This window comes from Chlorocebus sabaeus, chromosome 9, assembly GCF_047675955.1.
Source record: "Chlorocebus sabaeus isolate Y175 chromosome 9, mChlSab1.0.hap1, whole genome shotgun sequence".
Classification (NCBI taxonomy): domain Eukaryota; kingdom Metazoa; phylum Chordata; class Mammalia; order Primates; family Cercopithecidae; genus Chlorocebus; species Chlorocebus sabaeus.
This window is the reverse complement of record NC_132912.1, coordinates 71,661,702-71,787,998: the sequence shown is the minus strand read 5'-3', so window position 1 is coordinate 71,787,998 and position 126,297 is coordinate 71,661,702. Positions and strand designations below refer to the sequence as shown.

The 126,297-nt window shown below is 45.0% G+C and overlaps 1 protein-coding gene, 1 non-coding gene and 1 pseudogene across 5 annotated transcripts; all 3 read left to right on the top strand.

The window, feature by feature from the left end:
* The first annotated feature begins 29,390 nt into the window (after positions 1 to 29,390).
* On the top strand, positions 29,391 to 100,777 carry STOX1 (storkhead box 1). 4 transcript variants are annotated; one of them, XM_007963246.3, is made up of 5 exons: positions 29,393 to 29,796; positions 84,986 to 85,138; positions 87,527 to 89,876; positions 93,792 to 93,976; positions 100,342 to 100,777. In XM_007963246.3, exons 1-4 carry the CDS (start codon positions 29,487 to 29,489, stop codon positions 93,937 to 93,939), a joined length of 2,961 nt encoding a protein of 986 aa, XP_007961437.3. In that variant the 5' UTR covers positions 29,393 to 29,486; the 3' UTR covers positions 93,940 to 93,976; positions 100,342 to 100,777. The 4 variants fall into 4 exon arrangements, with proteins under 4 accessions (XP_007961438.1, XP_007961437.3, XP_007961435.3 ...); XM_007963247.3 differs by having other exon boundaries at positions 29,391 to 29,796; positions 87,527 to 87,726; positions 93,792 to 100,777; XM_007963244.3 differs by having other exon boundaries at positions 93,792 to 100,777.
* LOC119628144 (U6 spliceosomal RNA) lies at positions 47,848 to 47,954 on the top strand. The gene has a single exon (XR_005244458.2). It is a non-coding gene; the product is annotated as a U6 spliceosomal RNA (small nuclear RNA).
* Positions 100,778 to 103,140: 2,363 nt separating the features above from the next.
* LOC103216089 (E3 ubiquitin-protein ligase RNF187-like) lies at positions 103,141 to 120,825 on the top strand (annotated as a pseudogene).
* The last annotated feature ends 5,472 nt before the right edge of the window (positions 120,826 to 126,297 follow it).

Sequence of the window (126,297 nt, the reverse complement as noted above, 5' to 3'; positions counted from 1 at the left end):
TCGAGACCAGCCTGACCAACATGGTGAAGCCTCGTCTCTACTAAAAATATAAAAATTAACTGGGCATGGTGGTGGGTGCCTGTAATCCCAGCTGGGAGGCTGAGGCAGGAGAATCACTTGAACCAAGGAGGCGGAGGTTGCAGTCACCCGAGGTCCTGCAACTGCACTCCAGCCTGGGCAACAAGAATGAAACTCCATCTCAAAAAAAAAAAAAAAAAAATTCAGTTTATCCAAAAGACAGTGTATCAGAAAGAAAGAAGCAATAGAGAACTAGTATTGTTCTTGTATGCGTTAGACTTTACGTAATATTAGTTGTCTTGATGTCAGTGTTACTGCTTTCAATTAATTTTTCTACTTTCCCAGAATAGCATCTATATTGCTTTTAATTTTGAGAGTTTAAAAAAAAAAATGCAGTGTATGTCAAACGTACAGTTTAGTACCAAGCCCGTAGATGTCAGTATGATGCCTTAAGTTAAGTCTTTAATTAAAGATATTTTTTTTAATTAACCTGTGTACTTCCTTCAGAATTTTAGTGGATACATGAGGTGACTTCACTGTAGAATAAAAACAGTAGGAAATATGAGTGGTTCTCAACAGAGGGTGAATTTATCCCTTAGAGGACATTTGGCAGTGTCTAATGAGGTTTATTTGGTGTCACAATTGGGTGGGTGCTACTGGCATCTAGTTGATAGAGGCCAAAGATATCACTGAAAATCCTTTGTTGCAGAGGACAGCTCTCCATAACAAGGAATTATCCAGCCACCAGTTTTGGAAACCCTGCCCTAAAGGAATGTAAGGTTAAATGACATTTTGTCTTGCAAGTTTTACTAGTGAAAACTTAATGGAATCCGTAAGAGATTATTAGGATTTTTGTATTTAAATAACTTCTACTGGAATGTTTCACTGTCATATAAAATATATGGTATATTAGAGTTTTGTTTTGTTTTGTTTTGAGATGGAGTCTCGCTTTGTTGCCCAGGCTGGAATGCGGTGGCTTGATCTCGGCTCACTGCAACCTCTGCCTCCTGAGTTCAAGCGAGTCCCCTGCCTTAGCCTCCCAAGTAGTTGGGATTACAGACATCTGCCACCATGTCCAGCTAATTTTGTATTTTTAGTAGGGATGAGGTTTCACCACATTGGCCAGGCTGGTCTCGAACTCCTGACCTCAGGTGTTCCACCCACCTTGGTCTCCTACTTACAGGCGTAAGCCACTGCACCTGGCCTATAGTTTATTTTATTTCATTTTGTTTTATTTTATTGTTAGAATAATGGCTAGGTGTTCTGAATAGATGAATATAAAAATGTAAAGTGCCATTTATATATGACTTAGGCTAAATGGAATTCACATGACTGTTACTAAAAAATGGATTACAATACCTCAAATTATTTTAGACCAATTTTTGTCTTAAGTTACTGTTTGTGGTCATATGGCTTGTTGACCTCCAAAACCAGATTAGAGATTGATCTATAATTATTACATAATTATGATATAAATATTTCCTTCATCTTTAAGGTAAGATGAAACAATTGTTGAAAATGGTTTTTTTCCTTCTTTCCTTTTTTTTTTGAGATAGGGTCTCGCTCTGTTCCCCAGGCTGGAGTGCAGTGGTGCCATCTAGGCTCACTGCAACATTTACCTCCCAAGTTCAAACAATTCTGGTGCCTCAGCCTCCTGAGTAGCTGGGATTACAGGCATGCACCACCACACCAAGCTAAGTTTTTTGTGTTTTTAGTAGAGATGGGGTTTTGCCATGTTGGCCAGGCTGGTCTTAAACTCCTAGCCTCAAGTGGTCCACCCACCATGGCCTCCCAAAATGTTGAGATTACAGGGGTGAGCCACCGTGCCTGGCCCGCAAAGTGTTTTTTGTTTTTTGGTTTTTTTTTTTTCAAGGGACAATCTTGAAGATAAACTTTTAACTAAAAGACAGTGATGATAGTAAAAGACAGTAATGATAGAGTTCCTTGAAAAGAGTATATTGTTAATAAGAAACATATAAAGTACATTTATGAGGCTTTTTCTCCTCCAGATGAATTTAAATCAGAATAAAATTGGGATGACAGAGAAAAAGACTGAACCTTTCAATCATATTGTTACTTAGGGGTTAATTTCTTATAAAATAATATCTTTGGAAGTAGAAATTGAGATGACTAAGGAAAAAAGCAAGTTGCACACAGAAAAATTGATTTTGGCCAGGGCACAGTGGCTCACGCTTGTAATCCCAGCACTTTGGGAGGCCAAGGCGAGTGGATCATCTGAGGTCAGGAGTTCGGGACCAGCCTGGCCAACATGGTGAAACTCCATCTCTACTAAAAATGCAAAAAAAATTAGCCAGGCATGGTGGCGGACACCTGTAATCCTAGCCACTTAGGTGGCTGAGGCAGGAGAATCACTTGAACCCTAGAGGCGGAGGTTGCAGTGAGCCGAGATCACACCATAGCACTCCAGCCTGGGCAACAAGAGGGAAACCCCATTTCAAAAAAAAAATTGATTTTAGAGAAAAATGAGGGAAGAAGAACGTGTTATTGCCTTTCCTAATTTGGGTATTGATTCAGAAATAAAAACTAGTTTTTTATATTCTTTCACCTGACGTTGACCAAGCCAAAAAGTTTCGTCACATCATAAACTAGGTCTGTGATAATACCTAATTTTCCTACCCTTTTTATGTTCTGGATGCCTATTTTTATATTTCTAATTTGTGGTTTAGTCATTGTAGTAGGCCAATGCAGGAAATATAAGAATATAATATTTCTTACAGAATTAAGCCTGAATCCGCCCAGGCATGATGGCTCACGCCTGTAATCCCAACACTTTGGTTTGGGAGGCCAAAGCGGGTGAATCACCTGAGGTCAGGAGTTTGAGACCAGCCTGGCCAACATGGCAAAACCCTGTCTCTACTAAAAGTGCAAAAAGTAGTTGGGTGTGGTGGTGGGCACCTGTAATCCCAGCTACTTGCGAGGCTGAGGCAGGAGAATCACGTGAACCCAGGAGTTGCAGATTGCAGTGAGCCAAGATTGTGCCACTGCACTACAGCCTAGGTGACAGAGCAAGACTCCATCTCGAAAAATAATAATAATAATTAAGCCAGAATCCTAGAAAATTACTCTTTTCTAAAAAGTAACACTAAAAACTTTAAAAAAAAAAAAAGCTACAGTGATAGACTTTACATATTTACACTCTTGACTCCTCAAAATTTTCTGTAATATTCAACACACTTCAATATGTACATGATTTCTAACCACTGCCTCTTGCATAACTACTTGGAATTAGAAATAACTTTCATTGACTTAGGAAGCAGTCTTCATTAAATAGGGACTATAGAATTCTGCTACCCATTTTTTTTTTTTTTTTTAATTGAGACAGGGTCTCTATCAGGCTGGAGTGTAGTGGTGCAATCTCAGCTCACTGCAACATTTGTCTCCCAGACTCAGGTGATCCTCCCACCTCAGCCTCCCAAGTAGCCAACAGGCGTGGCCCACCACACCCAGCTAATTTTTATAGTTTTTGTTTAGACGAGCGAGGTTTCACCATGTTGCCGAGGCTAATCTCAAACTCCTGAGCTCAAGCCATCTGCCTGCCTCAGCCTCCTAAAGTGCTGGGATTACAGGTGAGAGCCACTGTGCCTGGCCAACTTCTGCACTGTCTACTTTGATCTTAACAATTCTAAAACCTTAATCATAAGGTCTTGTAGTTTGGATGAAAATAGGCTTACTGATGAAGAAAAGAAGCATCTTAATCCTATTACAAAACGCAAAAGTTATACCCTGAAGTGGCAAAGGAATGTAGTCCAACTAGAAGAGAGAACTCGTGCTTCCATTCCTTTCAGTGAATCCGATGATGAACCACCATCACAAGGGACATAGAACTCCTTGGAACAAATAATCCCAGCCTGTTTTTCTTGTTAATAAAATGTAATTTCAAAATATAGTACCAGGCTATATAAAGCTGTATTTTGAAGAAGCAAAGATCAGGCCTTAATCCTCTGAAAATATTCACCAATGCAGAGCCATTAAATAAAAATTTTGAAGATAATCCAAAGAACGTTACGAGAGGTGTAGTTTTAAGAATATTTGAAAAAATATATATATATATATTTGGGGCCAGGCGCGGTGGCTCACACCTGTAATTCCAGCACTTTGGGAGGCCAAGTCGTGCAGATCACTTGAGGTTTGGGAGTTCCAGACCAGCCTGACCAACGTGGAGAAACCCTGCCTCCACTAAAAATACAAAATTAGCCAGGTGTGGTGGCACGTGTGGTGGCACATGCCCGTAATCCCAGCTACTTGAGAGGCTGATGCAGGAGAATCGCTTGAACCCAGGAGGCGGAGGTTGCAGTGAGCCAAGATCGCACTATTGGACTCCAGCCTGGGCAACAAGAGTGAAGCCCCGTCTTTAATAATAATAATAATAATAATAATAATAATTAAAAACCTTAATGTCCATCTGCAAGATCAGTGAAAACACATGATCTTGGACATGGGTCTAAAGACCATGGACACTCCGAGAAGACTCAGCTTTCAGGTACCTTCAGTTGAGAGAAAAATCTCAAGCGCCTTGTGGGCTACAGAATCTTAGCTGAAATCAAAGGAACGAGCAGCAGGGATTACTGCCACAATGACATTGTGATTGTGTTGTACCTTAATAAACGGTTGCTTCTTTCTGGTAAGAAAATCAGTATTAGGGCTGGGTGTGGTAGCTCACTTCTGTAATCCCAACACTTTGGGAGGCCGAGACGGGCAGATCACGAGGTCAGGAGTTCAAGATCAGCCTGGCCAACATGGTGAAACCCTATCTCTACTAAAAATACAAAACTAGCCAGGCATGGTGGCACATGCCTGTAATCCCAGCTACTTGGGAGGCTGAGGCAGGAGAATCGCTTGAACCTGGGAGGCTGAGGTTGCAGTGAGCTGAGATTGCACCATTGCACTCCAGCCTGGGCAAAAAAAGCCAAACTCCATCTCAAATAAATAAATGAAAATCAGTATGTAGAAAGCAACAAAAAAGATGTTTTGGAAACTTCTAATTTTCTGTTCAAGAAAGGAAAGAAAGGAAGAGTGTGGTGTTTTTGTTTTGTTTTAGTTGAGACAGTCTCCCAGGCTGGATTGCAATGGTGTGATCTTGGCTCACTGCAACCTCCGCCTCCCAGATTGAAGCAATTCTCCTGCCTCAACCTCCCAAGTAGCTGGGATTACAGGTGCCCGTCACCACGCCTGGCTAGTTTTTTGTGTTTTTAGTAGAGATAGAGTTTTGCCATGTTGGCCAGGCTGGACTCAAAACTCCTGACTTCAGGTGATCCACCCGGTCTCGGCCTCCCAAAGTGCTGGGATTACAGGGGCGAGCCACCATGCCCAGCCATAGAGTGTGTTAAACATGAATGAATTTGCTTTAGAATATGGATGAAATTTATTGTGAGTGTATTAGGGAATCTATTCATGCATATCCATGGCTACCAGGGATTAAAAGCATTTGGTAAAATCAGATGATGCTATGTGTATATAGCAAGTAGTAAAGATTTTCTTTTCTGGCCGGGCGCGGTAGCTAACATCTGTAATCCCAGCACTTTGGGAGGCCAAGGCAGGTGGATCATTTGAGGTCAGGAGTTCAAGACCAGTCTGGCCAGCATGGTGAAACCCCATCTCTACTAAAAATACAAAAAAAATTAGCTGAGTGTGGTGGTGCATTCCTGTAGTCTCAGCTACCTGGGAGTCTGACACAAGAGAATGACTTGATCCCGGGAGGCAGAGTTTGCAGTGAGCCAAGATCGAGGCATTGCACTCCAGCCTGGGAGACAGAGCAAGAAAACTTACTTTTTTTTTTTTTAGGGTACCTAAATAGGTATTGTTGGCAATTCCAGAGGAAAATAATTCTACATTCATTCAGTGGTTGGCTGGGTCTAGGCCACATGAATTTCTCTGATCCAAGTGATAAATGACCCTTGAGAGCCTTAGCTATAGATCTAAATACTGGCTAGAATTGTTAAAAAATATTACAGTGGTTACTGTATGTTTTGTTAGGGATTTGCGTGATACTGAAGGACTTTCAGAGCACTGTGACATTAACATACATAGAGTAGAACGGACACTCCTTCCCTACTTCTTTTGATGAAGCCTCTTGCTAGCCCAGCATGCCCTTTATTTTTAATCGGTCATTTGCAGTCCACAAGTTAACACTGACATGGCTTTGAATTTTTTTGTGGGTCTGAGATAATCTGAGGTTGTTTTCATTGTCAGAAATTATGTAAGTTTGCTCCTAGTGATGTGACATCCTATAGATTATGAATCAAAGTGGGCATCATCACATACCAGAAGCATGTAGGGATTTTAGGCAAAGGATTGAAATGTACACAGTAGGCTAGGTGCAGTGGCTCACACCTGTAATCCCAGCACTTTGGGAGGCCAAGGCAGGCAGATCATGAGGTCAAGAGTTCGAGACCAGCCTGGCCAATATGGTGAAACCCCGTCTCTACTAATAATACAAAAATTAGCCGGGCACGGTGGTGCACGCCTGTAGTCCCAGCTACTCAGGAGGCTGAGGCAGGAGAATCACTTGAACCTGGGAGGTGGAGGTTCCAGTGAGCCGAGATTGTGCCACTGCACTCCAGCCTGGGCGACAGAGACTCCATCTCAAGAAAAAACAAAAAAAAATGTACACAGTAATTAGAGGCACCATAAAAGGCTTTTCTGAAGGACTTGTAAGGTGCAGCACATTTCCTTGTTTGACTGCAATGCAGCTGCTGTGCTATGGGTTATGGAAGGAAATTTTGCCCACTTTAATTCTTCCCACTAATTTTTTTTTTTTTTTTTTTTGAGGTGGAGTTTTGCTATTGGCACCCAGGCTGGAGTGCAGTAGTGCAATCTCGGCTCACTGCAACCTCTGCCTCCCGGGTTCAAGTGATTCTCCTGCCTCAGCCTCCTGAGTAGCTGGGATTACAGGCGCGCACCACCACGCCCAGCTAATTTTTGGTATTTTTAGTAGAGACAGGGTTTCATCATGTTGGCCAGGCTGCTCTCGAACTCCTGACCTCAGGTGATCCACTCACCTCTGCCTTCCAAAGTGCAAGAATTAGAGGTGTGGCCGGGCGCCGGTGGCTCACGCCTGTAATCCCTGCACTTTGGGAGGCCGAGGCGGGCGGATCACGAGGTCAGGAGATCGAGACCATCCTGGCTAACACGGTGAAACCCCGTCTCTACTAAAATACAAAAAAATTAGCCGGGCACGGTGGCGGGCGCCTGTAGTCCCAGCTACTCGGGAGGCTGAGGCAGGAGAATGGCACGAACCCGGGAGCGGAGCTTGCAGTGAGCCGAGATGGTGCCACTGCACTCCAGCCTGGGCGACAGAGTGAAGACTCCGCCTCAAAAAAAAAAAAAAAAAAAAAAAGAATTAGAGGTGTGAGCCGTTGCGCCTGACCTCTTCCCACTAATTTTATATTCGGATTATTTTGGAGTTAAAAATATTGTGTTAGAACACAAATTATTTTTGTTAAATGAGGCTTAGTGAAATGGTAAGAATTTTTCAGGATTCAATATTAATATATTTTACTGCCCTATTTAGTATTTTTGGTTTTTATAAAAGAAAAAAGCTCCAAATTCGTGATTTACTCGTTTTATTTAATTTTTTTTTTTTTTTTTTTTTTGAGACGGAGTCTTGCTCTGTCACCCAGGCCGGAGTGCAGTGGCCAGATCTCAGCTCACTGCAAGCTCCGCCTCCCGGGTTCACGCCATTCTCCTGCCTCAGTCTCCCGAGTAGCTGGGACTACAGGCGCCCGCCACCTCGCCCGGCTAGTTTTTTTGTATTTTTTAGTAGAGACGGGGTTTCACCGTGTTAGCCAGGATGGTCCCCATCTCCTGACCTCGTGATCCACCCGTCTCGGCCTCCCAAAGTGCTGGGATTACAGGCTTGAGCCACCGCGCCTGGCCTTATTTAATTATTATTATTATTATTATTATTATTATTATTATTATTATTATTATTTGAAGACAGTATCTGGCTATGTTACCCAGGCTGGAGTGCAGTGGCACCATCTCAGTTCACTGCAACTGCCACCTCCTGGGCTCAAGTGATCCTCCCACCTCAGCCTCCTGAGTAGCTGGGATTACAGGCACATGCCACCATGCCTATCTAATTGTTTTTGTATTTTAGTAGAGACAGGGCTTCACCATGTTGCCCAGGCTGTTCTCAAACTCTCTGAGCTCAGGTGATTCACCCACCTCGACCTCCCCAGCTGCTGGAATTACAGGCATGAGCCACCACACCTGGCCCATGCCTGACTAATTTTTCTATTTTTGATAGAGACGGGGTTTCCCCATATCGCCCAGGCTAGTCCGGAACTCCTGAGCTCAAGCAGTCTGCCTGCCTCAGCCTCCCAAAGTGCAGAGATTACAGGTGTGAGCCATTGCACTCAGCCCCTATTTTATCTTTTATTAATAGGATGGGTGGGCCAGGCACAGTGGCTGAGGTGCTACTCTGGATGCTGAGGCGGGAGGATCACTGGATCCCAGGAGGTGGAGGCTGCAGTGAGCTGTCAGGGTCTCTCTCTGTTGCCCGAGCTAGAGTGCAGTGGCACAACCATGGCTCATGGCAGGCTTGACTTGGATCTAGTGATCCTGCCACCTCTGCCACCCAACATGTAGCCAATAACTTACTGTCTAAACTGGGAACCTTTTGAGAGAAAGGAAAGGTGTCAAGAATAACTATGTCATAACACCAGGTATAACCAGGAGGCAAACTGGAACATAGAGTTACTGCCTATTTATCTTGTGGATAATACTGACCTGTGTTTGGTGTTCACTAGTTAGAAAACAAGTCTCGGGCTTACACATGAATGAAGATTAAGTTTAGAGTCCCAGAGTACTTTTGACATAAATTATACACTTGGTTTTTCTTGTGTGTATAGAGGGCATATTATGTCATCTAGTAAGATGGGGTGCTACTTAAGTACTGAGTCAGCTGCTTATTAATGGTGGAGTCTGAATGTGATCATTATGCCTAATCTAATGCAGGTTCTCAAACGAGTATGTATCTGAATCACCAGGTCTGGGTTAGGGCCTAAGAATTTGCATTCCTAACAAATTCCCACGTGCTGCTGCTGCTATTGCTGGTCTAAGCGAACACACTTGGAGAATTAGGGAAAACTTAGAGCAGTTTTCCGTAGTTAATACGTGATTTTTTAAATAGAGAAGAGTAAGTTGCCTTGGAGACACTAACTGAACCATTATGGCTTTTTCTTCAGGGATAGATAAACCGACATTGGGCTGGGCATGGTGGCTTACACCTGTAATCCCAGCACTTTGGGGGGCCAAGGAGCAGAATGCTTGAGTCCAGGAGTTCAAGCCCAACCGGCAGCATGGTGAAACCCTGTCTTTACAAAAAATGCAAAAATAATCCAGGCGTGGTGGCAAGTGCCTGTAGTCCCAGCTACTCAGGAAGCTGAGCTGGCAAGATCACTTGAGCCTGGGCAGCTGAGGCTGTGGTGAGCCATGATCGTGCCACCATACTCCAGCCTGGGCAACAAAGACCCTGTCTCAAAACAAACAAACAAAAACTACATTGGATAATTGACACTGAAATACTTATTAAATGAATGAATACAAGTCTATACCTGCAGGATAGTCACTTAAATTTTTTTTCCTTTTTTTTTTTTCTTTTTCTTTTTCTTTTTCTTTTTTTTTTTGAGATGGAGTTTTGCTCCTGTTGCCCAAGCTGGAGTGCAATGGCACGATCTTGTCTCACTGCAACCTCTGCCTCCTGGGTTCAAGCAATTCTGCCTCAGTCTCCCACATAGCTGGGATTACAGGCGCTGCCACCATCCCCAGCTAATTTTTGTATTTTTAGTAGAGATGGGGTTTCACCATGTTAGTTAGCCAGGCTGGCCTCAAACTCCAGACCTCAAGTGATCCTCCCTCCTTGGCCTCTCAAAGCGCTGGGATTACAGGCAAGATCTGGTCATTTAAAAAAAATAGATTTTAGGCCCCGTGCAGTGGCTCAAACCTGTAATCCCAGCACTCCTGGTAGAGACGGGATTTCACCCTGTTGCCCAGGCTGGTCTTGGACTCCTGAGCGCTGATTGACCTGCCTGCGCCTCCCAAAGTGCTAGAATTACAAGCATGAGCCACCGCGCCCAGCCAAATTTGTCATTTAATTTTACCTTCTTTAGGAATATGCAGGATGGGAAATACTTCTTTTTTGGGAGGGGGATGGGAAATATTTATTAAAGTTGGTATGATCTTTTGAAACTGCGTGTCAGCTGAATGTCGTGGCACAACCAGAAATTTCCATGTGCTTTAGTTTCTTAGGTAAAAATTATGTCAAAGCTACTTCTAGTTTCATTTTCATAAATACCTCTACTATGTACCAAAGAAGGGAGCCCTATTTTCCCACAGTCCTTCTGGGATGGTAACTTACCAGAATGATGTATAGCCTTCCCTTGAGGCATATTGGAGCTACAAGGGATAGGAATGAAGGAATTGTAGAGTATGTTGGTAAATAGTGGGACTGATGATAAAGGGAATTAACTGTGTTTCCCCCCTCCCCTGGGGTGACTAATAGTCCAGAGACCTCATACAGTCTAATTTTACTGTCCAAAGGTCTAATCTGGTAGGTGCTGAGGAGATGGTAGTCCATCCAGTATCAGTATTACTACAATCACACAGATTATCATCTTAGTTCCAGGGAAGTTTATCTGCTTGAATTACACCTCAGCCAGTGGCAGTGCCATGAAGACACAGTCCACCCCCACTAAAGTAGAGAGGATTTTGCACTGTCGAGGCTCTAACCACAGAGGAGGCAGGATTCAAGCCTGGTCCCCAAATTCAGCAGACAACTTGGCAAGAGGCCAGGAAGTAGCCAGGCGCTGTGGTTCACACCTGTAATCCCAGCACTGTGGGAGGCCGAGGTGGGTGGATCACGAGGTCCAGAGTTCAAGATCAGCCTGGCCAAACGAGTGAAACCCTGTCTCTACTAAAAATACAAAAATTAGCCTGGAATGGTGGTGGGCACCTGTAATCCCAGCTACTCGGGATTACAGAGAATTGGTTGAACCCAGGAGTCGGAGGTTGCAGTGAGCCGAGATCTCACCACTGCACTCCAGCCTGGTGACAGGGTGAGACTCCACCTCACACACACACAAAGAAGCCAAGAACCAAAGTAGAGGCTCATCCATACAGATTTTGAGTGAAGACTAGAGCTTGGTGATGGTGGCGTTTCATATCACACTATATTTAGTACAATGAAACTAATTGTAAATGCATTGGTGTGATAAACATTGTTAGGCAGTTTTGGATTAGCTCAGAAAGAGATTTTATTAATAAAAAAACTAAGTATTTTAATCAATTAATATTTGCTAGTGTGAGCCAACTTAATTTCAACTTGAGTGAAATCAAATTCAGAGTAAATCTGGATTTGGAATAAAATAAGAATCTTACTATTCTAGAGCTAAACCTTCCACTCCACAGTTAATTTATTGTTTTCAGACTTGGTCATGTTTAGCTCTTGGTTGGCTAGGGCCTCCACTAGTCTGCAGATAAAGATCAACTCAGGAAACTGAGGCCCAGAGGTAAAACTTATGATCCATGAGCATCTTGTTTTCCTGGGCATTCGACGTCGATCCAGCAGTACTCTTGCTTATAAGTGAACTCAAGACGAGTAAACAAAACTAATACTTTTAAAGAGTTCGTGGCCAGGCTGAATGGCTCACGCTTGTAATCCCAGCACTTTGGGAGGCTGAGGTGGGAGGATCACTTGAGGTTAGGTGTTTGAGACCAATCTGGTCGACATGGTGAAACCCCATCCCTACTAAAAATACAAAAATAAGCCAGGGCATGCTGATGTGCGCCTGTAGTCCCAGTTATTCGGGAGGCTGAGGCAGAAGAATCGCTTGAATTAGGGAGGTGGAAATTTCAGTGAGCTGAGATTGTGCCACTGCGACTCCAGCCTGGTTGACAGAGCAAGACCATGTCTCCAAAAAAAAATTAAAAAAATTTAAAAAGGCCAGGCATGATGGCTAACGCCTGCAATCCCAGCACTTTGGGAGGCCAAAGTGGGTGTATCACGAGGTCAGGAGCTCGAGACCAGCCTGGCCAATATGGTGAAACTTTGTCTCTACTAAAAATACAAAAATTAGCTGGGCATGGTGGCACACACCTGTAGTCCCAGTTATTTGGGAGGCTGAGGAAGAAGAATCGCTTGAACCCAGGAGGTAGAGGTTGCAGTGAGCCAAGATCATGCCACTGCACTCTAACCTGGGCAATAGACTGGGCGACAGACTGAGACTTAGTCTCAAAAAAAGAAAAGGCTGGGCATGATGGCTCATGCCTGTAATCCCAGCACTTTGGGAGGCTAAGGTGGGCGGATTACGAGGTCAGGAGATCTAGACCATCCTGGCCAACATGGTGAAACCCTGTCTCTACTAAAAAAAAAAATTTTTAATTAGCTGGGCGTGATGGCACACGCCTGTAATCCCAGCTACTTAGGAGGCTGAGGCAGGGGAATCACTTGAACCTGGAAGGTGGAGGTTGCAGTGAACCAAGATCGCACCACTGCACCCCAGCCTGGCGACAGAGCAAGACTCCGTGTTAAAAAAAAAAAAAAAAAATTGTGTGTTTTCTATAGGAGATCCTAAACTGTTGTGAATTGTGTGTTAAGAGAAAAAAAAAAATTGTTCATGCAAAGTGCATGAATATATCAGGAAAACTTCCTTCCAAGGCTAACTAAAATCTTATTGTGGGGTAACTAGTTTCTGGCCTAAATCTCCTGGGATTTTTTTTTTCACTCATACTTCTATCTAAGTGGCTGTTTTAAAAGTTATTCTTTACTTAGGTATTTAAGCTTTAAAAATGTTTCCAAGCCTAGGTTTAGATATCCTAATTGCCTTTTAACTATTTAGCTCTTGGCACTGTTTTACAATGTCTTGAGAGCAAATGGCTTTCCAATTCAGCAGTTTTAGAACGCATGTGCCCTAGACTCAACATCAAAGAATGCCAGATTTTTCTCATCACTTTAATTTTTCTCCTTTATTGCACAACTGTGCAAAAAATAAATTTGTATAATAAAATATAACAAAACTAAATAAGAGGAATTTGTATGCTCTGGTTCACGATCATTTCTAAATTTTCAGATTGAAAAAAAACTAAAAACAAAATTATACTTGAGATTAGTTTGCTGCAACAGATTATCTTTTGCAAGAGTCATATAAGAGTTTGGGAAATTGATATAGCAGTTAGTAATCTAAGCTTCATGGAAAAATTGGTCCTCTCATGTTATTTTCCCCATTCTAAAGAGGAGAAAATGCAACTAAAGTAAAAAAGTTCACTTTCGTGGCCCCCAGATAAATGGTAAAGGGCTTAATATTTCTCATCATCTGGCTTCACTAAAACCTCAGATCCACTTCATAATTGAACCTGCCCTCCCAGTCTTTTTATTAAAGTGTGTTTCCAAATGCAGCTCATTGGTTATCTCTAGCCTTTTTGTTTGCCTTCAGGCAGAGAAAGAGCAGAATCTATTGTTAACACGGAAAGAATTAATATTTCATGGCCATTCATTTTCTCTCTTAAATAGATAGATATATTGTAAGCCAGTCCTGGCCACACAAAGACCACTTGCTGTTTCTGGCCATAACATAAATATTTAATTAAAGGAAAAACTACTTTGAGCCATTCTTTTATAAGGCATAAACTATACTAGCTTTGGGCTACACTTTTGCAATTTCTCAAATCCATCTGTTACTTATCCCAGAGTTTTTACCAGCTTGGAAAACCTAGGAGGCGTATTCACCTGGGTTTTAGAAATGTTTCCAGGAGGCCAGGTGTGGTGATGCGCGCCTGTAATCCCAGCACTGTGGGAGGCCAAGGCGGGTGGATCATGTGGTCAGGAGTTCAAGACCGGCCTGACCAACATGGTGAGACACCAACTCTACTAAAAATACAAAAATTAGCTGGGCGTGGTAGCAAGTGCCTGTAGTCCCAGCTACTCAGGAGGCGGAGGCAGAAGAATCGCTTGAACCTGGGAGGTGGAGGTTACAGTGAGCCAAGATCGTGCCATTGCACTCCAACCTGGGCAACAGAGTGAGACTCCATCTCAAAATATATATATATATATTTCCAGCGATGAATGTGCAATCTTTGAGCTGCTATTTCTAGAAGAGAACCATCCAACCAACTGTCACTGTAAGAATCTGGATTTGCAGTTAGGCATGGTGGCATGCACCTGTAGTCCCAGCTACTTGGGAGGCTGAGGCAGGAGGATCACTTGAGTCTAGGAGTTCAAGGCACACCATGACTGTACATGCAAATAGCCACTGCACTCCAGCCTGGACAACATAATATGACCTAGTCTCTTAAAAAAAAATCAGAATTTGGAATAAAATGAGAAGTCTGATATTCCAAAGCTAAGCCTTCAGCTCCACAGTTAATTTGTTTCTGTTATAAGGTTTGGTCATGTTTAGTAGTTGGGACGTCCAATAGTCTGCAGATAAAGATCACCTTGGGAAACTGAGGCCCAGAAGTAAAATCTATGATTCACAAACTTCTTGCTTTCCCAGGCTTTCAGTGTTGCTTCAGCAGTACTCTTATTTTAAATTTATTAAGGATTTATTGTAAATAAATTATTACTTAAAGATTTTTCTTTAGGCTGGGTGTGGTGGCTCACGCCTGTAATCCCAGCACTTTGGGAGGCCGAGGCCAGGGGATCATGAGGTCAGGAGATCAAGACCATTCTGGCTAACACGGTGAGATCCCGTTTCTATTAAAAATACAAAAAAAATTAGCCGGCCATTGACCGGGTGTGGTGGCTCACGCCTATAATCCCAGCACTTTGGGAGGCCGAGGCGGGTGGGTCATGAGGTCAGGAGATCAAGACCATCCTGGCTAACACGGTGAAACCCCGTCTCTACTAAAAAATAGAAAAAATTAGCCAGGCGTGGTGGCGGGTTCCTGTGGTCCCAGCTACTCAGGAGGCTAAGGCAGGATAATAGCATGAACCTGAGAGGTAGAGCTTGCAGTGAGCCAAGATCACGCCACTGCACTCTAGCCTGGGCAACAGAGCAAGACTCTGTCTCAAAAAAAAAAAAAAAATTAGCTGGGCGTGGTGGCACATGCCTGTAGTCTCAGCTTCTCAGGAGGCTGAGGCAGGAGAATCACTTGAACCTGGGAGGTGGAAGCTGCAGTGAGCCAAGATCACGCCATTGCACTTCAGCCTGGGTGACAGAGCGAGACTCCGTGTCAAAAACAAAAAAAAAAAAAAAAGATTTTTCTTTAATAAATAGCAAACCAGCTCTTGTTTCCTGGGAGCCAATGTTTATGTGCTTGGCTAGCAAAGGTTTTAAAGTCTGTACTTCATTAGATTCAGTTGCCCAAGATTATGAAGTCACATATATACTTCTGTTTTGATGATAGAGAGAGATGGCAGTTACTTTGTTAATATACCTATATTCAAAATGACAACTGGAAAAAGTAAGAAGTTGAAGTGTCACAGCATAAGAATAAGAGGGGCTAGGTGTGGTGGCTCACGCCTATAATCCCAACACTTTGGCAGGCTGAGGCAGGGGCATTGCTGGAGCCCAGGTGTTCAAGACTAGCCTGGGCAACATGGCAAAAACCCATCTCTATAAAATAAAATAAGAATAAGAGGCTTCCCATGTGGGGCCTAGTGTGGTGGCTTATGCCTGTAATCCCCGCACTTTGGGAGGCTAAGGCAGGTGGATCACTTCAGGTCAGGAGTTCGAGATCAGCCTGGCCAACATGGTGAAACCCCATCTCTACTAAAAATACAAGAAAAAAAAAAAGAAAAAAAGCCAGGAGTAGTGGCACATATCTGTAATCCCAGCTACTCAGGAAGCTGAGGCAGGAGAATCGCTTGACCCTGGGAGGCAGAGGTTGCAGTGAGCCAACATCGCACTACTGGACTATGGCCTGGGCAACAGAGTGATGATACTGTGTCAAAAAAAAAAAAAGGCCGGTCACGGCGGCTCATGCCTGTAATCCCAGCACTTTGGGAAGCCGAGGTGGGCGAATCACAAGTTCAGGAGATGGAGACCATCCTGGCCAACATGGTGAAACCCTGTCTCTACTAAAACTACAAAAATTAGCCGGGTGTGGTGGTGGGCGTCTGTAGTCCCAGCTACTGGGGAGGCTGAGGCAGGAGACTCACTTGAACCCAGGAGATGGAGATTGCAGTGAGCTGAGTTCGCGCCACTGCACTCTGGCTTGGCGACAGAGCAAGACTCTATCTCAAAAAAAAAAAAAAAAAAAAAAAAAAAATAGAATAAGAGATAGGAACCTAATAAAGGTATACCATATGGGATTTAGTCAATGTAGATTGATTAATTGACATGGCTTGCTAAAACATATTTCATTCCAATAAAAAATTTAAGAAGAATCCAATCTCTCACTTCATTCTACGCTTAAAATAATAAAATAAAGCTGATTCAGGCCAGCTGTGATTTAATGGTGTTTATACTGATGGTAAAACTCTTCATTAAATGTCTTAAAATGGCAGAATTGAAAGACTAACAAGCTGCAGAGTCAGAGCCATTCCTGTCTTGTACTGTTCTTGGCCCTAATCTTGCCCAGCTTAAAATGTTTTCCGTATGTGAAGGGACTTTTTAATATTAACTTTTTAATGTAAATTGCTTTGAGCAAATGTGTATTATCCCTACTTAATACACATAGTTCCATAGATAAGCATATTCTTTCAGGCTAAGGCAAAGATTCTCATACCTTTGCTAACTGCCTTCAAAACACTGCAGTCTCTCAAATGAAAATGGTTATATACCCAAATATTAATTGAGAGTATGACAGATGAAAGAACTAATAAGTTTGGGATAAGAAAAATTATTATGACATAACTTTGGAATTTTCTGTCAACAAGATATAATTACAAGATGGATATAAAAAGTTTTGACTTGTAAAACATGTTTCATAGTATAATGTATCATCTTTATTTAGTATTATTTTATCCCTCTCTTAAACCAATCCTCACCCTAAATTATGCTTCACTCAGTCATCTTTGGATGTTATATGATATGGCTTTTCCTCATCTGCCCTCTTCACAGGTGAGAACACTGAGGCAATGAACCAGAACAGTGGTGACTTACCTCAGGTCACACATACACTTAGAAGAATGTTTCCTGGCTGAACCATGTAATACCAACTGAAGACCCTCCCCTGCCTCATAAACAAGCTACAATTTTAGATTGCTTTTCTTAGTTCTCATGATAGGTGCCAAATAAAAACAAAATATTTTGGATCCTTTTCATAATGAAGCGGAATTCAGAGAAATTTACTAAAAATTATTCTTTGATAGGCTGTCCTATTTTTGGAAAAATAGTTTAGGGTAGATCCAGTGTAAGAATGATGTAAGGGGGCCAGGCGCGGTGGCTCAAGCTTGTAATCCCAGCACTTTGGGAGGCCAAGACGGGCGGATCACGAGGTCAGGAGATCAAGACCATCCTGGCTAACATGGTGAAACCTCGTCTGTACTAAAAAGTACAAAAAAACTAGCCGGGCGAGGTGGCAGGCGCCTGCAGTCCCAGCTACGGCCATCTTGGTTTTGGTAGGTTTTGGCTGGCTTCTTTACCCCAACCTGTTTTATCAGCAAGGTCTTCGTGACCTGTATCTTGCGCTAATCTCCTATCTTATCCTGTGATTTAGAATGCCTAACCTCCTGGGAAAGCTGCCCAGATCTCAGCCTTATTTTACTCAGCCCCTATTCAAGATGGAGTTCCTCTGGTTCACACATCTCTGACATAAGTCCTTGTCAGATCATTCTAACATCTGTGTCATGCCTGTGTTTGTGTCTCTCCTCCCCGCCCCTCCCCTCCCCTGCCCTCTCCTTTCCTCTCTCAGACAGAGTCGCACTCTATTGCCCAGGCAGTGGCACTACCTCAGCTCACTGCAATGTCTACCTCCCAGGTTCAAGTGATTCTCATGTCTCAGCCTCCCAAGTATCTGGGATTATAGGTGTACTCTACCATGCTAATTTTTGTATTTTTTGGTAGTGGTGAGGATTCACCATGTTGGCCAGGCTGGTCTCGAATTCCTGGCCTCAAGTTTTCCACTTGCCTCAGCCTCCCCAAGTGCTGGGATTATAGGCATGAGCCACTTCGCCCAGCCAGAGTCTGTTCTTGTTCACTTTGAGATCTTCCTGGTTCTTGGTATGACGAGTGGTCTGTAATTGAAACCTGGACATTGTGATACTGTAAAACTCTGGGTTTTATTTAAATCTGGTATTTTAGCTAATACCACTCAAACCTCTGACAGCACTCTAGTGGGAGAAAATGGTTGCCACCTTTTTACTGCCAGATCAGGGTGGAAGTCCAGGTTTTCCACTCAGGCGCCCTTGACCGTGAAAGGAGAGACAAGTGGGAGGTTGTTGGTGCCTCTGGGTGGGGAGAGAATTTCAGGCTCTCCACTAGGCCTCTGCTGGTACCACCTTGGCTGGGAAGTAGAAGGGCTCCTTGTTACTGCTTTCCATGTGGCCTCCACTGACACTGCAGAGGGTGGCCTTGTTATTTCAGAGCTGTGGCCAAAGTCCTCACTCCACTAGGCTGCCTCTGACACTACCTCAGTGGGGACAGGAAGGGGTTCTCCCCATGGGGATCTTGAATTTCTATCCCTAGCTGGTACCAGTAGAAGTCCGAACTCCCCATGTGGTCTCCTCTGACACTGCCCGGGATGGGGTGCTCCCCACTGTGCCTTCTCCATCACCACTGCATAAGTTGGATGGGGCATGAGGACAATTGGGGATACATCTTTACAACCTGGCAAGGGTGGAAGTCTAGGCCTTCCAATTGGCCTTTACTGGTGAGATAGTGGCGGAGCCAGTTTTTTTCTATGAGATTTAGCTAGAGTAGAGTGGGTATCATGTAAAAGTTTTCGGTCTTGAGGCCAGGTGCCACGGCTTACGCCTGTAATCCTAGCACTTTGGGAAGCCAAGGTGGGCGGATCATGAGGTCAGAAGGTCGAGACCATCCTGGCTAACACGGTGAAACCGGGTCTCTACGAAAAATACAAAAAATTAGCTGGGCGTGGTGGCATGCACCTGTAGTCCCAGCTACTCGGGAGGCTGAAGCAGGAGAATCGCTTGAACCCAGGAGGCGGAGGTTGGAGTGAGCTGAGATCGCACCACTGCACTCCAGCCTGGGCGAAAGAGTGAGACTTTGTCTCAAAAAAAAAAAAAAAAAAAAATTGGCAATAGGGCTGGGTGCATGGCTCATGCCTGTAATCCCAGTACTTTGGGAGGCCAAGGTAGGTGGATCATCTGAGGTCAGGAGTTCGAGACCAGCCTGGTCAACATGGTGAAACCCCGTCTCTACTAAAAATACAAAAAATTAGCCAGGCATGGTTGCGGGCACCTGTATTCCCAGCTAATAGGGAGGCTGAGGCAGGAGAATCCCTTGAACCCAGGAGGCAGAGGATGCAGTGAGCCGAGATCATGCCATTGCACTCCAGCCTGGGCAACAAGAGGTAAACTCAGTCTCAAAAAAAAAAAAAAAAAAATTGGTAATAGGTGGAATGTGAGAAGGGAGAAAGCAACAGTTTGTTTTTGAATTAATTTCAGGGTGAGAGGAAAGAGATCCAAGGCATCCTTTCTCTCCTCCCATAAGAAATCAGAGAAAAGAGAAAGCTGGGGCTAGAGGGCAGGGGCTTCACTGGAAACGGAGTTCTGTTGAGATCTGGGCACCTGGAGTGCAGCCAGCTCATTTTTGATGGGATTTGCATGTAAATAGTGGGATATGAGGCCCAGCTTTACACCCTCTGTTATAATAAAACTAAAAATAAGTGGTTTCTCCTTTATAATCCTAAAACTAGGTTTGGCATCTTGCCTTAGGCTTTCATATTTTCTTCTTTTTTTCTGGTAGCCGGAAGGGTTAGTCTCATTTTCCGCTTCAAATAATAAGAATTTTGCTAACTTGCTCCTGTGCCAGGGTGCTTGGTTGCAAGCCTTCTTGACAGACTGGGGCTCCAGCATTCTTTCAAAGAAGTAATATTTTTAGGCTTTGAGACCTGCCCTTTGACCCCAAGTCTAACGGGGTGATAGAATGGTGGGGTCTCCTCATCTTGGTTAGAAAGCTTATTGGCTTTGATGGCCCCAAGTGCAGGAGAGCCAGCGGCCTTAACTTCTTTCAAACCAAAAATTATTGAGGCCTTTCTTTATTGTAGAATTTTTGGGAAGTATAGAAAGCTCAAAGAAAGAAAGAAAATTGCTGTAATCTCATCACCCAGAAATAATTTCTGTTAACATAATGATAATTATTCCAATCCTCAATCCATCCTCCTCAAACATTATGGAATGTTTTAAATGCTTCATAGGTACTTGTTCTATTAAGAAAGAGGGGAGAGGCAGGCTGCCCGCGGTGGCTCATGCCTGTAATCCCTGCACTTTGGGAGGCCGAGGTGGGCGGATCACGAGGTCAGGAGATGGAGACCATCCTGGCTAACACGGTGAAACCTCGTCTCTACTAAAAATACAAAAAATTGGCCAGGCGCAGTGGCTCACGCCTGTAATCCTAGCACCTTGGGAGGCCGAGGTGGGTGGATCACCAGGTCAGGAGATCGCCCTGGCTAACACAGTGAAACCCTGTCTCTACTAAAAATACAAAAAAAAAAAAAAAAAAAAAAATTAGCCGGGCGTGGTGGTGGGCACCTGTAGTCCCAGCTACTCAGGAGGCTGAGGCGTGAACCCAGGAGGCGGAGGTTGCAGTGAGCCGAGATTGCGCCACTGCACTCCAGCCTGGGCCACAGAGTGAGACTCCGTCTCAAAAAATATATATATACAAAAAATACAAAAAATTAGCCAGGCAGGCCGGGCGCAGTGGCTCAAGTCTGTAATCCTAGTACTTTGGGAGGCCGAGACGGGCAGATCACGAGGTCAGGAGATCGAGACCATCCTGGCTAACCCTGTGAAACCCCGTCTCTACTAAAAAATACAAAAAACTAGCCAGGTGAGGTGGCGGGCGCCTGTAGTCCCAGCTACTCGGGAGGCTGAGGCAGGAGAATGGCGTGAACCCAGGAGATGGAGGTTGCAGTGAGCCAAGATCGCACCATTGCACTCCAGCCTGGGCGATACAGCAAGACTCCATCTGAAAAAAAAAAAAGAAAGAAAGAAAGTGGGGAAAGGTAGAGTACTGGGAAGTGTGATCTGGCTTGTCATCTCAGAATCAAGGTATTTTCCTGCCTGTAATCCCAGCACTTTGTCAGGCCGAGGCAGGCAGATGACTTGAACTCAGGAGTTCGTGACCAGCCTGGGCAACAAAGTGAGACCCTCCTGTCTCTACAAGAAATACAAAAATTAGCCGGGCATGGCAGCGCACACCTGTGGTCCCAGCTACTAGGGAGGCTGCAGTGGGAGGATGGCTTGAGCCTGGGAGGCAGGGGTTGCAGTGAGCCGAGATTATACCACTGCGCTCTAGCCTGGGCAACAGAGTGAGACCCTGTCTCCAAAAAAAAAAAGAAAGAAAAGAAAAAAAAAAAAAAGATTTCTACTGACCCTGCTTCTACAAAAAAAAAAAAACAAAAAACCCACAAACAAAAATCAGCCGGTCATGCTGGTGGCATTCCTGTAGTCCCAGCTACTTGGAAGGCTGAGGTGGGAGGATCACTTTAGCCTGGGAGGTCGAGACTGCTGTGAGCCAAGATTGCACCACTGCACTGCAGCCTGGGTGACCGAACTAGACCTTACCTGTGCTCCTCCCAGAAAAGGATTTCTAGTAGTCAACTTTTCACCATTCCAACTAAGAATCTTTTTTTCTCCAATAAATATATATATATTTTTGGCCTGTTGCCACGCTGACCATTGCAAAGACAAAGCAAATGAATTTTTTCTTTTCTTTTCTTTTTGAGACAGAGTCTTGCTCTGTCGCCCAGGCTGGAGCGCAGTGGCATGACCTCACCTCACTATAGCCTCTACCTCCCGGGTTCAAGTGATTCTCCTGCCTCAGCCTACCAAGTAGCTGGGATTACAGGTGCCCACCACCATGCCCCTCTAATGTTTTTGTATTTTTAGTAGAGAGGAGGTTTCTCTATGTTGGCCAGGCTGGTCTCAAACTCCTGACTTCAGGTGATCCACCCACCTCAGCTTCCCAAAGTGCTGGGATTACACTTGTGGGCCACTGCACCCGGCCAAATGGAAGAAATGTTTTAAAAAGGTATTTAATGTCCTTCAAAGTCTCCTTCGATCAAAACTTTAGTCGAACTCCTCTGAGTCCCTTCTGACTAGCCTCACAGTGGACTTCCCTCTCTGTCCTTGTGGAATCCAGTTTGAGCAAGAATCTTGTCAATTTAGTGAAAATCACCTACCCTAGATATCTGACCACCCTCACTATCTTATTAACCTGTCCTGCTTTCAGCAAGAATTTTGTTGAGTTGTTCTAACAAGGATCTCACTTACAGGCTGGGAGTGGTGGCTCACACCTGTAATCCCAGCACTTTGGGAGGGCAAGGCAGGCAGATCACTTGAGGTCATGAGTTCGAGACCAGCCTGGCTAACATGGAGAACTACATTCTCTATCAAAAAATACAAAAATTAGCCAAGTGTGATGGTGTGCACCTGTAATCCCAACTACTCGGGAGGCTGAGGCAGGAGAATCACTTGAACCCAGGAGGCAGAGGTTGCAGTGAGCCGAGATAGCCCCACTGCACTCCAGCCTGGGTGACAGAGTGAGACTCCCTCTCAAAAAGAAAGAAAGGAAAAAGAATCTCGCTTACCCTTGATGTTTCCTCTTAGTAACTTTCCTTGTTGGACAAGAGGGGAGTCAAGTCCTCTCCCTCCCCCACTGCAAGACCCCATTGCAGTAGTCCCTATACCTATCACCATGGTCTCCCTAAATAAAGCCTTCCTGTTACCATCTTTAGCAAGTGTCACAAATCGCTTTTTCTTTAACATCCCCTGTCCCTCAACTGCTTTTCTCTCTTTTTTTTTTTTTTTTTGGAAACGGAGTCTTGCTCTGTCACCAGGCTGGAGTGCAGTGGTGCCATCTTGGCTCACTGCAAACTCCGCCTCCTGGGTTCAAGTGATTCTCCTGCCTCAGCCTCTCTAGTAGCTGGGACTACAGGCACGGGGCACCACGCCCAGCTAATTTTTGTATTTTTTAGTAGAGACAGGGTTTCACCATGTTGGCCAGGATGGTCTCGATCTCTTGACCTCGTGATCTGCCCACCTCGGCCTCCCAAAGTGCTGGGATTACAGGCATGAGCTACTGTGCCCGGCCTTTTCTCTTTTTCTTTAACATCCCCTGCCCCTCACCTCCTTTGAGTCAACACAGTTGTTTAGCAAAGCCTGACATTTCCTTTTGAGAACTAGAAAGAAGCATCTCCAGATTTGTTTGTTTGCTTCCTGGGTGAGGAGAAAAAAGGTGCTGTAGAAGAGGAAACGGTCCTAATAAAGATAATCCAGATAGGAAATGCTTTCTAAATCAGCTTTCAGTGTCAAGGCTTGTCTGAGTTAAGGGAAGGGAACTTCAGCCTATGAATTTTGGTATAAAAAAAATCTGAGGTTGTGAATCCAAACATCATCCTGAGTACCTATGTGCTACAAACAGACTCCAGAGAAACTGCTGACATCTAAATGTCTGGGTATGTGAGGAGACCTGTTCCTTGAGGCTCTATCCTGGCCACTGACGACTGGATAACTGAGTGATTCACCCTCTAAATCAGAAATGCTCCTGTGTATGGTAACACCAGGCTAGTGAGAAAGCAGCAAAAGCAGTATTATTTTGTATCAAGTACTAATTAAATTTGATTTGATTCAGGTTGAACAAATCCTTGTGCCCGACACTGGGCTCGGTGCCAGGGCCCTCAAGGAATCTCAGGTTGCCTAATGAGACAGGTAACTAAATATTATAGCTCTTATCAGACAAACTAACAGGGCTAAAAGTTAAAAGGGTTAACATCTTGGAGAGCAGATGAAATCTTTCTGTATGTGTCACAGATTTTATGAGCTGGGTTTTGTAGGATAATACATGGTGGAAAGGGGCAAAGGGCTTCTAGGCAGAAGAAATAATGTGAGCAAAGATGGTGGGAGCATGTGCTCTTGGAAGGTGTGTACTGTGTGGCATGAGGTCCTCGGTGTGGACTAGGAGGAGGGCATTGATGGAAGTGGAAATGAAGCTAAAAGGGCAGGCTAGGGTCCAGAGTGTGAAAAACACTGATTGCCTTACTTAGGAGAGGTACAAGACAGACATGAGCATCAACAGGTCCAATTTATCTTCTGTAGAGGTTATAATAAAGTAGGTATGAATCTGTTTCCCTTCAGGTTGAGTTTTCTTTTTCTTTACTTTTTTTTTGAGAGAGGGTCTCACTCTGAGGCCCAGGCTGGAGTGCAGTGGTGAGATCACAGCTCACTGCAGCCTCGACCTCCCAGGTTCAAGAGATCCTCCCACCTCAGCCTCCGAGTAGCTGGGACTACAGACACACACCACCATGCCTGGCTAATTTTTAAAAATAGTTTTGTAGAGATGGGGGTCTACTATGTTCCCCAGGCTGGTCTTGAACCTCTGGGCTCAAGTGATCCTCCTGCCTCAGCTTCTGAAAGTGTTGGGATTACAGGCATGAGTCACTGCACCTGGCCTCAAGTTGAATTTTCTTTTTTTTCTTTTTTTTTTCGAGACACAGTCTTGCTCTGTCGCCCAGGCTGCAGTGCAGTGGCATAATCTCGGCTCACTGCAAGCTCTGCCTCCTGGGTTCACACCATTCTCCTGCCTCAGCCTCCTGAGTAGCTGGGACTACAGGCGCCTGCCACCACGCCCGGCTAATTTTTTTGTGTTTTTAGTAGAGACGGGGTTTCACCGTGTTAGCCAAGATGGTCTCGATCTCCTGACCTCATGATCCACCCACCTCGGCCTCCCAAAGTGCTGGGATTACAGGCGTGAGCCACCGCGCCCGGCCGGGAAGTAAATTTTTATAAATTACTCTGGAGGGAATAAATTGGACAGTCAAACTCAACATGGACAGTCATTCTCAAAATGATCAAAGCTAATCTCTTAATGTCCTGATACATGTTTTTAAATAACTTTTTAAAAATTTAAACTTAAATTTTTTTTTTATAAGTAGAGATGGAGTCTTGCCGTATTATCCAGGCTGGTCTTGAACTCCTGAGCTCAAATGCTGCTCCTGCCTCAGCCTCCCAAAGTGCTAGGATTATAGGCATGAGCCATTGCACCAGGCTTTACTTTTATTTCTTTTGAGAGGGAGTTTTGCCATATTGCCCAGGCTGGAGTGCAGGGGCCATTCACAGATGCGGTCATATCACTTCATTTTGGAACTCCAGGGTTCAAGCCATCCTCCCGCCTCAGCTTCCTGAGTAGCTGGGACTACCACAGCATCCAGCTTTCAAACTTTTCTTTTCTTTCTTTCTTTCTTTCTTTTTTTTTTTTTTTTTTTTTTTTTTTTTTGAGACAGGGTGGAGTGCAGTGGTGCAATTTTGGCTCACTGCAACCTCTGTCTCCCAGGTTCAAGTGACTCTCCTGCCTCAGCCTCCCAAATAGCTGGGACTAGAGGTGCCTGCCACCACACCAGGCTAATTTTTGTATCTTTAGTAGAGATGCGAGGCTGAGCGTGGTGGCTCATGCCTGTAATCCCAGCACTTTCGGAGGCCGAGGCAGGCGAGTCACCTGAGGTCGGGAGTTCGAGACCAGCCTGACCAACATGGTGAAACACCGTCTCTACTAAAAATACCAAAATTAGCTGGGCATAGTGGCAGGCGCCTGTAATCCCAGCTACTTGAGAGGCTGAGGCAGGAGAATCGCTTGAACCTGGGAGGCGGAGGTTGCAGTGAGCTGAGATTGTACCATTGCACTCCAGTCTGAGCGACAGAGTGAGACTCCATCTCAAAAAAAAAAAAAAAAAAAAAAAAAAGAATTTCTGTTTCTGTAGTTATGCCATGTAACATAAAACCATTCAGGTTAGAGGCCCACAGCTTCCCATTTAACTTTTAAGACATGCTCCATTTTGTAGGAGCTTGGGGATATTCAGGAAATAACTGACCCTTTAGGGAAAAAATGGCTAAGTATTTGGCTGTAGTTTAAATTTTTTCTCCTTAAATTCTCTCCTCCTTCTTTTGTTAATTGGACTGTTAATTGAACTAGCTTAAGTAAAATTATAAGGGGAATTTCAGCTGGGCATAGTGGCTCATGCCTGTAATCCCAGAACTTTGGGAAGCTGAGGCAGGTGGATTGCTTGAGCTCAGCAGTTTGAGACCAGCCTGGGCAACACGACAAAACTCCATCTCTATAAAAAATGCAAAAAAATTAGCTAGGCGTTGTAGTGTGCACCTGTAGTCCCAGCTACTCAGGAGGGTGAAGTGGGAGGATTGTTTGAGCCCAGGACATTGAAGTTAAAACAGGCAGAGATGGTGCCACTGCACTCCAGCCTGGGTGACAAAGTGAGACTTTGTCTCAAAAGAAAAACCAAAAAAAAAAAAAAAAAAAAGGAATTTCATACATCTGAACATCTGAACAAAAGGTTTCAATGCTTAAGACAGTTCTACCTAATAATTTCAGGTCATGAAACCTCATAGCTAGATTCTACCTTGCAGCATCCTTACAGCTATAGCCCCTGCTAACAAGGCTTTATTGTTTCTGTGTATTTCCAATTCAAATTCTTAGGAGAAAGAATCACACTCAGAACTTCTCACACCAGGCCACAGTCCAATAAGTCAGGGTATGGCCTTGTCCTCATCAGGTGTGTGGGCAAGAAGACACTGGGATCACCTCCTCACCCTCTAGTAGTTTTGTCTTCACGGGCAAGTTGCCTAACTCACTAAGCTTTCGTTTCTCTTGGGGAAGTCGTGGCTTAATAATATTATCCCTTTTGGAGGACTAATTTTTGGATAAAATTAGTTCACATAAGTAAAATTCCTTAGTACAGTTCTAGGCACAAAGTGAACTGAGAGTAAATGGAAATTACCACCGACGTTATTATGATGGGAAAGACGCTGTACTAGATGCTACAGATATTGAGCCCAAAGTCACAATTCTCCAGCATGGGGACACAGGAAGGCCACCCTTGATCCAGCAAGATGAGAGCCATGATAGAACCCAGAAGAGAAGCTTCACCCCTCTTGAGAGTATACAGGCATAGGAGTTCACTGCATTTGTCCTATGGGCTGCATCCATCCCTCCACCTCAGAATCAGAATTCAGATGTTAGCCGGTGGTCTCAGGTTCACATGATTATTTGCATTGAAAGTGAAGTCAGACTTATTTGTCACAGGGAAGCCTTACTTGGCAGTTGTCTGAGTACATGTCTTACTACCTGTGTGACTGGGAAACACTTCTTAATCCAAGTAGCTGCAATTCCCTCATCTGTAAGAACAAAACAAAACAACCAGGGATAATAATATTAATAGTAAACACAGAGTTGGCAGGCATGATGGCTCATGCCTATAATCCCAACATTTTAGGAGGCCAAGGTGGGTGGATCGCTTGAACTCAGGAGTTCGAGACCAGCCTGGGCAATACGGTGAAACCTCCTCTCTACCAAAAATACAAATATTAGCCGGCTGAGGTGGCATGTACCTGTGGTCCCAGGTACTACGGAGGCTGAGGTGGGAGGATACTTGAACCCGGGGGAACAAGCTGCAGTGAGCCTCGCCACTGCACTCCAGTATAGGTGGCACAGCATGGGTGATACAGTCTCAAAAAAAAAGTAGACACAGAGTCGTAAAATTAATGCCCCCAGCATATAGTGTTCAATAAACGTTAGCTGTTGTTATTATTTATCATTTATTGTGTGCTCACTGGGGGCAGGGTATAAATTATCTCCATTTTTATAGCTGTTATTAAGGACTGATGAGCTGAGGGAGTGGGAAGTCTGGAATGACTCCTAGATTTTGCCAAGCACCTCTGCTCCCTCACAGTACTGTGTTCTGGTACCAAGCACAATGCCCTTCCTCTTCTTCTTTTTTTTTTTTTTTCCGAGAGAGAGTCTTGCTCTGTTGCCCAGGCTGGAGTACAGTGGCATGATCAACCTCCGCCTCCCGGGTTTAAGCAATTCTCCTGCCTCAGCCTCCTGAGTAGCTGGGATTACAGGAGCCCGCCACCACACCCGGCTAATTTCTGTATGTTTAGTAGAGACGGAGTTTCACCTTGTAGGTCAGGCTGGTCTCGATCTCCTGACCTCGTGATCTGCCCACCTCGGCCTCCCAAAGTGTTGGGATTACAGGCGTGAGCCACAGCGCCTGGCCCCTTCCTCTTCTTTTACCATGTTGTATTTTCAAATGGGTTTTTTTTTTCAAGGAGCCCTCCTGCTGGGCCTCAGTCTGGGTCCTCAGTCTGAATTGGCCCTCACTGCTTTGAGGCACCGGTCACATTCTGCCGCCACACATCACAAGCTCTCCCTTTGAACTTCAGAACTGAAGTTCTCTCTAGAACTTCGGAAAGTCATGGATAAGGCCGGGCGCGGTGGCTCACGCCTGTAATCCCAGCACTTTCGGAGGCCGAGGTGGGCGGATCACGAGGTCAGGAGATCGAGACCATCTTGGCTAACACGGTGAAACCCCATCTCTACTAAAAAGTACAAAAAAATTAGCCGGGCGTGGTGGCGGGCGCCTGTAGTCCCAGCTACTCGGGAGGCTGAGGCGGGAGAATGGCGTAAACCCGGGAGGCAGAGCTTGCAGTGAGCCGAGATCGCGCCACTGCACTCCAGTCTGGGCGACAGAGTGAGACTCCGCCTCAAAAAAAAAAAAAAAAAAAAGTCATGGATGAAAGGGTCCTCAGTTTATTATCCTGTGAAATAGTAGCTGGGACATTTCTGAGGCCCAGAGAAGGGAAATAACTTGAATGAACAGGTTAGGAGCAGGCCAGACGCTGTGGCGAGTGCCTGTAGTCCCAACTCGGGAGGCTGAGGCAAGAGGATCGCTTGAGCCCAGAACTCAGTGAATAGCCACTGCACTCCAGCCTGGGCAACACAGCGAGACCCGCCTCAAAAAACAAAAATAGAAACAAACAACTAGCTTAGGCGCAGAACTGAGACTCAAACCTAGGTTTCCTGCTCACCCCCCACACCTCCCAGGGCCCCGCTGATTCCTCGTGGCCGCTAACTCGGAACCGCCCCAAAGCCAGGTCGAAGGCGAGTCTACCGGCCCTGGGGACTCCCGGCCCTGCAGTTCGCACGGAGGATGGACGCAGTCAGGCTCTCCGGGAGCTGCGGGAAGCCCTAGGACTTGGAAAAGCCTCAGAGCGCGCCCCTGGGGGAAGGGGAGCTCGGGACTTCGAGGCGGCTGGAGGTCGAGGGCGTCGCCAGGGGGCCGTTTTGCGCTCGGGTGTGGAGAACGAAGCCGAAGGCTGGGCTCTGGAATCCCCTCCAGAGCTCTCGGCCGGCCAAAGCGCGGCCGCCCCACCCCCGGCCCGCCAGGCGCAGTCGGCCCCGCCCCCTGGAGCTCCGTTCCCCCGGCAGCCAGCGCCGCGCGCAGTCGGCCGATCCTCCCACCCAGCGAGCTGCGTTCCAGCCGCAGCGCTCGCCGAGGCCCTGGGTTGTGGGCTCCCGGCCGTCCGCGAAAGCATGGCCCGGCCCGTGCAGCTGGCGCCGGGCTCGCTGGCGCTGGTGCTGTGCCGGCTGGAGGCGCAGAAGGCGGCGGGGGCTGCGGAAGAGCCCGGCGGGCGCGCGGTGTTCCGCGCCTTCCGTCGCGCCAACGCGCGCTGCTTCTGGAACGCGCGGCTGGCGCGCGCCGCCTCGCGGCTGGCCTTCCAGGGCTGGCTGCGGCGCGGGGTGCTGCTGGTGCGCGCGCCCCCCGCCTGCCTGCAGGTGCTGCGCGATGCCTGGCGGCACCGGGCGCTACGGCCGCCGCGCGGCTTCCGCATCAGGACGGTGGGTGAGTGCGGGACCCGGAGGGGAGGGGCGTCCCGCGCCAGCTGTGGGCTCCGAGCTCTGCTCTACAGGGGCGAGCGCGGCCCGGTCTTCTACCACAGAGGCTAGGCGCCGCTCTGAGAGCCCGGGGGCTGCGGTTGGGCGGCCGGTCCGGGGGGCCAAAACGCCCCGGAGACGTTCCCTCCCGCTTGGACACTGCAGCTATAGACCCCAAGGTGTGCCTGGCCGCTGCTAGGACTGGCTCCGGGCTGCGTCCGTTCCTCGACGCTTAAAGCCCGTGGAGTGCACAGAAGGAACTTTCTGCTTAGAAAAGTGATGCTCTGGATAGAGAGGCTTTGGGCTAGCGGCCACTGTCTAGGCTCCACCGGGGCGGTTAGGAAGGGTACCCCAGGGGAATGGCCAGAGTTTACCAAATCTGGCTGCTTTATTATTAATTTAACTACAGATCTGCAGCGAACGGCATTCTGCTTTTCACGTCCTGCGGTGTGGTGGTCTTGGGTCGGGACCTAGCTGCTTTGGGGTCGTTAACTTCTTGGGGAAAACAAATAAGTAGCGTCTCATCCCTTTAGCTGAATAGACAGGATTCCACCTTCACAGTCTTTTCACACTTAGCTGTTTGTTAGACAACAGCAGCTTTTTGCCTTTATAAAATAGCTTCTCATTCGAGAAACTAAACCACTGCACCCGTGAGCGGTCTCTGACTCTGGGCACTAAACCCAGGCAGGTGTGTCAGCTCCCTGCAACAGCCTGGTCCTTGTCTGCATTTATGTGAGGCTGCAAAGGCCATTTGATGGTGTGTTGACAAGTCACCAGTTGTTCAGCGCTTAATTTTCATTCTTACCAAGGAACCACTCTGTGTTAGTCCATAAATCATCCTCTTCCATCCGAGGAGAAGGAGCCGCAAATAAAAAACATTTGTTTGGCCAGGCGCGGTGGCACTGTGTAATCTTAGCACTTTGAGAGGCCGAGGCGAGTGGATCACCTGCGTTCAGGAGTTAGAGACCAGCCTGGCTAACATTCTGAAACCCCTCAGGAGTTCAAGACCCGTCTGGCTAACATGATGAAACCCCACTTCTACTAAAAATACAAAAATTAGCCGGGGCGTGGTGGCAGGCGCCTGTAATCCCAGCTACTTGGGAGGCTGAGGCAAGAGAATCGCTTGAATTCAGGAGGTGGAGGTTGCAGCGAGCCGAGATAGTGCCATTGCACTCCAGCCTGGGTGACTAGTGAAACCCCATCTCAAAAAGAAAAAAAGAAGAAGAGGAAGAGGAAGAAGAGGAAGAGGAGGAAGAGGAAGAAGAAGGAGGAGGAAGAGGAAGAAGAGGAAGAGGAGGAAGAGGAAGAAGAAGGAGGAGGAGGAGGAGGAGGAGGAAGAAAGAAGAACATGGCAGTAAGAAGCAAGCACCTGACTGACCTATAACTGTGTGTCATCCATTCAGAGATGGTATTACCACATCCCAGCAGCCAGTGCTTTACACCTTCACTTCTCACTCCATGCTGTCTGTTCCCTCTCCTCCCCACCCCCGTTTTTCTTAAGAGCTCACTGCAAAACCACATATACACATTTCCTCTCCTTTTACTTGCAGGAGTGGAGTGAAGAAAATAGGTTTCTGGCTCTGAGAACAGTGAACCAAGTAGCCAAGCCAAAATATGAGCGAAGAGGTCTTTCAGACAGGCTCGATGAAAAACTCTTTTCAGTTCTGCATCCTCGGTTTTTCTGGTTTGAATTAGTGGTTACATTCTCAGGTCCCGCTTTTCAAAGGGTGAGCATAGAGCATATTGCAGAGAGGGAGTGGGATGCAGGGTGGGGGGTCTAGACCTGGGGGTGAAATAAGAGAGGGCTTGTGCTAAGGCACGGGCCGCCACTAATGCCCCAGTGAGCAGTGTTAAATGCTGGTGTCTATGTTGGTACTGTTTACTGCCATCTGAAATATGCAGCACACGTCACCTATTGCTCCCATTCTCTTCTGCCCAGTAGGTAATGCTGCCTCATAGCACAACTGCAGTGGACACTGTATTCTATGGGGTGTGCAACACAGTGGACTTCCCCTGGGTCATCACCCTTGACTTGGGTCTCCTGGCAGGAATGATTTTGAGGTTTTTAAATTTAATTTTAATTTTTTTTTTTGACAGAGTCTCTCTGTTGCTGAGACTGGAGTGCAGTGGTACAATCTTGGCTCACTGCAACCTCCACCTCCTGGGTTCAAGTGCTTCTCCTGCCTCAGCCTCTGGAGTAGCTGGGACTTTAGGCGCCTGCCACCATACCTGCCTAATTTTTGTATTTTTAGTAGAGATGGGATTTTACCATGTTGGCCAGGCTGGTCTCAAACTGCTGACCTCAAGTGATCTGCCCACCTCAGCCTCCCAAAGTGCTGGGATTACAGACGTGAGCCACCATGTCTGGCGATTTTTGTTCTTTATAATATTTTTATTCCTTTGTTTAAGCCCTAACCATGGCAAGGACAGATTTTGAAGTTGTTAACAAGTCCTGATAAAAATTTGAACATTTAGCTGGGATTTGGACAAAGCCACCCATTAGGACATTTTGAGGAGCAAAATGGAGAAAGATCTTATTTGATGCTAAGTGATGGATACACCTGGGGGACAAAGGGGATGCTTTTGCTTTGAATAGTGTTGCTAATTGCCAATTTCTGGTCTAACTTGGGGTCCCTAGGTGCGTATTGAAGGAGAAGAGACAGCTCTTGGGCTACCTTAGAGTCCTGGAGGGTGGCGAAGGCAGGAGAAGCTGCTTTCCCCAAAAGGAAATGAAAGTTTGGGTCGGCTTGCTCTCTTGCTCTTGCAGCGCTGGCTTCCAGGAGGGTGGGGAAAGAGCTACTGTGGACTATTGCAGGTTGTTGCTCCATTCTCACTGTTATTTTGTGGGAAAGAGCAAAATGCTAGAAAAGGACACAGAGTCAATCTGATCTCTTTGCTATAGATGTTTGTTTGTTTGTTTGTTTATTTTTGAGACGGTGTTTCACCCTTGTTGCCCCGGCTGGAGTGCAATGGCGCGATCTTGGCTCCCCGCAACCTTCACCTCCTGGGTTCATGCGATTCGCCTGCCTCAGCATCCCGGTAGCTGGGATTACAGGTGCCCGCCACCACGCCTGGCTAATTTTTGTATTTTTAGTAGAGATGGGGTTTCACCATGTTGGCCATGCTGGTCTTGAACTCCTGACTCAGGTGATCCGCCCACAGCGGCCTCCCAAAGTGCTGAGATTACAGGCATGAGCCACCGTGCCTGGTTAGATGTTTTTTAAAAGTTTTTTTAAAGATTTTTTTTACTGCTGCGTAAAAGCATTAGGGTATAGGACATATTGCTGACTAGCTCAGGCAGAAAATGCAGGGAGAGAGGGATGGCGTTCAGCTTTATAAGTTCAGCTGTACTGCCTAGGGTCCTTCTGAACTTATGGACCTGGGGCTTATAAGGTACGAGGAGGGAGCACCCTAGCCAAGCACACTGGAGTGACTGGAGCCTCAGGTGCAGACCTGAACTTAAGTCATGCAGAGGTTTATGTTTTCTCCAGGTTTTGTGCCTTTTCTCTCCATCTTCATTCTCTCTGCCTTACCTTTCCTCTGGTAAGAAAAATAGTTCCCAGAGATTATTTCTATAAAAAGAGAGACATTGAATCTTTAGCTTGATTAATAAAGGGCTAACTCTGCTTTTATACTCCAGTCCTCAAATGTTGTATTTTTCTTTTCTTTTCTTTTTTTTTAAGTGGAGACGAGACCTTGCTGTGATTCCCAGGCTGGTCTCTAACCGCTGGGTCCGAGGGATCTTCCCCCACTCGGCCTTCCTTTCAAAGTGCTGGGATTACCAGTGTGAGCCACCTGGCTCCAATGTTTTGTTTTCTGTTTTTCATTAGCCAGTGGCATTAACAAATGAAAGAGTGAGTTCTGGAAGCTGGAGGGAGACTGCTGCCTAACCAGCTGAGCCGCTGGGGAAGGAGGTACTACAGGGAGGTGGGACACCTGTATTTGTTTGGAAGAATCTGTTGCTACTCTGAGAATGCACCTAGTGGGACAGGAAAGATTAACGGTTGGTGGCCACTTGGCCAAACAAGTTTGTTCCCTTCTCCTGAAATTTATAGCTGGGGTGTCTCCACCCTGTCACCCCCAGCAGGGCCTTTCATCTTTTCTCACTGAATAAAAATGCCCCAGGCCATGCCTGGTGGCTCTTGCCTGTACTCCCAGCACTTTAGGTGGCTGAGGCAGGGGGATCACTTGAGGTCAGGAGTTTGAGACCAGCCTGGCCAACGTGGTGAAACCCCGTCTCTGTTAAAAATAGAAAAATTAGCCCGGCATGGTGGCACGTGCCTGTAATCCCAGCTACTTGGGAGGCTAAGGCAGGAGAACTCGGGAGGCAGAGGTTGCAGTGAGTGGAGATTGTGCCACTGCATTCCAGCCTGGGCAACAGAATGAGACTGTCTTTAAAAAACAAAAAAGCACCAAGTGCTGGTGGCTCTTTTTAAATACTTGCTTCATGAATTTATTCATGAGCCAGGTACTGTTCTAGGTGTTTCTGTGTGTTTTGTTTTGTTTTGAGACAGAGTCTTGCTCTCTGATTCAGGCTGGAGTGTAGTGAATCATGGGTCACTGCAGCTTCAACCTCCTGGGTGCAAATGATCGTCCTACCTCAGTCTCTTATGTGGCTGGGAACACATATGTGCACCACCATGCCTAGCTAATTAAAAAAAAATTTTTTTTCAGTAGAGGAAGGTCTTGCTCACTATGTTGTCCAGGTTAGTCTCAGACTCCTGGGCTCAAGCAATCCTCCTGCCTCTGCCTCTCAAAGTGCTGGGATTACAGGCATGAGCCACCTCTCCCAGCCGCTTCTGTGTTTTTTGTTTTCGTTTTTGTTTTTTGAGACGGAGTCTCAGTCTGTCGCCCAGGCTGGAGTGCAGTGGTGCGATCTCAGCTCACTGCAACCTCTGCCTCCGAATCCTGAATTCAAGGGATTCTCCTGTGTCAGCCTCCCGAGTAGCCGGTACTACAGGCGCGTGCCACCATGCCCAGCTAAGTTTTTTTGTAATTTTAGTAGAGATGGGGTTTCTCCATGTTGGTCAGGCTGGTCTGGAACTCCCGACCTCAGGTGATTCATCCGCCTTGGCCTCCCAAAGTGCTGGGATGACCGGCCCACTTCTGTGTTTTAATGCATCTTTCATTCAGACTTGCCTCTGCTCGAGGGAAATAGAGTCAGGCTCTTTTTCCACATCCAGTTCAAGAGGGGATAGCTGAGTGGGAGGCCATGTTCTGGAAGCTGGTTCACACAATCTTCTCTATCCCACAGTGACTCCTCTGGGGACTGCAGGTTCTGCCTTTAGTTAGGCAGGAGTTCTTTGTTCTTTGGGAGGTGCTGAAGATCAGGCACGTCGGGTTGGCCAAAGGGAAGTGATGGGAGGATCTTCCACCTCTCCTCATGCTCCTCCTACCTGATCCCCCAAACCCCTCTGAGCATGGCCTTCCAAGCACAGAGAGATATTGAGGCAAAATTGCAAGTACTCTAGGAGTGTAGAGTGTAGTATCTGCACTGATGCTAGATGTTGACTGGTTTCAGAATCTATCCTGGGATCTGGTTTGGGAGAGGAAGAACAGTGCTAGGGTACTCTGTGCCTGATGCTGCAAGAATTGGGCAAGTCTCTGGACCACTGTTCTTATTTGTTCTGTGACTTAGGGAATGGTGTGGGGGAGTGTATTATAAATGGTGAGGCAAGGGAGTGGTCTGATTCCTATTCTGTCTTATTTTTGAAGTCCTACCTTGAATGACAGTAGGGCATCTTGTAGCACTTCATACCTAATGGAATTTTGCAGGTGAAGTTTATATTTAGGGAAATGCACACATCTTAAGTTTACTATTTGATAAAAATTTCAAATGCATACATGTGTGTAACCCACATTCCTAGCAGGATTAGCACATTATCATTACCCCAGAAAGTTCCTTTCCCAGTCAGCTGTGCCTCAATCCTCAGAAAAAACCACTATTCTGAATTTTTTTTTCCTTTTTTTCTTTTTTTTTTTTTTGAGACAGAGTCTCGCTCCGTCACCCAGGCTAGAGTGCAGTGGTGCACTCTCAGCTCACTACAACCTCTGCCTCCAGGGTTCAAGTGATTCTCATGCCTTAGCCTCCCGAGTAGCTGTGATTACAGGTGTCTGCCACTACACCCGGCTAATTTTGTATTTTTAGTAGAGATGGGGTTTCTCCATGTTGGCCAGGCTGGTCTCAAATTCAGAACCTCAAGTGATCCATCTGCCTTGGCCTCCCAAAGTGCTGGGCTTGTAGGCATGAGCCACCATACCCGGCCAGGCTTTATTATTTATTTATTTATTTATTTATTTATTTATTTTGAGACGGAGTCTTGCTCTGTTGTTCAGGCTGGAGTGCAGTGGCACGATCTCAGCTCACTGTAGCCTCCGCCTCCTGGGTTTAAGCAATTCTCCTGCCTCAGCCTCCTGGATTACAGGCACCCGCCGCCATGCCCAGGTAATTTTTGTATTTTTAGTAGAGACAGGGTTTCACCATGTTGGCCAGGCTGGTCTTGAACTCCTGACCTCAAGTGATCTGCCCGCCTCGGCCTCTGAAAGTGCTGTGATTACAGGCATGAGCCACCGCGCCCGGCTGGCTTTATTATTATTTTTTAGATACAGGGTTTCATTCTGTCATGCAGGCTAGAGTGCAGTGGTGCAATGATAGCTCACTGCAGCCTTGAACTCCTGGGCTAAAGTGATCCTCCCGTGTCAGTCTCCTGAGCAGCTGGGACTACAGGCACCCACCACCACATTTGGCTAATTTATTTTTATTTTTTGTAGAGATGGAGTATCCCTGTGTTGCCCAGGCTGGTCTTGAACTCTTGGGCTCTCACTTCTCTGGGCCTCTAGTTCTCTAGGTGTGGACGGTCCTGCCTCTACTTCCTAAAGTGCTGGGATTACAGGCATGAGTCACCGTGCCTGGCCTGTTTTTTAACACATAAGTCACCTACCTTCTCATTGTATCATGCATTGGGCCTTTTTAATATCCTTCCCCTTACGCGCATTCCTACTGAAAAGCATCAGTGCAAAATTATTTTCAGTTAAAGGCAGCAAAACTGAGACTTGAGGAGTCACTGAAAACTGTAGCTTAAAGTTTCCAGATGACCCAGAACCACTGTGGTTAGTGAAGAAAATTTGAGTTCAATTTTTTTTTCTTTGCATGGAGTCTTGCTCTGTCACCCAGGCTAGAGTGCAGTGGTGCGATCTTGGCTCACTGAAACCTCCACCTCCTGGGTTCAAGCGATTCTCCTGCCTCAGCCTCCTGAGTAGCTGGGATTACAGGCGCATGCCACCACGCCAGGCTAATTTTTTGTATTTTTAGTAGAGATGGGGTTTCACTGCATTAGCCAGGATGGTCTCAATCTCCTGACCTTGTGATCCGCCCACCTCAGCCTCCCAAAGTGCTGGGATTACAGGCATGAGCCACCATGCCCCACCCTTGAGTTCAATTTTTTGCACTACCATTTATGAGCTGTATGTCCTTGAGCTAGTTACTTAACCCCTCTCAGCTCCATTGTCTACATGGGTACAAATGAGGACACAATAGGCCCTTTGCAGGTTGTTTTGAAGATAAGTATCTGAGAGCCTTCAGCCTGTGCCTGGTTCAGAGTCAGCATCAGGAAAATAACAAACACAAGGCAGTTTCCAGCATGGAGGGAGAAGAGAATGGGTCTCTGGATTCTTGTTCACTAGACAAACCTGTCTCTGTTAAGGCCTGTGCTAATCATTGTTTGCCTGGCATATACTTATGTTCAAGACCTCTGTTTGTCCTTCTGTCCTACCCTTCTGTCCTGTCCTGCCTGCTTAGTGCTGGTCACGTCCACAGCCGTGTGTTGTCCTGTGCCTCAGCCAGGTCCCAAGGGGTGCCTGGTGCTGGAGAAGGAGCCTGTACTGGGATTCTGATGCCTGAGTTTGCAACCAACCCTGCTGCTAAGTTGCTGGGAGCCCCCCAGCCTATCCTCTCACGTCTCTGGGCCTCTAGTTCTTTAGATGTGAACGGCTTCCTGCTCACTTTGTCTCTGTTGACTGGCTAAACCTTCCCACCTAGCTTGGCCCTGGCCTCACCTAGGTCAGCCTCCCAGTCATCTGTGTCAGGAGGCCCCAGGAAGAACAGACAGAAGCTCACACTGAAGGTGCTTAAGATATTTTCCACAAATGGGGAGATATACCTTCCTCTTAGTACTGCCCAGACATCTTGATTCTCTAATGTCATTCCCCCTTCACCAAGCATCTGAAGCTACACAGTTGTTGAAGCACTACACCATGCTGGGCTTCCCTTGCACTCGCAGTCATTTGTTAGGTATGCATTGAGTATTTACCCGGTGCCCAGCCTGACCAGTTGGTCCATACAGAGGGGCAAAAGGCTCATGCCCTGACCTCAAGAAGCTCATAGTCTAGGGACCAGATGGATGAATAAGTGATACACAGTTATAGGGAGCAATAAAAGGATAGCTGATCAAGAATCCCATGCATATGTGTTTGTGTATCCAAGGAAGACTTCCTGGAGGAAGTGATGCCTAAACTAAGATACACAGAATAAGTAGATGTTAGCGTAGTGAGAAGCACATTTTAAATTGAGAGTGGGGGGCATGTGTCCCAGTTCTATAACCCACATGGGGAACCACAAGCTTCTGGGTACAGCTGGAGCATGGAAGGGGAGGTGGGCGTTGGCCCAAAGGGCCTGCAGAGGGGCTGACGTGGAATGGGCCCTGAGGACTCTACTCATGCGTCTGAGCCTGAGGCCACTGAAGAGTATTATGTAATAAAGTGCATGTATGTGATTATATTTATAATCCTGTTTACATGATATATATGGTAGATACTTCCCAGCCTGAAGTATGCATTATCTTTCATCAATGGTTGTCTGGAATGGTGGCACCTTGGAAGGGTGGTGTATACCCCCATGGGCCTACCAGAGTGCCAGTGGTGCTTGTTCAGTGGCAGATCTGACATCTGAGAAAGACCTCAAGAGCTATGCAGGACACCTAGGATCTAACCCCTAGATCCTATGAGAAGCAGCTAAGTGACCAGCTTCTCATCCAATCCTCTTGAGGTCTTGGTTGCCTCATGTGTTGGCAAGTATTCTGCCTGCCCTTTTTACTGCACAGATTTGGCATCGGACTCCAATAAGATATCATCTATGCAAACACTTTGAAAAGTGCACAGTACAAACACCAGCATGTCTTTACATCTATGTGTGTCTTCTTTCTTTCATTAGTGTTTATAGTTTTCAGTATGCCTGTCTTTCACCTCCTTAGTTAAGTTTATTCCTAAGTATTTTATTCCCTTTGGTGATGTTGTCAATGGGATTGTTTTCATTTTGTTTCTTTCTTTTTTTTTTTTTCTTTTTTCCTTTTTTGAGATAGGGCCTGGCTCTGTCGCCCAGGCTGGAGTGCCGTGGTGTGATCATGGCTCCCTGCAGCCTCGACCTCCCAGGCTTAAGTGATCCTTCCATCTCAGCCTCTCCAGTAGCTGAGACTACAGGCAGGTGCTACCGCACCCGGCTAATTTTTGTATTTTTAGTAGAGATGGTGTTTCATCATGTTGCCTAGGCTAGTGTTGAACTCCTGGGCTCAAGCGATCCTCCCGCCTTGGCCTCCCAAAGTGATGCAGTTATAGGCGTGAGCTAGGACTGTTTTCTTAATTTCCTTTTTGGATAGTTTATTGTTAATGTATAGAAATGCAACTGATTTTATGTTCAGTGTGTGTTCTGTAACTTTACAGAACTGATTAGTTCTAAGAATTTTTGTGTGTGGCGTCTTTAGGGTTTCCTATGTAAGATCATGTCATCTGCAAACAGAGATGATTTTACTTCTTTTCTGTCTGGATGTCCTTTATTTGTTTGTCTTGCCTAATTCCTCTGGGTAGGACTTCCAGTAATATGTTGAAAAGAAGTGGCAAGAGCCGGGTGCAGTGGCTCACGCCTGTAATCCCAGTACTTTGGGAGGCCAGGGCGGGCGGATCACGAGGTCAGGAGATTGAGACCATCCTGGCTAACACAGTGAAACCCCATCTCTACTAAAAATACAAAAAATTAGCCAGGCGTGGTGGCGGGCACTGGTAGTCCCAGCTACTTGGGAGGCTGAGGCAGGAGAATGACGTGAACCTGGGAGGCGGAGGTTGCAGTGAGCCGAAATCGCGCCACTGCACTCCAGCCTGGGCAACAGAGCAAGACTCCATCTCAAAAAACAAACAAACAAAAAAGGCGGCAAGAGTGGGCATCTGTGTCTTCTTCCCAGTCTTAGAGGAAAAGCCTTCAGTTTTTCACTGTTGAGTATGATGTTAGCTGTGGGCTTTTCACATATGACCTTTATTCTGTTGAAGTAATTTCATCCCATATCCATGGATTGGGAGACTTAGTATTTTTTAAATGTTCATAATACTGAAAGTGAGCTACAGATTCAATGCAATCCCTATCAAAATCCCAACAGCTTTTTTACACAAATAGGAAAAACAATTCTAAAATTCATATGGACTCTCAAAGGATCCAAAATAGCCAGAACAATTATTATTATTTGAGACAGGGGTCTTGTTCTGTCAGCTAGGCTGGAGTACAACAGTGCAGTGACAGCTCACTGCAGCCTTGATCTCCTGGGCTCAAGCGATCCTCCCACCTCAGCCTCACGAGTAGCTGGGACCAGAGGTACGTGCCACCACACCCGGCTCATTTTTAATTTTTTTGTAGAGACAGGGTCTCGCTCTTTTGCCAAAGCTGGTCTTGAACTCCTGGGCTCAAGTAATCCTCCCACTTTGGCCTCTGCCAAAAATGGCTTTGAGAAAGAAAAACACAACTGGGAGTCTCTCTGGCTTGGGGGCTGCCTGAAAAAAAGAACAACAAAAAATAAAGCCTGAAGCATCACACTTCCTGATTTCAAAATACATTACAGGCCGGGCGTGGTGGCTCATGCCTATAATCCTAGCACTTTGGGAGGCCAAGGTGGGTGGATTACCTGAGGTCAGGAGTTTGAGACCAGCCTGGCCAACATGGCAAAACCCCATCTCTACTAAAAATACAAAAATTAGCCAGGCATGGTAGTGGGAGCCTGTAATCCAGCTACTTTGGAGGCTGAGGCAGGAGACTCACTTGAACCCAGGAAGCAGAGGTTACAGTGAGCCGAGATTGTGCCACTACACAGAGTGAGATTCCATCTCAAAACAAAACAAAACAAAAAAACCATACACACACAAACAAAACAAAAACCAAAATGTATTACAAAGATAAAGTAATTAAAACATGTGGTACCAGTATAAACACAGATATATACAGCAATGGAACAGAATAGAGAGCCCAGAAATAAACCCACACATATATAGTCAACTGATCTTCCCTGAGGGTGCCGAGAACACACAATGGGGACAGAGGGTCTCTTCAACAAATGGTCCTGGGTAAACAATCTCCACATGCAAAAGAATGAAATTGTACCCTTTTCTTACACCATCCACAACAACCAACTGAAAATGAGTTAAATGTAAGACCGGACATGAAGACTTAAGAAGAGAACGTGGGGAAAAGCTTAATGACATAGATCTTGACAATGATTTTTTGGATATGACACCAAAAGCACAGGCAACAAAAGTAAAAATAGAGAAGTGGGACTAAGTACAAGCACCAACTATTTATTTTATTTTACTTTATTTTTAAATTTTTATCTATTTATTTATTTTGGGACTGGGTTATGAGCCTGGCTAATTTTTGTGGGTGTTTTTTTTGGTAGAGATGAGGTTTTACCACGTTGCCCAGGCTGGGCTCAAGTGCTGGGATTACAGGCATGAGCCACTGCCCCCGGCCCAAGCACCAAATATTAACAGTGGTTATTTTGTTTTATTTATTTATTTATTTATTTTTGTTTCTTTTTTGAGACAGAGTCTCATTCTGTCACACAGGCTGGAGTGCACTGGTGTGATCTTGGCTCACTACAACCTCTGCCTTCCTGCTTCAAGCAGTTCTCATGCTTCAGCCTCCCAAGTAGCTGGGATTACAGGCATGAGCCACCATGCCTGGCTAATTTTTTGTATTTCCAGTAGAGACAGGGTTTCGTCATGTTGCCCAGGCTTGTCTTGAACTCCTGAGTTCTGGTGATCTGCTGCCTCGGCCTCCCAGAGTGCTGGGATTATAGGCATGAGCCGTCGTGCCCGTCCAACGGTCGTTGTTTTATCTCTGGTGTGGAATATGGCTATGGGGTGTGTGTGTACGTGCACACATGCACTTGTAAATGTTTTTTCTTTTTTCTTTTTTTTTTTTTTTTTTTTTGAGAAAGTCTCCCTCTGTTGCCCAGGCTGGAGTGCAGTGGTGGGATCCTGGCTCACTGCAACCTCTGCCACCAGAGTTCAAGCGATTCTTCTGCCTCAGCCTCCTGAGTAGCTGGGACTACAGGTGCCTGCCACCAAGCCCAGCTCATTTTTGTATTTTTAGTAGAGACTGGGTTTCACCATGTTGGTCAGGCTGGTCTTGAACTCCTGACCTCATGATCTGCCTGCCTAGGTCTCCCAAAGTGCTGGGCTTACAGGCATGAGCCACTGCGTCCGACCTGTTTTTGATTTTTACATATGTATTACTTTTAGTACCTTTTATTTTAATTTGAGTTTCACTTGATGGGTTGCTTCTGTAACACATTCACATAGTATGAAAGGGTATACAGGAAAAAGTCTCTCGTTTCCCTATCCCAGCCACTGATTGCCTTTCTCTGGAAATGGCTGTGGTGACCAGTTTTCTAATCCTTCCATAGCTAGTTTATAAATCTACAAATAATATGGATGGACATATCTGCCTCCATTTTTACATAAATGTTAGCATATTACATGTATTATTTTTTCTTGGAAACAAGTTTTCTTAAGTCATTAAAAAATCAACATATAAGTGCAAGGAAGTTAATAGCATTGTTCTAGGGTGCAGAAACACTAGTTCTGTAGGATGTAAGTAGGGATTACATGAAAGAGAGTTTCCTAGTTGAGTGTGTTTGGAAACCACATTTAAACAGGTTTCATGAGTGCAAAGGCTTTGGGTATGCTGATGGTCTCCATCCAAGAGGCAGGAGAATAATCTGAATGCTCCAGTCTCCTTCTACCAGCAAAGCCCATTTTTGCCTAGCTCCTTGTGGGTAGATGTTGGAGGCGTTCTTGGGAAGCTCTGGGTCCCTTCAGAGTATCTTCCTGTGGAAGGAGCTGATCATCTTGTCCCATAAGCCCAGGGCCCACCTTGCCGAGAGCCATGTCTCAGAGCCCCATTGTGGAGTGAACAGAGATCACAGTAAAAACTACCTACATCCTGGCTGGGCACGGTGGCTCAAGCCTGTAATCCCAGCACTTTGGGAGGCTGAGTCGGGCGGATCACGAGGTCAGGAGATCGGGACCATCCTGGCTAACATGGTGAAACCCCATCTCTACTAAAAAATACAAAAAACTAGCCGGGTGTGGTACGGGTGCCTGTAGTCCCAGCTACTCGGGAGGCTGAGGCAGGAGAATGGCGTAAACCTGGGAGGCGGAGCTTGCAGTGAGCTGAGATCCGGCCACTGCACTCCAGCCTGGGTGACAGAGTCAGACTCCGTCTCAAAAAAAAAAAAAATACCCACATCCCGCACCCAGGGAGGTGTGTGTGTTGGAGTATCATGGAAAGAACACTAGACATGAAGTCTGGGCTGTCTGAAGAGTATTAACCATGTGACCTGAGGCAGAACAGTCCTCCCCTTATAAATGGCAGCCACCATGCTTGCCTTGCTCCAAAGTTGTGGCATTGGGATGCAGAAATGCCCTATTTGAAGATGTTATTCCCCCAACCTTTGACCCCACAGTGGAGGTTTCAGGAAGGGGCAGAGTTTGGACATCCCATAAGTTCATAGGTTTCATAGATCAGAGGGCTTTCAGAGGCCACCCTGGAGGTTTAGCTACATTCTATGCTAGTAGAAAGTCACGTTAAGCTTTTACAATGTAGAGAAATTTCTAGAACAGCTAGCTTTTAATAGATGAAGAGACAGAAACTGCTTGTCAAGATCCTTTGCAATATTAAGCTTATTCCATGATAATTGACTGTTTTTTCTTTTAATTTATCTTTTGAGGAAAAGGTATGCAAAGTGATCATTTTTCTTGTTGATGCAAGGTGCCTCTCCATGGCTCTGTACCATTTCTTTTACTTTTTTTTTTTTTTTTTTTTTTTTTTTTTTTGAAGTGGAGTCTTGCTGTCACCCAGGCTGGAGTCCAGTGGCACGATCTCTGCTCACTGCAGCCTCTGCCTCCCAGGTTCAAGCTATTCTCTGCCTCAGCCTCCCAAGTAGCTGGGATTACAGGTGCCTATCACCACGCCTGGCTAATTTTTTGTATTTTTAATAGAGATGGGGTTTCACCATCTTGGCCAGGCTGGTCTTAAACTCCTGACCTCGTGATCCACCTGCCTTGGCCTCCCAAAGTGCTGGGATTACAGATGTGAGCCACTGTGCCCGGCCGGCTCTATGCCATTTCTTTAGCAGTTCATTAAGGATTAGGAGGTCCCTTGTGAAATTCTTTCTAAACCAAATGAGCCTTTGACTCCCCGAGTCTAAAGCCATCAGCTGTGACTGTATTCATTTGATGGAAGGGAGGTGTAGGGTATGGCAACACATGGCTGACTGGTATTACATAATGGTAATTACTTATAAATTATATTTTTATATTTTAATTTTTTGAAACAGAGTCTCACTCTATCACCCATGCTGGAGTGCAGTGGTGCAGTCACAGCTCACTGCAACCTCAAACTCCCGGACTCAAGCCATCCTCCCACCTCAGCCTCCTGAATAGCTGGGACTGTAGGCCTGGGCCACCATACCAGTTATTTTTTTTTTTGTAGTGATGGGGTCTTACTGTGTTCCCCAGGCTGGTCCCGAACTCCTGGTCTCAGGCAATCCTCCCGTCTTGGCCTCCCAAAGTGCCGGGATTATAGCTGTGAGCCACTGTACCTGGCTGAGATTTTGGTGATTATGAATAGAACAATAATAACATTCATTAACAGGTCTGTGGACATGTTTTCATTTCTCTTGGGTGAATAACCAGGTGTGAATTGGAGGGCTGCTTTTCAAAATGATTGTACCACTTTGCAATCGTGCCATCAGTGTATGAGATTTCCAGTTCAGCATTTGATATCAATATGTTATTATTATTATTATATTATTTTTTTTTTTGAGATGGAATTTCTCTCTTGTTGCCCAGGCTGGAGTGCAATGGAGTGACCTCTGCTCATTACAACCTCTGCCTCCCGGGTTCAAGCGATTTTCCTACCTCAGCCTCCAAAGTAGTTGGGATTACAGGCACCCATCATCACGCCCGGCTAATTTTTTGTATTTTTAGTAGAGACAGAGTTTCACCATGTTGGCCAAGCTGGTCTTGAACTCCTGACCTCAGATTATCCAGCCAACTCAGCCTCCCAAAGTGCTGGGATTACAGATGTGAGCCACTGTGCTGGGCCTATTTTATTATTTTTGGCTGGACTAATAGTTGGATAGTGGTAGTTCACTGTGACTTTAATTTGTATTTCCCTAATGACTAGTGAGTTGAGCATCTTTTCATGTGTGTTTATTTGCTATGTCTGGATCTTTTTTTTTTTTTTTTTTTTTTTTTTTGAGATAGAGTGTCACCCTTGTCGCCCAGGCTGGAGTACAATGGTGTGATCTTAGGTCACTGCAACCTCTGCCTCCTGGGTTCAAGTGATCCTCCTGCCTCAGCCTCCTGAGTAGTTGGGATTACAGGTGCCTGCCACTATGCCCAGCAAATTTTTATATTTTTAGGAGAGAGAGGATTTCACCATGTTGGCCAAGTTGGTCTTGAACTCCTGACCTCAGGTGATCCACTGGCCTCGACCTCCCAAAGCGCTGGGTTTATAGGCATGAGCCACCATGCCTGGCCTGTATCTTCTTTAATAAGTGTCTGTCAAAATGTTTTGCCCATGAAAAAAGTTTTTTTTCTTATTAAATTGTAGGAATTCTTTATATATTTTAGATACAAGTCCTTTGTCAGATATGTGTTTTGCAAATGTTTTTTCCAAGACTATGGCTTGTCTTTTTATTTTTTAATATTTATTTATTTATTTATTTATTTTTGAGACGGGGTCTCACTCTGTCACCCAGGCTGGAGTGCAGCAGTGCGATCTCGCTCTCAATCAATTCTCCTACCTCAGCCTCCCAAGTAGCTGAGACTACAGGTACACACCACCATGCCCAGCTAATTTTTGTATTTTTCGTAGAGACAGGGTTTTGACATGTTGACCAGGCTGGTCTTGAACTCCTGACCTCAATTGATCCACCCTCCTCGGCCTCCCAGAGTGCTGGAATTATAGGTGTGAGCCACAGTGCCTGGCCAGCTTGTCTTTTTAATTTCTCACCAGTGCCTTTTGAAGAATAAATGTTTTAATTTTTTTTTCTTCAAAATGGAGTCTCGCTCTATCACTCGAGCTGAAGTGCAGTGGTGCGATCACGGCTCACTGCAGTCTCAACCTCCCAAGGCTCAGGTGATCCTCCTGCCTCAGCACCCCCAAGTAGCTGGCACTACAGGTGTGCACCACAACACCTGGCTTTTTTTTTTTTTTTTTTGAGATGGAATCTTGCTCTGTTGCCCAGGCTGGAGTGCAGTGGTGCGATCTCGGTTCACTGCAACCTCCGTCTCCTGGGTTCACGCCATTCTCCTGCCTCAGCCTCCTGAGTAACTGGGACTACAGGCGCCTGCCACCATGCCTGGCCAATTTTTTTGTATTTTTAGTAGAGACAGAGTTTCACTGTGTTAGCCCGGATGGTCTCAATCTCCTGACCTTGTGATCTGCCTGTCCCAGCCTCCCAAAGTTCTGGGATTACAGGTTTGAGCCACTGCACCCGGCAACGCCTAGCTAATTTTTGTATTTTTATTTTTATCTTTTTTGAGACGGTGTTTGGCTCTTATTGCCCAGGCTGGAGTGCAATAGGGAGATCTTGGCTCAATGCAGTTTCCACCTCCCGGGTTCAAGCAATTCTCCTGTCTCAGCCTCCTGAGTATCTGGGATTACAGGCACATGCCACCATACCCGGCTAATTTTTGTATTTTTAGTAGAGACGGGGCTTCACCATCTTGGCCAGGCTGGTCTTGAACTCTTAACCTCAGGTGATCCACCTGCCTGGCCTTCCAAAGTGCTGGAATTATAGGTGTGACCCACCGCACCCGGCCGCAATTTTTGTATTTTTAGTAGAGATGGGATTTCGCCACATTGCCCAGGCTAGTCTCGAACTCCTGGGCTCAAGTGATCCTCCGACCTCTGCCTCCCAGAGTGCTGGGATTACAGGCGTGAGCCACTGCACCCACCTCTACTTTGAGATTTAACATTTAAATCTATGATGCATTTCATGTTAATTTTTGTATGTGGTACAAGTTATGAGATTGAGGTTTTTATTATTATTATTTGAGACAGAGTCTCACTCTGTCACCAAGGCTAGAGTGCAGTGGTGTGATCTCAGCTCACTGCAACCTCTGCTGTCTGGGTTCAAGCGATTCTCCTGCCTCAGCCTCCTGAATAGCTGGGAATACAGGCATGCGCCACCACACCTGGCTAATTTTTTTTTGTATTTCTAGTAGGGATGGGATTTCACCATGTCGGCCAGGCTGGTCTTGAACTCCTGACCTCAGTTGATCACCTGCCCCAGCCCCCCAAAGTGCTGTGATTACAGGCATGAGCTACCACACCTGGCCAGAGGTTGATTATTGTTTTTTGCATATGGATGTCCAATTATTCAGGAACACCTTTGTTGAAAAGACTGTCCTTTCTCCATTGGATAACCCTGGCTTTTTGTCAAATAGCAATTGACCACATGTGTGTGTCTATTTCTAGACTGTCCTTTTTTCTTGATAGATACACCTATGCTTTTTCCAATACTATAGTGTTTTCATTACTGTAGCTGTATGGAAATCAGATAGTCTGAGTCCTTCAAGTTTGATTCTTTTTATTTGGTTATTATTGGTCCTTTGCTTTTTCCATGTAAACTTTAGAATCAACTTGTCTATTTCTAAAAAAAATTCTGCTTAGATTTTTATTAGGATTGTGTTAGTGCTTGCTTTGGCAGCACATATACTAAAATTCAAACAATACAGAGAAGGTTAGTGTGGCCCCTGTGCAAGGATGACATACAAATTCATGAAGGGTTCCAATTAAAAAGAAAAGGTAATTATGTTAAATCTATAGATTAATTTAGGGAGAATTCACATCTTAACAATCAATATTGGGTCTCCTGAGCTATGGAGGCAGTATATGTCTATAGTAAATCTTTGCTTCTAATTCTGTTACAAACGTACATTTTGACCTTTGAGTTCCTGAGTCTTTGAACACCTTCTGTGAAACAAAAGGCCTTCCAGATACCAAGAATAAGCAATGCAGGTGCTTGAAAAAGCCAGAAAATGGAAACCTCAGTAGACTCATTTAAATTCTCCAGAGGCACAGTGGCACTGAGGATCAAAAAGGAACAAATCCCTTGAGGAGAATTAGAATATCTGTATCAACTGAGGGGAAAAAATATTTTGAACAGCAACAAAAGATGACCCCAGTATAAGTTTAAAGAGCATAAGCAGACATATGTTATTATGGTGGCTTGGGTTGTGGGGGAGTTTGTTTTGTTGGGTGGAGGGTGGATTTGGGGATTGGAAGGAAGGTTTTTTTTTTTTTTTTTCTCTCGAGATCACTGTGTTGCCCAGGCTGGAGTGCGATCTCACCTTGCTGCAACCTCTGCCTCCCAGGTTCAAGCGATTCTCCTACCTCAGCCTCCCGAGTAGCTGGGATCACAGGCGTGCACCACCATGCCCAGCTAATTTTTGTATTTTTAGTAGAGATAGGATTTCACTATGTTGGCTGGGCTCGTCTCGAATTCCTGACCTTAAGTGACCCACCTGCCTCGGCCTCCCAAAGTGCTGGGATTACAGGCGTGAGCCACTGCGCCCAACCAGAAGGTAGAAGTTTTTTTTGTTGGTTTGTTTTTTTGAGACGGAGTTTTGCTCTTGTTGCTCAGGCTGGAGTGCAATAGCATGATCTCGGCTCACCACAATCCCCACCTCCCGGGTTTCAGCAATTCTCCTGCCTCAGCCTCCCGAGTAGCTGGGATTACAGGCATGTGCCACCACGCCTGGGTAATTTTGTATTTTTAGTACAGACGGGGTTTCTCCATGTTGGTCAGGCTGGTCTCAAACTCCTGACCTCAGGTGATCCACCCACCTCGGCCTCTCAAAGTGCTGGGATTACAGGCATGAGCCACCGTGCCTGGCTGATAGAAGTATTTTTAAATCTTCTCTTCTCCTGCCTCCATCTTGCCTGGAATAGATCAAGTCCTTTCCTTTAGTTGTTGATCAAGAACCATGCTGGGCCAGCCCTGACCTGGGTGCCAGGTGGGACATAGTGAGGGGCACTAGGTCCTGTTGCCCTGAGAACACACCTGGAAAATACATCTGTCATTTTCCTTCCCATGTCTCCTTCAGGGCAGAGGCATGGAGCCTGGCCCTTAGTCCCTGCTAATGGATCATAACTGGAAGATACTAATTCCACCCAGACCTCAGCCAGGTCAGGCACAGCCCAGCTGTACTGCTGCCTGCCACCTAAGCCCAGTGGCCTGCAAGACCTTTGACCTTTCCACCCAGCTTTTGCATGGGCTTTCCATGCCACTGCTTGGAACTGCAATGCCACTGGTCAGGTTAGATATTTAAGAAGGGAGAGGAGGGCCTTCAGATATGAGATGGCAGGCAATTTGCTTAACCTTCCATGCCTCTGCTTCCCTATCTGTGAAACAGAGATGATAATACTACCAATTTCATAGTGTGGTTGCAAGGATTAAATGAAACAATGCATATAAAGCACTTAGGAGAGGGCCCAGCACACAGTGAGCTGTCGGTGAATGTGAGCAGTTTGTTTTGTTTTTTGAGACGGTCTCACTCTGTCACCCAGGCTGGAGTATAGTGGCGTGATCATAGCTCACTGTAACCTCAAGTTCCTAGGCGCAGTGATTCTTCTGACTCAGCCATCCAAGTAGCTAGGACTACATGCTCGTGCTACCATGCCTGGCTAATTTTCTTCTTTTTTTTTTTTTTTTTGCCTGGATAATTTTTTTAAAATTTTCTTGTAGAGTTGAGTTCTTGCTATGTTTCCCAGGCTGGTCTCAAACTCCTGGGCCCAAGCAATCCTGTTGCCTCAGGCTCCCGAACTGCTGGAATTACAGGCATGAGCCACTGCATCTGACATTAGCAGTTAATTATTACAGTGGAACTCACAGGGTGCCAAGCCAGGCATGGGACCCACGTCTGGCATCTCAGGCTGTCCTGGAGGCCTCATTCTGTCACCCTGGAGCATATCCTTTAGCCATCTTCATTTCATGTGCTGAAAAATCACCATGGTATTAGACACAGGAACAACTTTCTTCTGAATTAGGACTACATTCTTGTAGCCCAGGCTTTGCTTTTTCAGGTTCAACCAGGCATTATTGGCCCTGTGTGTCCATGAGACCTGGATTCCAGTCCTAACTTCTCCCCTAACTGGCCAGCTCCTTCCTGTCTCTGGACTTCAGCTACAGTCTGTGGCGTGGATGTGTTCCATGCTGTGATGTACTGTTCTCAACGCATTGACTCACTGAATGATTCTCTTAGGCCAGTAATTCCTGAACTCTTCCTATTATTTAATGTGTAAATTACCATTTCCTAATAATATGTACAGAATGAAAATTATGCTTTGAAAAATGGACAATTGTGATTTCTGCACATCTGAGAGAGGGAGTTTCAGTCTCTGGGAGCTGTGAAAGGAGCCCTCAACCAGAGGAGGCTCATCTCTGGATCATGCTGGAGAGGACCAGGGAGCTCAGGGCACCTCCTGCCCGGCCTTGTGCACCTGGCCTCTCCCATCTGATTGGGCCCAGCGCTGGTACACAAAAAGCTAGTGAGGGCGGAAGCTTACGGGATGAGATATGTTACTCACATTCCTCTCCTGATTGTTCTTTCATCCCTGTTCTAGATTTTGATTTCTGTTGGAATACAGGTTGAAAAATTACCTGCAAGGAGGAGTTTTTGTGTTTGTTTGTTTGTTTGTTTATTTTTGATCACAGCATTTGTCTGAATTCTCTTCTCCTAAACTTTGCATTCATCTGACTCTTCACAACTCTAAGAAAGACACAACGTGCCCTTTAAATGGTAATTGTGGGTCATGTGAAATGGCCAGTACCTGGAAAGCAATAGCATTTGGGGATGGGGCTTTTCCGAAAGCCCAGAGCTGTGTTCTTTGTTTTTGTTTTTGTTTTGAGATGGAGTCTCACTCTGTCACCCAGGCTGGAGTCCAGTGGTGCGAGCTCAGCTCACTACAACCTCCACCTCCCGGGTTCAAGCGATTATCTTGCCTTAGCCTCCTGAGAAGCTGGGACTACAGGCCACCACGCCCGGCTAATTTTTTTGTATTTTTGGTAGAGATGAGGTTTCACCGTGTTAGCCAGGATGGTCTCAATCTCCTGACCTCATGATCTGCCCACCTCGGCCTCCCAAAGTGCTGGGATTACAGACATGAGCCACTGCACCTGGCATGTTTTTTGTTTTAAAACCGAAGCTTTTTTCTCTAGCCCTGCAGTTGGCCATAGTTAAATTTGCTGGTTGAAAGCCTTGGTAATAAAAAGAGCTCCCCTCCCTCCCACCTTAAACACTTTCCAACTTAAAGTGCTGTAGAGCTTACTGGTTACTTGATGTGCCTGCAGCACAAAGTGCATAAAACAGCTGAAGACATCCTTTTCAGAAGGAAGCCTGGTTATCAAACCAGAGCACTTTGCAAAGACAGCGCCTTCTACTTCCATTCACACAGTTTCATCCCACACAATGGATTAGGGCAATATTTCCCAAAGTGTGGCATGTATATGATTGTAGTGGTCATTGTGGTGGTGCACAAGTTGATTTAGATACACTTTTAAACATTTGGCCAGGCACAGTCGCTCATGCCTGTAATCCCAGCACTGGGAGGCCAAGGCAGGTAGATTGCATGAGCTCAGGAGTTCAAGACCAGCCTGGGCAATGTGGTGAAATCCTGTCTCTACAAAAAATACAAAAATTAGCTGGGCATGGTGGTGGTCAGCTGTAGTCCCAGCTACTTGGGAAGCTGAGGTGGGAGGATTGCTTGAGCCCATGAGGTAAGGCTGCAGTGAGCCGAGATCGAGCCACTGTGCTCCAGCCTGGGTGACAAAGCGAGACCCTGTCTCAAGAAAAAAACAAAAATAACAAAACCAACAAAAAGCAAACACACAAAAAAACAAGAGTGAGGCCAGGTCCGTTGGCTCATGCTTGTAATTCTAACTCTTTGGGAAGCTGAGGTGGGAGGATCACTTGAGCCCAGGAGTTTGAGACCAGCCTGGGCAACATAGGGAGAACCTGTCTCCACAAACAATAAATTAGCCAGGTGTGGTATGTACCACTTTGGTCCCAAAGACTCAGGAGGCTGAGGTGGGAGGATTTCTTGAGCCTGGGAGGTCAAGGTTCCAGTGAGCTATGATTGTGTCACTGCACTCCAACCTGGGCTGCAAAGTGAGACTATCTTAAAAAAAGAAAAAAAGAGTGGAGAAAGGGAGACTCTAGGAAGCTGAATGTGCCAAGAGTAAACTTAATTGTGTTTTAATTCACTTTCTTATTTTTATTTTTATTTTTTGAGACAGAATCTCACTCTGTCGCCCAGGCTGGAGTGCAGTGGTGTGATCTTGGCTCACTGCAAGCTCAGCCTCCCAGGTTCACACCATTCTCCTGCCTCAGCCTCCCGAGTAGCTGGGACTACAGGTGCCCACCACTGCACCTGGCTAATTTTTGTTTTTGTCTTTTTTTGTACTTTTTAGTAGAGACGGGATTTCACCCTGTTAGCTAGGATAGTCTCGATCTCCTGACCTCATGATCTGCCCACCTCGGCCTCCCAAAGTGCTAGGATTACAGGCATGGGCCACCACACCCGGCCTCACTTTCTAATATAATTATCGTCCGATTGTGGTAGTAAAAAAATCATTAAACTTATATTTAAGGTGATGGATACCCTAATTACCCTGATATGGTCTTTATGCACTATATGAATGTATAAATGTACCAGATTACCACATGTGCCCCCCCAAAATATGTACATCTATTTGCTGGGCGCAGTGGCTCACGCCTGTAATCCCAGCACTTTGGGAGGCTGAGGTGGGCGGATCATTTGAGGTCAGGAGTTTGAGACCAGCCTAGCCAACATGGTGAAACCCTGTCTCTATTAAAAATACAAAAGTTAGCTGGGCATGGTGGTGTGAGCCTGTAATCCCAGTTACTTGGGAGGCTCAGGCAGAAGAATTGCTTGAACCCCAGAGGTGGAGGTTGTAGTGAACTGAGATTACACCACTATACTCCAGCCTAGGCAACAGAGCGAGACTCTGTCTTAAACAGCCAGGCATGGTGGCTCATGCGTGTAATCACAGCACTTTGGGAGGCCCAGGCGGGTGGATCATCTGAGTTCAGGAGTTTGAGACCAGCCTGGCCAATATGGTGAAACCCCATTTCTACTAAAAATACAAAAATTAGCCAGGCGTGGTGGCGAGTACCTGTAATCCCAGCTACTTGGGAGGCTGAGGCAGCAGAATCGCTTGAACCTGGGAGGTGGAGGTTGCAGTGAGCCGAGATTGTGCCACTGCACTCCAGCCTGGGTGACAGAGTGAGACTCCCTCTCAAAAATAAATAAATATGTCATCTCACTGTCTTCTGAACTCCATTGTTTCTGATGGGAAGTTAGCTGTTAATCTTATTGTGATTCCCCTGTATGTGTGTAAGTTTTTATCTTACTGCTTTAAGATTTTTGTGTCTGTTTTTTTCTTCTTCTCCAAGACAGGGTCTCAATCTATCATCCAGGCTGTAGTGCAGTCTCACAATCATAGCTCACTGCAGCCTCAGCTCCTGGGCTCAAGAGATATTCCTGCCACAGTCTCCTGAGTAACTGGGACTACAGGCACATGCCACCATGCCTGGCTAATTTTTTTTTTTTTTTGAGACAGAGTCTCGCTCTGTCATCTAGAATCAGAATCAGCATTGATATGTGAGATGGTGGTGTCAGGTTCACATGCTTATTTTATTTGCATTGAAAGTGAAGTCAGACTTATTTGTCTGCCTTACTTGGCAGTTGTCTGAGTATATTTCTTACTACCTGTATAACTGGGAAACACTTCTTTTTTTTTTTTTTTTTTTTTTTTTTGAGACAGAGTTCCACTCTTGTTGCCCAGGCTAGAGTTCAATGGTGCAATCTCGGCTCACCGCAACCTCCACCTCCTGGGTTCAAGCGATTCTCCTGCCTCAGCCTCCCGAGTAGCTGGGATTACAGGCACACACCACCATGCCCAGCTAATTTTTTGTATTTTTAGTAGAAGTGGGGTTTCACCATGTTAGCCAGGCTCATCTCAAACTCCTGACCTCAGGTGATCTGCCCACCTGAGCCTCCCAAAGTGCTGGGATTACCGGCATGAGCCACCGTGCCCGGCCGCTCATTTTGTTTTAAAGTGATCAGCAGATGCTAGGACCCAGTCCACTGGGTTCACCTTAAGCAGCACTTATTCAGCTATTGCCTGCAGAACTCGCAAGGACAGAATGAGATCAACCCCACTGTTTGTCTTTGCTCACCCTCCGAGGCTTCTGGTTTTAGTCAGTTGAACAAATCTCATTTACCATAAAGGTTTACCTTAGAAAACCTGGTGACTTTCTCAAGTTTCTGAATTAACCTGGCTCAAGACATATAGTTGGGCATATTATTAATTTGGTCAGACTTGGTCATGGCCTACAAGGAAGAAATCTGTAGCAAATTCTGTCTTCTGTATAATTGGCCAGTGATGTGAAGCTGACCTGAATGGCAAGGCTTTTCAGGCTGAGTCAGGGTCATAAGTCATTTCATTCAATTAAAGTATAGAAAAAATTTCATACCACCTTTCTTACCTTTCTTTCTTTCTTTCTTTCTTTCTTTTGTTTTTTTGAGATGGAGTTTCACTTTTGTTGCCAGGCTGGAGTGCAATGGCGCGATCTCGGCTCACTGCAACCTCCGCCTCCCGGGTTCTCCTGCCTCAGCCTCCTGAGTATCTGGGATTACAGGCCTGTGCCACCATGCCTGGCTAATTTTGTATTTTTAGTAGAGCCGGGATTTAGTAGAGCCAGGATTTCTCCATGTTGGTCAGGGTGGTCTCGAACTCCTGACCTCAGGTGATCTCCTGCCTCAGCCTCCCAAAGTGCTGGGATCACAGGTGTGAGCTGCTGCGCCCAGCCTTTTTCTTTTCTTTTTTTAATTTGAGAAAGAGTTTCACTCTTGCTGCCCAGGCTGGAGTGCTGTGGCACAATCTCAGCTCACTGCAACCTTCACCTCCCAGGTTCAAGTGATTCCCCTGTCTCATCCTCCCTAGTAGCTGAGATTATAGGCATGTGCCACCACGCCCAGCTAATTTCATATTTTTAATAGAGAAGGAGTTTCACCATGTTGGTCAGGCTAGTCTCGAACTCCTAACCTCAGGTGATCCACCCACCTTAGCCTCCTAAAGTGCTGGGATTACAGGTATGAGCCACTGTGCCTAGCCTGTTTTTTGTTTTTTGAGACGTCTGTCACCCAGGCTGGAGTCCAGTGGTGCGATCACAGCTTATTGCATGCAGCCTTGACCTCTCTGGGCTCAGGTGATTCTCCCGCGTCAGTCTCCCGAGTAGCTGGGACTACGGGTGCATGCCACCACACCTGGCTAATTTTTGTTATTTTTAGTAGATATAGGGTTTCACCATGTTGTCCAGGCTGATCTTGAACTCCTGAACTCAAGGGATCTGCCCACCTTGGCCTCTTAAAGTGCTGGGGTTATAAGTGTGAGCCACTCCACCTGGCCCATGCCACCTTTCCAATGGCATAACTTACTGTAGGTATGCTGCCCACAGAGTGCATGTCTGGGGGCTACTTGATCTACCTGGGGTGTTTTCTCAAACACTTGAACCGCCTCTAGGTATAAGCCAGTGTTTTTTACCAGAGATAAATTAATGCTTACCTTTCATATGCATGACCCCAGAGGGTCATGGCACCCCTGCTAACAAAGAGTTTACAATTGTTAGGGCTACCAAGTAGGACATTACCTTCTAGGCATGCACAGTAGATAAGGCTCCTAATGCCTAGGGAGGAGGATTGCTTGAGACCAGGAGTAGGAGACCAGCCTGGGCAACATAGCCAGACCATCTCTACAAAAAATGTTAAAATTAGCTAAGCATAGTGGTGCATGCCTGTGGTCCCAGGTACTCGAGGTGCAGCTACTTGGGATGCTGAGGTGAGAGGATTTCTTGAACGTAGGAGTTTGAGGTTACAGTGAGCTGTGATCACACCACTGCACTCCAGCCTGGATGACAGAAAGAGACTCTGTTTCTTAAAAAAAAAAAAATTTTTTTTCAAGATAAGAGTCTTGCTCTGTCACCCAGGCTGGAGTGCAGTGGCATAATCTTGTGTCGCTGCAACCTCTATCTCCTGGGTTCAAGCAATTCTCCTGCCTCAGCCTCCCGAGTAGCTGGGACTACAGGCGTGCACCACCACACCCAGCTAATTTTTGTATTTTTAGTAGAGACGAGGTTTCGCCATGTTGGTCAGACTGGTCTTGAACTCCTGACCTCAGGTGGTCCTCCTGCCTAGGCCTCCCAAAGTGCTGAGATTATAGGCATGAGCCATGGTGCCCGGCCAAAAAAATTTTTTAACTCTTAAAAGAAAGACTTGATTTTTTGAGACTGGGTCTCGCTGTGTCACCCAGGCTGGAGTGCAGTGGCATGATCTCAGTTCACTGCAGCCTCAACCTCCCCAGCTTAAGCGATCCTCCTGCCTCAGCCTCAAGTAGTTGGGACCTCAGGCGTATACCATCAAGCCAGGCTAATTTTTAAATTTTCTGTAGCGATGGGATCTCATTATATTACCCAGGCTGGTCTGGAGCTCCTAGGCTCAAGTGACCCACCTCAGCCTCCCAAAATGGCAGGATTATAGGCATAAGTCACTGCACCTGGCTAAAAAAAGGAAAAAACAAATCAAAAAAAGACTCTTAATATGTCCTCTCATATCCCATCAGCTGATAAACTTGGGAACCCCTCCCAATTCAGCCCAAATAATTCAGGTCAGTTCTTGTTTTCAGAGGGACTGCCTGGAGGCAGTTTTAAGCAGTCCTGACCAATTCACCTGTCCTGCGACATCTGGAGGTGTGCAAGTTGTTATGTGTGGATCATTGTGAGCTGGGACCATCCCCTACTGTCTGTGACCAGAGCTGTCAGTCAGAAATGGTATACTCAGTAGTCAGTTTGAATTCAGAGTGCTCACTGCACCCAGAAGAGCAGTCAGGAAGAGGGCACAGGGTAGCAGGTTGGGAGAGCAGGGCAGAATGCTCTCCTCATGTTTTAGGACTTCCTCCTTAGTTCAGCTAAAGACGGGGGTCACGTGCTGGGATTACAGGTGTGAGCCACTGCACCTGGAACCAAAGCTGGTTTTTTGTTTGTTTGTTTGTTTTTTTGGAGTTTGATGGAGTTTCACTCTTGTTGCCCAGGCTGGAGTGCAATGGCACAATCTCAGCTCACTGCAACCTCCGCCTCCCAGGTTCAAGCAATTCTCCTGCCTCAGCCTCCCTGGTAGCTGGAATTACAGGCATGCACCACCACACCCAGCTAATTTTGGATTTTTAGTAGAGATGGGGTTTCTCCATGTTGGTCAGGCTGGTCTCGAACTCCCAACCTCAGGTGATCCACCCGCCTTGGCCTCCCAAAGTGCTGGGATTACAGGCGTGAGCCACCGCGCCCGGCCCCAAAGCTGCTTTTAAACTCTTCTTTTTTTCCACTCAAAGTTTTGCACAAACCCTAACAGTTAAATTCAGCATTTACAGGGATAAAATTGCAGCTGCAGGGAGAAGCTATTTCCTCCCTGCTGGAGGAAATGCAAAAAGGGAGGCAGAATGCAGGTGACAGTATGGCATATGAGAGCTCTCCTTCTCCTCCCCGTTTGGACCCTGGGAGAAAAGTCTCCAGGACTGTTTCTGCTGCTCACAGAGGTTTCTCCCTACATTCCTTAGCATCCATCTCCCATGTGGGCACGAGGGTGCTAGTACCTGACACCACTATCAACATTCAAATCTCTCCCCTACACTCCTGTTTCCCCACATAGGGGACTAGTGCAGTGCCTCCTGAGACAGGAAGATAGCTGGGGTAGGAAGAGAACTCAGGATTAGAGGGGAACAGAAAAGTGTCTCCAAGACAGTAAGCCAGACACCCTTCTCCTTGCTGCAGCGTGGCCCTGCAGCCCTCATAGACTGGCTCTGGCTGTGGGATCTCAAGAACCTCTCCCTCTCACTGCAAGAAGACAGCAACAGAAACTTCTCTCGTCCCACCTAAAGCCCATCTCTAAGAATTTCCAGGTCCCTTCCCCTCCCACCTGGGGAGGACAGCAAAATCCGAAGGTGCCATTCTGGCAGCATTTTCCAAGCCTACCTCCTGATCCCTGGCTAACACGTTTTCCAGTCCTTTCAGTAGGTCTGTGCTGGTTCCCATGGATATTGCTCCAATCCTCCTAACCAGCTACAGGCCTCTTGTCTGTCTCTTCCAGTAAACCAGATGACAAATAGGACCCTATCATCTTTGCTGCCGTAACTGTTGGGCTTTTATTTTGTTTTTGTTTTTTTGGGTTTTTTTTTGAGACGGAGTCTCGCTCTGTCGCCCAGGCTGGAGTGCAGTGGCCGGATCTCAGCTCACTGCAAGCTCCGCCTCCCGGGTTTGCGCCATTCTCCTGCCTCAGCCTCCCGAGTAGCTGGGACTACAGGTGCCCGCCACCTCGCCCGGCTAGTTTTTTGTATTTTTTTTTTTTAGTAGAGAAGGGGTTTCACCGTGTTAGCCAGGATAGTCTCGATCTCCTGACCTCGTGATCTGCCCATCTCGGCCTCCCAAAGTGCTGGGATTACAGGCTTGAGCCACCGCGCCCGGCCCTGTTGGGCTTTTAATAGTCATCTTTATTAATTTTATTTTGAATGCACACATGATGTCTTCTGCATCAGAGGCATTTGTTATTTACAGAGTAAGAGAAAATAGTATTAAGTAAATAATTATAACTGCATAGGCACTCCCTGCCCCAGGGCTTACCTCAGGGTGGTATGATGAAAGCCAGATGGAAAAATCTCCAGCCCTAGTGGTCAGATACTCCATAGGTGAGGGACAGAGAAAAATGGAATTTCTTTGTTTACATGAAGGAGAAAGAGGCAAGTGCTTCTCTCCTCTCCTAAAAGGAAGGAGGAAGCATCTTTGCTGCCTGGAGACAGAATCGAAGGATCCTGGGTTCTCACTTTAACCTTCTGGAATATACATCTTTCCAGGAGCCAGGTCAGCTCTGGTGGCTCCAGTTTTTATGACCTAGGCATGTCTCTAAGGTCCTGGGCCTCATTTTCCCTTGAAATGTAAATACACGCTCAGAGTTAGGTAAATCTTTCTGGAGTCTCTCACTATACAGTTGTAAAATAACTTAGCTAAGGATCCCAAGTTTGCAGTGACACTTATCCTAAACTCAACTCTTAAAAGACAAAGATTCTGCTTCTCTTGCTACTGACTGCTCCTTTGGGTCACATTAGAAGCAGGATGGGTGCGGAGTGGTGACGCAGCAGTCCATGCTGCTCCAGGCTCACAAGCATTGGCTTTGCCCGCTAAAGTGGAGCTGAGGCAGTGTGAACTGGGCTGCCAGGCTGGAGCCTGAGGTGGTGGTGGGAAGGGGAGGAGGCGGCCTGGGCATGAGGGTTGGTGAAGAGAACTTCAGGTGAGAAAGTCTGGTAGGAGCAGGAGAAAGTCTGGCTGCGGGGCACTTGGGAGAGGGAATGTTTCGTAAGTGGAGTACATCAGTCTCAGGTGCCTAAAAAGGAAGAAGAAGGGGCTAGAAAAGCAATGAGGTAGGAAGCAAGTGTATTTTAAAAGAGATGTTGGAGCTCCTTTTCTAGACTGAAACCCAAGAGAGTCTGAGTTCTTGTCTAGAATGGGGTTAGGTTGTTGTGTCAGTGTGCAAGGCCCCTGGAAAAACCAGATAACCTGTGCAAATGGACCTCGCTTGTTCTACCTGGTCACACTGAGAAAACCTCCAGGATGCCATGGGTCAATAGTGCAGTAATGGATGGCTTAGTGTGAAGAATGTGGCCGGCTCCTAGAAGCAGAAGTCGGGTTACCCTCCCATGTAGAGATCAGAGCTGCTGACCTACATCCTCAGTTGAGATTTCTTAAGGGTTGCAAACTTTACATTTGGTTTCTAAGGCAATGGCCTTGTGAACATCTGCTGCAGTCCTGCTGAGGAGCGGTCCCCTCCACCCAGATGTAACCTGAAACCTTCCTTCTTTGCTGAAGAAAAGGGAATTCCCAGTCCTAAAGTTGAACAGTTTGTTTCTTTAAAATTTCTAACAGCCTAGAAATGCTTCTTAGTAAAACTACATTTATATGAATTGTATCCCAGAAGTGGCTTTTATCTTTTAAAAGTTAATATTTCAGAGGCCACAGAGTCTGTAATCAACTTGAAAGCAGCTGGATCAAGGCCGGGCGCAGTGGCTCACGCCTGTAATCCCAGCACTTTGGGAGGCTGAGGTGGGCAGATCACAAGGTCAGGAGATCAAGACCATCCTGGCTAACAAGGTGAAACCCTATCTCTACTAAAAATACAAAAAATTAGCCGGGCGTGGTGGCAGGAGCCTGTAGACCCAGCTACTTGGAAGGCTGAGGCAGGAGAATGGCATGAACCGGGGAGGCGGGAGTTGCAGTGAGCCAAGATCGTGCCACTGCACTCCAGCCTGGGGGACAGAGCGTGAGACTCTGTCTCCAAAAAAAAAAAAAAAAACCCAGCTGGAGCATAGCAGACGGTCTGGGAGACCTGAAAGAGACCATTGATGCAGAAACTCAGTGATGCTTTCCTGATTGGGACACGAGCGGTTCAGAGATTGGGAGAGAGGGTAGGCGATGGGGCAGAGTGGTTAAGTGGGGACGGGGAAGCACCTGAGGGTGTAGATAGGCCTTCCTGGATTCTGGCGCAGGTCCCGTTTATTATTCTGGGCCACCTGGGCCCCTCCTTTATCAGTAGGAGAGAAGCAGGCAAGGCTGCAGTTTCTGTGATGCTTTTGGTAACGTATATGTATATGTGTATAGTCTGGGCTAAATGGTAGCACTACACATGTTTTATCTCATGATGCAAAGTGGAGTCCTATCCCAGCTCCTGTCACCACAAAGCCTGGGAGTAGGAGGCCTCTGCTGTGTTTCGTCACCTCCACGCCGACCCTGCCCACAGAGACCTGGGGCCTAGGTGGATCCAGGTTCCTTGGGGACTCACAGCAACTTTCTTCAGCAAATGGCAGGGATTGCGTACGTCTGAAATATACATGATGTTAGTCATTATTTGCCCCTCTAAGTCCTGAGCTAATCTTAAGTAATGTTAACAGTAATATTGGCTTATTGTCTCCATTTCACAAGACTTCCTTTCAGAAGTGATTGAAAGGCATCCCGTTCTCAGAGCCATAACTGTAGATACCCATTTTGAGAGCAACCTATTCTTTGAACAGCTGTGACAGTTCTTATCTTTCCCCTTTGTGATTTGTACATGCTGTAAGGAAATCCTTCCTCATCCAGGAAGAGTACCTATCACTATTTTTTCAGTACAAATTAAAAACTAGCAATCCTAGTTGAAGCTTCAGCATTTCATCTCAAAGCTTCTACATCCCGGACTTGACGTGATGCAGGTAAAGCAGCAGCAGTCCTGACATCTTTTCTGTAAATATCGATTGTGTGGTCAGCTCATGGGAGTTACTGTGTTGAAAATAAGTGTTTAGTGTGTTGTCAAATCTAGAAGGTCTAATCAAGCCCTTAGCAAGACAAATGTTTTGCTCACAGCAGAAAAAACGAGGAAGCAATAAATGTTTAATGTCCTTGGCTAGGTATTTTGGTTAGAGAGGTGTTTTGTTGCAGATTGTAGAAAGTCTTCTAAAAAATGGCTTGAACAAATGAGGGATAGATTTGTCTCACACAACAAGAAGCTTGGAAGTAGGCAGCCTGGGTGAGCTTGGCTCAGCAAAGCTGTCTGAGACTTGGGCCCTTGATTTCTGCTTCATCTTCCTAGTAGATGATCTTTTGACATCATGCTTGTCACCTCATGGTCACAAAATGGTTGCATCCTCTGCAAGATCCAAGCAGGAAGAAAGAATTGTAGATGAAATGAGGGCCTTTAAAAAAGTTTCACTGGGGGCCACGTGCGGTGGCTCACGCCTGTAATCTCAGCACTTCGGGAGGTTGAGATGGGCATATCACGAAGTCCAGAGTTCAAGACCAGCCTGGCAAACATGGTGAAACCCCATCATTACCAAAAATACAAAAATTAGCCAGCATGGTGGCAGGCACCTATAATCCCAGCTACTCGGGAGGCTGAGGCAGGAGAATCGCTTGAACCCAGGAGGCAGAGGTTGCAGTGACTCAAGATCATGCCACTGCACCCCAGCCCGGGCGACAGAGCAAGACTCCGTCTTGGGGCAAAAAAAAAAAAAAAAAGTCTTATTGGGCCAGGTGCAGTGGCTCACCCTGTAATCTCAGCACTTTGGGAGGCTGAGGCAGGTGGATCACCTGAGGTCAGGAGTTTGAGACCAGCCTGAGCAACATGGTGAAACCCCATCTCTATGAAAAATTCAAAAAATTAGCCGGGCGTGGTGGCAGGAGCCTGTAATCCCAGCTACTCCAAAGGCTTAGGCAGGAGAATTGCTTGAACCTGGGAGGTGGAGGGTGCAGTGAGCCAAGATGACGCCACTGCACTCCAGCCTGGGTAACAAAGTGAGACTCTGTCTCAAAAAAAAAAAAAAAAAAAAAAAGTTTCCTTGACCACATCTTTGTCATATGTCTGTTAAGTTGTGAGGCTAGGGAATTGAACATGATGCTTTCCTGCCTCCACACTAGAGGAAGGTGAGGGAAAATTTGATTGGGCATGTGTGTTAAATGGGCCAACCAGTGTTATCTGCCACAAGGGGTCATAATAAAATATCACTGAATAGGATGGGCCACTGAAGTATGCCTCTCAGAAATGAAGTAGGAGTAGTAGTAGGCTTTGGCAGTGTGTGTTGCTTCTTCCTAGGTCATGGGGAGAAGGTCATGGGGACTGATTCCTGGTCAAATAGGCTATGGGAGTTGGGAAAAGAAAAGTCAGGATTGGCTGGGCATGGTGGCTCATGCCTGTAATCCCAGTTCTTCGGGAGGCCAAGGTGGGCAGATCACCTGAGGTTAGGAGTTCGAGACCAGCCTGACCAACATGGAGAAACCCTGTCTCTACTAAAAATACAAAATTAGCTGGGCATGGTGGTGCATGCCTGTAATCCTGCCAAGACCAGCTCGGTCGTGGAGACCCCAATCCAGCAGTGCTAGAGGAATAAAGACACAGACACAGAAATAGAGTGCAAAGTGGGATCAGGGGCTAACAGCCTTCAGAGCCGAGAGCCTCAAACAGAGTTTGACCCACATAGTTATTGACAGTAAGCCCAAGATATTGTTTCTGCAGTTTATAGATTAAAAGTATTCTTCACGAGAACAAAGGGACAGGCTCTGGCTAGTTATCTGCAGCAGGAACATGTCCTTAAGGTGCAGATCACTCATGCCATTGTTTGTGGTTTAGGAACGCCTTGAGTGGTTTTCCACCCTGGGTGGGCCAGGTGTTCCTTGCCCTCATTCCAGTAAACCAGCAACCTCCAGCGTGAGTGTCATAGCCATCATGAGCATGTCACAGTGCTGCAGAGATCTTGTTTATGGCCAGTCTTGGGAACTGTTCCTAGCATGTCCCCCTTTTTGTTTTTGCAGGGCAATAAAAACAAAGGCAGCTTTATAATGGTGAGCTACTTTTCCCAGGAGTTGAGATTTGCATCTGCAGACTACACAAAGACAAATAACACAGATTAATAGCACAACTATCATAGAGATCATAGAGCATCGAAGTGTTTTTATCCATTTCAAAAGATTTATGGCTGCCAATCTATCTGCAGCTCCTTCAAGCACTCCAGTTCCTGGCATTAAGGTCAGGTGTGCCTGGGATGCTTTAAATATTTGTTCTCTTAATTTTGCAACCTCTAAAGACGAGTTTGTAGAGTGTCTAGATGCTTTTTTATTCTTTTCTGTTCATGCTCTGATTCATTATAAGGGTAAGGAGTGATACAAAAGTCAGAAGTATTCCAGTTCCAGTTGCATGTTAGCTGCATTGTATATTACAAACTAACTACTTGATCTCCTAGCCACATTACAGTTTGTCAGAGATCATTGATTTGATTAACTATCTTTTGGTCTATTTAGTTTGAGAGTTGCACAGCAAAGTAGAATTCTTTTGCCATTTATTTACGAAATCTGCTGTCCGCACTGATGAATGTAGCGCAACTCCGGCTGCCGCACCAATAGCAGTGACAGTGATCAGTCCCATAATAATTAAGATTAAAGTAGCAATGAAACACCAAGAGCGTCTCAGAATTTTCTGAAGAATTTCGGTAATACTATGTACAGAGGGAGAGGTTTCCCAAGGATGAGAAAGCCTCACTGGTAACCATACTCCTTGAGCTCTCACTACTAGGATAGAATGATTAGTATTAGAGTTCACACAAGAGAACAATCTACATTCCTGGCAAGTTACATGATAATTAGGGATGTCAAACTTTAGATCACCTATTACCAACAGAAAAGGAGGGTGAACACAACTTTGTATCCAAATTGTATTGTTTTCAACAGGTTCTGAAATGTAATCAGGATTATATTGTGATTGCGTAGTATGTTGTCCTTCCTAAATCTTGATCTTATTAAGAGCCATTAATAGTTTCCACAAATCCTTATGTTTAGCTCCTGCAGCAGACCATATCATTTGAGGTTGAGGTGCCACTATACTGCTATGTTTCCAGATAATAGAAACTCTTGCCATACTTCTTATCATTTCTACTATCTGATCGTTTTGTTCAGAGCAGCTGAACATGGTGTGGCCGTGGCATGCAGACTGAGAGGTGCAATTTATGCTACACATCCCCTTAGGGAACCAATCAATAATGATTCCATAGGAATCGTTATGCAGCACCTCTGCCTGTTCTGCAATGCAATCTTCCCAAACAAATACATTCATTTTTTTCTGACCAGGTCCAATCCTATTTACAAATAGGTTTTTGAGGGCAGTATGCCTCAATTACAGGAGCAGATTCATTATGGTAAATACGGAGACCAGAAAGCATGTGTAACTGTGCCACAGAGTGATACGTCCAGGCATTATTGCCAGCCAAGACTGATAGCAAGAGGGTAGGCAACTGTGGCCTTTTCCAAACAGATAGGCTGATGTTCAAATCATAAAGAAATATTCATAACAGTTCCTTCCTCATGTGGGTGAGATGGGCCTCTATCATCTGTAGGACCAGGCAACCAAGAGCTATCATTAGTATATACCTCCACTGGGGGATCCAGCCAAGTTACAGGCTATGGAAGTGGTGGAAAAGGTAAATATGCCCAATAAGTAGAATTGTTCTCTGTGTCAGCACTTGCTGAAGGAATACTTATGGCAATGGTGATCACCGCTATCGTAGCTATCATTAAATTACTCATTGTGACTGGTTGTCCCGCCTTCCTCAGGTTCTTCGGGATCCTCTCAAAACCTCTTCCTGGGTATCTGGCTCATAGTAGGGTTTTAGATGTCTCGATAGCACCCAGATTGGCTGTTGATTCGGTCTTGGAGAAACACAAGCATAACCTGCCCCATGTTATTATTTTACCTGTTTCCCAACCTTTCGTTATGGGGTCTTTCCACCAAACCTGTTGTTCCACTTCTGCCTTTGCAGCTAGCTGGCTTCTGTAAATGTTCTTCAGCTGCCAATAACAATCGACCTTTAGGCAGGCTCAAAATATTTAAAGTTAGCCTGGTGAGGTGGCTCACGCCTGTAATCCCAGCACTTTGGGAGGCCGAGGCGGGTGGATCATGAAGTCAGGAGATCGAGACCATCCTGGCTAACACGGTGAAACCCTGCCTCTACTAAAAATATAAAAAAATTAGCCGGGCGTGGTGGCGGGCACCTGTAGTCCCAGCTACTCAGGAGATTGAGGCAGGAGAATGGCGTGAACCCAGGAGGCAGAGCTTGCAGTGAGCTGAGATTGCGCCACTGCACTCCAACCTGGGTGACAGAGCGAGACTCCATCTCAAAAAAAAAAAAAAAAAAAAGAGGAGTGCACCATTGGCAAGTTGGGCATCACTGGATAATAGCTTTAGCTTCTTTCCAGGTAATGCTATATCTTCGTTTGACACCAGAGGCATTAACATGGGTTAAATTGTGAAAGTGTCTAGCATTAGATATTGCAGTAGCAACTAGGCCATCAGCCATTTGATTCCCTGCAGTCAAAGGTTCTGGAAGTGGTGTATGAGCTCTAATGTGAATGATGCAAAAAGGGTGCATTTTACTCCTAACTGCTGTTTGCATTTGGGTAAATAAAGTCACCAGTTGCTCATCTGTGTGGAATCGTAGCTGAGCATTTTCAACTAACTGTATAGAATGAACCACATATGAAAAATCAGAAATAACTTTAATAGGCATATTAAAAGCAGTCAATACCTCAATTACAGCTATAAGCTCTGCTTTTTGAGCTGAAGTGTAGGGTGTCTGAAAAACTTCAACTTTTGATCCAGAATAAGAGGCTTTACCATTACTAGACCTATCTGTGAAGACATTCTCAGCACCTTTAATTGGTTTGAATTTAGTTATTTTAGGGATAATCCAGTTAGTTAATTTCAAAAATCGAAGCAGTTTTGTGTTACGAAAATGGTTATCTAGAATACCCACAAAGTCAGCTAAATGGGTTTGCCAAGTAAGACTATTTATAAAAGCATGCTGTATTTCTGCCTTCGTGAGAGGGACAATAATTTTTCCAGGATCATATCCATGTAATTTAACAATCAGAGTTTTCCCATTTCCTATCATAGTAGTGATTTGATCCAAATAAGAAGTCGAAGTTCGTGAATCAGTACATGGAAGGAAAACCCGCTCTACAAGATCTTGCTCTTGGACAATAACCCCAGTAGGTGAATGATGAGTTGGAAAAATTAGCAAATCTAGAGTCTTCTCTGGATCTCTTCTATTTATTTGGGCCTTATGGACTTGCTTTTCGATTAGCTGCAGCCCTGCCTCAGCTTCTTTTGTTAATTGCTGAGGACTTGTGAGACTGGGATCTCCTCTAAGGATAGAAAACAGATTACTCATGGCATAAGTAGGAATGCCTAGAGTAGGCTGTATCAAATTAATGTCCCCTAGTAATTTTTGAAAGTCATTCAGTGTTTTTAATTGATCCTTATGTATGGTTACTTTTTGTGGCACTATTGTAGTGTCATTTACTAAGGTCCTTAAGTAGGAGTAAGGAGTAGTAGTCTGAATTTTGCCAGGAGCTATAATTAAACCGGCACAAGAAACCAAATTTTGCAAGTGATCGTAACATTGGAGTAATATTTCCTGAGTTGGGGCAGCACAAAGAATATCATCCATATAATGAATAATGTAACACTGTGAAAATCTTTTATGAGAAGGTTCAATTGCTTGCCTACACACATCTGGCAAATTGTTGGACTGTTTAACATGCCTTGTGGCAACACTTTCCAGTGAAAATGCTTAGTAGGCTGCAGGTTGTTTACCACAGGAATCATAAATGCAAACCATTCACAGTCCTGATCAGCTTAGGGGATAGTAAAGAAACAGTCTTAAATCTATGACTATTAAAGGCCAGTTTTTGGCCAGGCGCGGTGGTTCACACCTGTAACCCCAGCACTTTGGGAGGCCGAGATGGGCGGATCACGAGGTCAGGAGATCGAGACCATCCTGGCTAACACAGTGAAACCCCATCTCTACTAAAAACACAAAAAATTAGCTGGTCGTGGCGGCGGGTGCCTGTAATCCCAGCTACTCGGGAGGCTGAGGCAGGAGAATGACATGAACCTGGCAGACGGAGCTTGCAGTGAGCCGAGATTGTGCCACTGCACTCCAGCCTGGGTGATAGAGACTCCGCCTCAAAACAAAAAAAAAAACACAAAAAGGCCAATTTTTTTGGAATTGTAGCAGGAGAAGGCAGTCCTGGCTGTAATGCCCCATAGGTTGTATAACTGAATTAATGGTCCTTAAGTCAGTTAACATTCTCCATTTACCTGATTTTTTCTTAATTACAAAAACTGGGGAATTCCAAGGGGAGAGCGTTGTCCCTTTTGAAGCTGTTCTTTGATTAATTCATTTAAAACCTCTAGTTTCTCTTTACTCAGCGGCCACTATTCTATCCATATTGGCGTGTCTGTCAGCCATTTTAATGGGATAGGTTCTGGAGGCTTAACAATGGCCGCCATCAAAAATGGTATCCTAAGCCTTGATGAAAACTTTGTCTTTCTGCTTGAAGCGGTTTCTTCAAAGTTTGCAAATTTTTTCCTAGTCCCATAGCAGGGACATACCCCATTTCATGCATCATATATTGACTTTGAGGGCTGTGTAATTGCTCAGGAATTAAAACTTGTGTTCCCCATTGTTGTAATAAATGTCTCCCCCATAAATTTAGAGGTTCAGAAGTTATAATTGGTTGAATAGTCCCAGGTTGTCCATTGGACTCTTCAAAATGCAAAATATCACTACTTTGATATACTTCAGGGGCTTTACCAACTCCAACTATGTTAAATTGAGTGGGTTGAATTAGCCATGCAGACGGCCAGTGCTGTAGAGAAATGACTGAAATGTCCGCTCCTGTATCTACCAAACCTTTACATTTCTTTCCCTGAATAGTTATTTCACAGGTAGGACGTTTATCAGTAATTTGATTTACCCGGTAGGCAGCTTTCCTTTGTTTATTTGTACTGCAAAATCCCCTTGTTCTTTTAGTTTCACTTTTTCCTAGTCCCACATACAGTAAAATCAGAAGCTGTGCTATATGCTCTCCCGGTTCTGCCTTCCAAGGAAGGGAGGTAGATATAATGATCTGAATTTCCCCATTACAATCCAAGTCAATTATTCCCGTATGAACCTGCACTCCTTTTAAATTTAAACTAGATCTTCCCAGAAGTAGTCCTATCGTTCCTGCTGGCAGGGGTCCGCAGACTCCTGTTGGTACTTTATGTGGCGGCTCTCCAGGCAGGAGACTCACAGCCCTGGTGCTACACTGTCTACTGCCACATTACCGGCTATGGCGGGTGACAAGCATTGTATAGGGGTGAGGGAGTGGCCTGAGCCGGGAATGCCCCGGTTTAGAACGGGTCCCAGGACGGCCCCTCATGGCGTTTCCCGAAATCAGGTTTCCGTCTTTATCAAATTTAGAATGACACTTTTCCTTTTTTTTTTGAAGTGGAGTCTTGCTCTGTCGCCCAGGCTGGAGTGCAGCTGCAGGATCTTGGCTCACTGCAAGCTCCGCCTCCCGGATTCACGCCATTCTCCTGCCTCAGCCTCCCGAGTAGCTGGGACTACAGGCGCCGGCCACCACTCCCGGCTAATTTTTTTTGTATTTTTAGTATAGATGAGTTTCACCATGTTAGCCAGGATGGCCTTGATCTCCTGACCTCATGATCCGCCCACCTCGGCCTCCCAAAGTGCTGGGCTTACAGGCGTGAGTCACAGGCACCCGGCCCAATGCTTTCTTTTTTTACACTTCAGGCATAGACCTGGTTCATGCTGATTGATAGCCTGTTTAAACTCTTTGAGTAATTTAAAAGGAGAAGGCTCAAATGTAGCCATAACATTCCCCTGTTGATCTGGGGGATGTATCCTAACAGGGAACTGCCAAGCCTCTAAATCATCCTCTCTTCTAGCTTGCTGAATTCCTGTCTGAATAGAACTGAGGATGGTTGCTTGGGGCGCTGCTAGAACAGTCACTAGGGCGACTACTTTTTGCCCAGTGTCCTCCGGAAAAGAAAGATCTGGAGGGTCAGGCCATTCTCTATCTTCAAGGTATTGAGGGGGTGCCAAGAGGCAGGGACAAGCTTCCCCTTCTTGGGTCTCTTTAAGCGGTTGACAGATCTGTTATTTTATCTCTTTGGCAACGTTATCACACTCCCCCACTTCTTCGTCTCCTTCCTTCTAATTGTCAGTGTGAAAAGGTTCCAAGGTGGAGCGAATCAGAGCCCACATTGACCGGACAGTTATAGGAATATCCTCAGCACTATCCTTATATGCCTTTTTGAGTGCGCTGCCTACCTTCCCCCAGACCTCTACATCCATAGTTCCTCAGTTAGGAAACCAGGGCAATATTTCTCTACCGCACTAAAAAACTGCATAAAGTGGCTAGTGCTAACCTTTACTCCTTTTCTGAGGAGCTGCTGAAGCAGACTCAAAGAAGCCTTGTGCCTGCTGGACCCTTGTCTAATTGTTACCCTGATGCTTCCAAGCTCCCCTTTTTATTCACCACGGGGATTGCTTAAGAGTACTCGGGTGTCCTCCAGCATAGTTCCATATTCTCCAACCATCCCTCCGGCGACCCTTCGACCGGGATTCGAGCCCCACGTTTGGGTGCTGCTTGCCGAGACCAGCTCAGTGGTGGAGACCCCAAGCCAGCGGTGCTAGAGGAATAAAGACACAGACACAGAAATAGAGTGCAAAGTGGGATGGGGGGGCGGGGCTAACAGCCTTCAGAGCCAAGAGCCTGGAACAGAGTTTGACCCACCTAGTTACTGACAGTAAGCCCGAGATAAACATCATTTCTGCAGTTTATAGATTAACTAAAAGTATTCTTCACGACAACAAAGGGACAGGCTCTGGCTAGTTATCTGCAGCAGGAACATGTCCTTAATTGCTTATGCCATTGTTTGTGGTTTAGGAACGCCTTGAGCGGTTTTCTGCCCTGGGTGGGCCAGGTATTCCTTGCCCTCATTCCAGTAAACCAGCAACCTCCAATATGAGCATTATAGCCATCATGAGCATGTCACAGTGCTGCAGAGATCTTGTTTATGGTCAGTCTTGGAGCCTGTTCTAGCATAATCCCAGCTACTCAGGAGGCTGAGGCAGGAGAATCTCCTGAGCCCAGGAGGCAGTTTGCACTCCAGCCTGGGCAACAAGAGCGAAACTCCATCTCAAAAAAAGAAAAGTCAGAATTGGCTAAGAAATCCATCCATGTGCCTAACTGGTGCCCTACAGGAGAAACTTGAAATACTGGTAATGACATGGAACAGGGTCTGATCAAGTTAATATCGTTAATTTGGGAAGAAAAAAAGTGCTGGTATCAGTAGAAGAACTGACACGTGTCAAATCCATTCCAGGTATTTTCAGATTGTTTTCCCACAGTAACCTTGTAGCCAGATACTATTATTCATCTTGAAGAGTTGAGGTCACTAATTAATACTCAAAGAGGGTACACTGACAGTAAGCGGAGGTAGAGAATGTGAGCCCAGGTCTACCTGACCAATTCCACTGTTCCTTTATTTATCCCGTGCTGCCTTAGTGGCCCAAGGCCCCACGAGGAACAGTCTGGCTCTTCTTCCTCATGGTGGTCCTGGCCCAGGCAGCCACAGACTTCCGGGAATAGCATTCAGGCTGGGACCCAGGAATACTGAGTCCTCGTCCTACCAATTACAGTCTCATGCTAGGTTAAGATTGCCTTAACCAACAGCTGCTCTTCCATGACAGTCAAAGCCCATTGAGTGCAAGGACTGTATCCTGTTTGCTCTTGTAACTTTTGTAACTGGTATATAGTAGATAATAAATATATGCTGGATAAGGAATGATTGAGGGACTGTGCTGTTATAATATCAATGTACTCTCGGTGCCTGATGCTAAACAATGGTAGCCACTCATTAAATGTTTATTAAACAGTACATATGAAGAAGAAGAATATACTTCCAGCTGATGGGATCAGAAAACTATTCATGATAGAGTCACTCAGCATTTGAGTTAGTCTTAAATGACAGGGAGGATTTTGAAACACTGAGGTATGGGGAAGAGTGCTGTAGGTGGAGGAGACAGGGACAAAGGGACAGGATGTGGGGAGGTACCGACTATTCAGGGAGAGGCCAATCTGAATGCAGGGAAGTAACAACTGAAGGTACAGTACTTAGCTGAAGAGTAGTACAGTACTTAGGAAAAAGGAGTTTGTTATCAAATATGATCAGGGAACATTGAGTTAAATAAACTAGGTAGTTGTTTGTTATAGAAGTTTTCAGAGCCTTTCACAGTACCACTGTGGCTCCAAGCAACATTTCTCAAACATTTGGCCTGGGGACCCTTTTTCTTGTAGAGAGCATTTCATGGAATGAATGTTCCATAGAACCCATTTTGCGAACGGCTGATCTAGTTCAGTCCCCCGTGTATGGGCAAGGGAACTGAGACCCAGAGAAGAGAGGCGACTTACTCAGGGCCACATAGCAGAATCCGGATTAGAACCCCAATACCCTGATCAGATTGCTTGGCCCTCAGTATAGGACTTGTTTGTAATGTGAGGACCATGAAAATAGAAAGGACAGCTTTAAAAAAAAATCTAGGGAAACTTGAATTTTTTATTCAAACGATCACCTTTGTGCTGGACTTTTAAATTCTCATTTATTTTTTTCTTTCTCTCCTAACTTCCTAAACTTGTTAAATGCTGGACTTTTTACCCCTGTTTTGTACAGTGGTATTTTCTGTTAATCACCATGACTAGACCTGTTAATCACTGTCACTGCCTTTGTGGCCTCCAGAATCTCGGGAAGAGGCACCATCATCTATTCCAGGTTTCCCGGAGGTCAAAAAAACGATGTTCTCCTGCATGGCCATTTTTAGGGACGTATAGGTACTACAGCAGTTTACAACCTGTGCCTCTCTTGCTATTTGTATAGCTATTCCTTGCCCCCAACCCTTGTAACTGGTGTGGTAGGTAGAATGGTTCACCAAAGATGCCCACATCCTAATACCTGGAACCTGTGAATATGTTACCTTATGTGGTGAAAGAGACTTTTCAGGTATAATTAGGTTATGGACATTAAATTAGGGAGATTATTCTAGATTATCTAGGTGGACCCTGTCTAATCACAGGTACTCTTTTTTTTTTTTTTTTTTTTTTTTTTTTTTTTTTTGAGATGGAGTCTCGCTGTGTCGCCCAGGCTGGAGTGCAGCGGTCCGACCTCGGATCACTGCAAGCTCCGCCTCCTGGGTTTACGCCATTCTCCTGCCTCAGCCTTCCAAGTAGCTGGGACTATAGGTGCCCACCACCGCGCTTGGCTAGTTTTTTGTATTTTTTGGTATAGACGGAGTTTCACCGTGTTAGCCAGGATGGTCTCGATCTTCTGACCTGGTGATCTGCCCGTCTTGGCCTCCCAAAGTGCTGGGATTACAAGCTTGAGCCACCGCGCGCGGCCCACACGGGTACTCTTAAAAGCACTTTTAAGATAAATTTTCTCTGGCAAGAAACAGAAGCAGCGCAATGGAAGTGCACATCAGAGAAAGTGTGGGCAGGTATAATTCTGTGTTTGAAGATGAAGGGGGCAACATGATAGGAAATAGCGATGACTGAGAGAGGCTCCCATCTGACAGTCATGGAGGAAATAGTGACTGCCGTCCTCAGTCCTACAACCATAGGGAACTGAATTCTGCCAAAAACCTAAATGAGAGTGAAAACATTCTATCCCCAGTCTCCTGATAAAGCCTAGGCTGGCCAGCGCTTTGGTTTTGGCTCTGACACCCAGAACTGCTGACCTTAGACTGTGAGATAATAAATTTGTGTTGTTTTAAGCCACTAAGTTTGCTGTAATTGATTTTGACAGCCATTGAAAACTAATACGACTGAATAAAGTCATGAACATATCCAGGGTGGAGGCCTTGAAGGGAAAGAGAGTAGGAAAGGGTACCTCAGAACCTAAGAGTTTTGGGCCAAATGTGGATTTGTTTTAGTATTGTTCAAAAGCCAGCTGGTTTGAGTCATTCAGCTGATTTGAGTCGGTCATTCCTGACTGAGGCTCCTTGTATCTCTATCCGCAGTGAGGGTGGTGGCCATGGGGGAAGGGAGCTAGAAGCTCAAAGGGCACCCCCGGGTGGGGCCACCTGTCTTCTTGGTGTATCAGTGCGCTATCTGACAATCTGACAACCAAATTGTGGGATCTGTTCCAGGCTTTCTGAGACTCAACTGATGGTCAATATTAGTGAATATATCACTTGAAAAGGAGGCCACTAACTAAATTCTGACAAGTTGAAGTGTGATAAGTAAAGAAGACATAGTTACTAAGGACTCCTGCTGTTGAACAGCTCATCCTCCCAAGGGAAGCCTTTAGCTTTCCAGCAGAGGGTATTTCCCAGAAGGGAGCCATTTGTCTAGAAGTCAAAAATAAACATCACCATGCTTGAGAAAGAATTCCAGCTTCCATGGCAGATAACCCGATTATCTGCAGCCAGTTTCTGTCTTGGTACTCTTTTGTTTCTAAATGTGGAGGAAAGTGTTTGCATTCTTTTACTTTACTAAAATAAAAGGGAGACATGGAGAGGGGCTTGGTTTACTGGCCTGGAACCTTTCTTGTTTTTGTTTCCATTTCATTTGATTTTCTGAACCTATTTGAAGTTGTAACACAATAGATCTAATTGTTCAAAGCCATCAAAGATTTGCACAGCATCTTATCTTTAATGAGGGGCATGTTGTTACAAAATGCTTCAATTTTTCAAAGTTCAGGATTAATTTTAATGTTAAAAAACATTTGGTGGAAATTCCATACTGGATAAAAGAGCAGTTTAAAATCACAGAAGCTTCTTGGATTACTTTGAACAAAACATCCTTTTTTAAAATTAAACTTGAGTGTACTTGCAGGCTGTTTTATTTGTGCTCTGTTGTTATCCCTAATGTGCATAGAAGATACCTTTCCCACAGTGTAATTCAATACAGGCGCCCAAAAAGATGGTCTCAGATTTCATGTGGCTGGGTAATTAGTTGAGTTACAGCGGCTCTGTTAAACCACTTGAAGGTCAATAATGCATGAATTTCTGGCAGACTGCCTAGCTCTGAGTCCATAAACACACTTGTATAGGGACTAAATGTTCTTATAGTAGAGAAAAACTCGTCTTCTAAATATTAAATAAATAATACTAGGATTAGTTTTTTTTTTTTTTGAGACGGAGTTTCGCTTTTGTCACCCAGGCTGGAGTGCAATGGGACAGTCTCGGCTCACTGCAACCTCCACCTCCCAGGTTCAAGTGATTCTCCTGCCTCAGCCTCCAGTGCAGCTGGGATCACAGGCACCCACCACCACGCCCAGCTAATTTTTGTAATTTTCAGTAGAGACGAGGTTTCGCCATGTTGGCCAGGCTGGTCTCAAACTCCTGACCTCAAGTGATTCGCCCACCTTGGCCTCCCAAAGTGTTGGGATTACGCCGTGAGCCACCACGCCCAGTCTTGAATTCATTTTTTTCTAGAATTTAATTCTATGACAAATTCATGTTTTATTATGACACAAAAATGTTAGGATGTGACTGCTTTTTGAATTTTGAAAGAAAATCTTTCCTCTGTCTTGCAGATTAGTAGCACAGTCTCTCATGGGCCTTAAAATCAGATTCAAGCATCCCGATTTAAAATGTTAGAATTTAAATTCCAAGAGCAGACCCTCTTGGAATTGGTTTTGGTCTTTTAAAAGCATAAGATTAATGTAAAATAAGCGTAATTGTTAATTTTTTCCCCCTTAACAGTACAGTTTTTATTAAAACTTTAATTTTGTCCCTGCGGTTTTACTGGAGTGCCCAGATACCAAACTAAACACTTTTTTTTTTCTTTTTTAGAGATAGGGTCTTGCTCTGTCACCCAGGCTTCAGTGCAGTGCTGTCATCATAGATCACTGCAGCCTTGAACTCCTAGGCTCAAGCAATCCTCCAGCCTCGCCTGCCAAAATGTTGCGGTTACAGGCATAAGCCACCATGCCCGCCACATTCAGATTTGATAAGGATGCTTTTATTTCTGAGACGGAGCAAGGACCCTCTTTTTAGGGTCCTGTGCCCAAACAAGAGGATTGTTTGTTTGTTTGTTTTGAGACGAGTCTCGCTCTGTTGCCCAGGCTGGAGTGCAGTGGCGCGATCTCTGCTCACTGCAAGCTCCGCCTCCCCGGGTTCACGCCATTCTCCTGCCTTAGCCTCCCGAGTCGCTGGGACTACAGGCGCCCGCCACCATGCCCGGCTAATATTTTTGTATTTTTAGTAGAGACGGGGTTTCACCGTGTTAGCCAGGATGGTCTCGATCTCCTGACCTGGTGATCTGCCCGCCTTGGCCTCCCAAAATGCTGAGATTACAGGCGTGAGCCACTGTGCCCGGCCTTTTTTTTTTTTTTTTTTTTTAGTCCTGAGTTTAAGAAAAATTCCAGATAGCTAGCTAGATCCTTTTTTTTTTCTTAAATCCACCATGGAAAAGATACCGTCTTGTTTTTTTTTCTTTTGCTACCTAGTACTAAAAAGTAACTTACTAAAAAGGCAATAGCCTAAAACAATAGCCAAAAAAGTTAGAATCCAGAGGTGTTTGGTTTCCCTATAAAAACTAAAGATAACATCTTAACATATATGCCTGAGTTGTCTTTCAGAAACTTGGACCCCTCCACTGAAGACCCTCACCCAACAGATTCACTGGCACATAAACCTGAGATAAGAAAAAATTAAGTACTAAACTCTGACCTGCGTTCTTTGTTCTAAGTTTCTTTCTAATGGACTTGGAGGGAGTCATACCCCTGAGCCAGTTAACATTTTTCTTTACTGACCCCAAATTTTTAAACAAAGCTTCTCTTCCTTAACCAATTAAACTAGAAAATCTTTAAATGTACCTACGATCTGTAAGCCCCTTCAAGATATCCTTCCCTTTTAAGCGAAAACCAATATATAACCTCCATATATTAATTTATAATTTTGCCTGTAACTTCTACTCTCCTAAAATTTACCCCTGCCTTTAAAAACCCTTGCTTAGGCCGGGCACGGTGGCTCGCACCTGTAATCCCAGCACTTTGGGAGGCTGAGGCCGGCAGATCATGAGGTCAGGAGATCGAGACCATCCTGGCTAACACAGTGAAACCCCATCTCTACTAAAAACACAAAAAAATTAGCCGAGCGTTGTGGTGGGTGCCTGTAGTCCCAGCTACTCGGGAGGCTGAGGCAGGAGAATGGTGTGAACCTGGAGGCAGAGGGTACAGTGAGCTGAGATAGTGCCACTGCACTCCAGCCTGGGTGACAGAGCGAGACTCTGTCTCAAAAAATTAATTAATTAATTAACAAAAAATAAAAATAAAAACCTTTGCTTACACGACATTGGGAGGTCAAGATTTAAACAATAGCTGCCTGGTCCTCCTTCCTTGGCACCCTACAAATAAATGCCTTCTCTTCTATAACTATAAAAAGCCTTGATGTAGATATCTGGATTTACTGTGCCGGGTGAGTGGACTCCAGTCTAGTTAACACTTCAAGGGTGTTCTCAGTGGACAAGGCAAACATAGAATTGGGCCAGGCAGATTGTAATGATTTTGTAATGATTCTCATTGTGGTGTGAGTATTCACACCTCCTGAATTGGCCAGGAAATGGATTTTTTAGTCACCTGGTGACCCAGGGTCACAGGCTTTCTTTGTGTCTGGCTGGGTTTCCACTAAAATGCTTATGATACCAAACCTCACCTTCAACTAATTTTTAATTACCTTCAAGATGTGGAGTGAATGTGATGTTTGAAGCCTGGCATTGTTGCCCTGTATCAGACCTTCTCTCAGGGCGCAGGTCTTGTCAAGGTCCACATTCCTCGGCTTGTGATCCTCACACCCCCCAACCTGGGGGAAAATCACTTCACTGGGTAGGCCCATGTGCTGACGCCAACTCTCCGTCTTAAAGAGTGCAAAGTTTAGGCTTATTTTCATTTTGTTAATGCTTCCCAGTGATCATCTATAACTGGAAGATTTTAGGAGTCCACAGGCCCCTGGTTGAAGATTTTTCCAGCGCCATAGTTCTTGGGAGGGTTCACTGGCTCCACTACAGCTACACTGCTGGGTCTGGCTGGAAGGCAATCTTGACATGTTTCTATTTGTCATGGGTGCACCTCTTGATATTCTACATTGGGGTATGAGTATTCCCACTTCCTGAATTGGCCAGGAAGTGGCTCTTTGAGCCCCTTGTTTTTCTGATAGAAAACAACCAGGATAGGGTATTCTAGAGGACTTCTCCTTGAGGCTTATGGAAGGGGCCTTTGTGTCCTTACATAAAGAAACCACCTGTTTTTCCTCAGAACTTTGATGAGGACTTGGGTTGCATTGGAACAATATTGTTGAGCTATTGTCACCAACTCCAAGAGCAAGTCACACTTTCCCAGGGGCCTGCTCCTATTGGCCAGGCTTTCTAGGCCACTGTCATTAGGCACCAGGGAGCAGAGACTGATTGCCTGGGGTTATATGAATCCACGTCCATCCCACAGGAGGCTGATTCTAACATTTTCTGCTACAAGGGCCTGCTCTGGACTTCACTGGATGAAAAGCTTTTGATAGTGAAGAGCTCAGTATTTTCATTTGTGAATTGGGCATCCACATACTACATTTAATTTGCTTTGCACTTTTTTCCCCAAACAAGTGGACTTGTAAAAGAATAACTTTTTAAACTCCTCATACTTTGCTTTCATTATTACTTTGACTTTTTTTTTTTTTTTTTTTTTTTTTGTGGAGGTGGGGAGTGGGGGTTGCTTTCTGGTCTTCACCAGAATAAAAAAAAAAAAATTCTTTTTTTTTTTTTTGAAATGGAGTTTTACTCTTGTTGCCCAGGCTGGAGTGCAGTGGCGTGATCTCGGCTCACCGCAACCTCCCCCTTCCGGGTTCAAGTGATTCTCCTGCCTAAGCCTCCTGAGTGGCTGGGATTACAGGCATGTGCCAGCACGCCCACCTAATTTTGTATTTTTAGTAGAGACGAAGTTTCTCCATGTTGGTCAGGCTAGTCTCAAACTCCCGACCTCAAGTGATCCACCCGCCTCGGCCTTCCAAAGTGCTGGGATTACAGGCATGAGCCATCATGCCTGGCCAACAAAAAAATTTTATAAAGCAACTAAATCCTTTTGTAGTACAGCAAGGAATCAGTAAATTAACAACAAAACTCCTTTTCAGAAAGTGTGTAGCAGGCACAAATAACCTTATCTTTATGGTTCTACTTTGTCGTTATTTTTTGTGAAACCAGTCTTTCAGCCTAAACACTTTTTTCATTTCTGAGGCACCAAAGAGTACAAGAATGTGTAAACAGAGAATGCTGTTGTCAACTGTTTATGCTCTGGCTCAAAGTCTCTCCTTAGCCTTCTGAGCCCTGCTCAGCTCAAGGGTCAAAGGTCCACAGCTGGCCTAGACTGAAGAGTGCTCTTCAGTTTACTCCCTCATAGTTTGGGACAGACCCAGAGGGCTGGACTTCTCTTATTGTGGAATCTGGTTACATCTATAAGTGGGATCTTCTGCATAGAAAGTTAATTTTTGGTGAAAAACTAAGAGCTATGCATTCCAAAAAGCAAAGGAGTGCAAAAGTCACTGAAACAGACCATGGCTGAAGCTTGAAAATGATCCCCATGTCTGTCATAAATGTTCCCGTGTCAGGGTGCACTCTGCTTTCCTGCACAAAGGGGACTCGATGATTTGTGCACCTGAAGGATGTATCTTAGCAACGGCGGTGAAGGAAATGTAGTGAGAAACTTTCCCTAGGCTTTGTCTAGAGGAGCTCCACAGCAGAGGCGAATAGCAATTAACAATGTCCTCTAAAGTGAAGTTTACATTTAGTTGTATTAATTTTAAGGGGGAAAAAAAGGCAATTCGTCTTCCTAGTTGTTCATCTTTTAAAATACCCATCCCCACATCATAGTAGGAATTATGAATAAATTTTTTAAGAGTATCTTTGGATTCGGCAAACAGTGTTAGGCTTCTTTTAAAAAGATGGGGTTTGAAAAATGTAAGAAAAAAGTTGTTTCATACATTTCTCCTTGGTAATTAAAAGTAGTGCTTTCTGAAAAATCAAGTTTTGGTCTTATTTTGAAGTAATTATAGATTCACAGGAGGTTATAAACAAATATACAGGAATCCCTATGCATCTCTGTCCCAGCCCCATGAAAATCTATTTTGACTATTAGTTTTCCTGTGAAAAGAGGAAATAAACCTAAGGATTGAACTAGAAAATGGGCTGCTTCTGCCGGGCACGGTGGCTCAAGCCTGTAATCCCAGCACTTTGGGAGGCCGAGACGGGCGGATCATGAGGTCAGGAGATCGAGACCATCCTGGCTAACACAGTGAAACCCCATCTCTACTAAAAAATACAAAAAAAAAAAACTAGCCAGGCGAGGTGGCGGGTGCCTGTAGTCCCAGCTACTCCGCAGGCTGAGGCAGGAGAATGGCGTAAACCCGGGAGGCGGAGCTTCCAGTGAGCTGAGATCCGGCCACCGCCCTCCGGCCTGGGCGACGGAGCAAGACTCCATCTCAAAAAAAAAAAAAAAGAAAAAGAAAAAGAAAAAGAAAATGGGCTGCTTCAGTTCTAGCCCAAAGGCATAGTGGAGACGGCACTACTGTTTTTCCCAGTGCACAGAAATGGGCAGCCACATGCAGGCAGGCACAGCAGGGGCACCAGACGACATGCTGATTTTCTCTCTTTCAGTGTTCTCCCCCACCCCATCTCTAAGTTCACAGTGACTGGTTTTAAGGAAAGGTGAGGTGAGGTTCAAACAGGTATTATGTGGCTGAGGAAAGCCTCAGGCTTTGCCCTCTATGTCTAGCTGTTGTCTTTCAAGGAAGGGAAAGTTTTCCCCCCTCTTTTAAAATTAAGGGCCTCTAATCCTCTCGGTTTTATGACTGGCTTTGGAGAAAGGGGGTTCTGGTTTCTATGACCTGCCTTGGGGAAGAAGGATTCTTGTTTCTATGACTGGCCTTAGAAACAAGATAGGAGGATAGGAAAAGGCCAGAGAAAACCTCTTGCTTCTGAGACTTCATTATGGAGTATTACTTTCTGAGTTCCAACGTGCAGTGGGGATGGGCAATCAATTCAAGATCACAGGAAAAGATGTTTTTAGGGAGGTAAGGAAGAGAGATATAAAAGTTTAAAGCCACTTATTTTAACTAAGCACATACAATTATATCAAAGAAGCATAAAAATATTTAAAATTGTACTTTAGGCCGGGCGTGGTGGCTCAAGCCTGTAATCCCAGCACTTTGGGAGGCCGAGACGGGCGGATCACGAAGTCAGGAGATCGAGACCATCCTGGCTAACACGGTGAAACCCCGTCTCTACTAAAAAATACAAAAAACTAGCTGGACGAGGTGGCGGGCGCCTGTATTCTCAGCTACTCGGGAGGGTGAGGCAGGAGAATGGCGTAAACCCGGGAGGCGGAGCTTGCAGTGAGCTGAGATCCGGCCACTGCACTCCAGCCTGGGCGACAGAGCGAGACTCCGTCTCAAACAAAACAAAACAAAACAAAACAAAAAAAATAAAATAAAATAAAATTATACTTTAATTTCACATTTTGTCTAGTTGAGTGGGGAGATGAAAGTGAAGGAAGTAAAACTCAGATGAGGAAGGAAAAAAGAAAGAAAAAGAGGGAGTGAGGATAGAGGCTTGTTACCCTCAGTTCAGAAGTTGAGTTTCAAGGAGGATTTTGAGTTTTAGGTAAATTAATGCCCCGCTTGGACAGATTTTCAGGGCATCATCTATCGCCACTCTTTGAAATGCTAGTTAATTGATTAGCCATTCATCTTCATTTTTCAGAGTGGTACAGGCCTCTGAGAATCACCCAATGAGATAGCCACAGCCACTCCTAGAGGACATCCTTCCCAGGCTGCAGAAGCAGACAGCAATTCTACCTTGTGATGTGACCTTCCAAGGCCAGATAGAGAAGCTTAAGTAAACAAGGGAACAATGGAAAATATAACAGCAAATTGCTTATGATTTCCTTGTTGAAGTCCTTTATCTTCATGCAGATACAATAAGAATACAATATTGGCCACTTACCAGCTCTGGGCTTCAACCCTTCATACCTGGCCAGTCCATTACCTTCCTTCCCCCCACAACAACCAGTGCAATGTATTGCTTTCTCTACTGTCACTGGGAGAGTTTAACCGCAGAGCATAATCAAGTTTTCTTAATTCTTTAGCTTCCTTCTGGCTATACTTGACTCCCCATTCAGCCCCAGGATCATGTTTGTTAAATGGTTAGCAACTTTAACATTGCTGTCATTAACACCCTAACCCTCTACCAATCCAACGAGTAGTACTCAGACCTGCAGTGTGAATATCACTGGGAGGTTGTTAGAAGTGCAGGATCAGGGGCTCTGAATCAGAATGTGCACATTAGCAAGATCTCCTGATGATCCTCATATGCACATTAAAGTTTTAGAGGCATGGGCTTGCCTCCCCCAGCTCTCACCCTTTTCCATTACAAAATGACACCCCTCTGCCAAAAACTATGCATAAATCACCTGGAGACTCAGGGCTCCTTCACAATCTTCTTACTCATTTTTTATTTCGTAGTACTTTGAGAATAGCCCCTCCTCAAACCCCCTTTCCACCCACCATCCTCTCATTCCCATTTTTTCCTCCTCTCATTTCTGTTTTCTTTCTAACTTGACAGAAGTCCGATGACTTTGCTCTGCTAATATTTTTTTTCCTTTTCTGCCTCAATATATTTCTGGTCTTCTGCCACCTCTATTATCTTCTCAAGTCTCAGATAGAGTAGCATCTTCCTCATTTGTAAGCTAGCCTCTCTACCTATGCCGTTGATACACTTTCCTTTTCCCCTTCTTTGGGATCTTGCTATCTTACTGATCTCCCCTCCCCCAGAATAATGTCCACTATCTCCACTAACCCCTTCCTTTTTGCATCCAAAGGGACACAGATCTTATTTTAAGAAAACCACAGTATACACACATCCAGTCATATTCACTGGATCCTACTCCTTTCTGGTTTATGATCTATTATTTCTCCTTATTCGCCATCAGATTTCACATACAAATGGTCTAGAGCAGCGGTTTCCAACTGGGATGACAGCCATCGAGAGGATATTTGGAAGTGTCTGGAGACATTTTTCATTGCTGCAACTGTGGGAAATGCTACTGGCATCTAGTGGGTAGAGGCCATAATGCTATTAAATATCCTACATTGCACAGGGCAGCCTCCCACCGCAAAATTATCTGGCTAGGGTGGCAACCTATCCCAGTTTGCCGGTAACTTTCCAGGGTATAAGCTTATAGCACTGAATGTCCTGTGTTCCAGGAAACACCTCAGTCCTGGGCCTACTGGGACCATTGGTCATCCTATATATCTCAACTCAAATGTCAAAAGTGTCAAAGTTGAGAAATGCTGCTCTACAAGGAACACCCATTAACTTTACATTTTTCTCACCAACTTCCTTTCCTTCAATTGGAACTTTAATTTCTATCTTCTTTTCTACTGAAATAGTTTTTTTTCTTTCTTTTTCTGGTTTTTTGTTGTTGTTGTTGTTTTTTGTTTGTTTTGTTTTCCTAGAGACAGGGTCTCACTCTCACCTAGGCAGCAGTGCAATGGTGTAGTCATAGCTCATTTCAGTCTCTAACTCCTGGGCTCAAGTAATCCCCTCACCTTAAGCCCCTAGCAGCTAGGACAGGTACACCACCATCCTGGCTAATTTAAAAAATTTTTATTTTTGTAGAGATTGGATTTTGCTATGTTGCTCAGACTGATCTCAAATTCCTAGCCTCAAGTGATCTCTCTAAAGTGTTGAGATTACAAGTGTGAGCCACTGTGGCCAGGCTGAAATTGTTTTCTTAAAAGTCACCAGTGGCACCTTCCAAACAAGAAATCCAATGGCTTTTCTCCTTCCTCAACCCTTTGGATTTCCTTCTAAGCATTTGATACTGTTGACTACTATTTATTTTGAAGCCCTTTTTTCTTATACTCTTGGTATGTGCCAAGACGTATGTGCTCTTTTGTGGGTTCCTAATTCCTACTTTTTTTTTTTTTTTTTTTTTGAGATGGAGTCTCACTCTGTCACCTAGGCTGGAGTGCAGTGGTGCCATCTCGGCTCACTGCAACCTCTGCCTCCTGGGTTTAAGTGATTCTCCTGCCTCAGCCTCCTGAGTAGCTGGGATTACAGGTGCCCACCATCACACCCGGCTAATTTTTATATTTTTAGTAGAGACGGGGTTTCACCATGTTGGCCAGACTGGTCTTGAACTCCTGACCTCGGGTGATCCACCCACCTCAGCCTCCCAAAGTGCTGGGATTACAGGCCTGGTCGCTACTGTGTTTTAAATGTAGATTGTTTCTTAGGTGTTTCTTGGTGCTTTTCTTTATTCTCCTGTTAAATAATTTATTCCACTGTAGCTTCAGATCTCATCTCTATTAGTTGATTCCTAAATCTCTTTCCTGAGTCTAAGTCTTTCATTTCCAATTGATAGAGGGGTTTCCATGGATGTCCAGCAGAATCCAGTACTCGACCTGAGTAATGGCAGGATCATCCCAATCAAGAAAATGTGGAATGGTGAAAATACTGGATCATGAGTCAGAAGGCCTATTTCTGTCACTTTACTTGCTTTTAGACTTGGGACCATTACTTGAGTTTTCTATAACTTATATTTATTTATTTATTTATTTTTTGAGACAGAGTCTCACTCTGTCGCCCAGGCTGGAGTGCAGTGGCATGATCTCTGCTCACTGCAAGCTCCGCCTCCTGGGTTCACGCCATTCTCCTGCCTCAGCCTCCTGAGTGGCTGGGACTACAGGCGCCTGCCACCATGCCCGGCTAATTTTTTGTATTTTTAGGAGAGACGGGGTCTCACCGTGTTAGCCAGGATGGTCTCGATCTCCTGACCTCGTGATCCACCCGCCTCGGCCTCCCAAAGTGGCTGGGATGCTAGGCATGAGCCATTGCGCCCGGCCGAACTTTATATATTTTAAGCAAAGAAATAATCTTGTGTCTACCTAAAGATAGCTAATATGAAAAAATATTTTGAAAGATGGTAAACTACTGGTATATAAGTATTACGTGACCTCCTGAATTCTGATAATACTTTGAGCCTTTCTAATGGAATCTTGCCATCTCTTACTTGTAGAGACAGTTAATACACATTTCTTAAAAGTAGAGACCATAAGGTAAATCTTTTTTTTGCATAGTTTTTATCATTGTACATGTCACGTTAACAGATTCTGAGTGAAGACTGATGAAAGAATTGCAATTCCATCTATTAGTCTTTATTTTTGTTTCACTAATTCCAAATATTTTATACTATATCAAATTTATCACCTCCCCCCTTTTTTAAATCTCCAATTTAGGTGATGTCTTTCCAGTGCAAATGAATCCAATAACTCAATCTCAGTTTGTACCTTTGGGTGAAGTTCTTTGCTGTGCTATATCTGATATGAATACAGCTCAGATTGGTGTAACACAAGAATCACTTTTGGAGCATTTGATGAAACATTACCCAGGTAGAGTAATAGGTTTTTCTATATTTGTACTTCACTGTATGTATTTGGTTTCTATTTATAATTAGTCTTAAACACATCTAAGTAAACTGGGTAATATCCTTTTTTTCCCCTCTTCTGTAGAACTTTATATCAAAACCCTGCCGGCCGGGCGTGGTAGCTCAAGCCTGTAATCCCAGCACTTTGAGAGGCCGAGGCGGGTGGATCATGAGGTCAGGAGATCGAGACCATCCCTGGCTAACATGATGAAACCCCGTCTCTACTAAAAATACAAAAAACTAGCCAGGCGTGGTGGCGGGCGCCTGTAGTCCCAGCTACTCGGAGGCTGAGGCAGGAGAATGGCGTGAACCCAGGAGGCGGAGCTTGCAGTGAGCCAAGATTGCGCCACTGCACCCCAGCCTGGGCGACACAGTGAGACTCCGTCTCAAAAACAAACAAACAAACAAACAAACAAAAAACCCTGCCATAAGAAGTCCTGCATCAACAAATTTAATAAGGGTATTTCTTTTACTTTTCAGATAAACTTTTCCAAAAATAAATGTTTATGGCAATAAATAAATAAATCATGCTCTGTGGAAAAGAGTGCAAAATGAGAAAGAAAAGTTTATTTCCCCCGTCTCCCATTTTTTCATTTTCACTTCCCAGAGATAACTGCTATTATCATTTCTTATATATAATATATGTATGATAATATAACAAATTTTTCATAACATAAATTGGATCTTTTTTTTTTTTTTGGGACAGAGTCTTGCTCTGTTGCCCAGGCTGGAGTGCAGTGGCACAATCTCAGCTCACTGCAACCTCCACCTCCTCAGGTTCAAGTGATTCTCCTGCCTCAGCCTCCTCAGTGGCTGCAACTACAGGCGCCCGCCACCACGCCCAGCTAATTTTTGTATTTTTAATAGAGACGGGTTTCACCATGTTGGTTAGGCAGTTCTTGAACCCCTGACCTCATGATCTGCCCGCCTCAGCCTCCCAAAGTGTTGGGTTTTCAGGCATGAGCCACCGTGCCTGGCATAAATTGGATCATTCTATACATTCCCTCAACATGTTTCCCTTATTAAAAACATATCTTGGAGATCTTTCCATACTAACATATATTGACATGTCTCATTCTTTATTTATTTTATTTATTTTGAGACAAGGCCTCACTCTGTTGCCTAGGTTAGAGTGCAGAGGCACCTTCTTAGATCACTGCAGCCTCAAACTCGTGGGTTGAAGCAATCCACCTGCCTCAGTCTGCCAAGTAGCTGGGACCACAGGTGCGCGCCACTCATTCTTTTATTTTCTTCCTTTTCAAGAATGGCATCCGGGCCGGGCGTGGTGGCTCACGTCTGTAATCCCAGCACTTTGGGAGGCTGAGATGGGAGGATCACGAGGTCAAGAGATTGAGAGCATCCTGGCCATTATGGTGAAACCCCATCTCTACTAAAAACCAAAAAAAAAAAAAAAAAAAATTAGGCACAGTGGCAGGTGTCTGTAATCCTAGCTACTAAATAAAAGAATGCTTTCATCAGTCACAGTTTAAATTTATAATGGGTTTTTATTTGAGTTAATTCAGATTTTTTTTTGTCTATTTACTCATTAACTTACCCATATGACTTTGTGTGGGCTAAATTATTTTCCTGTTATTTTAATTTTTATTTTTGAGACAGGGTCTCACTCTGTTGCCCAGGTTGGAGTGCAATGGTGCAATTACGGCTCATTGCAACCTCTGCCTCCAAGGGCTCAAGCAATCTTCCCACCTCAGCCTCCAGAGCATCTGGTACTACAGACACCCACCACGATGCCCTGCTAATTTTTGTATTTCTAGTAGAGACATGATTTCACCATGTTGCCCAGCCTGGTCTTGAACTCCTGAGTTCAAGCGATCTGCCTGCCTCAGCCTCCCAAAGTGCTGGGATTATAGGCGTGAGCCACCATGCCTGGCCTATTCCTATTATTTAAGTTATAAATATTATTTATACTTCTTTGGCTTTTTTTTTTTTTTTTTTTTTTTTTTTTGAGACAGGGTCTTGGTTTGTTGCCCAGGCTGGAGTACAGTGGCACAATCATAGCTCACTGCAGCCTTGAACTCCTGGGCTCAAATGATCCTTCCATACCTAGCTAATGTTTAACAATTTTTTTGTAGAGACGAAGTCTTGCTATGTTGCCTAGCCTGGTCTTGAACTCCTGGGCTCAAGAGATCCTCCTGCCTCGACCTCCCAAAGCTCTGGAATTATAGGCATGAGCCATCACACCCATCCCTGGCATTTTAATCACATGTATTAATCATGTTACAATCACCTCTGGGTTTATCAAGCCAATATTTAGTCATTTCAGAGTTACTGATTTCACTCATTAAAATTTTTCTTATTCAAAATCTGTCTGTAAAATGTTTGTCTGTTTTAGGCATTGCAATTCCATCTGAAGATATTCTCTATACCACTCTGGGAACGCTGATTAAAGAAAGGAAGATTTATCACACTGGAGAAGGATACTTCATAGTTACTCCTCAGACTTACTTCATTACAAATACAACCACCCAGGAAAATAAGAGAGTGCTGCCATCAGATGAAAGTCGCCTGATGACAGCTTCAATGACGTATCTGGTGAGCATGGAGAGCTGTGCAGAGTCAGCCCAAGAGAATGCTGCCCCCGTATCCCACTGTCAGTCTTGCCAGTGTTTCCGGGACATCCACACTCAGAATGTTCAGGAACCACCAGTTGCTACAGAAGTGACTAGGAAGAGTCACAGAGGTCTTGGGGAATCTGTACCTTGGGTACAGAAAGGGGCAGTTTCAGTGTCTGTGGAGCACCACATTTGTGAGAGCACCAAACCTTTACCATACACAAGAGATAAAGAAAAAGGCAAGAAGTTTGGTTTTAGTGTCTTATGGCGCAGCATATCTAGAAAGGAGAAGCCCAAAACAGAACACAGCAGTTTCTCTGCTCAGTTCCCACCTGAAGAATGGCCTGTCCGAGATGAAGATGACTTGGACAATATCCCTCGAGATGTTGAACATGAGATAATCAAACGAATTAACCCCATTTTGACTGTTGACAATTTAATCAAACACACCGTCCTAATGCAAAAATACGAAGAACAAAAAAAATATAATAGCCAGGGCACTTCCACTGACGTGCTGACAATTGGGCATAAATATCCTTCAAAAGAGGGGGTTAAGAAGAGGCAGGGTCTGTCTGCAAAACCTCGAGGGCAGGGCCATTCTCGCAGGGATAGACACAAAGCCAGGAATCAGGGAAGTGAGCTTCAGCCAGGAAGCATTAGACTGGAGAAACACCCCAAGCTCCCTGCTACACAGCCTATCCCCAGAATTAAAAGCCCAAATGAAATGGTAGGTCAGAAACCACTTGGTGAGATGACAACAGTGCTAGGTTCCCATTTGATTTACAAAAAGCGAATCAGTAATCCTTTCCAGGGTTTGTCTCACCGAGGAAGCACAATATACAAAGGGCACAAAATTCAGAAGACCAGTGATCTGAAACCCAGCCAGACTGGACCAAAGGAAAAGCCTTTCCAAAGGCCTAGGTCCTTGGATTCCTCAAGAATCTTTGATGGTGAAGCCAAAGAGCCATACACTGAACAACCTAATGATAAAATGGAAGCAGAATCCATTTACATAAATGACCCTACTGTCAAATCCATCAATGATGACTTCAGAAGTCACCTTTTCAATCACCCTCAACATAGCATGTTGCAAAATGACGGTAAATGCTGTCCCTTTTTGGATACCATGTTGAGATATGATGTGTATGGTGGAGAAAATGAGGTAATTCCTGAAGTCTTAAGGAAAAGTCATTCCCACTTTGACAAATTAGGGGAAACCAAAGAGACTCCGCATAGCCTGCCATCACGAGGTGCCTCCTTTTCAGACCGAACACCTTCTGCTTGTAGATTAGTGGATAACACAATACACCAGTTTCAAAATCTTGGCCTTTTGGATTACCCAGTTGGCGTGAACACTTTAAGACAACCTGAAAGACAAGACAGAGACTCAGAAGAAGTTTTGAGAAAAGGATTTGTCCAGGATGCAGAAACTATGAGCTTAGAAAATGAACAGCTTTCTAATGATGACCAGGCCTTGTATCAGAATGAAGTGGAAGATGATGATGGTGCCTGTAGTTCATTATATCTAGAGGAGGATGACATTTCTGAGAATGATGACTTATGTCAAATGCTGCCCGGCCACATTCAGTATTCCTTCACAGGTGGAAGCCAGGGAAATCATTTAGGAAAACAAAAAAGAATTGAGAGATCTCTGACCAAGTACAACAGCACAATGGAGAGGGTTGAGCCTCAGGTGCTTAAAAGAAACGAATGCTGCAAACCCACTGGGCTGCATGCTACCCCAGGTGAAAGCCAAAAACCTAACCTTTCTGCTGAAAGTTGTGGCCTAAATTCAGGGGCCCAGTTTGGTTTCAACTACGAAGAAGAACCCAGTGTTGCTAAACGTGTACAGGCCTCAGCACCTGCTGATGAAAGAATCTTTGATTACTGTAGTGCAAGAAAAGCCAGTTTTGAAGCTGAAGTCATACAAGACGCTATTGGTGACACAGGAAAGAAGCCAACTAGCTGGAGTCAGAATCAGGAAATAAGAAAACATTTCCCACAAAAGTTCCAACTTTTCAACACTTCACATATGCCAGTCTTGACTCAGGATATCCAATATGAACACAGTCACTTGGAAGGGACAGAAAATCACAGCATGGCAGGAGATAGTGGAATAGATTCTCCACGGTAAGTCCACACAAAAGTGTCTGGTTTAGGCCGGGCGTGGTGGCTCACACCTGTAATCCTAACACTTTGGGAGGCCGAGGCGGGCGGATCACGAGGTCAAGAGATCGAGACCATCCTGGCCAATATGGTGAAACTCCATCTCTACTAAAAATACAACCGGGCGTGGTGGCGGGCTCCTGTAATCCCAGCTACTCAGGAGGCTGAGGCAGGAGAATCACTTGAACCCGGGAGGTGGAGGTTGTAGTGAGCCAAGATTGTGCCACTGCACTCCAGCCTGGCGACAGAGCAAGACTCTGTCTCAAAAAAAAAAAGTATCTGATTAAACACTGTTCTACAGGAATTATGAAAGTCAAGGGCATTTTGAGTTATCTAGTCAGAGACTACTGAATATCACACTTTTATAATGACACAATTCTGCCAGCTTTTATACCTTTACTGAATAAATTGTATAAAGTTACAATGAAATCTCTTATATAGTAGGATACAGTTTATTTATAATGTGAACCAAATTTGACTGTCCCCACTACTCATAAATCTTCAGTTATTTCTAAAAATAGAAATTTCTGTAAGTCAAGCATTTTCTGAACTGAGGGTTGGAAGTTTTCACTTCTATTCCTGGCTCTACACAGGTTGAGAAAGGGATGTGGCTACTATTTTCTAATATTTTCTTTTCTTTTCTTTTCTTTTTTTGAGACGGAATTTTGTTCTTGTTCTTGTCGCCCAGGCTGGAGTGCAATGGCGTGATCTCAGCTCACCACAACCTCCACCTCCTGGATTCAAGCGATTCTCTTGCCTCATTCTCCTGAGTATCTGGGATTACAGGCATGTGTCACCACACCCAGCTAATTCTGTATTTTTAGTAAAGACGAGGTTTCTCCATGTTGGTCAGGCTGGTCTTGAACTCCCGACCTCAAGTGATCCACCCACCTTGGCCTCCCAAAGGGCTGGGATTACAGGTGTAAGCCACTGAGCCTGGCTGGCCCTACACTTTTTTCTATGCATTTGTAAGTTGCTCTGTTGTTGTTTTTTCTTTGAGACAGGGTTGCACTCTGTCACCCAGCTGGACTGCAATGACACAATCATAGCTCACTGCAGCCTAGACCTCCTGGGCTCAAGCCATCCCCCAACCTCAGCCTCTGGAGTAGCTTGGACTATAGGCACATGCTTCCATACCCAGCTAATTTTTTGTAGAGATGAGGTTTCACAATGTTAGCCAGTCTGGTCTCAAACTCCTGGGCTCAAGGGATTCTCCTACTTCGGTCTCCCAAAGTGCTGGGATTACAGGCATGACCCACCACACCGGCCATCAGGCTAATTAAAAAAACTTTTTTGATGGCTTCTCGGCCTTTTGGCTAAGATCAAGTGTAAAAAAGTTTTTTTGTAGAGACAATATATTGCTATGTTGCTCAGGCTGGCCTCGAACTCCTGGATTCAATGATCCTCTTGCCTTGGCCTCCCAGTTTTGGGATTGCAGGCGTGAGCCACTGTACCAGGGCTTAATAAAAGTATTTTTAACAGCAAATCATACAGAGCCATGGCTTTCTTTTTTCACGTAACTTATGTATATCCTGTTATTGATAAATGTAGCTTAAGCTTGGTGTTTGTTTGTTTGTTTTTTGAGATGTAGTTTGCTCTGTCACCCAGGCTGGCGTGCAGTGGCGCGATCTCAGCCGACTGCAACCTCTGCCTCCTGGGTTCAAACAATTCTCATGCCTCAGTCTCCCAGATAGCTGGGATTACAGACGTGCACCTCCGGGCCCAGCTAATTTTTGTGTTTTTATTAGAGACAGGATTTCACCATGTTGTCCAGGCTGTTCTCGAACTCCTGACCTCAGGTGACTCACTCGTCTCAGCCTCCAGAGTGCTGGGATTACAAGCATGAGCCACTGTACCTGGCCTCAAGCCTTTTTCTTCTTGCCTCAGCCTCCCGAGTAGCTGGGACTACAGGCATGAGCCACCACACCCAGCTATTTTGTCTGTGTGGTTTTTTGTTTGTTTGTTTGTTTGTTTGTTTTTTAGCAGAGATGAGGTTTCACCATGTTGGCCAGGCTGGTCTCGAACTCCTGGCCTCAAGTGATCCGCCCACCTTGACCTCCCTGGTCTCAAGTGATCCACCCACCTTGGCTGGGATTATAGGCACACACCACCAGGCCCAGCTAATTTTCGTGTTTTTATTAGAGACAGGCTTTCACCATGTTGTCCAGGCTGGTCTTGAACTCCTGACCTCAGGTGATCTACTCGTCTCAGCCTCCAGAGTGCTGGGATTACAGGCATGAGCCACTGCACCTACCCTTAAGCCTTTTTTTTTCTTGCCTCAGCCTCCCGAGTAGCTGGGACTACAGGCGTGAGCCACCACACCCAGCTATTGTGTGTGTGTGTGTGTGTGTGTGTGTGTGTTTGTTGTTGTTGTTGTTTTTTAGCAGAGATGAGGTTTCACCGTGTTGGCCAGGCTGGTCTCGAACTCCTGGCCTCAAGTGATCTGCCCACCTTGGCCTCCCTGGCCTCAAGTGATCCACCCACCTTGGCTGGGATTACAGGCGTGAGCCACAAGCTTGTTCTTTTTAATGGCTGTTTAGCATCCTCTTATGTGGCTCTCTCTCCATAGATAGATAGATAGATAGATAGATAGATAGATAGATAGATAGATAATTATTTTCCTTTCTTTTTTCTTTTTTTAGAGACAAGGTCTCACACTGTTGCCCAGGATAGAGTACACTGGTTCAATCAGGGCTCACTATAGCCTTGACCTCCTGGTCTCAAGCAAATCAGCCTCCTGTGTAGCTGGGACCACAGGCATGCACCACCACACCCAGCTGCTGCTGCTGCTTATTTTGTACGAATGAGGTCTCACTGTGTTGTCCAGGCTGGTCTCAAACTCCTGGGCTCAAGCAATTCTCCTATCTTGGCCTCTCAAAGTGCTAGGGTTGTAGGCATGAGCCACTGTGCCCAGCCTGTTTTCCTTTCTTTGACATTAGATCATTCCCAATTTTTTGTTATTAATAAATCAACCTGCAGTGAGTTATTTTTACATAAAAATGTTTGTGGGCATTTCTGAGTTTTTTCTTAGGATATGTTCCTAGAAATCTACATTTTAAAAACATATTACTTCTTTATTGGGGGTACAAGATCTTTTCTTTTTTTTTTTTTTTTGAGACAGAGTCTTGCTCTGTTGCCCAGGCTGGAGTGTAATGGGTGTGATCTTGGCTCAGTGCAACTTCTGCATCATGGGTTCAAGAGATTCTCATGCCTCAGTCTCATGAGTAGCTGAGATTACAGGTGTGCACCACCATGCCTAGCTAATTTTTGTATTTTTAGTACAGACAGGGTTTCACCACGTCGGCCAGCCTAGTCTCAAACTCCTGGCCTCAAGTGATCCGCCTGCTTTGGCCTCCTGAAGTGCTGGGATTACAGGCATGAGCCACTGCGCCCACCCTACCAAACAGTATTGTGTTAGCTGAAGCAAACATATGTGTTAGATAATGGACTGATATAGCTTATACCTCCTAGAAAAGAATGTTGTATATTAAAAATATAATAATTTGCTTTTCTCTTCCATACGATTTCTCATAAAAGTAACAAATTTCACAGGAAGATATTGGCCACTTCAGATGTATGTAAGTTTTTCAGGGAACTTACTGTTTCTGACTAGAATGTACTTGATACTGGATCTGAGAGCAGACGTTGTTCAGAAAATGTAAACTTCTTGGAAGGCAGCTGTCAAATAATTGAGGTGCTATTGTGAAGCCTTTAAAATGTAAACAGCACTTTGGATTTTGAAAAGTTAACTTATTTGTTAAGTGTACCTTCGTATTAGTAAACGTACTACTTCAAAGTATCAAATGAAAGTATAATGACTTGGTTAGAAATTCAAGTTCCCTTTGAAGCCAATAATTCTGTTATTTTTAATATCTTTAGGACACAGAGTCTGGGATCTAATAATTCAGTCATTTTGAATGGACTAAAAAGAAGACAGAATTTTCTGCAAAACGTTGAAGGCACAAAGAACAGTCAACCACTCACATCCAATTCCTTACTACCGCTAACTCCAGTCATAAATGTTTAATTTTCTTTTGGAAACCTATTTTTTTCTTTGTAAAAAGGTACAGCATTACTACATAATCTTTCAATCATATAAGAATTGAGTATATAATTGTCTAAAGGCAAGCATATCTATGCTATTAACCACATTACATATTTTGTTCTAATTACTGGCTTTTTTTCCTTTTTTGGTATCTTAAGGCTTTTGGAAGCTTATTTTACTATCCATTTATTGGGAGTATATAGATTATTTTCAATTAAAAAGTGAATTATTGGTCCCCTTCCAATTGTAATTAACTTGAATTTTTATACATTCTCAAATATATAGAATGTTAATTTACTTCCTGTAGTGAGTTTTTTTTTTTTAACCTACACTAATATTGAGTTCTAAGTTAAGTGGATCTCACCAGATTTCAACACAAAATCAGAAAACTGTGTGTGTTGAAGCAGTGTCTGTCGCAAGAAAACAGTGTCTGCTGCAAGGCAGCAGTATTTGTTGCTGCTTCTATGCAACCCTAACTCTTTATCATTACCAAGAAAGAATTTACATAAATGTGTTAGCTACTCTGCAACAGGAATTCCTTTAATCATTGCTGCCCAGGGTCTTCTCTTTGACCAGCTTGGACATGAACAAATTGTTCCCAATGTGACTGACAATGTCAAAAATTCCTGTGGCAATAGGCATCTGACTGTACTACTATTCCTCTGGTTCCTCCCTATACATTTCAGGACTTCTTTTTGAGACGGAGTCTTGCTTTGTTGCCCAGGCTGGAATGCAGTGACACAATCTCGGCTCACTGCAACCTCTGCCTCCCAGGTTCAAGTGATTCTCCTGCCTCAACCTCCCCAGTAGCTGGGACTACAGGCGCGTGCCACCATGCCCAGCTAATTTTTTGTATTTTTAGTAGAGACAGGGTTTCACCATGTTAGCCAGGATAGTCTCGATCTCCTGACCTCGTGATCCACCCGCCTCAACCTCTTAAGGTGTTGGGATTACAGGCATGAGCCAACGCACCTGGCACAGGCCTTCTTTATAGATGGCAATGAGAAGTCAGATGGTGGAGATAGAATGTGGAGATAGAAGGGAAGCAGAATGGTTACTGAATGGCTTGGGAGTAAAAGAGAAGTTCTGAATGAGAGGTTTAGAGAAAGGTGGAAGGAGTCTGGTAGACATTTAGCAATTCATCTGCATTTTGGTCCATTTCCACTCATGGTAAGACCTAGAATTTTCTCTGTTAAGCCTTTTCAGACCAAATAGTGGAATGGTCAGTTCTTGGGTTTGGGGAACATGGAGCAATCAAGACTGGTTTCAGCATGTCGAGAAGATGATGGTGCTGATTTATGGTGGAGGGAATGTTTTTTCTTTTTTTTTCTCTCTTTTTTTTTTTTTTTTTTTTTGAGATGGAATCTTGCACTGTCACCAGGGCTGCAGTGCAATGGCATAATCTCGGTTTAATGCAACCTCCTCCTCCCAGGTTCAAGCAGTTCTCCTGCCTCAGCCTCCTGAGTAGCTGGGATTACAGGTGTGCACCACCACGCCCAGCTAATTTTTTGTATTTTTAGTAGAGATGGAGTTTCACTATGTTGGCCAGGCTAGTTTCGAACTCCTGACCTCGTGATTTGCCTGCCTCGTCTTCCAAGGTGCTGGAATTACAGGCGTGAATGATTGAATAATTGGAGAGTGTCTCTTTCTGATTCTCACCATAGTGACAACAATGAAGTCCAGAGAGATGCCCAGCACTGGAAAACTTTGTGCAGTCCCTGTGGAAGAGCAAATGACATTCACTGCTCTCTTTTGCAGTGGTCAGACCACTCACTCTTGACTACTGGTTTTCAGTGGATCCCAATTGACTGATATTCCATTGCATTCTGACAAAATTAATTGTTGTCACAATGACAGTGTAAACCCTGCTGCAAGTACCAAGAGAGGTGGGTAATCTGGTATAGAAAAGACTTGTGGCCGGGCGCGGTGGCTCAAGCCTGTAATCCCAGCACTTTGGGAGGCCGAGACGGGCGGATCACGAGGTCAGGAGATCAAGACCATCCTGGCTAACCCGGTGAAACCCCGTCTCTACTAAAAAATACAAAAATCTAGCCGGGCGAGGTGGCGGGCGCCTGTAGTCCCAGCTACTCGGGAGTCTCGAGGCAGGAGAATGGCGTGAACCTGGGAGGCGGAGCTTGCAGTGAGCTGAGATCCGGCCACTGCACTCCAGCTTGGGCGACAGAGCGAAACTCCGCCTCAAAAAAAAAAAAAAAAAAAAAAAAAAAAAGACTTGTAGGGGAAGTAGAGGTGAGAGTATTGTTTTAGGGGACCTTACAGCATGGAATCAGCACCAGTGAATGGAGGTTAAGAGAAGTATTTTAACAATGAAAAAAAAATTTTTTTGAGACAGCGTCTCTGTCACTCAGGCTGGAGTACAGTGGACTAATCACAGCACACTGCAGCCTCGACCTCTTGGACTTGAGTGATCCTCCCACTTTACCCCCCGAGTAGCTGGGACTATAGGTGTAAGCCACCAGGCTTGTCTAATTTTATTATTTGTAGAGACAGGATCTCACTATGTTGGCCAGGCTGGTCTTGAACTCCTGTCCTCAAGCAATCCTCCCACCTGGGCCTCCCAAAGTGCTAGAATTACAGGTGTGAGCCACTGTGCCTGGCAGAATTTTCCATTAGACAAAAGCTGTCTGAAGATGAAGTAGGCAGCTTTGAAAAAGAATGAATTTCCCATTGTTTAGGGCATTCGAGCAGAAGCTTGGTGATCCCTTTACTGATATGTTGCAGAGCAATTTCCAGAACTTAGTTTAACTGGCTGGCTGAACTATATGATTTTGAAGAATCCTTCCAACTATAAGGTTTTTAATTTGTTTCTTTAGGAGATATGGTTTTGCCATGTTGTACAACTAATGAAGTCCATCTAATTTTGCCACTGGATGCATTATGACACTCTGCCTGTTTTAAATGAATGTGTTAAATGAATCAAGCTCATTATGAAACCAGTAAAATTTTCTCCTACGAAACTTATCATATAACACACACTTTAAAGATGGGAATATGTGCGATTAAATTGTTTGGGAGATTATTCTCTAAAATAGGTGACCTGCATTTTTCTCCCCAGTAATAACTGCTTTTTGTGGCAACTTTATTGATTTATCTTTCCTAATGCAGTCTATTCTATAATGAGAAAACTGTTGTCTTGAGGCAGCTTAATGATCTGAGCTTAGGAGTCAGACACAAGTTGGAATTCCAATTCCAAATCCTTCGTAGCTGTGTGATGGAGCAAGTCACCAGATTCCTCTGAATTGGTTTTCTCGTCTGTAAAAGGGAGATAGTAATGATGTCTCCCTTACGGGATTGTGGTGAGGCTTGGGGATGATCTATCAAAAGTGCCCAATGTAGGCCTGAGCAACCCCACTGCGGGCACGGCTGTGGAATGGCTTCAGGTTTTAAAAAAAAAGTGCCCAGCCGGGCACGGTGGCTCAAGCCTGTAATCCCAGCACTTTGGGAGGCCGAGACGGGTGGATCACGAGGTCAGGAGATCAAGACCATCCTGGCTAACAAGGTGAAACCCCGTCTCTACTAAAAAATACAAAAAACTAGCTGGGCGAGGTGGCCCGCGCCTGTAGTCCAGGCTACACGGGAGGCTGAGCCAGGAGAATGGCGTAAACCCGGGAGGCGGAGCTTGCAGTGATCTGAGATCCAGCCACTGCACTCCAGCCTGGGCAACAGAGCGAGACTCCGTCTCAAAAAAAAAAAAAGTGCCCAATGCAGGAGGTACCTAATATTATTATACATATATATGCATGTATTTTAATATATTTTATAGTAAAAAAACTTGCTTCATAGGTAAATACATGACCCACTATACAGGTCCCCTGTTTTTGTCAGGTTGTCAGGAATTCCTCCATTACAGATTTAGTCCTTTGGGAAGGTTATAGGATGTATCTGCCATCAAAATCCAGGTATGCCACGGGGAGGTATTATGCCTTTAACAAGTTTTCAGTTGATAGCTTATAAGTAGGAATAAAATATGCAAAATATGGGCTTATTGCAGACATTCATACAACATTCATCCTCTCTCATCTGAGATTTCAGACTCCTAGGAATCCCTGGCATAGCTAGGTTGTTTGCAAAGTATTTTCATTATTTCAAAAATCCTAATAGAAATTGTACTCATTTCCTTTGCCTTACTCTAACTCCTTGCTAGCTAAAAGATCGTTTCTCTACAAACAGTGGAAATTACACCAGCTCAGTAATGCCACACTATCCCATGTTGGTGTGGCGGTTAAACTGCATTTGTACCTTATTCATAGATTAGAATAATGATCATGGATCAATTATCCCTAAATACAGTTTATCAGACAAAATGTTACAAAATTTCAAATCTTCCTTTTTTTTTTTTGACACAGAGTCCCTCTGTGTTGCCCAGGCTGGAATGCAATAGCATGATCTCAGCTCACTGCAACCTCCTGTTCAAGCGATTCTCCTGCCTCAGCCTCCCGAGTAGCTGGGACTACAGGCGCGTGCCACCATGCCCAGCGAATTTTTGTATTTTTAGTAGAGATGGGGTTTCACCATGTTGGCCAGGATGGTCCTGATCTCTTGACCTCATGATCCGTTGCCTCGGCCTTCCAAGGTGCTGGGATTACAGACATAAGCCACCGCACCCGGCCACTTTTTGTATTTTTAGTAGAGATGGGGTTTCACCATGTTGGCCAGGCTGGTCTTGAACTCCTGCCCCTGTCCTCAGATGATCTGCCTGCCTCGGCCTCCCAAAGTTCTGGGAATACAGGTGTGAGCCACCATACTTGGCCCAAATCTTTTTTCTTGTTTCCTTTATTTTTTATTTTTATTTATTTATTTGAGATGAAGTCTCACTCTGTCACCTCTGTCCTCAGGTGATCCGCCCACCTTGGCCTCCCAAAGTGCTGGGATTATAGGGGTTAGCCACCATGCCTGGCCCCAGATCTTTTTTCATGTAGCAGTGCGCACACATGCGCATGCATGCGCGCGCACACACACACACACACACCCTAAACCAAAATGTCAAGTCCATGAGGAAGAGCAATGGAAAGAGCCTGTAGAAGGGAAAAGATAGGGAACCATGGCATTTTGACAACCTATCTACAGCTACTAAGGCTTTTTGGGTGTTGGGAAAACAGGCTATTGCTTAACAGATGAGGAAGAGAGACACGAATGTCATGAAACAAGAATGGGGGCATCTAAGACAAATTCATGATTACTTTGCTGGTGTGTTACAGGACTTTCTCCCCTCTGAAACCTTAGCAACATTTTTTCCTCTTTAGCACAAGCAGCTTCCAAACATTACTTGGATAATGGTGCCCTCTTCTGGGAAGACTGATATGACTCTGAAACCCTCTCTCCTACTACTTGGTTCAAAACATCCAGAAAGTAATTAACTACAGAAACAATGAGACTAAAGGTTAAGCACTTAAAAAATCATTTAAAAGTCTGAATTTAGGAGCTAGATACATGCATAAATGTACATATGATAAATGTGCTCAAAGATGTCTCTTTTCCAATGCTGTCAAAACCTCAAGCTAATGTAAGCACCTCTGTACCTCAGTTCCATGGTGCTGTTATATCAGCGGATCCAATTCCTGTGCTACCAGCATTACTGTCCTCACTTTACTAGCAAGATTTTAGAACTGACTTGGGGCCGGGCGCGGTGGCTCAAGCCTGTAATCCCAGCACTTTGGGAGGTCGAGACGGGCGGATCACGAGGTCAGGAGATCGAGACCAGCCTGGCTAACATGGTGAAACCCCGTCTCTACTAAAAAATACAAAAAAAAACTAGCCGGGCGAGGTGGCAGGCGCCTGTAGTCCCAGCTACTCGGGAGGCTGAGGCAGGAGAATGGCGTGAACCCGGGAGGCGGAGCTTGCAGTGAGCTGAGATCCGGCCACTGCACTCCAGCCTGGGCCACAGAGCCAGACTCAGACTCCCTCTCAAAAAAAAAAAGAACTGACTTGGTTTAGGTCCCATGGCAATAGTAAAAATACCCTCCTCCTTCCCTCCTATTCTCTTTGCCTTTACTTTCTGCTTTTCCACACTCAACACTTATTTTGTGACCCCAGTGTGTCTTAAATCAGTTTTTAACTGCCCCTTAAACTATTTCCATGTCACAGCATTTAAAAATGATGGTTCATGACAAAGCTGCTGGGGATAAAGTAAAAGGTTCAATTCCTTTTGTCACATAAGATTGACGTGCAGATGCAAAATGGTTATTTGATGACTTTTACCTTCAACTCTCTACAGAGTAAAACTAATCTAGCCCTGTAGTTCTAAAAAGATTAGAGAGAGGCAAGTTTGGAAATAGTCATCGTGTGTGTGTGTGTGTGTGTGTGTGTGTGTGTGTGTGTATGTTTTTTTGTTTTTTGTTTTTTGACACGGAATTTCTTGTTGCCCAGGCTGGAGTGCAATGGCTTGATCTCGGCTCACCGCAATCTCTACCTCCAAGGTTCAAGCGATTCTCCTGCCTCAGCCTCCGGAGTAGCTGGGATTACAGGCATGTGCCACCATGCCTGGCTAATTTCCTATTTTTAGTAGAGACAGGGTTTCTCCATGTTGGTCAGGCTAGTCTTGGAACTCCCGACCTCAGGTGATCCGCCCGCCCTGGCCTCCCAAAGTGCTGGGATTACAGGCGTAAGCCACCGCGCCCGGCCCTTTTCTTTTTATATCTTAATGGTCAGTTTAAACAAGCTGAGGCAAAGGGCAAGGGAAATCTTTATAGGACCTTGTAACAGTAGTAGCAATTGAAGCACCCAACTCTTAAGTTTTTAAAAGAAAGTATATTAGTACTCTGGTAAGATGTTTGGAAAATAAAGATGTTCTAATAAGACTGTATCTTGAATTATTGTGCATTTTAATTATTCATGCACAGTATGCCTCCCCCAACCCCAAATCTCATTAGACACAAACTCTTGAGATTTACAGAGGGAGCAAATATGAAGAAAACAAAGTTCTCCATTCCTGCATCCCATTCCTACGTTTTCTAGTTGACTGAGGCAAAATGATATCCCCAGAGAACACAAATGTAATGTGGTACATATTTTTTTTCAGCTAAGCCACTCCTTGGTCAAATTACTGACACATCAGTTTATACTCGCCCTTTCCACCTGACCCAGACAGCAGCCAGAGATTTGGTTCAGTGAATTTAGGGCTTAGAAAGGCAGAGTTTGTAGTGCTGCAAGTGACAGAAGGTCATTCTGAAACACTCATATACTTGTTAATCACTTGAATAGGGAGATTTGAACAATCTACTCCTTTCTTTTTTCAGGCCCACTCTTAGGACCTCTGACATACAAATGAATGCCAGAGTGCTCAGGAGCTCAACTTTTACTTCATCTGTTATTAACCTTCAACCACAGGACAATAACATCTGTTCCTTTTATCTCAATTTTACGTGCGGCATTCTTAGCCATATTTACAGTGTTTTTTTGTTTTTTTGGTTTTTTTCTTCTTTGAGGCAGAGTTTCACTCTTGTTGACCAGGCTGGAGTACAGTGGCACCCTCTCAGCTCACAGAAACCTCCGCCTCCCAGATTCAAGCGATTCTCCTGCCTCAGCCTCCTGAGTAGCTGGGATTACAGGCATGCGCCACTATGGCCGGCTAATTTTGTATTTTTAGTAGAGACGGGGTTTCTCCATGTTGGTCAGGCTGGTCTCGAACTCCTGACCTCAGTTAATCCACCCACCTTGGCCTCCCAAAGTGCTGGGATTACAGGCGTGAGCCACGGTGCTCGGCCTACACTGTGTTTTTATGCACATCATCATACCCTGTTGTAGGGCGATAAAGATCCTACTATGGTAGAATTGGCAGTAGGTTGAGGGATTAGGACAAAAGGATGTAGAAAACCGCAGATCTAGAGATGCATAGCTATTCTCCTAATAACCTAGGAAGAGAGGTACGTTTCTCCGTCATCAATAGCTGAACACTCCTTCTGCTTGTAAGTATTGAATACACAAAGTTACATGCAAACATATAGCCCTTGCCTTCAGGCCAAGCCGTAGTTATGCAGAAGGCTTGAAAAAATCACAAATTTAACATTTCTGGTTCCAGCTGTTCAGGACCAATTCCCAAACTCCACGACATGTAACAATTTCTAATTTTGCTAGGACACAGTTTGATGCTTAGGTTTTAAGGCTGGTGTGCCAGACGTTATCAAGAGGTTTATGAGTAGCCCTATGTCTCCATTGGGTAGAGTAGCTGGGTCGCAAGGATCATGAAGAGATGAGGAAATGACTGTGAAAAGGCAACTAGCTAGCCTCGGTGATAGTAAGCAAAGGTATACAAACACACTAAGGAAGTTACCATTTGTTTGTCAAAGGTTTCAGTTTTGTGTAAGGTTGTGATTCACGGGGAGTTAATCCCCATCACTAAAATTAAATCCTTTTTCATTCGCTGCAAATAGATATTCTGTGGAAGACATTTTGGCTTTTCTCGCTAGCAGAAAATGTGAGGCTTCCTCAGGTTTTTCCTGTTCATTGTTTCATGGGAGCATCTTCCCCAAAACATTGCAAAACTCAAAAGTTTTCAGGTTGATGTGGCAGAGAAAGCACTGATCTCGGCTTCAGGAGCTAAATTTTCTAGTCCTGACTGTGCCACTAACAGACTGTGGGACTTCAGACAAATATATTCCTTTCTCGGGTTTCTTCTTATGTCAAACGGACAGCGAGAAAAGGATCACAATGAACCAGGGACTAACTTCACGATTAAAACTTAAGACTTCAGGGACGGACATCTGTCCGTTCCCGGCTACACCTCCGGCCCATCTGGCCCACCGCAAACTGCGCCAATACCCTCTCCACCGTCGCCAGGCCCGTGGCCTCCCGCGAAGCCGTTGGTCGTTAACATCTCCCCCACAATGGGCGGGGCGGAGGGGTTCAGCTTCCGGAGGCAAATAGCTAGGCGGCGCGTGGCGGTGCCCACTGGCGTCAGGGAGGGCCTGCCCCCGCACCCGCCCACCGCGCGCTGGACAGTGTCTACCCACGTCGAAGGGCTTCCCAGCCCTAACAGTGAACACTGGGAAGCCCCCAAGAGGCTCTGCGCGGCCGAGGAGACCAGTTCAGAGTGGGGGAGGGGAAGATAAACCGAACTATTTATGCTGATCAGTGCGTGCTTCCTTTGTGGAGATTGGCCAGGGCTTTACTCTAGTAGCCAATCACTTCATAACAAGGGTGGGACAGTTGAGATCTCTCACACACATTGGTTGAGAGGTTGCGGCGCAATGGAAGGACTTAAACCGAGAGTATCCGGGATTATTTTTTCCCCCCGTGCGGTGCGTGTCCCGGAGGTGGCGCACGTCCAAGTCCGGGCGGCCGCCCTGCCCCTGCTGCTTTTCACGCTGTCGCTGCCCGTAGGTGGTTGTGGCCACTGTGCCCGGAGGGAGGCGGTGGTGCCCAGTAATGCCTGGGAAACTCCTCTGGGGGGACATTATGGAGCTGGAAGCACCCTTGGAGGAGTCCGAGAGCCAGAAGAAGGAGAGGCAAAAGGTGCGCTGAGCATGGGCCGCGCCTCCTTTTGGGCTGCGCCGGCTTGGGCGGGGAGGGGAACTGTCTGTCCTTGATGATGGCCTGTCAGAACCGGGCCGGAGCAAGCGAGGGCCTCCCTTCGCGCCGCCCTCGGCTCTCTGAGGTCGCTCAGGGACCGTTTCCACCTCCACACTCCCGACCCGGATAAAGATGGCCCTGGGCTTGGGCCTCCTCCCGGCGTGGCCCCTAAGCCCTTCCCGTTGGCGCCTGAATCTCGGAGATGGGCAGACTCAAGCTCACATCACCGTGGAATCTGTTCTTTCTCTCCATAAGCAGTGACGCCTGTCATTTTGTTCTCATTGGCCCTCTTAGAAGATGATTAAGAAAAAATGATTGCTTTGAATATGTGTTGCTTCTGTCACCCTGTCCCCTGTGCAAGAATCCTGGGGAAAGCGATCTTAGGTTTACAAACCTAAATAACTATAGAGGCTTAAGGAAAAGTGTGACAGTGAGCCTTGCCAGGATTTGTCAGTGATGGAGATCGTGTGGGTTGCATTATTAATAGCTTTTATGGTCAGTATTTTCATTCAATCTGCAGGTGTTTTTTAAACCTGATTTGTACCATACTCTTTGCTGAGCACCAAGGAGGTGAAACTAAATAAGTAAAGAAATAGTCCCTGCTCTCAAGGAGCCTGTAGGGGAGTTGCAGTCTTTCCTCCTCCCACCTGCATGCCCTCCAAAAAAAAAAAAAAAAAAAGGAAAAGGAAAAAACATCCTGAAACACTCAGAGGATCACAAGGTGCTGAAAAATGCCCAGGTAAAATTATTACTGGAGACATTTGACCTGGAAAAAAGAAATCAGCTGAAGAGGCTAAGGTGGCAGTATTCGGAGGCTGACATTCAAAGAATGAGACTTATTTTGTATAGCCTTAGAAAGCAGAATCTACCTCTCTGACCTTATCACTAAGGGAAACTTGCCATTCCAGCTAACACTTTTATTGTGCTAAAATATACATAACATTTATTATTTTAACCATTTTTAAGTATATAGCTCTGTGACATTAAATATATTTACATCGTTTTGCAGCTGTCACCGCCGTCCATCTCCAGAACTTTTCATTGTCCCAGACTGAAACTCTGTGCCCATTAAACACTCACTTCTCATTCCTTTCTCCTTCCACTCCCGGCAACCACCATTCTACTTTCGCTCTGTGAATTTGACTACTGAAGGTACCTAGAGTGTAAGCAGAAAACCAAGCAGGTATTTTTTAAAAAGGCTTCTTTTGAAATTCTTGTCTTTTGCATCCAAATCCTGTCCACCCGTCAAGGCCTAGTTTATGTCTTTCCTAACAACCCTAGTGTACAGTTACCTAGTTTCGGTGGCTATCTTTATCATTTGATTGACATTTGTTATGCATTTCTATGTAAAATTAGTTCATTTTTCCTATATTATGCCACATATTTCCGAAAAGTTCTTGAGGAAAATGACCAAATCTTTGTCCATCCTTGTGTTTCACTATATTGTAAATTGGTGGCTTTCACATTGTAAATTCTCCAGAAAATACGTGTTGACGGCCCTTTAACTATGAAAGATAACCAGAGATTTGGAAACGGATTGGAATACCACCTAAAAGAAATGGAGCATTATTAGAATACTGCTCTGGTGGCTAGCCGCAGTGGCTCATGCCTGTAATCCTAGCACTTTGGAACGCTGAGATGGGAGGATTGCTTGAGCCTTGGCCTCCTGAAGTGCTGGGATTACAGACATAAACCACTGGGCCTTACCGGTTTCAATAGTTTCTACAGTGATAGTGTATTTTTTGTTTGTTTGTTTGTTTGTTTGTTTTGAGACGGAGACTCGCTCTGTCGCCCCGGCTGGAGTGCAGTGGCTGGATCTCAGCTCACTGCAAGCTCTGCCTCCCGGGTTTACGCTGCCTCAGCCTCCTGAGTAGCTGGGACTACAGGCGCCCGCCTAGTTTTTTGTATTTTTTTTAGTAGAGACGGGTTTCACCATAAACCGTGTTAGCCAGGATGGTCTCGATCTCCTGACCTCGTCATCCACCCATCTTGGCCTCCCAAAGTGCTGGGATTACAGGCTTGAGCCACCGTGCCCGGCCGTATTTTTTGTTTGTTTGTGTTTTGTAGAGACGGGGTCTCACTGTGTTGCCCAGGCTAGTCTTGAACTCCTGGGCTTAAGTGATTGTACCACCTTGGCCTCCCGAAGTGCTGGAATTACAGGCATGAGCCACCATGCCTGGCCAACAGTGTTTATTTTTGTAATTTTTTTTAAATCATAAAAAGGTAACAGCAGCATTGAGGTTTGTTTAAATGGCATGCAATTTGAATTTGAAATTATTTTTTATCTAATTCCAAGTTTGAAATTGTTAGTGTGTGTTTAAACACATGAACAATAAAGCTTACTGGGTAGACATACTGTTTTTGTTCTATGTGCACATTAGTATACAGAGTTTTCAATAAATGTTAAATGATATCATGCTAACCTGTATATATGTTAAAGAAATCTTTAAGCTTACAGTAACTTTCTTTTGTATTAGCAACCTAAATAAAAAAAGCTTTCAAAAGCTATAGAATAAATTTTTAACTTATTTTCAGAAAAACTTTTACATTCCTCATTATGTAATTTCTTTTAGCTTAGTTTATGGGCTTGTGTTAATCTTTATAATTTTGTCTACATCTGTATGATTTAGATTAATAAATAACCTTTTTGGCTGGGCATAGTGGCTTATGCTTGTAATCCCAGCAGTTTGGGAGGCCAAGGCGGGAGGATCTTTCTTTTTTTTTTTTTTGAGACAGAGTTTCTCTGTTGTTGCCCTGACTGGAGTACAATGGCGTGATCTCGGCTCATCACAACTTCCGCCTCCTGGGTTCAAGCGATTCTCCTGCCTCAGCCTCCTGAGTAGCTGGGATTACAGGCATGCGCCACCACACCTGGCTAATTTTGTATTGTTAGTAGAGACAGAGTTTCTCCGTGTTGGTCAGGCTGGTCTTGAACTCCTGACCTCAGGTGATCCACCTGCCTCAGCCTCCCAAAGTGCTGAGATTACAGGCATGAGCCACTGCGCCTGGCCAAGAGGATCTCTTGAGGCCAGGAGTTTCAGACCAGCCTGGGTAACATGGTGAGACCCTGTTTCTACGAAAAATAAAAAACTAAATGAGCATGGTGGTGTGTGCGCCTGTGGTCCTAGCTACTTGGAAGGCTGAGGTGGGAAGGATTTGAGCCTGGCGGTTGAGGCCACAGTGAGCTGTGATGGTCCCACTGCTCTCCAACCTGGGCAACAGAGTGGGACCCTGTCTCAAAAAAAAAAAGAAAAAAAAGAGTGTTCCACTAAGTTTCCTTGTAAGTGAATCTGTACAAAATTAAAAACAGTAAATGAAGAAGAGTTGAATATAAATTATATTATTTAGGCCATTGATTTCATTTTTACAGACCTTAACATGTGAACAGAAAGAAGGAGCCTTCTCCAGTTTTCCTATTTCTGAAGAGACTATAAAGCTTCTGAAAGGTATGTGGTTTTGTTGTTGTTGTTGTTGTTGTTTTGAGACGGAGATGGAGGTTTCAGTGAGCTGAGATCGTACCACTGCACTCCAGCCTGGGCAACAGATTGAGACTGTCTAAAAAAAAAAAAAATAGTAAGACTAAAAAAGAAGCTTGTATATTTTGTAATGGTTGAAAGTTTTGCAGTAAGAATGTAAGATATGTCAGTAAAAAAACATTGATAAGGACATTTTCAAACATATAAAATTGAATAGTAAATTGAATAGAAAGATTGAACAGTATAAAGAACACATTACCTATTACCAGTCTTTAACAATGATCTTTTCTTCACCCCTGCATTTGAAACAATCCCAGTCATCATTTCATCAAGTAATTGTATATATTTCTAAATGATAACTAAGGACTCTTTAAAACCAGAGTCATTATCACAGTAGAAGAAAAACAGTAATTTTTTTTTTTTTTTTTTTTTTTTTGAGAAGAGTTTCACTCTTGTTGCCCAGGCAGTGGTATAATCTCAGCACACTGCAACTTCTGCCTCCCTGGTTCAAGCGATTCTTCTGCTTCAGCCTCCCAAGTAGCTGGGATTACAGGTGCCCAACACCACACCCAGCTAATTTTTTGTATTTTTAGTAGAGACGGGGTTTCGCCATGTTGGCCAGGCTGGTCTCGAACTCATGACCTCATGTGACCTGCCTGCCTTGGTCTGTCTGTCAAAGTGCTGGGATTATAGGCGTGAGCCACTGCACCTGGCCTAGTAATTCTTTAATATCATTAAATACCTAGTGTGCACGTTGCCATTGCTGTCTTTTTTAAATAGCTTGTTTGAATCTGGATCCAAATACAATTCTTACATTGCTACTGATTGATATGAGTCTTAAACATTTTATAATCTATAGTTCCTTCTTTTTCTTTGCAGTTTTCTGTTGGAAAAACTCATTTGTTGGTCAGGCACAGTGGGCTCACACCTGTAATCCCAGCACTTTGGGAGGCCGAGGCTGGTAGATCACCTGAGGTCAGGAGTTTCAGACCAGCCTGACTGATGTGGTGAAAACCTGTCTCTACTAAAAATATAAAAATTAGCAAGGCATGGTAACACATGTCTGTAGTCCCAGCTACTTGGGAGGCTGAGAAAGGAGAATCGCTTGAACCTGGGAGCTGGAGGTTGCAGTGAGCTGAGATCATGCCACTGAACTCTAGCCTGGGCGACAGTGTGAGACTCCGTCTCAGAAAAAAACAACAGAAAAACTCATTTGTCTTATGAGTTTCCCATAGTCTGTTTTGTTGATTTGCATCCCTGTGGTTTTTATTTTTATTTTTTTACTGTTAAAATCACTCAAAGATGTGGTGGATTTTCTTGTTTTTTCATGTTGTGTTTTTGTTTTTGTTTTCTTGTCGCCCAGACTGGAGTGCAGTGGCGCAGTCTCGGCTCACTGCAACCTCTGTCTCCGGGGTTCAAGCAATTCTCCTGCCTCAGCCTCCTGAGTAGCTGGGATTACAGGCGCCTGCCACCATGCCCAGCTAATTTTTGTATTTTAGTAGAGATGGGGTTTCACCACATTGGCCAGGCTGGTTTGAACTCCTGACCTCAGGTGATCCACCTGCCTCAGCCTCCCAAAGTGCTGGGATTACAGGCATGAGCCACCATGCCCCGCCTATATATATCTTTAAGTAGAACGCCATATTTACAGTTTTTAAAATTGAGGTAAAATTCACATAACTAAAAATAACCATTTTAAAGTGTACAATTCAGTGTTATGTAGTACATTTACAGTGTACAGCCATCATTTCTATCTAGTTCCAAACATTTTCATCACCCCAAAAGGAAACCCCACAACCAGTAAGCAGTTACTCCCCATTCCCTCCTTTTTCCTTTTTTTTTTTTTTTTTGAGATGGAGTTTAGCTCTGTTGCCCAGGCTGGAGTTCAGTGGCGTGATCTTGGCTCACCGCAACCTCCACCTCCCGGTTATAGCTGGGACTACAGGTGCCCATGACTAAGTTTTTGTATTTTTAGTAGAGATGGAGTTTCACTATGTTTCCCAGGCTGGTCTCGAACTCCTGACCTTAGGTGATCTGCTGGCCTTGGCCTCCCAAAGTGCTGGGATTACAGGCGTGAGCCACTGTTACCAGCCTCCATTCCCTCCTTTCTTTATCCACTGTCAATCACTTGTCTGCTTTTTGTCTCAATGGATATACCTGTTTTGGATATTTCGTGTACAGTCATGTGCTGCATACCAATGTTTTGGTCAGTGATGGACCATGTATACGGTGGCACATATTCGATGGTGGTCCCATAAGATTATAATGGAGCTGTCCTATACAGGTGTATCAGTTTTTATCTTTTATGCCATGTTCTTACCGTACCTTTTCTGTGTTTAGATATGTTTAGAGACACACATACTTACTATTGCCTACAGTGTTCAGTACAGTAACATGCTGTTTAGGTTTGTAGCCTAGGAGCGACAGGACATACCATATAGCCTAGGTGTGTGTAGTAGGCTATACCCTAGGTTTGTGTGCGTACACTCTGATATTTGCATAATGATGAAGCTGCCTAACAATACATTTCTCAGAACGTATCCCTGTCATTAAGCAATGTGTGACTGTAAATGTAATCATACAATATGTGACTTTTTATGTCGTTTCATTCACTTAGCGTAATGTTTTTGAGGTTCATTCATATTATAATTTTTATTATGTACAATGAAATGCAAAATCTTGTGTACATTTGCCTATTTTTGAAAAATTCATATGTGTGTAACCCAAACCCTTATCACCATATTGAATATTGCCATCATTCTAGAAAGTTCCCTCATGCCCCTTCCCAGTGAGTATCCCCGGTTCAGAGACAACCACTGTTCTGATTTTTCTTCCGCAATTGATTGGTTTTGCCTATTCTAGAACTTCATATAAATGGAATTATACTGTGTGTGCTCATTTTCTGTTAAGACTTTATTCGGCATTTTTTTTAAGGTTCATATTGTTCCATGTATATCAGTAGTTGGTTTCTTTTAATTGTTGAATGGTATTCTGTTTGAATATACTGCAGTTCGTTTATTCTTTCATCAGTTTATTGATGTCCATTTGTCTATATTGTTTTTAAGTGCTGTTGAGGAGAGTCTTTGTCTTACAGTCTCCCAGGAAGGCTAGTTCTTGACCGGATAGAAAACTACACAAGAGAAATATTTTAAAATAATTTTAATGAAACAAATACTGTGATATTTTCTTTCTTCAAAGCATTTGGCCATCCAGTGTCATTGGTCTCAGAGGCCGGCAGTTATTAGAGATGTCCTTCAAGTCTACAGTGGGTCTGAAGGGAGGGCTATTGTTTTCTGTGAGACCAAAAAGAATGTAACTGAAATGGCCATGAATCCACACATAAAACAGGTAAGTCTTTTTTTCATGCTTTCTGTAATTGAAATTATGGGGATGAATCACTGAACGAAAATTATATTGTCCTTTGTGGACCAGATTTGATAGTCATTCTCAAAATTGAGTTGTAAGGCTAGGTGTGGTTGCTCACACCTGTAATCCTGTGACCTGGTAAGTCAGGATAGATTTTATCAGTTTTGTTTGTCTGTCTTGAGACAGGGTCTCCCTGTTATGCCCAGGCTGGAGTGCAGTGGGACAGTCATGGCTCACTGCATTCTTGACTTCCTGGGCTCAGGTGATTCTCCCACCCCAGCCTCTTTGAGTAGCTGGGACTACAGGTGTGTGCCACAATGCCCAGCTAATTTTTTGCGTATTTTGTAGAGATGAGATTTCACCATGTAGCCCAGGCTGGTCTTGAACTCCTGGGCTCAAGCAATTCCCCCTGACCCCGCCCCGGCCTTGTGGCCTGCCAAAGTGCTGGGATTACAGGTGTGAGCCATCACACCTGACCTCGATCAGATTTTATCATTTTTTTTTAAGACTGAAAATGTGATCTGGAAAATATAAAAGTTGAAACAAAATGAATTTCTATGGGTAAGAGAGGGTAATATTTTAGAGTTGTGTTATAAAACTGCAAATTTTTATTAAATTAATAAATCAGAATACTAAATCCATGTGTCTTTTTCTTTTTCAAAAAATATCTTTTGGCTGGGTGCGGTGGCTCACGGCTGTAATCCAGCACTTTGGAAGGCCAAGGCAGGTGGATCGCCTGAGGTCAAGAATTCAAGACCAGCCTGGTCAGCATGGTGAAACCATCTTTACTAAAAATATAAAAATTAGCCGGTGTGGTGGTGGGTGCCTGTAATCCCAGCTGCTCAGGGGGCTGAGGCAGGAGAATCGCTTGAACCCAGGGTTGGAGGTTGTGTTGAGCTGAGATCATGCCACTACACTCCAGCCTGGATGACAGAGTGAGACTCTGTCTCAAAAAAAAAAAAAAAAAAGAAATAACCTTTTATGGAAAATGTCAAACATGTACAAAAGTTGATAGAATCATATAAGGAACCCCTATGTATTCATCCTCCAGCTTCAATAATTATTTTATCTATATGCTAACCTACCTCCTCTTTCAGAATTATTTTGATGCAAACCCTAGGTACCATATTATTATATCCATAAATGTTTGGATATGTATCTCTGAAAGAAAAGGATTTAAAAAAAAAACCCAACAATACTGTTATCACTTCTAAAAAATTAATATTTCAAAATATTAATTTTACATTGTCAATTGTCTTAGAAATATTTATTTTCTTTTATTGTTTGTTTTCTTGAATCTGGGTCCAAATAAGAGGGTTTTTTTTTTTTTTTTTTGAGACGAGTCTTGCTCTGTTGCCGCCGGGGCTGGAGTGCAGTGGCCGGATCTCAGCTCACTGCAAGCTCCGCCTCCCGGGTTCAGGCCATTCTCCTGCCTCAGCCTCCCGAGTAGCTGGGACTACAGGCACTCGCCACCTTGCCCAGCTAGTTTTTTGTATTTTTTGGTAGAGACGGGGTTTCACCGTGTTAGCCAGGATGGTCTCGATCTCCTCACCTCGTGATCCGCCCGTCTCGGCCTCCCAAAGTGCTGGGATTACAGGCTTGAGCCACCGCGCCCGGCCAGATTTTTACATTGTGTGATTTTTAAGTTGCTTTTAATATATGGATTACTCCTTTATGTATTTTTTATAGCTTTTTTTGTTTAAGAAACTACATTGTCATAAATCTAGAGTATTGCTTCCCCATGATGTCATTTAACATGTTCCTCTGTCTTCTATATTTTCTGAATATTCAGGTTTGTTTGTTTGTTTAGGGCAGAACTACTTCATAGGTGGTGTACTTCTGGCAGGAGATATATATGTCTAGTTCTTTTTGTGATGCTAACATCCACCAATAATCAGTGCCGTCAGTCCTTACGTCAGTGTCTCCAGTCATTTTTGTTGTTTGTGACTTGTTATTGGGTAGATTCCTGAGAAAGGGCTTATGGAAACACTGCCTATTGATAATATCTTACATGTGACTTTATACCTGAAAATTATTTTGGCTGTATATAAAATTCTTGGTTCACATTTTCTTTTCTTCATTGTCTTAGGTATGTTACTTTACTGTTTTTGGAATAAAGCATCGCTATAAAAAGTGAGATGCCAGTCTAATCTTTTTTCCTTATATGTGATTTTCTTAAAATCTTTTTTCTAAGTGATTTCCTTTAAAAATCAGTAGTTTTACTAGAATATATTTTGGTGGTGTTTTTTGTCAGTTTTTCTGGGTACTCAGTGTGCACTTTCAATTTGTAGTTTCATATGTATTTTTTAAAAGTTTTATCAAAATTTTCTTGAATTACGATTTTTAGCGTTTGGTTTTCCAGTTGCTTTGGTTTTCTTCTTTAAGGACTCTTGTTGTGCATATGTTGGCTCTCTTTTTCGAATCTCCTTTGTCACATCAAATCTTTTTCATCTTTTTCCTTATTCAGTTTTCAAAATTTCTCTTTTTTTTTAAGAGACAGGATCGTGCTGTGTTGCCCACATGGGAGTGCAGTGGCTATTCACAGATGTAATCATGGCACTTGATAGCTTTGAGCTCCTGTAGCTGGGACTGTAGGCATGCACCACTACACATGCCTCAAAATTTCCCATTTTTAAGAAATCTGTTGTGTTTATTCGGTCTTTTACTCTTTCTCGTATAGTCTTCATTTGTGAAGTTATCTTTTATTTCTACTTCTTTCTTGAATTATTTTATCTCATTGAAAAGCTGAAAAATTTTTCTTAATTTGATTTTTATTCTTCACCATAGCATTAAAATTTTTTCTTTTAGCAGGCATGGTGGCTCACACCTATAATCTCAGCACTCTAGGAGGCTAAGTCAGGAGGATTGCTTGAGCCCAGGAGTTCAAGACAAACCTGGGCAACGTAGCAAGACCCTGTCTCTACAAAAAAATTAAAAATTAGCCAGAGGTGGTGGTGTGTGCCTGTAGTCCCAGCTACTTGGGAGGCTGAGGTGGGAGAACTTCATGAGTCCAGGAGCTAGAGGTTACAATGAGCTATGATCATGATGCTGTACTCTATTCTGGATGACAGATAGAGTCACCCAGGACTTTTTTTTTTTTTTGAGAGTCTCCCTCTATTGCCCAGGCTTGAGTGTAGTGGTACAATCTCGGCTCACTGCAACCTCTGCCTCCTGGGTTCAAGCGATTCTCCTGCCTCAGCCTCCTGAGTAGCTGGGACTACAGGCGTGTGCCACTACACCCTGCTAGTTTTTGTATTTTTAGTAGAAACAGGGTTTCACCATATTGGTCAGGCTGGTCTCAAACTCCTGACCTCGTGATCCAACCGCCTCGGCCTCCCAAAGTGCTGGGATTACAGGTGTGAGCCACCGCACCCAGCTGAGTATGACCCTTTCTCTAAAAAAAAATAAAAATAAAAAACTGTCTTTGTGTGTGTGTTATATATATATAATTTTAAAAACTTTTTTGTATTATTTATATATTTAATATATATATTTTATATATATAATTTTTTCTGAGATGGTGTCTCTGTCACCCAGGCTGGAGTGCAGTGGCATGATCTTGGCTCACTGCAGCCTTCACCTCCCAGGTTCAAGTGATCCTTCCACTTCAGCCTCCTAAGTACCTGAGACCACAGGTACGTGCTACCATGTCTGGCTAAGTTTTTATTTTTGTTGAGATGGGATCTCTCTGAGTTGCCCAGGCTGCTCTCAATCCTGAGCTCAAATGATCTACTTGCCTCTGCTTCCCAAAGTGCTGGGATTACAGGCGAAAGCCACTGTGCCCAGCCAATATATGATATATATGTATATTTTATTTTATTTCTTTTTTTGAGACACAGTTTCACTCTATCACCCAGGCTGGAGTGCAGTGGCAAGATCTCGGCTCACTGCAGCCTCCTCCTCTTAGGTTCAAGTGATTCTTATGCCTCAGCCTCCAGAGTAGCTGGAATTACAGGTATGCACCACCATACCCGGCTAATTTTTGTATATTTGGTAGAGATGGGGTTTCACCATGTTGGCCAGGTTGGTCTCGAACTGCTAACCTCAAGTGATCCGTCTGCCTCAGCTTCCCTAAGGACTGGGATTATAGGCATGAGCCACCATGCCCGGCCATATATGTTTGTTTGAGTTCATTCAAAATGGTATGCTTTTATTTGTTTTGTGGATGAGCTTTTCTAGATCACTTTATTGGTGGAGATAGTCTGCTTTTTTTTTTTTTTTGGTGAGACGGAGTCAATCTCTGTGACCCATGCTGGAGTGCAGTAGTGTGATGTCAGCTCACTGCGACCTCTGCCTCCCAGGTTCAAGCAATTCTCCTGCCTCAGCCTCCAGAGTAGCTGGGATTACAGGCACCGGCACCACGCCCAGCTAATTTTTGTATTTTTAGTAGAGATGGGGTTTCACCATGTTGGCCAGGCTGGTCTAGAACTCTTGACCTCAAATGATCCACCCGCCTAGGCCTCCCAAAGTGCTGGCATTACAGGCGTGAACCACCGTGTCTGCCAAAATTGTTTTTTTTTTTTTTAAGAGACAGGGACCCACCATGTTGCCAGTGTTGGAGTGCCTTGGCTATTCACAGACACGGTAATTGCACATTGCAGCCTCTAACTCCTGGCCTTAAGGGATCCTCTCTCATCAGCCTCCTGAGTAACTGGGATTACAGGCATGTGCCACTGCTCCCAGCTTATTCTGTTTCCTCTTTTTTTCCTTCCTAATTACTTTCTGTGAGATTTGAGTGTGATCTTTTCTGTTGCTCATTTTTAGATTAAGTTAAACTTTTTGAGCTGTAGATGGGAAGGCATTGGTGAGAATACTTCTGGCGTCACAGCTCTAGAGCTGCTGCTTCTGTTATTTTTGTTAGTGCTTACAAGTATAGTCTGTAAATTATATCTGAGTAAAGCTGTTTTTAAAACAAGGTCTACTTTCTGAGCTCTAGCTGTGTCTTTCCTCACTTTTCTCTGTATTTTTTTTTCCTTTGATCCTGTTATTCTTGGCATCCTTAGTTTAGATCCTCTGTCCAGCAGTTTCTCCTCAGTATGGGGCTTTGTCCCAGAAAGTGAGCATTGGCTGTTAGTTTAGAAAGTTTATATAGGGCCCAGCTTGCTCCAGTCCCCGCAGACCTTAACTCTGGCTCCTCACAATCACCCTCAAGTATATAAAAATCCTCCCAGGTTCAGCTGCTGTTGTCAACAATTTGAGAATACGCCTTCCAGGTAGCTTTTCATTAAGCTTTCAAGATGGCAGACCTGAAACACTAGGTCCCTGAATCGCCTGTTCTTAGGACTAGCAAATTCCCCCATGTAGATACAAGAATTTATCCTTCCCTGCTCATGTTTTCTTTTTTTGTTTTTTTTTGTTTTTTTTTGACAAAGAGTTTTGCTCTTGTTGCCCAGACTAGAGTGCAATGGCAGGATCTTGGCTCACCACAACCTCTGCCTCCCGGGTTCAAGTGATTCTCCTGCTTCAGTCTTCCAAGTAGCTGGGATGACAGGCATGCACCACCACCATGCCCAACTAATTTTTTTTTTGTATTTTTAGTAAAGATAGGGTTTCTCCATGTTCGTCAGGCTGGTCTCGAACTCTCAACCTCAGGTGATCCACCCTCCCACAGTGCTGTGATTACAGGCGTGACCCACTGCGCCCGGCCTCTGCTCATGTTTTGGAAATCATGAGACCATTTTGTCACTTATTTGTTACATGTGTTGTCTGTGGATTTTTAGTTTTGTTATTGTAGTTGATATTTGTTATGTGGGAACTAGAGACTCAAAGTTACTGTTTTCCCCAGTGACATTTTAATAATTGTATAGCATTAGCTTTGATGTTTAAATGTCCAGTATAGGCCAGGCATGCCTATAATTCTAGCATTTTGGGAGGCTGATGTGGGAGGATCACTTGAGGCCAGGAGTTTGAGACCAGCCTGGGCAGTATAATGAGATACCGTCTCTATAAAAAGTTAAAAATTAGCCAGGGTCGGCTGCAATGACTCACACCTGTAATCCTAGCATTTTGGGAGGCCGAGGCAGGTGAATTGCCTGAGCTCAGGAGTTCAGGACCACCCTGTGCAACGTGGTGAAACCTGGTGTCCACTAAAATACAAAAAATTAGCCAGGTGTAGTGGTGCACACCTGTAGTCCCAGCTATTTGGGAGGCTGAGGCACAAGAATCACTTGAACCTGGGAGGTGGAGGTTGCAGTGAGCCGAGATGGCACCATTGCACTCCATCCTGGGCAACAGAGCAAGACTCTGTCTCCAAAAAAAAAGAAAAATTAGCCAGGTGTGGTGGCATGTTCTTGTATTCCTGTCTACTTGGGAGGCTGAGGCAAGAGGATTGCTTGAGCCCAGGAGTTAGAGATTGCAGTGAGCTATGAACATGACACTGCATTCCAGCCTGGGTGCAAAGTGAGACCCTGCCTCTTTTTTTTTTTTTTTTTTTTTTTTTTTTGAGACAGAGTTTCACTGTCGCCCAGGCTGTAGTGCAGTGGCGCTGTCTCTGCTCACTGCAAGCTCCGCCTCCCAAGTTCACGCCATTCTCCTGCCTCAGCTTGCCGTGTAGCTGGGACTACAGGCGCCCACCACCACTCCCGGGTAATTTTTTGTATTTTTAGTAGAGACGGGGTTTCACCATGTAAGCCAGGATGGTCTCGATCTCCTGACCTCGTGATCCGCCCGCCTCGGCCTCCCAAAGGGCTGGGATTACAGGTGTGAGCCACTGCTCCCAGCGAACCTATCTCTTAAAGAAATAAAGGCTGAGGGCGGTGGCTCACGCCTGTAATCCCAGCCCTTTGAGAGGCCGAGGCGGGCGGATCACGAGGTCAGGAGATCAAGACCATCCTGGCTAACACGGTGAAACCCCGTCTCTACTAAAAAATACAAAAATTAGCCAGGCGTGGTGGTGGGCACCTGTAGTCCCAGCTACCTGGGAGGCAGAGGCAGGAGAATGGCGTGAACCCGGGAGGCGGAGGTTGCAGTAAGCCAAGATCGTGCCACTGAACTCCCGCCTGGGAGACAGAGCAAGACTCCGTCTCAAAAAAAATAAAATAAAATAAAATAAAGTTCTCTATAAACAGATAGATGCTAAATAGTGAAAGAGTGGTAGAGGTAATTGATTTACCTTTCTTTTTGTTGCTTTAAAACATTCAGTAGTAGTTGTCTTGCAGAAGCTATTTTTTAATCTTGAAGAAATTGCCTTGCTACAAAGGCTAGGGGAGAATTCCCCTTTCAGTGGACAATAATCAGGCTAGGGGCGGTGGCTCACGCCTGTAATCCCAGCACTCTGGGAGGCCGAGGCAGGCGGATCACCAGCTCAGGAGATCGAGAGCATCCTGGCTAATACAGTGAAACCCCGTCTGTACCAAAAAATACAAAAAATTAGCCGGGCGTAGTGGCGGACATCTGTAGTTCCAGGTACTCAGGAGGCTGAGGCAAGAGAATGGTGTGAACCTGGGAGGCAGAGCTTGCAGTGATCAAAGATCACTCCACTACACTCAAGCCTACCTGGGCGACAAAGCAAGACTCTGTCTCAAAAATAATAATAGTAATAATAATAATAATAGTAATCTGTTTCCGTGATTTGGAGAATGGAATTCTCCATTCTGCTGGGTGACTGCTATTTAGGTAGAAAGTACTAGTAGTATCTCATTACGAGTTATATGGTTTTTTATGGATTAACCAGAGAACCTGAATAGTTTCTTTTTTTTATTTTTAAATTGTCATTTACTTGTAAAAAGTCAAGTTTTACTTGGCTTCCCCCGGAAACAAATGCCTTCTAAATTCTAAAAAGCTGGTTTTGGTGGTGTACCTGTAATCCCAGCTACTCAGGAGGTTGCGGCCGGAGGATCGATTAAGCCCCAGGCAACACAGCAAGAACCCCCTCTCTAAATGAATGAATGAATGAATGAATGAATCATTAAACAGTCTCTGTCTCTCACAAAGAGAGAAACACACACGAACACACACACACACACACACGTTTGGAAAAAAAAATATTCAAAAGTTGGAGACTGGAAACCATCACTGATAACATGAATGTAGTATGTTCCTCTTAGAACAAATTATCAAGTTAAAAAAAAACCCTGTGTTCTTTTTTTTTTGAGACAGGATCTTACTCTGTCACCCAGGCTGAAGTGCAGTAGTGTGATTACGGCTCACTGCAGCCTCAATCTCCCAGGCTCAAATTGTGCTCCCACCTCAGCCTCCCAACCAGCTGGGACTACAGGCATGCGCCACCACACCTGGCTAATTTTTTATTTTTTGTAGAGCTAGGATCTCCTTGTGTTACTGAGGCTGTTCTCAAACTCTTTGCCTCAAGCAGTCCTCCCACCTCAGCCTCCCAAAGTGCTGGGATTACAGGCATGAGAAAAAATCCTGTGTTGCAATTGAAAAATTCACTATGAAAAACTGTCCAACTTATTTAAAGTGCATTTGTTTATAACTTTTTTTCAAAAATTAGATGTTTGTTCTCTGGAAATATTTTCTTAACTTGCGTTATATGATAACCACGCAAATTTATTTTCTTCTTTGGCTAACCTTTCCCAGTTTCTGCTGAGGTCTTTTTGTATTCTTGTCTGTACTTTAAATATTAGTATTCCTTACAGATCTGATTCTTATTCTACATATTTTTCATGGAGGAAAAAAAATAGTGATTAATAGCACAAACTTGGGAGTCAGATTGGGGTTTAAATCTCAGTTGTGCTACTTACTAGCATAATTTTGTACCTGTGTACATATGCACACAATACTTACGTATATATATTGTCCTGCTTTTAAGAAGTGGTATTTCAAGTACCTGCTTTTGGTGAAGAAAAAGTAAATTAAAAAATATATATATATTAGCCAGGTGTGGTGGCCCATGCCTGTTATCCCAGCACTTTGGGAGGCCAGGATAGAAAGATTGCTTGAGCCCAGGAATTTGAGACTAGCGTGGGCATTTCATTTATATAGTAGATATATTTTTAAAGGGAGTCTTATGCATGAATTAAACATTTTAAAATGTATTATGGAAATTATATTAATTAAGCTTCCTATTTAAAGGGATACTTTTGAGCCAGCCACCATGGTTCATGCCTGTAATTCTAGCTACTTAGGAGGCTGAGGTGGGAGGATCTCTTAGACCAGTATTTTGAGGTTGTAATGAGCTATGATTTTGCCATTGCACTGTAGTTTGGGCAACAGAGCAAGATCCCATCTCTTAAATATAAATGAATAATAAAAGGATGTTTCCTGTCTTGGGAAGCCAAGACAGGAACATTTATTGAGGCCAGGCATTCAAAAGCAGCCTGGGAAGCATAGCGAGAATCTGTCTCTACAACAAATAAAAAAATTGCCTAGGCGTGGTGGGACACACCTGTGGTTCAAGTTACTGAGGAGGCTGAGGTGGGAAGCATTTCTTGAGTCCGGGAGGTCGAGGCTACATTGAGCAATGATCATGCCACTGCCCTCCACCCTGGGCGACAGAGTGAGACCCTGTCTCCAAAATAAATAAAAAGGTAGTATTAAAAATTACTTTTTTTTTTTTTTTTTTTTTTTTTTACCATTTTAAGATTTAGATGAGCGTCCCCAGCGTTGGCGTTGGCGTCGGCGTCGTCGTCCTGGTGCTGGTCTCCGTCCGGTCGCTGGTCGCCTTGGTCTCCGGCCCTCCCCAGGCGCTCCAGCACCCTTGCCGACCCCGCAGCCCTGGCGCTCCCTGCGGGCCCTGCCGAGGCCGCTTGCGACCCCGGGAGCCGGTGGGCGCCGACTGCGGCCACCGCTTCTGTTGGGCGTGCATGGTGCGCTTCTGGGCCGAGGAGGATGGGCCCTTCGCGTGCCCAGAGTGCGCCGACGACTGCTGGCAGCGCGCCGTGGAGCCCGGCCGGCTCCCGCTCAGCCACCGCCTTCTGGCGCTAGAGGAGGCGGCCGCGGCGCCCGCGCGCGATGGCCGGGCCAGTGAGGCCGAGCTGCAGCCGCGCTGACCCCGGCCCGCTCTGCGCCGCCTGCCGCATGGCTGTGGGCCCCTAGCCACCCGAGTGGGAGCCGCGCTGCAGGAAGGTGCTGCGTGGCAAGGAGAACAAGGGGTCTGTGGAAATCATGAGAAAGGACTTGAATGACGCCTGGGATCTGCATGGCCAGGCGGAGTCAGCAGCTGCAGTGTGGAAGGGACACGTGATGGACCGTAGGAAGAACGCACTGACCAACTACAAGCAGCTGCGGGCCTTCTTTGCGGAGGAGGAGGAGCAGCACTTCCTGCAGGAGGCTGAGAAGCCCCTCCTCCTCCTCACTCAGGTCACTGCTCAGGTCACTGCTGCAGGCAGTGTCGGAGCTGGAGACGAAGCACCGGAACCTGGGCCTCAGCATGCTGCTGCAGTGATGGCGCCAACCCGCGGCAGTCCCAGAGCTGGAGGCAGGAGGATGGATCCTCATCTGCCTGGGAAGTGTCAGCATGTGGCTGTCAGGGAAGTGTGGAAGGCACCCGGCCTTGGGTCCATCTATATAGTTGTGTGTTTCAACAATGTGCCTTTATCCTTCACCCTGAGGTGTGAGTGTTTTGGGGGCTTCAAACACCTCCTGGTAGAGGCTGGACCTGAGGACCCTTCCGACCTGTGCGACCCTTCCTGAAGTCCTGGCCACAGCCCATCTTCCATGAGTCCCGGCAGCTCTGGGCCATGCCCTTCCTTGGTCACCCATCTGCCCCTCACCTTGTCATCCAGGGACCCAGACCCTGCACCTTCCATGCGGGCCCACAGATCCTTGGCAGGTACCTGAGGTGCACCATTGAGTGTCGAATTTGGGGTTAGCATCCAGAAGAACGCACATGAGGCTCTGTGAAGGCTGGAACTCAGGTCTTCAGGGAAGAGAGAAAGGAAGATAATTGCACCTTGATGCCTCCTAGGAGGCGGCCCTCCTCTTGAGGTGGGCGTGCGCCCCGCCCAGCCTTATCAGTGTCGCTCTGTCCACCTCCCTCTTTCTGGCCCCAACCCTGCTTCTGTGTCTCCCAGGAGCCCTCCCTGTGCTCTACCTGCCTCCGCAGAAGGAACTCTTTCTCAGTTTCCCTGGATGAAGGGGCTGGCAGGTGGCTAACCCTATTTAGCCTCTCCAGGTCCTGCCATGGTGTCTCATCTTGCTGTTCTCTCTGGCTCTTTCTCTCTTCCCATTTCCTTTAGTAGTTGAATTTTTCAAAGCTCGTAGCAGTAGCTCAATTGCCTGCAGCATCCTTGTGTGTAGATAAATTAGTCGACAGAAACTCAGCACTGGGGACAGGATTGCAAAGTCGGGGACATAGATGCAGGCAGATGTTGAGATTTGGGTATAGCTGGGCTTGTGAGCAGTGCCTGTTTCCAGATGAAGCCTTTCAGCCCTTCCGAGTCCCCGGCCTTTGGTGTGATATCTGTGAGTTTGACCTACCCAGCGTGTGGGCTGGCTCAATGCTGAATAAAGTGGGTTTGTATCAAAAAAAAAAAAAAAAAAAGATTTAGATGGGCCAGGCACAATGGCTTATGTCTGTAATCCCAGCACTTTGGGAGGCCAAGGCAGGAAGATCACTTGAGCTCAGGAGTTTAAAACAAGCCCGGGCACATAGTGAGACTTCGTCTCTATTTTACTTAAAAAAAAGATTGTTTAATTTCTTTTCTCGAAGCAAGGAGTCAATTAGTATGGGAATATAGAAGAATAGATATGTATAGATAGATCTAAATCACTCCTATGGCTCCAGTCATTGAGTATATCCTAATGATAACGAAATATTTTTCTCACTGGGATCTGCCTCAAGAATACTAGACCTACTGGCTACAGACATACCAACTTTTATTCTTAAACCTAAATTAATTAACTTTCTACACTCCTATACCCACTCTATCTCCAGCATTCCCTAGGGCTAAATAATACATCTACCCATTGCTTAAACCAGAAATTTATGTCTCACTCTTGAATTTATTCCTTACCCTTGGCCATCCAGCCAACTACATGGTATTTTTGGATTCTGTCTCCTATAGTTTAAAGTTTTTCCATTTATTTCTTTTTTCTTTTTTTTTTTTTTTTTTTTTTGAGATGAGTCTTGCTTTTTCGCCAGGCTGGAGTGCAGTGGCGCGATCTCGGCTCATTGCAACCTCCGCCTCCCGGGTTCAAGCGATTCTCCTGCCTAGCCTCCCAAATAGCTGGTATTACAGGCGTGTGCCACTACACCCCGCTCATTTTTGTATTATTAGTGGAGATGGGATTTCACCATGTTGGCCAAGCTGGTCTGGAACTCCAGCCTCAAGCAGTCCACCCACCTCGGCCTTCCAAAGTACTGGGATCACAGGTGTGAGCCACTGTGCCCAGTGGTTCTTTCCTTTCTTCCTCCCTCCCTCCCTTTCTCCCTCCTTCCCTCCCTCTGTCCCTCCTCTTTCCCTCCTTCCCTTCCTTCCTGTTTCCCTCTTGTCAGCCAGGCTGGAGTGCAGTTGTGTGATCTCGGCTCATTGCAACCCCTGGGTTCAAGCGATTCTCCTGCCTCAGCCTCCTGAGTAGCTGGGACTACAGGTGCACACCACCACACCCAGTTAATTTTTGTTTTTTTTTTTAGTAGAGACAAGGTTTCACCATTTTGGCCAGGATGGTCTAAATCCCTTGACTTCATGATCTGCCCACCTTGCCCTCCCAAAGTGCTGGGATTACAGGTGTGAGCCACTGCGCCCGGCCTCTTTTTTTTTTTTTTTTTTTTTTTGAAATGGAGTCTCGGCTCTGCTGCCCAGGCTAGAGGTGTAGTGTCACGATCTCGGCTCACTGCAAGCTCCACCTCACGGGTTCACGCCATTCTTCTGCCTCAGCCTCCCCAGTAGCTGGGACTAGGCACCTGCCACCATCGTCGGCTAATTTTTTGTGGTTTTTTAGTAGAGACGGGGTTAGCCAAGATGGTCTTGATCTCCTGACCTCATGATCTACCCACCTCAGCCTCCCAAAGTGCTAGGATTACAGGTGTGAGCCACTACACCTGGCCTTTTTTTCTTTTTTTGAGATGAATTCTCACTGTGTCACCCAGGCTGGAGTGCAGTGGTGCGATCTCGACTCATTGAAACCCCCGTCCTCCGCCCCCGGGTTCAAGTGGTTCTCCTGCCTCAGCCTCCCAAGTAGCTGGGATTACAGGTGTGTACCACCACACCCAGCTAATTTTTGTATTTTTAGTGGAGACGGTTTCGCCATGTTGGCCAGGCTGGTTTGCAACTCCTGACCTCAAGTGATCCGCCCACCTGAGCCTCCTAAAGTACTGGGATTACAGGTGTGAGCCACTGTGCCCAGCCTGATCCATTTCTTTCTTTCGTTCGTTCGTTCGTTCGTTTTTTTTTTTTTTTTGAAATGGAGTTTTGCCTTGTCACCCAGGCTGGAGTACAATGATGTGATCCCGGCTCACTGCAACCTCTGCCTCCTGGGTTCAAGTGATTCTCCTCCCTCAGCCTCCTGAGTAGCTGGGATTACAAGCGCCCACCACCATGCCCAGCTAATTTTTGTATTTTTAGTAGAGACGGGGTTTCACCACATTGGCCAGGCTGGTCTCAAACTGCTGACCACCTTGTCCTCCAAAGTGCTGGGATTACAGGCGTGAACCACTGTGCCCAGCCTCCATTTATTTCTTATACCAGTTGCAGAAGCTAAAAATCTGAGAATCGTGTTTATCTCTTTCCTTTATACATCGTTTCTACTACCTTGAATATGTCCTTGCAATTTCATCAACTAATAGTTCTTGAATTCAGTTATGGTCTAGTCCCTACTTACCTTTCCAGCCTCATCTTATACTTCCCTCTCATTTTTTCATTTTGTGCACACTCCATGCATGCCATGCTTTTTTTGGGGGGCAGGGGGAGAGACAGGATCTCACTTTGTTCCCCAGCCTGGAGTATAGAGGCACAATGGCTTATTGGAACCTCAACTGCTTGGGACCAAGTGATCCACCTCAGCCTCCTAAGTAGCTGGGATGACACGTGTGTGCCCCTACACCTGGCTAACTTTTTATTTTTTATAGAGATGGTATATCCTTATGTAGCCTAGGCTGGTCTTGAACTCTTTGGTTCCAGCAATCCCTGCCTTGGCCTCCCAAAGTGCTGGGATTACAGGCATGAGCCACCATGCTGGTCAGCTGTTGAATTTGTAGTCTACCTTGCCTAGCAACTCCTACTCATCCTTCAGATCTCAGTCCAAAGCATCACTTTTTAGGGAATCCTTTCTTGCCCCAAGCTAGGTCAAGTTGTCCTTTTATAAAGCCTCATTGCCTCTTAGACCCGTGCATCATCCATTACATTCATTGTCTAAATTTATTTGCATGCCTAATTATTTGAATAATATCCATCTTTCTGACCAGGAGATAAAGACTACGAGGACAGAAGCAGTCTTATTTTTGTTTACCTTTTTATCTCTAGTGCCCAACATGTTGTAGGTCATTATATATTTGTGGAGTAATAGGTGGTCATTGCCACCATCTTAGTGAGGCCATTGATACCTCTTTATTTCCTTTTTTAGAAACAGGGTCTTGCTCTGTCACCTAGGCTGGTGGATGGGTGACGACGGAGCATTAGAAAAAAATTATATAGAGAGAGAAAGAGAGAGAGACGGAATCTTGCTCTGTTGCCCAGGCTGGAGTGCAGTGGCACTATCTCGGCTCACTGCAACCTCTGCCTCCCAGGTTCCAGTGATTCTCTTGACTCAGCTTCCCGAGTAGCTGGGATTACAGGCACCCGCCACCACACCCGGCTAATTTTTTAGTAGAGATGGGGTCTCACCATGTTGGTCTTGAACTCCTGACCTCAAGTGATTCTCCCACCTCAGCCCCCAAAGGACTGGGATTACAGGCATGAGTCAGTGCACCTGACTAATTTGCATTTCTTCCATGCACTGTTAACTGCATACTCAATATCCAGTACCTTTTGTGCTAATGGAACCTTGATTTTGTTAGTCGGTTTAGCCTTAGGTGAGATATTCATGTTTGCAACTTCCCTGGCAGCCTGGGGTGCCGTGTGACATAGTTCTAACCAATGAGCTGAAACCAAATGTGTTGGAGCTTCTGGGAAGTCTTTTGCTTTCCTCAATAGTTAGGAAAATAAAGCTAATGATCCATGTCCTTTTTCCTTTCTTCGTACTTTGACTGTACGTGTGATACCTGGAGTTAGGGCAGCCTTTCTGCCATCATCAGATGACAAGCATGCGAGAATGGTCAAGGTAAATGACCCTATTTTAGCCAGAGTAACTCTCCTACTTGCCGCTGAAAGTACTCCTAAATGACGTACCCAGGGGGCTGAACATCAGTTTGCTGTATGATAGTCCTTGGTTTGTCTGTCTGGCTCCTCTCTATAGGGGGAGCTCCTTGAGACAAGGAACCACCTGACAATTACTCCTACTTCTGTGTTGCAGAATGGATACAGAGTGAGTGCTCATGACCTTAGTCTGGTTTCTATTGCTTATGAGAGAATACCTGAAACTGAAACTAAATATACCTAATTTATAAAGAAAATGAATTTATTTCTTTCAATTAGGAAGTCCAAGGTTAAGAGGCCACATCTGATGAGGACTTTCTTGCTGGTGGGGACTCTGCAGAGTTCTGAGGGCAATGCAGGGCATCACATGGTGGGGAAGCTGAGCATGCTCACATGCTAGCTCAGGTCTCTCTTCCTCTTCTTATAAAACTGCCAGTTCTGGCCGGGCTCAGTGGCTCACCCCTGTCATCCCAACACTTTGGGAGGCTGAGGTGGGTGGATCACTTGAGGTCAGGAGTTCAACACCAACCTGGGCAACATGGCGAAACCCTGTCTGTACTAAAAATACAAAAATTAGCTGGACTTGATGCATGCCTGTAATCCCAGCCACTTGGGAGGGTGAGGCACGAGAATTGTGGAGGTTGCAGTGACCCAAGATTGTGCCACCCTACTCCAGCCTGGGTAACAGAACAAGGCTGTCTCAAAAAAAAAAAAAAAAAAAAAAAAGGCAGCTGGTTTTCCAGGATGAATCCATGAATCCATTCGTTCATGGGAATAGAGCC

Excerpts from the sequence above, each read along its gene's own strand:
- STOX1 (XM_007963246.3), top strand. The coding sequence starts at position 29,487 with ATGGCCCGGCCCGTGCAGCTGGCGCCGGGCTCGCTGGCGCTGGTGCTG. Across the intron at positions 29,797-84,985 it reads CTTCCGCATCAGGACGGTGG|GTGATGTCTTTCCAGTGCAA; the intron begins GTGAGTGCGGGA and ends TCTCCAATTTAG. Across the intron at positions 89,877-93,791 it reads AGTGGAATAGATTCTCCACG|GACACAGAGTCTGGGATCTA; the intron begins GTAAGTCCACAC and ends TAATATCTTTAG.